General features: G+C 46.6%; 4 protein-coding genes across 11 annotated transcripts; 1 reads left to right on the top strand and 3 right to left on the bottom strand.

Moving 5' to 3' along the window:
- Nucleotides 1-67,325: 67,325 nt before the first annotated feature.
- Nucleotides 67,326-91,202, bottom strand: Pdcd4 (Programmed cell death 4). Its single transcript, XM_077644802.1, has 10 exons — nt 90,184-91,202; nt 89,432-89,544; nt 89,089-89,202; nt 84,222-84,443; nt 83,018-83,115; nt 82,787-82,901; nt 79,962-80,069; nt 78,619-78,729; nt 67,965-68,104; nt 67,326-67,608 (listed from the first exon to the last, which is right to left on the bottom strand). Exons 1-10 carry the CDS (start codon nt 90,470-90,472, stop codon nt 67,548-67,550), a joined length of 1,371 nt encoding a protein of 456 aa, XP_077500928.1. The 5' UTR covers nt 90,473-91,202; the 3' UTR covers nt 67,326-67,547.
- Nucleotides 91,193-115,072, bottom strand: 5PtaseI (inositol polyphosphate-5-phosphatase A). Of its 4 annotated transcripts, none has more exons than XR_013310069.1 (17): nt 114,526-115,072; nt 113,680-113,721; nt 113,503-113,603; nt 111,997-112,084; nt 110,651-110,714; nt 110,457-110,560; nt 106,782-106,898; nt 106,643-106,698; nt 104,172-104,256; nt 103,027-103,122; nt 101,112-101,189; nt 98,843-98,916; nt 98,671-98,782; nt 96,255-96,329; nt 96,147-96,183; nt 95,671-95,780; nt 92,288-92,425 (listed from the first exon to the last, which is right to left on the bottom strand). XR_013310069.1 is itself a non-coding variant. In XM_077644823.1 (16 exons), exons 1-16 carry the CDS (start codon nt 114,583-114,585, stop codon nt 92,325-92,327), a joined length of 1,290 nt encoding a protein of 429 aa, XP_077500949.1. In that variant the 5' UTR covers nt 114,586-115,072; the 3' UTR covers nt 91,193-92,324. The 4 variants fall into 4 exon arrangements, 2 of the variants coding, with proteins under 2 accessions (XP_077500949.1, XP_077500942.1); XR_013310060.1 differs by lacking the exon at nt 96,147-96,183 and adding an exon at nt 95,992-96,146; XM_077644823.1 differs by lacking the exon at nt 95,671-95,780 and having other exon boundaries at nt 91,193-92,425.
- An 86-nt stretch (nt 115,073-115,158) lies between these two features.
- LOC144111509 (ras-related protein Rab-24-like) lies at nt 115,159-132,767 on the bottom strand. Of its 4 annotated transcripts, none has more exons than XM_077644836.1 (7): nt 132,553-132,767; nt 131,976-132,182; nt 131,836-131,904; nt 127,886-128,032; nt 126,082-126,232; nt 117,948-118,010; nt 115,159-115,788 (listed from the first exon to the last, which is right to left on the bottom strand). In XM_077644836.1, exons 2-7 carry the CDS (start codon nt 132,087-132,089, stop codon nt 115,733-115,735), a joined length of 600 nt encoding a protein of 199 aa, XP_077500962.1. In that variant the 5' UTR covers nt 132,090-132,182; nt 132,553-132,767; the 3' UTR covers nt 115,159-115,732. The 4 variants fall into 4 exon arrangements, with proteins under 4 accessions (XP_077500962.1, XP_077500975.1, XP_077500967.1 ...); XM_077644849.1 differs by having other exon boundaries at nt 131,976-132,179; nt 132,553-132,692; XM_077644841.1 differs by having other exon boundaries at nt 131,976-132,214; nt 132,553-132,688.
- Nucleotides 132,768-136,139: 3,372 nt separating this feature from the next.
- On the top strand, nt 136,140-143,001 carry LOC144111471 (nucleoporin NUP42-like). Of its 2 annotated transcripts, none has more exons than XM_077644788.1 (6): nt 136,140-136,347; nt 136,600-136,918; nt 137,021-137,198; nt 137,278-137,364; nt 137,492-137,546; nt 142,268-143,001. In XM_077644788.1, exons 1-6 carry the CDS (start codon nt 136,239-136,241, stop codon nt 142,531-142,533), a joined length of 1,014 nt encoding a protein of 337 aa, XP_077500914.1. In that variant the 5' UTR covers nt 136,140-136,238; the 3' UTR covers nt 142,534-143,001. The 2 variants fall into 2 exon arrangements, with proteins under 2 accessions (XP_077500914.1, XP_077500917.1); XM_077644791.1 differs by lacking the exon at nt 136,140-136,347 and adding an exon at nt 136,365-136,453.
- Nucleotides 143,002-144,179: the final 1,178 nt, after the last annotated feature.

Below are 144,179 nucleotides of genomic sequence, written 5' to 3'. Positions count from 1 at the left end.
CCCTCGCCCTCCTAACCAAGCCAAACTTTCGACAAGCCAAGTGGGAGCTCCGCGTTTTTGCGCCACTGCATGCAATGGACTCTACCGTGGCGCGCGCGCGCACACCCACACACTCAGCCCAACACACACACACACACACACATGCAGAAAAAGGCAGTGAACTAGGGCGCCAGAAAGTCACGTGCATGCAGGTACAATTACTATACAAGCGCATCCCGAAAATGGTTACACGTTTAAATGGTATTATTCAATAATTTGTACGCTGAGCAACCTGTCACCATACTTGTGTATAAATGCAGGAAACACATGTTGTGTGCAAGCAGCCTAGGTAAAATGATCAGCGCCGTTCGTAAGTAGAAGGCAGCATATTTTCATTTTTGCGAAAGCATAGCAGCTCATAAGGAGGAAAATCAGGCGTTGTCCTCCCCAGAGGTTTGGAAAAACCACGTGACCTAATCAGAAAAAGAAAAATTAAGTTTCGTAAATAAAATACTTTCCGAAGTGGGTTCCGCACCCACGAAGGGAACCCGCCGCATTGGCTCAGTGGATAGGGCGCGATGTCAGTGCACGCTAAACATCCCCAGGTGGTCTAAATTATTCCAGAACCCTCCACTACGGCACCTTTTTCTTCTTTTTTTTAACTCCCTCCATTTTCCCTTTACGGCGCGGTTCAGGTGTCAGCCGATATGAAAGACAGATACTGCGCCATTTCCTTTCTCAAAAAACCAATTTTCAATTTTTACTTTCAAGGTTAGTTTCTAAAATTGGTTTTGAGGAAAGGAAATGGCGCAGTAACTGTCTCACATATATCGGTGGACGCTCGAACCACGCCGTGAGAGGACTGACCACTGGCCCACTTGAAGGTCAAAACCGTAAGCACCGCGAAATCGTTACGAGGTAGTATAGTGAAGCTTTCGCATCAAAAGTGAAGAAAAATAATGTTGCCGGCCGTGGCAATTGCTATCTAATATCTTAACCACCCGAGCTGCAGCCGGCGGAGGAGAAAGGGAAATGATATCGAGGAGAAATATAAAGGGGAGCGATAGCAAGGAAGCACAGGATCGAGTATTCGGGTGTGGCTCAATCCCCGGTCCGCTTTCGAAGGGGGATGCCATTCACATACCTGGCTTAATATCTCATATGGGCCTTTGAGGCTTGGGTGTTACGCATATGTTTGAAAGTATGGCGGAGTGCTTGGCGTAACGCACTCTGGCACAGGTCAGCCCGGTATTGCACTGCCTCCGGGATTGGCCCGTGGCCTACGGGCTATTGCGCGCGCTTTTCTTCTGTCTCTTTACTCCCATCTTTCACCTCCTACTATCAGCACGCAGGCAGCTGGGCGTGGCTCCGCATTGAGCCAGTAAGCAAGCCCGTGCTTTTCCTTTCGTCCTTCTGTCGACAACTCAACTCAACTCGAAAAAAAGAAGCACAGGGGCTCGAGCTGGGTTTGGGTATCGTCGCCTTCATCAACTTCCATTCGGGCGGCGTGAACTGATCAGCTTGGCTGGCCATTGCATTAGAGCAGCACGCCATCGCCGCAGCCGAACACTACGCTGCAAGCTTTCTCCTTCACAGCTCGTCAGTAGACTTAATTGTTGTCCGTAATTTTTTTCCCCGTTGCGAAAAAACTTGACAATTATGGTGAGTCAGGTTATAACTGCAACCTCTTTCGAAAAAATAAAAACACTGACGTGTAAACAAATGCGCAACACAAGGTTCTTACTGATGCTTATACGGCCGCTAGTTCTGTTCTGTCACCAGTCATCAGATTTTCTGTACAGCAAAACACCATTTACCATGAAGACACAGACCGTCCCACGGGGAGAAGTTGGGTGCAGCGCTAAAAAAATTCTATTCCACGCATTATGCTCTGGACTCACTGAGTGATAGCTGGGCCTTGGCACAATTCTGGAACGTTTAGCCATATCTTGTGTGATGTGCATATATACCGCCAGTAGTTTTTGGCAAATGGCCCCTCAAAGTCGGACAAAGACGGGGCGTGTACACTGCTTCAACCCCAACCCGACTTCTTTCTTTTCTTGCACCGCAGTAAAGGAACAGACTAGGGGAGCCGCACAGTCAGCCCGTTTCGAACACGCTGGGTGGAAAAAAAACAGAAACGCGAAGGGTGCCCCCCTCCCGAGGAGCTTGGCTTGAGGGGAGGACACACAAAGCGGACAATGGGCGAAGCTTACTAGCGTCTCTCTCTCAAACCGGGAGGAAGAATGTAAGAGAAGGAGGAGGAGCTCAACTTCATGCGGCCCGTGGTGGCGGCGTTGTGAACTAGGAGCGGATGAACCAGAATCCTGGCCATGGCACTTTTCGCCATCTAAATACGGCGGACATCAAATGCACTGACCATAGGACTCGGTGTTCTGAGTGAAACACAGCACGTAAATATCAGAACAGCAAAGAATAATCAATTTATTTACAGTATACATGATATTGAATGTATACATTCCGCTCTGCGTTCTAAAACAAAAGGCAGCTTGTATTCACTGAAGGCCTGCGCCTGCTACTGTTTTGCTCCCATAGGATCGATCAGGAAGTTCAGGTCTGTTCAGCCATCGTGCGAAAATACGAAGCCTAAGGGACACAATGGTCAACAAGTTTCTGGAAAAATTTGAGTGCTGTGTGCACGAAACTTGTGGGAGGGCCGCACTACTGATAATCATTTGCCTTAGTGTCTTCATTGGCTTTTTGACATGACTAATATCCCTTGTTTCACAAAAAAAAATTAACGTCCTTTCGCACTGCTCAACAATTTTCAGAACTTCTTGGCTTGCGTAAGTTAAATTTTTCCCACCTTGTACAAACTCTTTCAGCTGAACGAGTTTGTGCTGTTCTCCGGGCTCTTCCGCGGTCAGCACGCGCATGCAGACCAAGCAATGTTCCACAGTAGACAAAATTGGCCTAAGAATCCTGCTAAATGAGAAAGTATGTCGCCCTCGATAGAAGACACTGGGTGCAGATCGCCATCAATGATCGTAGCTGTCGGGCATGTCTGCTGGCTCGCCCCGGACGCGAGTGAAACAAGCCGTGGTTTCTGTGGAGGTTCGCGCGGCCCGGGCGACGACGGATGGGAGACACCCAAGAGCGGCGTGAAGGGGAGCCGGAAGCCGGCGCCTGACGGACCGCGAAGGCCCGAAGATGAGCGGCAGCCGCAAGGACGCCGCGGTTATGTGCGTGTACGCGCGGCCGATCCGGCGCGCCCAAGAAACGGCCGCGTGCACTGGCCGAGGGGGCGGCAGTTGGCGCCGGGTACGCGGCTGACGGCCGGGGCGAGATGCTGGCCCCTGCGAAATACGCCGGAGAAGGGCGTCGCCCGATAAGACCAAGGTCCGCGCCTGGGAGAGGCGGCGTCTCCGTAATGGCCGCCGGATTACGGGAACCAGTGAAGATTTCTTCACAAGGAGCCGACCGAGGGGAGCAGCGGTGAAGCAAGGACGAGAGAGAGCAAGCTGGAAAGGCGGACCGGGAAGAGAGGAGAGACGACCGGGAAGATCGCGACAGACGGGTGGTGGATGCCGAGACGAGAGGCCGCATCCTGACAGTAGCAAAGTTGGCTCAAATGTGTAAATAATGTAAATAAATTCTCCTGAATTTTTCATTCCGTGGTGGTCCGGCTTCGTCGGGAGGAGCGTGGAAGAGTTAGCAAGAACCTGTCTGACTGTAGCCACCAACGGCAAGCCTGTCGAGTTCAACAAGGGGGACACAGCCGGTCAGCGTCGACCCTTACTGCAGCTGCGGCATCTCGGCTCCAGCCACTCCAAGGATAAAATGGCACTCAATAACTGCTGAACGGAATGGATGCGCGTGCTCACAGCTATCAACTGTCAACAACGGAGGCAGTTAGAAACAACACCCCTTCCCCCTTATAGTGCCTTAGTCCGGACTCGGCAGTCGGCCAGAGCGAGCGCAGTCTCGCAGGTGGGTTGGGGCTCTCCGAGCTCGTTGCCAACGGCGTAGTCGGCGGTTTGGCAGTCGATCTAGTTCGTCTTCTGACACCGGCTGAGGTGTGACGGTTGGCGCTGGTTGTGGCGTGGCTCTATCATCTGAGGATGGTTTATTTATTTTTTATTTAACAATACTGTAGGCCTTTGCACAGGCCCAAACAGGAAGTGGATTGTAAGATATACACACGAGCATGGGAAAAGCAGGAAAAAAGAAAAAAAAAACAAAATATTTAGCTGTTTAGTTCTGCAACGAGCTGACCTCGGATGGCTGGTTGCCCACTTGTCCTGGTGGTGGCACTTGCTTGGGATAGACTTTCTTACGGCTGGGGTTCTGGGGCGCTGGTCCCTCGATTCTGAACGGCGTAATGGCCCGACGACGGAGCGGATCAGCCTGCCGGCACAACACTCGGACATCTGGGAGATTTTGCCTGTTGTTCGGGCTGTTACAGCAGAGACCCGTGGAGGGTTGACCCTGGCAATAGTTGCTTGCAAGCACAGGGTCTTCAGGCTTGAGTGAACGCGGCAAAGGCAATGGTCCTGCTTGCTAAGAAGGCTTGTCCGTGGGCCCTGTCTGCATGCTGTCTAGCATGGTTGACAGACGGCGGTCGATCAAGAGTTCAGCTATAGTGATCGTCCCGTGCCTGTGTGCGGAGTTCCCTACTGCTATAGCATGAAATCTGCTAGTACGTCTCTATGCCCATTTCTCTGAATGATGCGAGACAGTGCCTCCTTGGGGATTTGCACCGTCCTTCCAGCTTGGCCGTTCGTGGACGGATGAAATGGTGCGGATGTCACCTGGCGAATTAGGTTGTCAGTGAGAAAAGCCCTGAACTCGGCAGACGTTGTCTGGGATGTCATGTGTTGCGAACAGCTTCCTTAAGGCGTCGATGACAGTGAATGATGTTATTGACGACACCTGGATGATATAAATCAGTTTGAGTTACGATCAAGAATGTCTGCCCTTGGAATGGCCCAGCGAAATCAATGTGTATCAGAGACCATGGTATCCGGCTTGTTTTCCATGGATGGGCATGCTCTGGGCATCTCTTGTCGCGTTTCCTGGCAGAGAGAGAGCATTGTCGTGCCCATTCCTCAACAGCGGCATAAATTCTATGCCACCATGCATACATAGCTGAGGGCTGCCTTCATCCGAAAAATGCCTGGATGTTCAGCGTACAAGGCTTCAAGCATCCGGAACCTAGCTTACCCATGGTAAACAGCATATATGGGCGGACAGTTCATGTTGCCTTGATACCAATGGTGTCAACTCAGCACTCGGTGCTGTGCCTGGGTGGCCACCGATTCCACGCTCAGTTACATATACGGTACATGGTACGGTGCTTGGAAGATTATGTGGTGTCAGCCGCGTGGAGTGGGGGTTCTCGAAATATGTCTAGAAGCATAATGATCGCTTCTGGGGACGGGTAAGCTTTGTGCTGGTGCGTTGGAGGAATTCCACTGAGGCCGTCTGCGTGGCCCAGCTATTTCCCTGGCTGGTGTAGGAGCGAGTAATAGTACCCATTTAGAAAAATGAACCAGCGCTGCATAGGAGGTGATAACATCTACCGCACCTGGCGGTCTGCGGGGAACAACCCAAGAAGAGGCTTGTGATGCGTATGGATCTGGAAAGAGCGCGCAAATACAAGTGGTGTGGTGGTGGTGTAACACATTTATTAAAACAGCCTTTATGTTAGCCGTTTAACAGGTCCTGGACCAAGGTGACGACGGTGCGCTGCAGGCGAGCCAGATGGGCCAAGGTGGGGCTGGAGGGAAGGATAAGCTGGGGACTGGAAGGCCGAGTGGCACAGTGTAAGCAAGTGTTCTATATCTGCAAATGTGTGTAGACAGTTTGAGAGCTGAGGTGCGGAAGTGTACAGATACAAATAAAGTTTGGCTAGTGTATGAAGAAAGTCAAATTCGGTGAAGAATGCGAGCTTCACGGATCGATAAGGTTGGGTGTGGCGGTAGTAAATCAGGTAAGTCAATTTTTGCGGCGTATAGTATTTGTGGACAGTTAATATGTAAGCCCCGACTGCGTGCACCGTTGGTGGGCTCGTCCATGGGATCCCCGGCGCCCGGTGTGTAGTATTGCAGGCAAGCTGCTGCATTGGCGAGAATGCCCATGTGACGGCAGCGATCCACCGAAGCGTCATCGGTCGTGGGCTCAATGCTGTGAGTGCGGTTTCTAAGGCCGACCGGGTAGGAAAGGGGAGAGCTCTTTCGTGAAAAGCACGCAGAGCTGCCTGCGAGTCTGCAGACTACGTATGCGGGTTCGGGGGGGGGGGGGGGGGGAGGTAAGAAGTGTGTGATGGCGTCGGCTATCCCGTGTACTTCCAGGGCGATAGTGGAGGGTGGGGAGGTGTACGTTGCAGTTGTGTGAGTGCTGGTTGTAGAGAGGGAAGGGTGGAGGAAGAAGATGGCGGCTGGGGTGCCCGCGGTTTCCATGAGGCAGGCGTCTGTGTAGGCCACCGCCGCGGCTTCCAAGGGTGGCTTGTGGTTGTATGCGCAGGCTTGGCGGCGGTCTGCATGTGTGTGTTTGTGTGTGGACATGTTGCGTGGAATGGGTGCGAGGTGTACCTAGGTGGTAGATCAGAGACTGCGGTGGGTCTGGGTATGGGTGCGTAAGTGTCTGGGATTATTCTGTACAGGGTGTCTGTAGAAGCCAGAGGAGGAGTCCTAGTGTTGTTTTGTGTAGTGTATTGAGGGCCCGGATTAGTTTGGCTAGTTGTGTGCCCGTGAGGAGGCAGTAAGGGATGTAGTGTAGGAATTTGTTCAGGGCCAGCGTTTGTGGGAGGCGGCTGGTGCGCGTCTCGGTGAGATCGGCATGTTTTAAGACTACGCGGCGAAGTAAGTGTGTGGTTTAGTGGTATGCACGTATGACCTGATTGATGGCAGAGTCGAAAGTGTTGGAGGTCAGTGGCATTCCCAGGGCGCGACAATAGTCGATGCGGGGGATGCGCTGTCTGCGTGAGGGAGATTGAGGGGTTCATCGTCCCTTGATATTTACTGCGTGTTATGAGTAGAAATTCAGATTTCTCCGGAGCGGGTCGCAGGCCCGCTTGTGAAAGGTGTGTGTAAATGGCGTTAAGTGCCTGTTGTGTGGTTTGGACCTCTTCTGATGAGCCAGCGGTTACCTACAAGGTGAGATCGTCTGCAAAGAAGTGGGAAAGAAGGACGGTAATGTTGGCTAGGGCTCGGGCGATCGGGACAATGTCTATGTTAAGGTACGACACCACTCTTTAAGGAAAAATGTTTGTTTAAGGGAATAAAATTTATTTTACTGTTTAGAATTGTAAGGCCGGCATACCACGTTAATATCATCAGCTGGTATAAATCATTGAAATATCTTGTAATTTCTTAATCGTATTTTTGGAAAATGCTAAATTTGCCTTTCACGCCAACAGTGACAACTTGCAAAGAATCTAATGCAAACCGTTAGGCTTTGGGATTTATGCAAGTCTACCTATTAGCTGTGCAGTGAACTAGAGCAAAAAAGAGTCTGTGATGAGTTCGCCGGGAATTATCGATAAATAATTGAAAACGCACTAATATTGCCTTTCCAAAACATGGATGTTTAGATAATAGGCCACAGCTGAAAAAGTTCTGAATGGACCTCAAAATCCTAGTTCATTTCATTCCTTGGTATGTAATAAATTAGTTTAGTTTATGGGGGTTTAACGTCCCAAAGCGACTCAGACTATGAGAGAAGCCGTAGTGAAGGGCTCCGGAAATTTGGACCGCCTGGGGTTCTTTAACGTGCACTGCCATCGCACAGTACACGGGCCTCTAGAATGTCGCCTCCATCGAAATTCCGCTGCCGGGATCGAACACGCGTCTTCCGGGCCAGAAGCCAAGCGCCATAACCACTCAGCCACCGCGGCGGCGGTATGTAATAAATGAGTGTGCCAAGTTTCACGAGACAAATGCCCTCCGTCCGGGGCTCCAAAGGCAAAAGTCGCCGCCACAGCCTGATTTTTCAGCCATCTATAGTTGGTTGGGTGCCTGTACTACATATTGTAGCAAAGTTTTGTAACGTTATAGTGCCTAGACTATACTGCCTAGTGAGCCGACCGGGGCCTCCCTGGCGGCACCGCGGGCGATGAATCCCGACAGCCACCGCATGGAGCGCTGCAAGTCTGGAGGGAGGAACACTAGGAGGGTGTAGAGTCACTCTAGGAGGGTGTAGGGTGCCTCGATGCGCGCGCCGCGTCTTTGGGTGAATTCACCCTTTGAACCACTCCACGCCGCCTAAACCTGTTTTGAACGAAAACATCTTCGACGGAAGTCCGCCTGGTTGGGTTCTTGAAACAGTAGTTGAGAGGAAACTGACGCCAACCAATATTTTCAACTTTACCCAACGTTTCAGGACCAACTCGGTCCCTTCTTCAGGGGTGACAAAAGTGTGCCAGCAGCAGCGGGTTGCTGCCTTCCCTCTCCCTTTGTTAGCACGTGGCGTAGTCTACTGGAGCGTTCCTGGAGTCCTATTCATCGCCGCGTTTGTGAGCCGGATGTGCCATGACTCCAACTATGACTCCAACAGTAGCCAGTATATTTTAGGCACTATAGTATTGTTTATTTGTTCATGCTCAATGCCGCCGGCACGCGGCTTTATCGCTTTGATTGTGACACATGACTGCAGCCAGGCGGAACCATTCTGTGCTGTTTTGGTGTGGTAACTTTGCGATCGCCGAGCACGCTTGTTGCTATCGCCGCCACCGAATCATTCAGTTCTTTGTGGTCGTAAGTCAGTCCAATAAAGAGTTTTTTTAAAGCCTTTTCGCTGTATAAATAACTGCCGGACTGCCGTCACCTCTACGTGACATCCACTGGGGGTGCTGCATCGTCAACATGCCGTGCTTGCGAAAATGGAGTCTGCCTTGCAGTCTTCGTCGCGCGTGTGTTGAAGTCAGGTAGTTCTCGGGCTGTGGCCTGCTTATCTCTGCCAGTCTTTGTGGTGGATTTCTCATCGGTGCTCGACATTTGCATTCATACAACCAGCACTGCAAGATCATTGCATGTTTTCCGCGGCGAGTGCGGCTCCTGAATGTTGTCCTGGCGTTCCGTCAGGCTTAACTATGCAGGCTGTGCCTGCTGTGCAAGCCATACCTGCTACCTCAAATCTGGTGCCTTTTATGGTCACTCTCCTGCTTCGGCTGCATCAGGACTGGCATCTTCAGATCATCCTCTTGGACAACGCAGCCCTGCTGCTTCCGTCTCAAACCGTAATCTGGCACTGCCTTCAGGTCAGGACGAGTTCTCTGACTCTTCAGATTCTTCTACCACCTACGTGGAGACCACTGCGACGTCCGCTGAAGGGTCTGAGCGATTTGTTCATGTGCCTTCAAAGAGTTGTCGAAGCTCAAAGTGGTCACTTTTGAGTGTAGACGCACCGAATGTGGCTGAAACACCTAAACACAACCTTACGGTTGTCATCAAAGCAATTTATTCCGCGCACTGCATTAACCGCTTCAATCTTCTGACAATGAGGCAAGGATTAGAATCTGTGGCTCCAGATAGCGTTCTGCAAGTTCGTCTGAACGAGCGCATAAACCTGGCAGTTGACACCTGTGCAGCGTATACTGAGTGCCTCTTGCAAAGCATAGCTGGAGTTGAAGCTAAAGTCCACGAGCCCCGCCCCAGGAGCTGCGGCGTGGAAGTCATTACTAGTGTCCTCCTGGACCTACCTCAATCGGATATCTATTCTGCACTGCTGCAGAGAGCCCCAATAAAATCTGCGCCATCTCGGAAACTCGGAAAACATCCACATTGAATTTGCGACAGAATCTGCGCCGCAATACGTTATTCTCGGCTATACACGGCACCGTGTGTAAGAGTAAATTGAAACACCACTGCATTGCACCAGATGTCAGCGCTTCGGCCATGCGGCTAGCGCTTGCCGACTTGCCTTGCGCTGCTCTCGTTTTGGTAGAGCCATGACCGAACTGCATGTCAAAGTGACGCCCCCTTTGTCCTAACTGCGGTAAGTAGCATGAGGTGACGTTTTCCCGCTGCATTGACCAAAGCGAAAAATCGTCTACAAGTACAACGACTCCAAAAATAGACTATAATGAGTCAGCAAAAAAAATCCTCGGAAGTCGCCGCAGGAAATATTCATCGCCGGGGAAGAAAGCGCCTAAACCACCGGACAAAGAAATCCATACACCCGCGCATTGCCGACGTGCTTGGGTTCCATCCTCTCCCTACGCGCCAAGATGTCCAGCCACCTCCCGTAGCGAACACACTTGAGAACACTGCACGGCAGCCGCAGGCGAAGTATACATCCTGGAACCACTCACGCGAAAGATCTATTCGCCAAAACTCGGAAAGTTCCAGTTCCCTACTGTGCTCGCTTACTGAGGCTGTCCGCGCTTTTCTTACACCACACTCCTGGCCGGTGGCGAAGCCCATCCTTACAATCTTTGATTTCATTTCACTTCTGCGCGCACAATGGCGGTAGCAGTCAATCGGCCAGCTACTCTCCCTAGCTGAAACGTCGAGCACTAAGCTTACGACTCTTCCTAAAGTGTACTGAGCTGTTGACGCTATGAGCGACCTCGAGCGATCGCCGCAGAGCAGAGACGTGCACGCAAGACTCAATCTAGAGAAGACATCAGCGTTGGTAGGCGCGCACTGAAACACGTTCAGTGTCATTTGGACAAGCTGGAAAGACGGGGACGGCGATCCTTTTGCGCGAAGCTAGATCTTAGAAGGCCTCTTTCTAAAGTATCGAGCACTCTACGCAGCCTCAGCGGTCAGCCCGCGCATTTACATCCTTTCGAGTGCGTAGCACGCAGATGACATACGCAGATGACATCTGTTTATGGTGCTCCGGACGCAACAGGCGCACTGCACATGCTCGACTACAGAGAGCAATAAACTGCATCGAATTAAATTGTAAGGAAGCGTGGTCTCGTCATGTCTCGAGATAAATGCTCCGCAATGGCATTTTCAAGACGTAATCATTCGCGCTATGTGCTAAAAGTTTCTGGTACCCCAATACCTTACGTCACAAGCCATAAATTTCTAGGTGTGACCTTGACTAGTCACTCTCGTGGTCTCATGCAAAGCAGCTGAAAATGAAACTCTGTTCATACGCCTCTATCGTGTGCTCTCAAATACCAGAAGAGGCTGCTATACCCTTTCATTAACACGGCTGTATGGAGCGCTCCGTGAAGGCCTTCTGCGCTACAGTCTCCCAGCTTCAGGGTATCTCGCATTGCAAACAAATATCAAACTCCTCGAAGCCATGCAAACTAAATCTATTTCGGCCTTCCCAACAACGCCCCCACAGTGGGCACTCTAGCAGAGAGCAGACGTCTATATCTCAGTGCTGAGGAGCTGCTTCGTGCCCAGGTGCGGTTTGTATCTCGTGAACCTAGCCATCCACTCGCAGCGTACTGCATAAATGAAGTTTCCGGACTTCTTCCGTTACGGTACCAGGCACTGTCACGACCGTCTCACCACCCTGGAAGTTTGCTGCATGGCAGATCAAGGCAATACCTGGCATTACGAGAAAAACCAACACTTCAATACTTTGCCCCGAGCACATTTATCGATGCTACAGTGCGCACTGCCACATCAACACTGATGGCTCTGTCACGCCCGTTTCATCAGCAGTTGGCGTCTGGATTCCATCAACGCGCCCCCCAATTTCGGCAACACTCAGTTACCGCACTTCGACTACTGCTACCGAGCTGGCTGCTCTGCAAGCAGCTTTTACTTATATTCTGCAACAACCCCCAAAAGTGTGGTTTATCTTCACTGACTGTCGCTCTGCACTACGGTTAATGAATTCAGTTATTTGGGAGGGACCATAAGAAGTTACCTCAGCTGGAATACACATATTAATAATATCTCCTCTTCAGCCTTCTGAAAACTCTGTTTAGTACGCCATGAGCTTAAAGACGCGACTCCTCAAGTTAAATACCTAGCATATACTTCTCTGATACATCCTAAATTATAATATGCTTGTATCATCCGGGACCCCTTCGCTAAAAACAATACTGACATATTAGAAATAATATACTAGCTGTCATATTAGAAAGAAGGAGCCGAGGCCGCTCGCTTCTTATATTCTCTATACGGTCGTACAGTTTCCGTATCTGCTGTAATGGCACCCAACCAAGTTCACACCTTCTATTCGAGACGCAAGTTCTTACGGCTAAAATTTCTGTACCAATTATTAACGCGCAAACTAGCTCTCGACCCCAACCTTTATTTAACGCCACTTACTACAAGGCAGACACGACATACTTGTTCGCTTCCTTTGACGCCATACTTCGCATGGACAGACGCGTTCCAATATTCCCTTTTTCCTCGATCTGTAATTGACTGGAACAATTAACTTACTCGGTAACTGTCTTCTATATTTGAGTAGGACTGAGACACATATATTAAACTTAATTTTATTTATATTAAACTTATTTAAATTATTCCCTCTGTGCCCGAGATGTGGTGTGTGCGAAGGTCTTAAACACTTGGTCTGCCACTGCCAAATTTTCAATAATCATCGCAAGGCATTGTAGAGTGCTTTAGTACTCTGTCAGGACGGCCTTTTGTGCCTGGAGCATGTCCTTGGACCCTGGAATGATGCGGGTTCGGCCGCGTGTGGAACAAAACCATTACTAGTTTCCCTCAGGGACACGGGTCTCCATGATAGACACCATTTCATGGCACTGCGTGTTTACGAGTGCGTGAGTGTTGTGCACACCTGATTTCACCTTTTGTTTTCTTCCCTTTTCCCCTCGCCTAGCCCCCGCAGGGGGAACTCAAGACAACAACCTTTGGAGGTGAGGCTGCTCACCAGCGGAACGACGAAAACCATCCGCCGACCACGCCGCATGAAGACGCCGCATACGAACATGAGTTCGACCACGACGCGATCCGACTTCGGAATGCGCCGCCACCTAGAAAAGCCCCGACGGCACGCTCCGGCGACGAAGCCGTGACCGGATACCAAGAACGGCATGCAATGCAAGAGCTGGGACATCCGACTTGGAAGTGGCTATTGACGGTTGTAAAGTTACCGCTCTAGTCGACACAGGAGCCGATTATTCGGTGAATGTAACGTTAACCAGGCCTGGGGTGTGGTCTGATCTCGGTGACCAGAATCGACAACGCACTTCCTCACCAGAACAGGACTTGGCCACCCTGGTGTAGTACTTGGCCACAACCTTCCATGAACAAACCAATTAACCCTCGGCCCTCAGTCCCCAGCGGCTGCGGAGCAACTGACCACGGCGGCGGCCAGACATGTGACGCAGAGGAGGGTGCTAAGAATTTCTGGCTCCGGACAGGCCGCCATTGGAATTTGAACCTGGCAACGTTAACGCTAGAACTTTATCTAGTGAGGCTAGCCTAGCAGTGCTGTTCGAGGAACTAGCGGGAATTAAATGGGACGTGATTGGGCTTAGCGAAGTTAGGAGGACAGGTGAGGCGTATACAGTACTAAAGGACGGACACATACTGTGCTATCGCGGATTAGCGGATCGACGAGAACTAGGTGTGAGATTCCTTACTAATCAGGATATAGCTGGCAACGTAGAGGAGTTCTATAGTATTAACGAGAGGGTAGCAGCTATAATAATTAGGCTGAATAGGAGGTACAAGCTGAAAGTGGTGCAGGCCTACGCGCCCACACCCAGCCATGATGACCAGACCGTTGAAAGTTTTATGAGGACGTAGAATCGGCAATGAATAAAGTAAAATCACAGTACGCTTTACTGATGGGCGACTTCAATGCGAAGGTGGGCAAGAAGCAGACAGACGACCACGCGGTAGGTGACATGGGATAGGTTTTGGAAATAGCAGGGGAGAGTTATTGGTCAAATTTGTAGATAGAAGTAATTTACGGATCATGAATACCTTCCTCCGCAAACGAGAAAACAGGAAGTGGACCTGGAAGAGCCCCAATGGTGAGACTAAAAATGAAATTGACTTCATACTATGCGCTAAACCTGGCATCGTTCAGGATGTGGCCGTGCTCGGGAAGGTGCGTTGTAGCGACCACAGAATGGTAAGGTCTCGAATTAGCTTAGACTTGAAGAGGGAACGGAAGAAGCTAGTGAAGAGGAAGTCCATTAACGAGTTAGCCGTAAGGGGGGAAGTACAGGAGTTTAGGATAGAGCTGCAAAACAGATATTCGGCTTTCACTGAGGAAGACTTAAGTTAGAAGCCCACGGCTCCGAAAGGTCGTCCCCCGCCCCTCCCCACCGCACCTGTTCCTGGGAGCGGTCATCCCCTTGGGAAATAGAGGAATTTACTGAGAGGTGTGACGCCCACGTGTAGGGTGCCTCGATGCCGGCTACCGGCACTAATCCTTTCGGCTCTGGCGCCCAGTCATCCCCTGCTGACCGACAGGGGGCCGGCGACCTTGTCCTGCTGAAAACATTCCTTTGCTGTCAGCAGACGGCAAATCCGATGCGTAGTAATCGATGGAATGCACATGCTGCGAGCTGGGTACGCGGAGTCACGCGCCCCGCACGTTTCAGGAGGAGCGGGGTCCACTGGGCTCGGACCGGTGAGCCCAGTGCTCCGCCCACTTGTACACACGATGCCATTGCTTTGCTATTGGTTCAAATTGGGCGAGAGCTGGTTTAATAAAGCTCCGCCCCATTATCGAAGGGGTTAAAACCAACACCCCGTGGACAGGTTTTTCAGGCCTGCGCCCAAAATTCTGTCGTCACGGCCCGCCGGCCGACGTTCCCGGCCTCCCTTCTTCCCGTCAGGAATGTGGTTAAAATTGAGCCGTCACGGAAGCGGTGACAGTGGCCAGAGTGTCCCTCAACCTCGTCTTGATTGCCGTGCTTTCTCTGTGCTATGGACCTCCTGCATGTTTGTAAACAAACGAGGTGGCGCTGCAGTCGCTAGCGAGCTCGTGGTAGGCAAAAAGGTCGGAGTGTGGCGTCGCGGATAGGTGTTGAGCGCGGGTTTTCAAGGCTTGTAGGCGCGTTTCCAGTTTCTGCGAATCATAGCAATGGTTGATGCTTCCAACTTAGTAATTTGTCGAAGTACACGAGCTCGCGTTGTCCACGTGCGGCCTATAAAGAGAAATAGTTTGCCACTGTGTATTGTATATATGGTTAGCAGTAAACATGTAGAAAGCGTTCCTGCCGTTTATTTATGCGCTAGGCATTGAATAAAACAAGTTTTGACACTCTGCACTAGCCGGAATGATTTTACTTCGGGACAGTAGTGAGGGGAAGTGCTGGCGTTGTTTCGTCGGAGCAGACATGCGCTCATCGTCTGCTGACATAGGTACGTGTCGCGCTGCGCGAAAAGTGGGGACAGCGTCGTGTCCCCGATCTCCTGTCTCGCTTAGCGCTGTTTTTAGCCGCATGACCACGCACCAGCCAGGCCGACTTGTCCTCTTGTTAAGCTGATCGATTTGCTGAAAATTTTTGATTTCTAAAATTATTTCCTTTCCTAGCCCTGAAGTCTAGTTTCGTGACGAAAAATTATAGCAAAATATTGAGTACAAATTTATAAATTACGCTTTTTAGAAGTGTGGTCGTCAAAAATTGTGAGGTAATTTCTTTGATTTCAGTGCCGCATTTCTTTGACCAAAGCGAAAGCGAAGATGCCATAAACGAGGGAATAAACTTTAAGGTTCGTTTTGTGACCTCTCACATTTTCTGCGACTGGATCACTCACCTTCGTAATTCGCATGAAAATCAAATGATTCCATTTGTCTCAAACTATTCCTGAGACGTTGAGGAGCGTAATAAATCTCTCGATTTTTTTCCCTACACGTGCAGTATTGTGTTATTTTTTGTAAGAAACGTTTTCATGTAACTATGCATGCATAAGTACTGATCATATAGAAAAGAACTAATCGCGTCATCATACAGAATAGGGCTTTATGTACATGCTGGCATAAAAAAACTGCGCACTATCTACTCAGTTATTTGAGACCTTGGGGGGACTTGACGACGGTGTTAATTATAATTGCCCAGAACTGCACCAGTTATAGCTATGAATAAAAGGAATGACTGAAACTAGCGTAGGAATTTCATATTTGCACCAAGTTTAGTTACATATCGCATGCATGAATAACGAAAACACTTTTCATGCCGCGTCCCCTCTCAATCTCGCCACGTGTCTGTTAGTAGCACGCCTGCGGCTGCTTCTTTGCAAACAAGCTTCGCGATCATGTATTACCTCATGAAACATGACACATGCATGATACAATGAAAATAATGGCGTTTAGCACACTTAAGGTACGCTATTCTAAGCACACCAACGCGACCGCGCAAGATTGACACAACTTACCAGACTTCTTTCTACTCGAATGAAATAATTACGTCGTCATATCAAGAAACAGTTTCAAGTAAATAATAAATGTGATAAAACGCGCCATTAAAACATGGTGTGCTATTAACAAAAAAAAACGCATTCCTTGGAGGCGAGTGAACCTGTCGGCGCCCCGTGCACTCCGGCTCAAGGTGATAAGTACGTGTGAAGCTACATATGTCTTTTTTTCCTTGAGCAATTATCAGCCTACTATCCTGAAGTTCAGGTGAATGAACGCAGTAACTTGCATGCTATTAAGTGCATTGAGTGGCAGTGCCTATCGACTCCCAGACTTCGCGCTTTACTACCGTGGCCCAATGCCTGTTAGCCAGTTTCCGAATGCGGCATTTATGCGCGAGAAACCTATCGAGGCTAATTTAATATTTTTTATGCTACTACGCGGATCCAGCAGTGACGCAGCTGGTCAATATATGCTGCTTCTGCAGTGCACAGGCTTGAAGCAGCCGCCGCTAACTGCGGCAGCTGCGGTAGGCACGGGCAAGCGGAACCTGTTTTGCCTACCATGCGAAAGTCGCTGCTAACATCAGCGCCACCGCATCTTCGTGACGTCGCGGGGTGAAGGAGGTCCTAACGTTTCAACGCTTGCTACATGCTGGCTTCCTATGCCTGTTAAAGGAGGTTGAAGGTGTGATGCCCAATAAGTGCTGGGTGCCGGGTTGTTCTGGCAATTACCTGAAGGGAAAAAAAGGTGCAGGTGTTTGCACTTCCAAAAGACGAGAACACGATGAGAAAATGGATACGTGCCATTCCTCGGAAGGATTTTGCGCCGACTTCGTACACTAAGGTGAGCTTATTCTTGCATATCTGTAGCTTTTCTAGTGCCACTTCATCTGCGTTAATCCTGCTTTATTGAAAGCGTTAATTGCTGATGCAATGATGTGGCAGGATAACCGGTAGTGGCAATGTTAGTGAGACTGAATGTGTACTCCGTATTTGCGCAGATGTGCGCCGATCATTTTGATCCTTCGTGCTTCGAGCGAAAAACAACGTACACCGATCCGAGGGCAGGGAGAGTGCTTGAGGTGGACTTGCCAGTGCCTCGTGTACGCCTCGGATCTGTGCCGAATTTGTTCCCTGGATGTCCGTCATACCTATCAAAGGCAGGTCACAGCACATGAGAGGCGCCTGACGTGAAAAGAAGCCGACAGGAAGCTTCAGAACTAGCTCGGGCTTTCGAAGAGTCTGTGACGACATATGAGGAACTGCACAAGTACCCAAAATGTACCCTTGATGCTCTCAAGTCGCATATGCCAGTCATTGCTTATGTTGGCGGCTATTGTGCTCATGCTGCATTAAAAGTCGTAAAATGCGACAGCTGTCGAGACAGCCTGGTTGTTGGTAGGGTTGAAAGTGTGCGCCAGATGCCCAATCATTAATAGCCCAGCTTGATCGCGGTGGCCTGAAATTCCCATCAGCATTTGTGGTCACCGTGGTGATGCACGCAGAAGCCGTTGTCAGGAAGCTTGTAGCAGAAAGCACCTACACACACTTTCTACATGTAGGAAATCAAAAAAAGCTTGTAAGGTACGTGACAACGAAATCACTCTCAAGCTTTCAAGAGGTGTCTACTTGCAAAAACGGTCCCACATCCGATTTTCTGGTAGCGTTAGTGGTGCCACAAATATTTTTCTCAGTAATCTGTGTAAGCAGGAAAACGAGCGAGTAAGTTTTGTCTGTCTTACGCTTTGTGCGCCGAGTGATATGTGTAAATACATGTTATACTTATTTGGCTATGTTTTTGATTCACTGCTTGCAGAACACATGTGCGCTTGTCCTTCGCCCCCTCATATATTTTGAGTGTTTATTCTCAGGTACACTTTGCAATAACGTTAGCATCTAAACAAGTTCGCCGATCATTTTTCAATCACGCGTGAGTGATGCTCAAAATAAACAAGGATACTTCTGTTTGATTTGTGCCTGCTATTTAAGTATCTATGGCTCGCTTGAGTCTGAAACCGTACGAAATGTGTACTCTCCTTACCAAAAGTTTATCTGGGAGAACAACCTGTTTCTTCGTAGGTCATCAGCACAATAAATGAACACCAAACGGATGTTCCGCTGGCGCGTCATCAGCTGCGTTCGTTTAGGTCTCTAAAATTCCTATTTTTATACGTAAAACACACACGTCCGTATATGCCGCTGCTTCCGTTTTGATTCTCATGTGTTCGCAACGCGCGCGAATGGATACCAGCCAAACCGGCTGGCCGGCGCGCCGTGACGTCGCCGACGTCATATCACGTGACGCGCAGGCCTGAAAAACCTGTACAGGGGTGTTGGTTAAAACCCGCTGGAAACAACGACTTTGGAGGAGCGCGCCGAGCCATTTAACACCTTTTTTATCAGCCTTTTTTAAACTGCCCTTTTTAAACTGCCTTTTGCTCATATTCCTTTTTTATCAATGCCGTCTTTAATAAATAAAACAGATGCTTGGGCGAGTTGGTAACTCATTATAACCAGAACAGCGCGCAATAAGACACGGACACGAAGGGAGACACGACACACACGAGCGCTGACCGAGACGGTGTTCACTGGGGCCTTGCAACGCAGTAGCGCATCAACTCCTTCAGACACGCACCTATCTGATTCTGCCGCCGGTGCCAACCTGGACACCTGCCTCACCAGGCTCAGAAGTTCTGCGGGCGACCTTTTGGGTTCCGTGGCGTACTTCGGCCCCTGGGAGAGGACACGACGCACTTCCGTCGACGCACACGACAGAGAATGTCATCCACACCGCACTCTAAGAAAAAAGGGTGTGAGAAAGGGGTAAAAAGGACTTTTACCCCCTTTAGAGGACCCTAGGAATAACTTTGCACCCGTTAAAAGCACGCTACTGATCACTTACCCCCTTTTAGAAGACTTACACCCTACTTACGCTCTCTACCAGTGTTGATAACTGCGCGTCCTTTCTTGCCCCCAAAACAGCGGGGTGATTATACTTTGTTCGCATGCCGCGATGGGGCGCTCGTGGAGAATTTTGTTGCCGGGACTAATACCGGGACTAATATACGCGGACGATATAGTGATAATGGCTGACAACAAGGAAGACCTGCAGAAGTTGTTAGACATATTCAGTACAGAGGGAGATAGATTAGGCTTCAAGTATAGTAAGGAAAAATCTGCAGTCATGATATTTAATGAAGAGGGCGGCGAGCATAGAATACAGGAGTTCGTGCTAAAAGTAGTGAATGAGTACAAGTATCTTGAGGTGTGGATAAATAACAGTGTTGAGTATCTGACAGAGCATGAAAAATATGTAATGAATAAAGCTAGTAGGAATGCAGCTGTCATGAAAAATAGGGCACTGTGGAATTACAATAGGTATGAGGTGGTAAGAGGGATCTGGAAAGGGGTGATGGTCCCTAGCCTGACCTTCGGGAATGCGGTCCTGTGTATGAGGCCAGATGTTCAAGCAAGGCTGGAAATTAGGCAACGGGGAGTAGGGAGGTTAGCCTTGGGAGCACATGGCAATACACCAAATCAGGGGGTACAGGGGGATATGGGATGGGCGTCTTTCGAGAGCAGAGAGGCTAGCAGTAAGATAGCATTTGAGGAACGATTGAGAAGGATGGAGGAAAAGCGGTGGGCTAGGAAAGTTTTCAGATACCTGTATATAAAGAATGTTGACACGAAATGGAGAAAGCGAACTAGAAAATTGACAAGCAAATATCTGGACAGCAGTAAGGGGGCAAATCAGCATTTATCGGTTAAGAAAAAGGTTAAAGGAACAGAGAGAGCGTTGTGGAAAACAGGGATGCTGAAGAAATCGGCACTGGAAACATACCGGACCTTTAAACAAAAAATTGTCAAAAAAAATATCTATGATAATTGTAGGGGAAGTTCTTTGCTGTTTGAGGCCAGGACTGGAGTTTTGCGGACTAAGACGTATAGAGTCAGGTACCAGGAGATAGACACTTTGTGCATTGCGTGCGGAGAGGAGGAGGAAACGGCTGAACACTTGATACTTTTCTGTAAAGGGCTTCACCCTACAGTGGAAGGCAGCGCGGCTGACTTACCCAAGGCATTGGGGTTTAGGGATAGTGAAGGGAAAGTGGATTTTAAGAGGTTAGAAGTAACCAAGCGAAGGTTATCTGATTGGTGGCTAAAAGCAAGACAGGAGTAAAATTTCACAAGACATGGCTAGGTGGCTTGAACCACCGCCCGATGTAAAGGGTTCAGCCGTATTCATCCATCCATCCATCCATCCATCCATCCATCCATCCATCCATCCATCCATCCATCCATCCATCCATCCATCCATCCATCCATCCATCCATCCATCCATCCATCCATCCATCCATCCATCGTGTGAAGTGCCTCGATGCGCGTGCCGACTTCATAGAGGGACGGGAAAGAATTTATATAATGGTCGATTTCTCTTGTGTGGCAAATACATCAAGTAAAAAGATTAAGCTTAGCAGTCTACGCTCAAAACGGAATTCAAATGCTTACATCTTTTTTCCATATAGACTGTTTCTACTACGACTAAAAACATTCCATGCTTTAATTTGACATGATGCGGCGATCAGCTCCAACGCTCACGTTCTATGCGCATTTAATCTGTGTCCGTTTCAAGCAGTGCATATTTCCTCCTCATGCTCAGATGCACGTAATGGCAAGATCGGCGGGCCCTGATTTAGTGTCAGGATTAAACTTGTACCATAAGCTCACTCTCGTCTGTAGGACATTCGTGGTTTACATAATACTTCATTTTATGTTACGAGTGATAACGCAAATGCAATTTGCCCTTGACAGCCTTGCTGTTAACAGGGCTGGGGGTGAGCCCAAGGTAATCTTTTACAAAGGAGCAGAAACAGGGAATTGCTGAGTGGCGCATACACAGATGAAGCTACTGATTTGTGGGAAGGAGTCTTGGGTCCTCTGACGCTTTCTCCTCCTCCCTGGCAATGGAATTTTTTGTTTATTTCTCAATTAAATTTGAAAATGACTTTTGAATGCTATACGCCAAGAGAAAAACAGAAAGCAGAAAACGTGCTTGTCATAAATAATTATGGTGTAATCAATAAAAGAGTGCTCAAACTTTGTTAAAGCTCACATTTCTCATGCACACTTGCAAATTCCTGTAGCAAGGGCTGGACAGGAAAGGGGAAAAGGAAGGCGCCTTTGGCCTCGTGTCACTGCAGCAATTAGTCCAAAAAGTTTTTTGTCGCGAGTCCGCTTCTCCAGATTTTTAATCCGCTTTGTGCTGCTTCATTCTTTCGGCGAAGTTCCTGGTCTCGCCGATGTACGACGCCGAGCGCTATTGTGCTCCAGCGCAAAAAGCTCTTGAATCATCATTCAGACGCGAGGCAATGTTAACACTCCCTAGGAATACTAGTCCCCTCTTACATACAGGGTCTACGTTCAGTGACCCGGCGGATGACTAACCGAAGGCGGGATAGAGCAGCGGACGCGCAGCTCGGGAGCCACGCTAACCCCTCACCGTGCTGTCCTTGCTGTCTATGCACAGCGCTGACTTCCTGCTCACAGGAGTACACTCAAGGGTTTGAAGTTATCCCGCATTAGAAGCTTTTCGACTGATTTGCTAATGCGAGCACAAGTGAGCGTGAATCCTAGACACACGTGTGAACACTGCAAGAGCGTTGTGAAACTTATTTTTTATTAAGTATGCTTTTTGACTGAGCAAATTTCACTACGTTCAGGCCAGCGCACAAATTTGTGTCCCACATCTTGTGGACCATCTCTACATGCACATTTTATCGATTATATATGTGTGTGTGTGTGTCTAAGGCTTCGTAAATATGAGTAAACTAGTACCTGTATTTTTAGTGTACATTGGCTTGATTTGCTCTCCTGTGACAACTACAAGCTTACATTTGCTTGATTTTGATATCTGGCGCATTGTCTTGGCCGTTATTTAATAATAACGCTTGGAAGAACTTTCAAAGTATGGATGGTTCATGGTTTATGAGGGTTTAACATCCCAAAGCGACTCAGGCTGTGAAGGATGCCGTAGTGAAGTGCTCCGGAAATTGCGACCACCTGGGGATCTTTAACGTCCGCTGACAGCGCACAGTACACGGGCCTCTGGAACTTCTCATCCACACAAATTCGACCGCCGCGGCCGGGATCGAACCCGCGTCTTTCGGGTCAACAGCTGAGCGCCATAACGACTGAGCCACCACGGCGGCTTTAAAGTATAGAAGATATGACGATACGTACCAGAGTTGTACGTAACGCATTACATGTAATTGATTACTTGTAATCAGCTGCACTTTCTTGCAATTTTATGATTAATTTGTTACTTTTTTTTCAAACGGCAAGGTTCCAGGCAATTCAATTACTTTTTCTGTAGTTGATTACAGGTAATCAGTTCCTTTTTTCCAAAAAAAAAAAGCTGGAGCCGAAGGTACTGCTTTCCTGACGGCAAGCAGTTTTCTTTGTGACCGAGCGACAACAGACCGGTTGCCGAGAAGCATCGCGCACGATCATGTCCGCACCACAACCGGGTCAACGCCGTCTTCTATGGGAGTTCTCCCGAGAGGTATCACGTAACCGCTCTGTAGCACCCCCCCCCCCCCCTGTCTTGTATGATGGCGCCGCAGCTTACCTCTCATTACACCCAAAATCGACGCAAGGTGTTCTAAAAGTGATCAGTGCGGCCGCTAATCGCTTCGCGAGTAAACGTAGGAACGTTTTTGACCGCAGCTTCGAAAAACAATTGCCCTCGGAAATTAACAGCGTAGAACAAATCATTGAAAACTAAACATTTTGACAGATTTGTCTGTCTGGTTGGGTTTGAAGACTTGTAATAAACTGCACATCTCCAAACAAAAATTTTAATTTTTGGTTGGAACATTCCGAGGACTCCGACCATAGAATCAACTTCGAAGAAACCCGCATCCTGGGAACCGAAACAAATTACCACAAAAGGCTCCTTCTGGAATCCTGGCACATACAAACCACCCCGAACAACATCAACCGCACAAAAGGAAACCTGCCCCCAGTATATGCCCAGGGACTTCGCTCTACAACTCAACAAAAAAAAGTCGCCATTGACCGCCTCCCCACAGTGCGACAACGTGACTAACAGCCTTAACGCCCTCTCTCCTTCCACCATGCCTTTCGCACCACCGCTGTCATTCCTTTGACCCCCTCCTCCCCTCTATACTTAAAAGACACTAGCTACAGCCCTCAGACACCCCTGATGAAGGAGCCGAGTCAGCCTGGAAACGTTGGGTTAAAATTAAAAATTTTGGTTGGAGATGTGCAGTTTATTAAAAGAACAAATCATCAAGCAAGCTGCTGCAGTTCACTGCAGTCTGAGTAAATTTTTGTCATGGAACTATAAATGTTGAGAGGAAAGTAACGGAAGAATAACAGCCTAGTTTTCAGTAATTGTTACGTTACTTTCCTGAGGCTGTAATTCACCCCGGTATTCATATACATTTCTGATGGAGTCATTTCAATTGTACTCGGTTACTTATTTTCTGTAAGGTGTTGAAGAATGATATATAACGGAGCTGCGTCAACTTTTAGTTTTCTTTCTAGCAATAGTATAGTAGCGATTGTCGTACATATAAGAATTAGCAGAAACAGAATCCGAAAACAGGCTTTTTCCGCTTAAGTGCGTGCACTTGCTCCTTTTCTAACTTATACGCAATATTTCAAATAACTTATATTAAGGCACGCTTGCACCACCTTCATAGTGGCTGCCATTTTAGAGACGAGAAGCGCAGAGCATATGTACATTCGCGATATTTCCTACCGCACACTTTTTTTAGTATTCAGCCGTCAAGAAAACAGGCGATTTTCTGTTCGGACAGTTAACCAAGGAATTTTTTACATATGCGCAGAAGCAAGCACCCGGCCGGGAAGGGCCGCTGCACGTGCACAACAAGCGTACCTAAAGCCGGTAGTATGTCTCCGGTATGCTAAATCCCTCTACCAAGAAAGCATACGCGGGGGACACGCGGAATCCGGTCCGGGGAACAAAAAGAAGAGAAGAAAAAATCTGCCCGCAGGAGGAGGGAAGCGCGACCTGTCATGGCACTGCCTGATACTGGCAGCTGCTGCAGGGCGCAGTTTGCACTTAGCGTCTCTGGACAGAGTTTGTCATGCTATCTGCTGTCCGACTCTGTACCTGTGGTGTGCAGTCGCTGAGCGAATAACGCGTTTCGATAGCCTGCCAACAGGCTAACTTTGCGATGACGCCGTATCAGTCCTGGTAAGTACGGTCGACTGTTTATCTGCTTGTATTTTGTAGAGGGCGGGGTGGCGGTGGGAAATTACGCTCATGTACACTTTTAGTAAAACAACTCAATTTCGCCCTCGCCAGTTCGTGGATCTTAGAATAGATATTAATTGTCATGGTCCAAATTGTGCAATGCACCATTATATCCCCAGCAATAAGTTGTGGATACGAAGCAATTAGCTGTTTTCGGCACAGTCGCCTTTCTTGAACTCTTGGCGGCGGGTGTACGCTTCCAAATGCATGCGACCTCAAGCATGAGTGCAGCTAATGTGGTCTTTGAGCTTTAGAGGGTGAGTCCTACTTTCTTTCAGAACCTTGATGATTGCTCTGAGTGGTTGAAGTTTAAAAATTGATTGAACTGGAGTACAAACCTTTTTTATGATGAGGCCCAAAGCCATATGGCATCTTTTTTCCAGATGCAGCTGAGTGGCGCGGCCAGGATTTTCTCTTCTTTTTAATGCAGAAAAAGGGCCTCTTTTTTCCCCCGAACTCGACCATTAGCTCCATGCTGCTATGGTCCTGTTTAATCTTCACCAAAAATTGTCTATCGCTATTTCAAGTCACTTAATCCTGACGAGAGTTGACAACTTGCAAAATAGACCATTTGCAGAAATGTGTAAGTCAGCTTCTCCGCAAGGCTTTTTTTCCAACCAAAAGGTCTCGTTCCCGGACGACACTCTCGCATTTTTTGTGGAAACGAAAAGAGTGAAGTTCCCTCTTCTGAGCAAGCTCGGGGATGTCGCCAGTTTACTTCAAAGTGGCCTGGAGAGAGCCATCAAGAGTACAATTGTACTCATGCAGTCAACCTTCGGTAGCACTACAGTAGAGGCTAGGCAGGAAATAGAAGGGAATGGGCCTTTGTTCCTGTGCGCCGGAAGTAGTGAGCTACCTCACGCTAAACTTTCTAAAACTTTTCTACTGAACAACACCGTCGCGCTAACTTCCTTCCCTTCCCCCTCCCCAGCGCACTCCTAGCCAGTACAAGGAACAACCCACTCCCCACTGCTCTGTGACGAAGGACGGTATCCCTCCTTTTTCTGCCTACACTCTGCTGCAGGCAGTGGGCGGCCATCCGGAGTTTTCATTCGCTCGAAGAATGTGAGTGTGTCCTCTGGGTTCGAGACATTTACCAGTCTTCGTTATCACTTCCTGTTCTTGCCACAAAAGGGGAGATGGGTTAGTCGGTCCCGAAATAGATTAAGGGGAATCCAACCTTTTTCTGAAAATGCGAGACTGCTGTCTGTAAACGAGTACTTTTGGTCGGAAGACATCCTTTTGAAGAAGCTGACTTATATAATATTCCAAGTTGTTGCAGAAAGAAACGCACTATCTCAGTGCACATACGCTTTTGTTGCGCGCAGGCGGCATAAATTCAGCCACAATTTTGCTAGCTAGCGCCAAAAGCATAACTGGACAACAGCTGAACAAGAGCTCACTTCAGGTCATTCTTGTTTGCAAAAAAATGTTCCATGGTCATAAACTGACTCTAACTAAATGGTAGCACCACTGCATGCACGAAAGCAACGGGGTGAGTGAAGACGCCCTGCTTATCATTTTACAAGCGTCAAATATACTGCGGAACGGTTTCTTATGTCTTGTAGATTTCAGCTGCAAAATCGGGCCCCTTTGAATCAACGCCGAAAGAACGCTGTAATTAAAAAAAAACTAGGCCATTTACGGAAGCGGGAGCTGCGCTCTATACTTCCACTGCATGTGAGATATGTGTACTGCACACCAAATGTAGGAGCCTTCTAGTTTGGTCTAGCTGGTGGGGCATGCATGTTCTTCAATCAGTGCCATGAACGATTATGCAATGATTTTGTATCCAGAGCTTGTGTTGTTCATTCTTTTACTTATTTCTTGGCCTGTACAGCATGCTCGCTTGGAAAACACCGCACATAAGCCTTCGCGCTTCAGACCAAATTGTCGCAGACTAAATTTTGACCTCATGATTACAATTTATGCGTTAATTGTGTGTACTGCCCCTCATGTTTCAAGGATTTCTTTTTGTCACACAGGTTCGCTTGGAGAATGGATGCCATCATGACGTTGACAGAAGACTGCTGAGTTATGCTGCCATTTTAAATTCCATAACAAATAAACCCTGTCGTGCATACTGGTGTACAATCACTGGAGTCCGAAACTGCACTCTGAAGTGCAGCACGGCACGCCACAATCTTATCGCACTAACACGAACATAACCAGGAATGTGGGAGAGAAAAACATCTGTGAACTTGATGGCAGTGAGGTGCTTATCATGCCTTTTCAGCAAGCAGCTTTGTTCTGTAGGTGTATTGTAATGCTGCGTTTGGTTTTGATGTGTGTAATACATTAATGTAGATGCACCATTACCGACACCTACAAAGTGAAGTGGTTTGCTTTACAGGCCCAAAAACGATCTTACTTTAATAACAATGGATGCCTAGTATCAAAGCGAAAGTGCCTGTGCCCTACATTCGAGAAGTTGTAACAATACACTGTAATATGGGATACATTCCTCTGGACGGTAACGTTACCCGTCCAAAAGAGACGTAAGGATGCACCTAAAAGAGCAAAACACACACTTTCAGAGCAATGTTATGCCCACTGACGTGGTGCAAAGTTGCACCATAGAAGCGTTGTAAAAAACTCATTAAGTAACAATAGCCCCTGCGAGGGTAAGCTTACGCTTACGTTACCCTTCCTAACATGGCGTAAAGGTGCACCTGAAAGAGGAACCCATATGCTCTTGCAGAGCAATGTTACGCTCATTGATAAGGTGCAAAGTTGCTCTGTAGGAGGGTTGTAATAAGCTCATTAGACAGGATTAACTGTAGCCCTTGCGAGTATAAGTTTGCGCCCTGGGATTGAGCATAAGCTTAGTCTGAGTGGGCGCAAACATGCACCAGAAAGTGAAGCATATGTTTACACTTTCATGGCCTAAGCGTTAGTATTTCTGATGAGGGGTAACGTTAGTCATCAAAGGGTTATACTTACACTTGGCCAGACGGAATAACATTACCCCGATAACAGCCTAAACATTACACTGTGCGCACTTAGGCCCCCGACGAAGGTGTAACCCCCTCAAAGGACTAAGACCACTCCTTTTTTTCTTAGAGTGCGCAGAAGCACACGACAGAGAATGTCATCCACACCGCAGGGAACGTGTCGCTGCCTACGGAAGTGCGTCGTGTCCTCTCCCAGGGGCCGAAGTACGCCACGGAACCCAAAAGGTCGCCCGCAGAACTTCTGAGCCTGGTGAGGCAGGTGTCCAGGTTGGCACCGGCGGCAGAATCAGATAGGTGCGTGTCTGAAGGAGTTGATGCGCTACTGCGTTGCAAGGCCCCAGTGAACACCGTCTCGGTCAGCGCTCGTGTGTGTCGTGTCTCCCTTCGTGTCCGTGTCTTATTGCGCGCTATTCTGGTTATAATATTAATAAATAAGTTTTGTCCTCAGAAGTTGGACTTGCTGCCCCAACCGGCAACGTGTCGCCGGATGAGCGGACGAAGACCCGAAGTGCTCTTCGTACCGCTAACCGCCGTATATTCGATCACCGGCCAGCGTGCCATCATCATTCACCGCTCGCGACGAGCAACCGACTAGCCCAAACCGGCCATCCCATCATAAGGAGGGCAAGAAGTTTAACTAAGACGACCTTGCTGTTCATACAATGAACGATAATCGCACAGCCATTATTACGGAGTGCGCAGTAGAAGTTGGCTGTAGGACAGTTCAACAGGATACCGGGAAGCTATCTCAGGTGACGAAAGATCTGATTAAGAAGCGCCAAAACATGAGTGCGTCTAACCCTACCGACAGAATAGAACTGACAGAGTTATCAAAGTTAATAAATAAGCGCAAAGTAGCCGACATAAGGAAGTTTAATATGGAGAGAATCGAGCATGCTCTAAAGAACGGAGGTAGCCTAAAAGCGGTGAAGAGGAAACTAGGCATGGGTAAAAACCAGCTGTATGCGTTAAGAGATCATCAGGGCAATGTCATTAGCAATATGGATAAGATAGTTAACGTAGCCGAAGAGTTCTACACAGACCTGTACAGTAGCCAATGTATTCAGATCGTTAATGAGAAAGACAGTAGTGCACAGTAGTGCGTCATCCTGCCAGTAACGAAAGATGAAGAAAGCCTTAGGAGCAATGGAAAGGGGAAAAGCAGCTGGGAAGGATCAGGTAAAAGCAGATCTGTTGAAGGATTGAGGGGACATCGTGCTAGAAAAACTAGCCACCCTGTATACGCAATGCCTTATGACCTCGACTGTACCAGAACCTTGGAAGAATGCAAACATTATCTTAATTCATAAGAAGGGAGACGCCAAGGACTTGAAAAATTACAGACCGACCAGCTTACTATCCGTTGCCTACAAAGTATTTACTAAGGTAATCGCTAACAGAGTCAGTGCAACCTTAGACTTTATTCAACCAAATGATCAGGCAGGCTTTCGTAAAGGATACTCCACAATAGATCATATTCACACTACCAATAAGGTGATAAAGAAATGCGCAGAATATAACCAACCTCCATATTTAGCCTTCATTAATTACGAGAAAGCATTCGACTTAGTAGAAACCTCAGCAGTCATACAGGCATTGCGTTACCAGGGGGTAGAAGAGCCTTGTCAAAATACTGGAATATATATATATATATATATATATATATATATATATATATATATATATATATATATATATATATATATATATATATATATATATAGCGACTGCACAGCTACTGTAGTCCTCCATAAAGTCGGCAATAAAATTCCAATAAGGAAGGGCGTCAGGCAAGGAGACACGATCTCGCCAATGCTATTCACCGCCTGTTTACAGGAGGCATTCCGAGGCATGAATTGGGAGCGTTGGGAACAAGAGTAAATGGAGAATACCTAAAAAATCTGCGATTCGCTGATGACATTGCCTTGCTGAGTCACTCAGGAGGTGAACTGCAAATCATGATCAATGAGTTAGACAGGCAGATCAGAACGCTTGGCCTAAAAGTTAACATGCAGAAAACCAAGGTAATGTTCAACAGGCTAGCAATGGAACAGTACTTCACAAGTGGCAGTGAGAGCATGGAAGTTGTAAAGAAATACGTCTACTTAGGGCAGGTGGTGACAGCTGATCCGGATCATGAGAGGGAGATAACTAGAAGGATAAGAATGGAGTGGAGCGCATAGGGCAGGTTCTCTCAGATCATGAGTGGCAGTTTACCAATTTCCCTCAAGAGAAAAGTGTACAACAGCTGTATCTTACCGGTACTCACCTACGGGGCAGAAACGTGGAGGCTAACGAAAAGAGTTCAGCTTAAGTTAATGACAACGCAGCGAGTCATGGAAAGAAAAATGATAGGTGTAACTTTAAGAGAGCGGAAGCGGGCAGAGTGGGTGAAGGAACAAACGCGGGTTAAGGACATCCTAGCCGAAATCTAGAGGAAGAAATGGGCTTGGGCAGGGCATGTAATGCGAAGGCGAGATAACCGCTGGTCCTTAAGAGTAACGGAGTGCATTCCAAGAGAAGGCAAGCGTAGCATGGCGCGGCAGAAGGTTAGGTGTGCGGATGAGATTAAGAAGTTTGCAGGCAAATGGTGGATGAAGCTGGCAAAGGACAGGCTTAATTGGAGAGACATGGGAGAGGCCTTTGCCCTGCAGTGGGTGCAGTAAGGCTGATGATGATGATGATGGAACGTTCGCCTCCCAGCTGAGGAAAGTCACGACCGCTTGGGACGGCCCACAAATCCGCACCGCAGGAGGCCACCTAATTACACCATCGGGGCGAAGCACAGCGCGAGTGACCGTCAACGGACATGCCTATCTTGCGACCTTCGTACTGCTGCAGCAACGTTCCCGCGACGTGATATTGGGCATGGATTCATTTAGTGAGCATGAGGTGATCATATATAGTCATTCGATCCAAGCGCTCATCACGCTTCCGACGGACGAAGCCATCCGTTCGACGAGAACACTGGTGCGCCACGTTGCTTTGAGTGTCTTGATGAACAAGTGAGCGTCCAAACCCGCTCAAGCGTGATGGTCATCGTAGCTGACACGGAACCCAAGAGCATCGAAACCCTCATCGACGGGAACACGGAGTTGCTTCTAGGCCGAGGAATCGGCATCGCCCATTTCCTCAATGACCAAGCTGAAGCGCTGCTGACAAACTCTGCCGAAGAATACCGACAGATGATTTGCACGTGACGTCACAGGCACCACCTTTGGCACACAGGCTAGCTTCCACAGTGTACGCGGGAACCGGTTGGCGATAAGCGGACCTACAAAAACTCCAAAGCTTTCGTTGAGCTTTCTGCACCGAAATATGGTGGTTCCTGTGACGTCGGTGTAAACTATGTGTCTGGGTCCTCTCAGAAGGAGCAAACACTAAATTTTAAGCACCCAATTTTTGTTCGGCACTACTACAGTGTACTAGAAGAGACAGTGTAGCGCGCGGGAAAGACTGCCCATGGGGAGCTTGTCCCCACTAGTGGCGAACGAAGCGGCGGCGCTGCTCTCGCCCACTCTTGAACGCGTTCCTATGGCGTTTTGAGCTGCATATGTGCTTTTTGTACTGAAACAATAGAGTAAGTTGATAATTTCCTCGTTTCATTTGCCGTGGTTCCTTTGTCGTCGGCCACTGGCAGGCGGCAACGCAACTTCACTCACAAGTTCCCTCATGTCGTTGACATTGCCGACCAGAGGTGGGCAAATGCCCTCATTTTTACTTTTTCTTCCTTAGCCTCACTTTTGAATCCACGACGCTCCCTCACCCTCACTTCGAAAAATTTGCTGGCCCTCCCTCACCCTCACCCGCAGTCATTTTAAAATCCTAGTTATATTTTCTAGTGGGCAACTTCTGGCGATATTACTGAGTAATAAACATACAAGGCGAGCCCTCAAGGCTCTGTTGAACAAGAGGCTAGATGCTTGTACTGTTGTGTGTGTGCGGGTACGAGTGTGTGAGCTGTTTGAGCTAATACGTGAGACAAAACCGAGACACGAGTTGGGCCCTAAAATATCACTATGCCTTTACTTATAGCTAGCACGCACTGCATGCATAGATGTGCCCTGCACTTATAACATTCCATTGTTATCTATATTTATTTTGCGTACACTGGAATCCCCGCTGGGGATTTTAGCAGGGTGGGATACAGATAAGTAAACACAACGTAATAACACAGGCACACGAACAAAGTAGAATAACGCTTGAAAATTTTTGAAAATAAGCATAGACAACACATTTTTGAACAATACTAAAAAAAATGTCGACATAGATGATTTTCAAACTTGGTCATTGGATAGGAGATTCCGTTCAATTACTGTTCGTGAAAAGAAAGAATACTTAAAAATAGTTATTACGCGTGACAAATGGCGTTATACTGTGAGGCTATGTCTTTGCCTAGTGGCGTAAGAAAATGAAAAAAAGAAATTATTCTCGTGAGATCTCTTATAGTGGCCGTTAATAAGGTGAAAGAGGAATTTCAGTAGTGACACACGGTTTCTTTGCGTTAATGCCGGCAAGTCCGCTTTAGTGACGTCAAGTTAAAATCTATCATACATCGCACCATTTATATCTTTTTAGTGTAAGTTTTAGTGAAAGGGTCCCAAATAACTCATGCATAGTCTAGTATCGGCAGAATTACAGTTTTGCATGCGAGCAGTGGGACAGAAGAGTAGGAACTCTCAAAGCTCTCTTCAGAAAGAGCAACTTGCGATTAACATTAGCCGTTACGTAGTCAATGCGCTTAATCCAAGTGAGGTCATTAGTGATAAAGAGTCCGAGATACTTATAATGTATCTCGAGAAAAGCTCGATGAAAGTTTCGGTAGGATGAATATTCAGGTTTCTTATCTAAAGCGGCGCCTGCTGAAGTGAGCAGTACAGCTTTGTGGTCCGATATTCCATCTACTATATGGCAATTTGTTTTGACGGTAATTGATCCGCTAACAAAAACGAGGTCGAGCATTTATTGAGAATTGCCCTCAAATATGGTATTTTCTTCTACAATTTGCAATAAGTCGAAGGCAAAAGCAATGTCCAACATAGCTTCACCTTGAGGGTCATACTTCTTCACTGAAAAAATTGGCTAGTTTACCTCAGGTAAATTAATGTATCCTGACTGTATAATATGATTATCTGGTTTAACATTCGTGCACATGTATTGTTTCAGTTCGTCTAATACGGGCCTGTACATTGCTCCAATAATATATCTGACGTTTCCATAGTACGCTGCGCAAAAAATGCACTCTATATTGGGTACATTAGGCATTGGTAAAATTCGTAGGGATGATTCGTAGGAATGCTGACACCTCCACCTCTACTATCACAATCCTTTCGGTAGGAACCGTAGCCAGTGATAATGAGCTCACTTTTAAATTAACACTGTATTGTTAAGGCAAGTTTCTGTCAAAACCGGTATTTCAGGGTCACGGAAATGCAGAGAGCCTCAAACTCAGTTCTCTTGTCTAGTTCAAATTAAGAACAAGAAAAAATGAACTCTTTGCGTGTAACCACTCCCTTTTATGTCTGCAACTGAAAGAGGCGGTGTAATGACGGCACAAAATTACAGCAAGGACAGCTCTGATTTTATTATTCCAAGCTGCATGAACTAATTCAGCTTGCGCAGGTTCTTCGAGAAGCTTGGTGGTATTTCCAGTAAAAGTCTGCGATCCGAGCGTTTATTACGTCTATATGTATGACATGCTTAGAAATGAAATATTAAAGCCCTGTAGCCATGTAGTTGAATATTTTAATAACGAAAGGAAAACCAGAATCGAAAGCATTACTATCGAAACCGAGACTGAAACTGAAACAGAGGTATTAAAGCACGCATCCAAAGTCTCAGTGCCCCGCCGCGGTGGCTCAGTGGTTAGGGCGCTCGACTACTGATCCGGAGTTCCCGGGTTCGAACCCGACCGCGGCGGCTGCGTTTTTATGGAGGAAAAACGCTAAGGCGCCCGTGTGCTGTGCGATGTCAGCGCACGTTAAAGATCCCCAGGTGGTCGAAATTATTCCAGAGCCCTCCACTACGGCACCTCTCTCTTCCTTTCTTCTTTCACTCCCTCCTTTACCCTTCCTTTACGGCGCGGTTCAGGTGTCCAACGATATATGAGACAGATACTGCGCCATTTCCTTTCCCCCAAAACCAATTATTATTATTATTAAAGTCTCGGAGGATGAAATTAGCGGTCTGACCACCCGCTCGGGGCCCTGACGGCAGTGTAGTAGCATACAGGATTTTTAAGCAGGAAATTGGCAAAGAAAATATCTATGATAATTGTAGGGGAAGCTCTTTGTTCTTTGAGGTCAGGACGGGAGTTTTGCGGATAGAGTCAGGTACCACGAGATAGACAGCGTTGCGTGCGGAGAGGAGGAGGAAACGGCTAAACAGTTGATACTTTTCTGTAAAGGGCTTCACCCTACAGTGGAAGGCAGCGGGGCTTACTTACCCAAGGCATTGGGGTTTAGGGATAGTGAAGGGAAAGTAGGTTTTAAGAGGTTAGAAGTAACCAAGCGAAGGTTATACGATTGGAGGCTAAAAGCAAGACAAGAGCCAAATTTCATAAGTCACGGATAGGCGGCTTCAGCCACCGCCCGATTTAAAGAGCTCGGCCCCATGGCAGCCCCATCCATCCGTCGGTGCCCATTCTGCTGCTGCAGCCATTCAGCAAGCCGCCACAGGTCACTTTCGAACAGATTCCGGTTGGCCGAGAGGCAGTTCGCCAGCTAAAAGTCTCGAACACCTCCAACACCGACCACATGGTGACACTCATGCGATACGCTGCGGGCAAAGGGATTCAGAGCAGACCCAGAAGTGTTCAAGGTTCTGCCTGGACAGAGCCAGCTCGTGTCGTTATTCTGGAAGCCTAATGGCAACGAGACATCAAGCAGACTGGCTGTCCCTATTTCTACAGACAAAGGCTACAAGGGCCGATTCGTCTCGCTAGGAACAGTCCGCGAGGAGCCGAAGCCATTGAAACCACCGCGTAAGGTACGACTGGCCCTTACTCAATTCCTGAGGGCGCCTACTTTATGAGCTCGTAGCTGCGTAGCTGCTTCGGTCTCTTTCTGCTGATCATACCTGAACTTGCTTCCAGACTGATGCATTGAAATCCATTTTGTGTCTTCATCTGTTTTAGTATGGCCTATGTTCTGGCGACATTCTGCTTCTAACTCTGGCGTCATCGATCTTCTACTTAATTTCGCTACTCGGAGCTTAATCACTGAAAGTAAATTTCTTCCTGTCGGGTGAAGAATAGGTGAGGAAAACGCACAAGCAAAAAGCACAGACAGAAATGGTAACATCCTGAGTTACTGCCATACTGAAACAGGTTTTGTACAAAAAAAATGTTCTTTCAGCCTGCATGTTCACTTGAAAGTGACCCTTCTAGGCAGGATGCTCATCCAGAACTATTTTTCTGTTGGTATCCTTCTAGGTACCGTAACAAATCCAAACCCAAGAAGCTTAGCTGGCCCACAATGTTGTATTTGCACTGAAATGGGCTGCTTCCAAATACACGGCCTTCAGAGAGATAGTCGAACCAATTTAGAAGAGATTCCTTGTGTCCCTCTCCCCATGCACCTTGCTTATCTCTGCTTAGCCCCCGTCCTTCCAGACCTTCCTTTTCCTGCTGAAAGAGCTATTTTGTCTGCATTTCAACTTGGTGCCTGACATAATTATGTCTGCAGTATTATAGCTGGATTTGCAGTAAAAGGCCTTGTTCAGACTTGACTACTCATGCACATATTGCTTTTTAATGTGCAGAATCTGGTCTAGTCAAGCATCCTCACCAGTTCACAGAAGCCAAACCTGAGCTCAAGAGCTACAACCTCTGTGCAAACACCAAAGAAGGTTAACTCAACTCCTGCACGTGCGTGCAAAAAAGCGGTGCCTCCCATCAGAGCGACCATCCCAAAGGAGTTCAAATCCTCTGCAAACAAGAATGCTGGTCGTGCGAACCTGACCTCAAAAGTTTCTGCATCTGCACAAGTGTCCAAGAAGGCAGCCACAGCCATGTTAGAGCCATGCAAAAAAGCAGTGCCTCCAGTCAAAGTCACTGTACCTAAATGTTTCGCATCTCGTCCAAACAAGAATGCCACTTCCAATCGCCCTGCAAGCAGCTCATTTCTGCATCCATCGCCTGTGATCCTCTCATTGGTGGCGACGCTCAATCCCTGCTAGGTGGAAGAACCTTTTCAGTGGTGCCTGCATCCAATAAATCTGGAGGCCTCTATCCTCTGAAAACAGCAACATGCACGGAGGAGATCCGCAGAGAAATGTTCGGCATGCGGCGGTGGTTTTGTAGCCGTGCTCCCTTTGAGCAGTCTTATATATAAATTTGTCGCTATAATAAACTTCTGAGATTTGCGACAAGTCTTTTGAACATGAAGACAATATATCCAAGGGCCATTACGTTTAGGGACAAATTGTGCGCGCGCCATGGATGGGAAGTATGTACATGGCCACGTACCAATGGTCAGGCATTCGGCGCCTCGATACTTCAAACTATTAAGCGACCGGAAATTTGTTCAAACTATGCTGATTAGAAACGAAGGGTAAGGGGACCGAAAATAGTTCTTTACGCAGAGTTCGGAATAAATTTGGGAACCCGACCATGGGTTGGTACGGGTCTTTTCATTCTCATGCGACCGCTCATCAGCACTGTCAGCGGCGCCTCATGGATTCCACTCGATAGGCCCCGCATACGGTGAAATAAACTGGTCCCACGTCGTGGCAGGAACAGGAGCGCAGCTGGGGAGAGAAACTGCACTTCGAAAGCACCGTGTGACAGGGGTAGTAGACGAGTGGTTCTCCACGATGGCCACATGCAGCGTGCTGCATTGCCATGCTTCATCGGTCAGGACAGGTAAGCTGTACGGCCGTTGCGTAGGCAGCTTTGTCGCACTGAAATACGCGATTTTGACGGGAGCGAAGTGCCAGTTTGTAAATGCCGTCGGTTTGAATTAAGCGATTTACCTGTCTACAGTACACACCTTACATACCCCTCTGGCAATAATGGCCCTCAGCAGCTGAGAAAAGAAAAAATCTGACATTAACAGGTGATGCGAATTCACTCAGCTACCGTTCTGCTTGAGGAAAGATAGGTTACAACAGTAAGAGAAGACTATAAATCAAATTTAGCGAACATTTAGGGCCTCTTGTTAGCAGTTAAAGCCTGATATTGCCCAGTTTGTGCACCGAAAACTGCTAGGAATGTTACCTTGCCTTTGTAAAACACCTACAAAGAACATTAAATTCAAAGGGCCTCAATTACAATGTTCAGTGGGCTTCAGCACCCGTTTAGCAGTTGTCTCAAAGCAGTATGTTGGCGAATTTTTTTTTCATTAGCTTTGTGAAGCATTTCCTGCTGCAATGGCATAAACAGGAAGGCAATATGCGGTTCTGCAGCAACACTTCAGACTGTGATGCGACACACGGCAAGCATTTACCTCAAAGATGAGCAGGTTGCTCAGAGGAAACAATGTGGTGGCTGGGTATGGCCTTAAAAAAACTGCTTTGTAACTCGGTTTTTCTATACGGCCGACGAAGTTGTTACTCATTTATTCATACGCTTCATCAATTACTGACAAGGCGTGTCGGTAGGAACACTTTATTTGGCAAGGAAGTCCTGGCCGACGTGGGCCTAATGCGACTCTGCCTGTAGGCCAAGGTGCAGACTTGTGGGCACAATCTTGAGCCAATAGCCTGGAACGGGGAATAGGTGCCTTGGACCAGAGATTGCCGCACCATGCAAGGTCGGCTGCTGCAGTCCCTCCACTAGTGTCAGTCATACACAGGGTTGGGTGCCATGAAAAGAGAAAAAAGTATGCAAGCTCAGAACAATAAAATGCAACTAATAAACCACTAAGAGAAACCCACAAACAAATACACAAAAAATGGAATGCATATGAGGGAAAAAAGATAGGGACATCTCCCAACAGGCTACAGCAGCAGCCCACGCATTCTTGTAGTGGTTTTGCGTATGGACATTAGAAAGATCATTAAAAAAAGAATAAAAGGAACATTGTTCAAGATGTGCCAGAGAAACCACACACAAAAAGAAGTGTGTACAAGGTAGAGACCAAGAATGAATAAAAACAGTCAAGACAAACAACGAAAGGGTTTCTGAAAGGCTTCTGACGCTGGCACACAGGAGGTCCCAAGCTCCATATGCTAAACCCAAAACCTTAAAGGGGCGGAGACATCAAATTTTTGGTTGGAGTGTTCTTAGTTTCAAACATTGCATACTCCCACCCGGTGCGTGATACGTGCTCCGCAATTTGAATATGAACATTAAATATTACCGCATTATTTATACTGAGCGATTTCGGTTTCTGAGTGTCGGGGTGCATTACGACGTCACTCCCGAGGAAGAGCAGCAACCCTGGTCATGTGGGCTCCAAAAGTAATGACACAGGGACCGCTGCATCGTCTGCTCTCGTACACATGCTGTGCATATCAGGGCCTTTTGAAATGCCAGCCAGTACTGCGATATGCTTTATTTTCGAGTAGTTCAAATTATAAAACATTTGAAATTACAATACAAACATGTTTCCACAAAATGCAGTGATGAAAAGAAACATTTCATACAAATATTTCATTCCTCTTCATAATTTATCGCATCCTAAAGCTTATTGAGCGTCTCAATGAATGAGGGAAAATCATGTAGAATGGTACAATTAGCCTGAGCTGCCGAACAACAATCTTTCGGCTTTTCATTTCTCGGCCTTTTGGCGAAGATCATAGCACCGAAGCGCGACCTTGTGGCAGAGCATCCGCCTCACATTCGGGAGGTGCTGTGTTCGATTCCCAGTGCCGTCGGGTACCCACCGGTTTTAAGATTTCCCCGCCATGGTGCTCGGCTTATCTAGGGTGAGATGCTTGGGAGAAGGGTCTTCGACCAAACCGTTGCCTTGATGGATCAGAGATAAGTTTCGCCATCAAGCAACCCTAAATCCACCTCGTGCGGTAGAAGCCCATCTTTTATTTTAACCCGTCATGCACACCTGCTGATGCGTGTGAGCCAGCCACAACGGTAGCAATCAAATACCGCCGCACTTTGCTCGAAGGGGGTTTGTGAGCGGAGAGTGCTTATGGCACATCTATCTTGAGGCTAGAGAAGTGAACGTTGTGAGTTTTGTAACTAGCACAAGGCGAGAGTTTTGGACTGCGGGTTTTAACCACGTGGAGACGTTTTTGTGCCCGCATTTGACGGGAATTTTGAGGCGCAAGCTATCCTTCCCACGCAGTGCAGCCCTGGAGAGCCGAGCACTAGGCCGGGGGACCGCCTGTTCCTATTGGATTAATTGGCTGGTGGGCCGGAGGCCGCGGGAATCGTGCCCACGACCTCCCGTAGCTGAGGCGAGCACTCAAGCATGAGGCCACGGCTGCGGTGGAGATGCTCTTGTCACAGTTCAGACACTGAAAAGGCGTATGACGTGATGTGGCATTGTTGAGAAACATTAATGGCACAAAAAATCGATGAACAGCAGCTTAAGCTACAACAGGAGAGAGCATTAACAAGACGACCTCTTCCACACTTTCTTGTGACACCTCCAGCTGTGGAATGCTGCCCCAGATGCAGCATTCTTAACGGGACATGGCCCATTTAACTCTTGTGTATGGGTTTCACCACACTGGAATCCCTGCCCGTAAGGGACCCACAGATGCTGGCACATTTCAACTAGGAATCTGTGCTGAAATTTCAGCAGCTGTTTTCCTTCTCACTGGACGAAAAGTGCCTGACTGATCCGGACTCTTAGATTTGGAAGTTTGTTAAAATTATGCTCACAAGCTTTTGCTTTCTTTTAATGGTTCATAAGAGTGGTGGCCATATGTGCTGACATTACATGTGCTTTCACAAAAGAAACAAAACTATTTGAGAAAATTCTGGAAAATTTCTATCTAAACGGAACTCTGCATGCTTTCATGGACTCCATACACTGTTCATTGTACTGCAAAAGAATATTGCAGGCTTTCAAGAAGGAAACCTTGAACAAGAGGGCTGACAAAGGTTGGTTTGCTCATCACTGAGAAGCACTGCCTTTTACTGCCTTTCCAATGAAGGCACACTCTGGCACCCCTTTCGATAGCAGCAATACCACAGGACAAGCACCAAGCATTTCCACAAAAAGTAACGTCTTTTTACGACCTCGTCATCACAGCTCGAACCGCAGAGAAACTAGCCTGTTTGTTTGTTTCTGCAATAGCCTACAAGATTGACGAGGCCTGAGAGCAAGATTTACAGATCAATTTTGATGGCACATTGGGGTGGCGTGGCACCTCGCATCAGTATACTAAAAGCGCATGAATTCTGCACATTCCTATGACTACGGCTTATTCCTCAGAAAATACTTTTGAACGTAGCTGTGTCTATTCATATGCTCCAGACCAAACTTAATGAGGAGTGTGGCAACCTGTACAGAACCAACTAGTATCGTATTTACGGGCATAATTTGCGCACCCTTAACTTATCACCCGGGTTTACAAAAAAATTTTTTTTACTCGAATATTTTACGCACCGTGCTGCGCTAGACCACCATCAACCACGCGGGCTCTACCCAGTAGCATTCGGCTATTCCGCGTGTTTGTTCGGAAGGCTTTTTGAATCTCTCGTGCACTGGGCATTCATGGTGGTGTCGGGCCGCTGTTACAATCGCGGTGGCACCAGCGGCATCGCCACTCGGAACGGCCAGCAGCGCTTTCAGGGAGGGTCGGCAGCTGACAGAAGAGCCAACACCGCTGTTTGTTTGGCTGATGCATGTGACTCGACTGACCGCTACGCTTTTCTCTGTCGCTCTGACGGCTTGTGTTTGTTTGTTCGGTCGTGTCTTGCGGTGGGATATCACAACTATACGGCAAGTTTCAAATTGCTTGTCAGTGCCTTATCATGGCGCGGAGCGGCGAAGCCAGCGAGAATAACCGCGTGCGCACAAGTTTGTCCATAGACGACAATCGTGTCGGCAAACTTGTGTGCATGTGGTTATTCTCGCTGGCTTCTCAGCTCCGCGCCTTGATAAGGCGCTGACAAGCAGTTTGGTCGATACTCGCGCGGTACTGTTAAAGAATTGTGTGGTCCGATAATTAATTTATTGATTCGCGGTTGCTTTCCCAGACGAAGTTGCGAAAGCAAACTTACGGAATCCGGAACTATCGACAATTGGCTGGGCTTTTTTTCGGGGGCCGGCCAGCGTAGGGTGCAGGTTCGGGTGCTGACGTGTACGCAGCAACATACACTATACCTATATTGCGCGTTATGACCTTTGTGGAGTTTAAGTTGCGCTCGCGAAATCCCCGCGTAATTTGCGCACCCCCTTCTTAGAGCCCTAATTTCTGAATAAAAAGTGCGCAAATTTGTGCGTAAATACGGTATATACAATGCTCACTTAATTGAAGACAAGAAAAAGACAGCTAAAACAGACAGGCTGCCATGCCTAATACTCATTAGAAGCAAAAATATGTCATGCCAATAAGAACGGACCGTGTGCTGGATACTCACAGTATCGTTAAAACTCGCAGCAGACCTCTGCGTTAATTTCAGTCCGTCCTTTTCCGAGACTTGACCACTTTCTTGATGGTATCCCTCACAACTGCCAGAATTTTCCAGGTAAACGAAATTCCTCTTGACGATTCTAGGTTGCTAGACACCCTTTAAAACCGTCACAGCCCTTCAAAGAAATACAGTAGAACCTTGCTGTTCTGTTCTTGGTTCGTGTAATCTGCAGTATCACAAAACGAAAAATTATACGTGTTGTGCTATTTTTATTCACAATACAAATCCTGGATAACTTTTTGAAACGATTCCCTGGTATACATGTCCATAATTTTGCCAAATTCTGACCACATGATGCATTCAGAGACCAAGAGAAAATGCCAGCCAAGCTAGCCATCATTTTTGGATGCTTTGCCCACATGCAACCGAGCACTGCGAAGACGCCGCTGCTGCCCTGCACAAAGGCAAGGACACAAAGCATCTTAAGAGCAGCTGTGGCTCTTCCACAATGCACAAGTGTAACGGGACAAAGTATCTGAGAACGGTAAGAAATAGTTGACGGACTGGACATGCCATGAAACTTCACCCCCATGGAAAACAAAAATATGGAAACAACTTGCAAGCGCTAGCAAAGGAACTTTTCAAAATTTGTGCCAGCACATTCACAAAAGTTTTTATTGAAGTGAAAGTGCCAATGAATGCCAGGGACTACGAAATGGCGCAAAACCTGGACATAGAGACAGTCACGTGCAGACCAGCAAAAAAATTTTTCATAGGGGCTAATTCAAGCTTATTGCTAAAACATTGCAATCATAACCTCCAAAAAAAACATAAGGGGGAAAGGGTGAGGGGGAGAGACAAAAATAAAAGGGAAGGTGGCACAAACCTTTGCCTTAAAAATGCAAAAGGCGTTGTTTCGTACCATTTGCAAAAGCTATCATGTCAGGATTTCGCATTCATAGAAAAGCAGTGTGCAATCACCTTGAAATCAGCGTGTGGCAGATTAGCCAGCAATTAAATTACTGTAATAAAATTACAGTAATTAAATTACTTTTCTCTGCAATTTTTAATGTAATTCATTACTTTTGTGGCCTGGCAATTTAGTAATGTAATGAACTACCTTCAAGCAGTAATTTCACGGAAAAGTAATTAATTACTAGCGATATTACTTTTGCTGCATAGCGAGTCCATGCGTCTCCTCGTATCTGCCATGCTTTGGCCTCGCGTTTGTGGAGATGAGCATATACAAAGCAAAGATAGGGTATATGGGGGTTTAATGTCCCAAAGCAATCGACTCTGGCTACGAGGGATGCCATAGTGAAGGGCTCCGGGAATTTTGACCACCTGGGGTTCTTTGAAGTGCGCTGACATCGCACAGTACAGGGGCCTATAGCATTACACCTCCACCGAAATAAGACTGCTGCGGCCGGGATCAAACCAGAGTCTTTCGGGTCAGCAGCCGAGCACCATATAACCAATGAGCCACTGCGGCGACTCCCAAAACAAGAATAAATTACGGAGGGCACTAGAGACTAGTTCCATGCTTTGAAGGCGAAAATATTCACTTTTTAATTTATATTGTTTCCTTCCTTTCTAGTGACACACCTTCTCATTAGCATACAGTCATAGGGCAACACATACATTAAATGAATCATTACTTGCCACGAAGCAATGCGGTTTTGTGGCCCATGGGTTGCGCGATCACCTCACAATCTGAAGGCCCTTGGTTCAATTCTCTGCACCCTCGGAAGAAATTTTTCTCTTTGCTGATGATGTCACTGGGGGTTGTGAACCACTTTTCCTGGATATCGACAACATAGCCGGGTATCGACGTTAATGTGCCACTTAAGGCTCTTGCCTTAAAAGCGCGCAACCAGTAATAGCCAGCACCCCAGGGAAGCGGCGTACGCGTACGAGAGGTGATGTGCGCGCAGGCGCCAGCACTGCCTTTGTGAAAAGTCTGCATATCAGTCACAGGACTGCTACGCATCTTCCTGAACTCCATACGGTTTCATACACAAAGGCACTGCATGGCCACCAGAAGAGCTCCATGACCAAGGCATGCCATATGGCACCTTTGCACAGATGCACTGCGAGTGCTTGAGCAAGTACTTTGACATCGCCCCACTGACAAGAAGTCTCAACAGACACGTTTAAGAAAGTTGGTCGTGAGTTGTCGGTTTTTTATAAAGGCCTCATTTGAGGCCCTATTTCTAACTCAAGGGCAACACAGGCAACAGTGCCCCAGCGATATGCAATTTACTTCCACCAACTTGCCTACAGAACAAATCAATTGAACATCAGCAGAATTGGCAGCTTCTCTGCGCCCCTGTGCACTTCTGGCATGATGCGTGGATAAGCAATCAATGTGTTCCCGCTGTTTACGCAGATGATCAATTCTTCAAAATCAGGATGGTGGGACCATATTACACATTGAATGATGTACTTCTGCTTGAAGAGTGATATGAGAAGGACCATCTACATCAGCAAAGTGGCTGTTCAAATTGACTAAAGAGGGGCAAAATATCCAACACCCATTTTCAAGCTCAGTGGCAGTGCAAGCAAAAAACTAGAAATTTTGCGTAAACTATGACCAATGCGCAACATTTTAGCAACAAAACTAAGTAATTTTCATTACTTAAGGCAGGTAATTGTAATGCCATGTCATTACTTTTTGATAGCAGTACTTTGTAATATAATTTAATTACTTTTCAAAAGTAATTTTGCCATGTATGTGGTCAGCGGCTGCTTGCTTAGGGAACTTGTCAATGTCCTTAAGTTCTTACACAAACGATGATACACCGTCCAGTTTCCTACATGTGACAATGTTCATGAGAAAAAGGAATATTGTGACAAAGACGACCAAGCTGGCAGTGGTGTGGTACAGAGCACTTGCTACAGAGCACTCGGCCATTCCCTCCATGCAAATCATATCTCTGCCATCGTTCATTGCGTCTCACTCTTTGGCCGGCCACCACGTAACAATATTATACACCACACAGCATTTGCATGGAGAGAATGGCCAAGAGCATTTTCCATTTGGTTTTCATGTTAAAGGAGTATAGGCACGTAATTGTGGTGGCATGTTTTCTTCTCTACAATGATGTGGAAAATACTAATACACATGAAACACCATGTAATATTTGCCCATGGCCGCTAAATAATTTATAATTGTTTTCTGTCATGCTGTTTCGGTTTCAACAGCCGAATAATGGCGACGACGTCAAAGAGTGCTTTTGTGACATGTGAGGCATGGAAAAACGCCCATATAATCGCTGCTTCATCGTTATAATTTACTGCAGCGCTGAAGCCAGCCTTCCTCAAGAGTTGGAATGACAACTAATGTGGAAGCAGCGATTATATTGCAGTTTTTTCATGCCTCACGTGACCTGTAGGCACACGTTGGCGCCATAGTCCTCATTTGGCTGTTGAAACTGAGAGCGAAACAGAACCAGAAAGAAATAGGATTATTTATTATTTAATGGTTATAGAAGAATACCAGATGGTAATCCATGTTTAAAAATGCCTCATGCATCATTACAAACAAAAAACAAGCACCCGAAAGTTAGGTGTCTATACTCCTTTAATTCTTTAGACCCACCATTCTGCTCACTGATCTTGCTTTGCAGTTCATCTCCTGAGTGACTTAGCGACATCACCTGTGAATCGTAGATTACTAAGGTGTTCTCCATTAACTCTTATCCCCAACTGTTCCCAATCCAGGCCTCGGAATAGAGCAGGTATTCCTAGATACCTCCTGTCTACAGGAGGTATTTTGTTGCAGAGGAGGCATTGTGGAGACTCAATTTTTTTTGCATGACTGGTGATGTATTACACACTGCAGTCCAAGACTTCTCCAGCACAGTTTGGTATTGACACTGTTCCTTCCATCATTGGAAAAACGCCATCCAATGAAAGTAATGCCTACATGGAAGCTGAAGACCGCTAAACTCGTACTGTTGGAAAAAACTGCATGCGTGCTAGACACTTGCTTCTTCACTCAAATACGGTCTAATAGAGCAGCAGGGACACGGGACCTGGCTTACATGCCTTCGAGGCTGCACTCGTAGCTATGTGATTAAAAGGTTTCACCTGAGCATTCTTTGAAATGTCTCAGGTATCATCTTTTACCAGGTCAGCGGATATATTCAGGCTGCTTCCAGTTTGGCCATATTGTTACGTGGCGACCAGCCGAATAATAAGCGGTGATGAACGATGGTAGTGAGATCATTCTAATGGCTGCTCGCCTATAGCGCAACCTTTCTGTTCCCGCGCCACTGCCAGCTTCGTCGTTTTAGTGACACTACCTGGGGCTGCCGAACGATCGTCCCGATAGTGAATAGAAGACGACGACGGAGAGACGGCTCAGTGGAGGACGGTAGAACAGAAATGGCATGGGGGGAAGTGCTGGCCGCCACGATGAAAGATATGTGTGAATGAATCCTGGTCGACGAAGCTTCCGGGACACAGGTCGTCAGTAGCCGACGGACGAAGCCCTCGAATGCACCGAATGGCATGGGCAGGGGGGTGGTGTCCTCACGTGTGGGCAGCGTCTCGGGTCGCGGCAGCGTTGTCATGTCAACGTGTCTTAGGGTCAGGGCGGGGGACAGGACTTGGGTGAGCGGCGAGGTCGGTTCAGGTTCGGCGGGTTGGGGCACAGCGGGGCGAACCAGGTGCACACGGCCGACGATAACGGCAGGCGGAGGACTCCGAAGATCCAGGACCAGGATGGGGATGATACCCCGCATCTCACACCAAATGTTAAGTGGCGACAACACGAATAATAAGCGGCGATGAATGATGGCAGTGAGATGATTTTAATGGCCGCTCGCCTATAACGTGACTTTTCCGTTCCCGCACCACTGCCAGCTTCGTCGTCTTCGTCACAATATTGCCGCCTTGCACACAGTTTTTCCACAGTGCCGCGAGGTATGCCTTAACGAGGTATTACTGCACCTGTGAGTACTAACGTTGCTGAATTTGATGCGTCTCAACGTGAAATCTGAACCGATTCATACACCTCCTGCAGTAAGGCCCATGATCCAACTATAAAATTGAAGCTCGAGATCTATTGCTATGCGATGCATTCAGAACAGGTGCTGCCATTGATGGTCTCACATATAACTTTGACCACAATGGCAAAAAAGGCATCAAAGGTTGCCTCCAAACTATAGCTCTCCACCATTCATGGCATGTTTTCCGTTGCTGTACTGTCTTTCTCCACAGTGGCCCACTCATAACTCACCTCAGTTCTGACTGCGGGGCCAATCCAGCAAACAAGTCTTACGCAGTGCTGTTCGGATGGACCTTATGGCCATGCCACTGCTCTAATTACACCCCACCACTTTCGCTCGGCCCCATGGCGACATTCCTAACAGAGGTGGGGGAAGGAGGAAGCTGGTGCACCATGAAAGCCAAATGTACAACAAGGATGTAGTGCAGTGGCCTCGCTCAAAGCTCTTGCCCTGAGCTAAAACAGCACAGGTACTTCTGGTTGAGCTTACAACTTCGTCATGCCCGAGCTGACAGCTCACCAGCCACACACATGGAAACAAATTTTTAATTACACATGCCAACAATGCCACATCTATTAAGATATGGAAGATGGTGTTAAGCCACCTATGTTCTAACCAACCCAAAATTCTGTTTAAAAAAGGCTGTTAAAAACGGCCGAGCTTGAGACTCGGCGCGCTCGTCCGAAGTCATTCTTTGCAGCGGTTTTTAACCCCTTCGATATTTGGGCGGAGCTTTAGTAAGCCAGCTCTCGCCCAATTTGAACCAATAGCAAAGCAATTGCATCGTATGTACTAGTGGGCGGAGCCCAGGGCTCGCCGGTCCGAGCCCAGTGGACCCCGCTCCTCCTGGAACGTGCAGGGCGCGTGACTCCGCGTACGCAGCTCGCTGCATGCGCATTCGATCCACCGATTGCCACGCGTCGGAACAGAAAGGATTAGTGCCGCAGCTCATCCTAAGCGCGGGCGTCACGCCTCGACGTACATTCCTCGATTCCCCCCCCCCCCGGGCATGACCGCTCCTGGTAACAGGTGCGGGGGGAGGGGGGTTGGCCCATTGGCCCTGTGGGCTTCCATTTAACACCTCCCCACCAAGAGTGTTGGGGGACACAACATACCGACGCCCACAATAGCGCCAATGATGCGGCCTTCAACAACATACAAAACGCGCGAAAGCACAAGGGTCCGGGCCCCCTACTGGCCGTTGTACCAGCACAAAAAAAACCCTTCTGCGTCCTACTAACAATTGGAAGAAAAAACATGCTAGGGAAGATACCTTCAGGCATGCAGACGTAAGCACAATTCTCAGTTTAGACATTTCAGTTACAGGACGACAAACACAAATCAGACCCTCTGGTAAAATCATAAGAAAAATCATACGTGCAACAACATTGCCATGAATACGGGTTAAAGAAAACATACTACAGTTTTCATGAAGTTCTATGTACATCACAACACAATCCCGACGAAGGCAAGACACATAATAACACGGTGCTCTTCGTCAGAGACGGATTAAATATGATCACAACAGGAACAGTTCACACAAGACAAAATCGGTACACTGGCATGAGCCTGTCCAATCATTTTCAGAGTCTCTTTGCTGTGAACTCTTTGCGTTCCCCTCTCTCACTCACTGCCCCATCGTGTGCTCGAGCCACAAGGAATTTTTACGCCTATCGCAACCTGGCAGTGGCAGAGTGGGTTAAGGCTGTGGTCATTCTGCATTTGTCGCTATCCACCAGGATCGAACACGTCGTCTGTTCGCATGAAAGTGGACACTGCGCTCAGCAGCATGCACCTATCTCGCATTCGTCCTGCTCTGGGGTTGTGTCTCTCATCTTCCTCGAAGGAGACGCCGACCGTCTGCGCATATGGGGTGCAAGCCTCCGCGAAAGGCTTTAAATGCTCGTGTCTTGAGAGCCTCCTAGAACGTGGCATGGCCAGCTCAAAGAATTCATAAGCGACCTCTATGTTTGCGATAGGCCTGTCGCCCAGACCCGCAAAAAGATCGCAGCATGCGTCGCCGTTCGCCTCTATCAGCGGTAGTGTAACTTCGCTCACCCCAGGGCATGGGGTGAATCCCCCGTCGTCACTGCTCTGATTCTCTTCATCTAGAGCCAATCTTATTGCGGCGCTGAACGAGTCCGAGTTTACGGGCTCTGAACAACCTCGCTTACCCAGCTGTGCTGCTGTCTTCTCCGACGCCGTTGTAAGTGCTGCGCATGCCGTTTGAACGCGAACGCCCATGCCGCTTTCGCAGCTCTCTGCCTGGCATGCTGGCGCTTCAGTTCGCAACAAAAGGTCATTCGGGGCAATCGGGCCGTCCGAGCAGCTCATGTCGTTGCGCTCATCAGTGTCATTAGCACCGCCCATAACATGCTCGGCTGCCTCGCAACACTCGACCTTCACGGTCTGACCACTGTTCGAATTTTGAACAGACATGTCCGTGGAACTCGCCTCCACCTTGGGATTAAAGGACTGCTGGTCTGTGCCAACATTCTTGGTCGACTCGACAACTCGCGGCTCCTCGGCGCTAACGACAGCTGCATCGTTTGCAAGAACCTGGGATTCCTGCTGTCTGTTTTCAATAGGAGCCGACTGAATTCCTCCGCAGTTATCCTCGTTATTTCCCACCTCGACCAGCGTTTCAACAGCGTCATTCGCGCCAATCGAGTATGGCTTTGCCCGTGCCGGCTCCGACGATACCCGCGCCGCTCTCCGCGAGCGTTGCTCCTCTGCCATCCGTTTCCTTTCCTGCCTTAGCTTCTCTTCTGCTATCGCTAACTGGCGCTTGAGCTCTCGGATGATAGCGTCACCTCGCTCCTTTTCTCTGGCTCTCTCGGCCTCTGACATTTCTGCCCGCTGAGCGTCATACTCATACCCATCTACCCAGCCTATTGTAGCCATTATGCATTGTTTAAGTCTAACCCTGCTGCTCAAGCACTCCCGAGGCAAGTAAAGTGAGAATGGGGAAACTCACTCCGTTGTGGGGCTGTCGGCCATGGCACTTGCTTCGTGGCAGCAGCAGGCCACGTCCTGAGGCGCAGAAGGGTGGCCGGAATCTGTAGCTTGAAGCAGGCCCTTCACGTCCTCCCGGCCTTCAAAGTCGCCAGCCGCGGGTGCCGCAGAAGTCGCCAGCCGCAGGCGCCGAAGAAGTCGCCGCGCTTCGCTCCGTCGGTCTTGCCTCACTGGCCCCTCAGCCTTGACTCCGAGGCCTCGCCTGGACTTTGGTCCCCGGGGCTTCTCCCCAAGATTTTGTGCTCCGTCAATCTTCAGGAAGGTACTGCCTTTAACCGCTCTGCAGGAAGCCGCTCAGACGATCCTGGTCACGGCACCAGTTAATCTTCTTGCCCCTCCTACCGATGGGAACGGCGGTTAGCAGTACGAAGAGCACTTCTGGTCTTCGCCCGCTCGTCTGGCGACACGTTGCCGGTTGGGGCAGCAATTCCAACTTCTTACGACAAAACTTATTAAAGACGGGACCGAAATACAAAGCAGTGATGACAAGGCAGTTTAAAGAAAAGGCTGTTTAAAAAAGGCTGTTAAAAACGGCCGAGCTTAAGACTCCGCGCGCTCGTCCTAAGTCATTCTTTGCAGCGGTTTTTAACCCCTTCGTTAATTGGGCCGAGCTTTAGTAAGCCAGCTCTCGCCCAATTTGAACCAATAGCAAAGCAATTGCATCGTATGTACTAGTGGGTGGAGCCCAGGGCTCGCCGGTCCGAGCCCAGTGCACCCCGCTCCTCCTGGAACGTGCAGGGCGCGTGACTCCGCGTACGCAGCTCGCTGCATGCGCATTTGATCCACCGATTGCCACGCGTCGGAACAGAAAGGATTAGTGCCGCAGCTCATCCTAAGCGCGGGCGTCACGCCTCGACGTATATTCCTCGATTCCCCCCCCCCCCCCGGGCATGACCGCTCCTGGTAACAGGTGCGGGGGGGGTTGTCCCATCGGCCCTGTGGGCTTCCACTTAACAGACGGCCTGTGTTGGTCCGACTCCCCTTAGTTGAGTTTGGCGTGAATAGTGGAATTGATATGAAGCCGTAATCTAGAGTTGAATTTTTCAAGTTTCTTTGTGAATTTGTCGCTTTTATTGTTTTTCCATCATGCTTTGAACAGAAGGAAGAACTAACGTTTTTTATACTTAGCAACTGAAATATGTTGTTGCTATGTTGCCTTATTCAAATACAAATTTCACTGAACCGTTTATTTTTAATTCTTTCCAAGAAAAACCAATAAAAAGGACAGATGCCTTGCTGAATAATCAGCAAGATGTCGCATCGTACTATCAATACAACACTATTCAGAGGGAAACTCTGACCATGTGCATAATTTTTTTTTTCGGAACAAGCCTTTAGCAAACGAGAAAATATGAACGTATTGTTTCAGACATTTCCTCAGTTGTCCGCCCCTGAAGAGTGTGGCGACAGATCGTTTGGAAAAGAAATTTCCTATTACTGCTTGGAATCCTTTGCATATGGCGGAGTAAGAAGACAAAGTCATACCAGTTAATGTTGGACAAGCAGGTGTTAACCACGCAAAAAAATAGTTATGGCCGCGGTGGCTCAGTCGTTAGGGCGCTCGACTACTGATCCGGAGTTCCCGGGTTCGAACCCGACCGCGGCGGCTGCGTTTTTATGGAGGAAAAACGCTAAGGCGCCCGTGTGCTGTGCGATGTCAGTGCACGTTAAAGATCCCCAGGTGGTCGAAATTATTCCGGAGCCCTCCACTGCAGCACCTCTTCTTCCTTTCTTATTTCACTCCCTCCTTTATCCCTTCCCTTACGGCGCGGTTCAGGTGTCCAACGATATATGAGACAGATACTGCGCCATTTCCTTTCCCCCAAAACCAATTATTCGGCAGATCATCATCAGCGCTGCTGTAATACCTGAGAAACTTGGGATCTAGTAAACAGTTTTTACGTTAGAACAGCAAATGTAGCATAATCCAACAGCATTCGGCGACCCCGATACTGTAAATTATGACTACGAAGGAGGCGCCAATAACCGCAGGCTCTTTTTCAGTGTAGCCAGTGAGTGGGGAACGCAGCGGCCAGTCATAACTTTTCGATCGGCGTGCATTCGCAGCGACTGCATTATCTAAAAAAACATTCAAAATTGGCAGAACAATGCTGCCACGAGCTAAACAACCATGTAGCGTCAATTTCCAGTTTATTCGCATCATTTCAGTCGCCACGGAAGCGCACAAAAACGACGCCACATGCATAGCGCGCAGTATACGCGAACGGCGTCTATAGAGGTTATGTTCGCACTCACGCACGCACACAATGGTCGCATGGGGCGGAGGGGGGGAGGGGGAAGAGGATAGCACAGCGCTATAACTGGCTCATTGAGAGGCACCTCAACGGCACTGTGCAGGCGGAGGGGTGTGTAGAGGGGAGGCGGGTCAGGGAGGAGGAGGGGGCAAGGTCAAGGGGAGGGCACCGAACCCAGTTAACTTCCAGATGGTTTCACTGGAGGGGGTGTAGTTTAGCGCGAAGGTCAGCACTGCACGCAGAGCGCGACACACAGAAGATGTCGGGCCAGATGGGATGAGAAAGTGTTCCAAAGTTTCGGAGGCAAGCCCCAGTTTTTGGTAGGAAGACTTTAGTGTGGAGAGGGGACTGGTGAGTCCCGCACACTCACAGAAGAGATGGGATAGGGTTTCACAGACACCACACATAGTGCATTGGTCACTGGTGAAGCCACGGAGACGATGGAGGCGTTCGGCTGTCCACACACATCCTATACGGAGGTGAAAAAGGAGAATGTGATCCGCGCGTTCAAATTCTCGCCCGGGAATGCGACGGGGAGGAGCATCGGCAGCCACTCTGGCGTCGGGATGATGAAGGGCCACATGTTTCTTAATGATGAGTCTAGCACAGTCGTATGGGCTGACTGCACTTGTTAGAGGGACTGTTGGGTCATCCATGGGCCTGCTTGGCTAGTTGATCGGCAGTTTCATTTGCCGAAATGCCTACGTGGGCAGGAATCCACTGGAGGGTTATGTCGCAGCCGCGTTCGGAAAGAGCAGCCAGCTTGCGGTCCAGGAGGCGGAGAGTGTGTCCGCCCTCGTCGGCGTGTTTTATTGCGAGAAGCGCTCATTTGGAGTCGCTTAAGATGGCGGCCCTTCTGATGTCTGGCAGCTCCGAAAAGAGGTCTGCAGCAAGGTGAATGGCGGCTAGCTCTGCTATTGTGGACGATGCCGGGGTGGGGAGTCTGCACTGCTTGTGGCGCGACAGGGCAGGGGCAATGCAGGCGGCAGCAGCGGATCGACCATTTTCCATAACCGAGCCATCCGTATATACGAGGAGGCGGCCCTGTAGGTCGTCGTCGATCTTTTCAGCGACGAGTTGCTGAGGTTCACCGTGAGGCGTCTGGCGTTTGCATGTAAGGCCTGGTAGGGTGGTGCAGACTCGTGGGGGCCTGTGGCATTGTGGTGCTTGGGGGTGAGGACCGAGTGGCGGGGGGGGGGGGGCACCAAAGATTTCTTGGAAGAGGTTAACGTTGCGGCCGAACCAGGTCTCGGGTCTGTCTTGGAGGTAAGTGAGGAGTTTTTTGCACTCGGGGGCACAGTGCATGCGTAATGCATGCCACAAGGCTATCTGTTGCGCACGGAGGGACGAAGGCGAAGTGTTTGTCTCTGCGTAGGTGGGCCCTATTTGCGAGCTACGTGGGAGGCCATGGAGGCTTCGGACAAAGGTGCGGTGGGCAATGTCCAGCCGTCGCCATTTGTCTCTCGAGAGCCTGGCAATGGGCAGTGCGTATAGTACCTTAGCCGACGCAAGTGCCTCGTAGATGAGGGTGCATAGTGTGGGGGAGCAGCCTGCGCCTTTAGCCAGGAAGGGTCGACAGACGTTAGAGATGTGTATCATCTCTCTCCGTAGCTTGAGTACGGCTGTGCTCCAGGTGAGTCTGGCGTCGATGTGGAGCCCCAGATACTTCACAGATGTGCGCCAGGGTAGAGAGGTGTCACCGATGCGGAGCTGGGGGGTGCGGCAACGGGAAGTGCTCGGGCGCTTGTGCACGAGGAGTGCTTCTGACTTGGCAGGTGATAGCTCCAGGCCAATGCCTTTCAAGTGTTCAGTCACTGCATCCAGGGCTGATTGGAGGGCTCTGCGGGCGCTAGCTGTTCTTGCAGTGGGTGCGGTCACAAAGATGGCAATGTCATCGGCGTACACTGCGACACGAACACTGTGGTGCACAGGTTTGGGGAGGAAGGAGGGGAGTCGTGCCATGGTCAAGTTAAAGAGGAAGGGGCTTAGCACACTAACCTGGGGGACACCACACAGCACATCACGAGGAGCACGTAGTACACCGCGCACTTTAACACGAAAGGGGCGGCCGCTGAGAAAGCCCCTGAGGTAGCACAACATGTTCTCACACACCCCGAGGGCACAAATGGCATCTGTGATGGCGGTGTGTGGGACGAGGTCGAAGGCGCTCCTTATGTCGAGCAGAACCAGATACCCCACATGACACATGACCGCTGGCAAGTCCGCTCTCTAACATGACGACGACATCAGCAATGTAGTCTGCTGTGGCGCGGTGTCGTCGAAAACCGCTCTGTTGCGGCGCTAGGGTTTGAGTGGAGTCGGCCAGCCAGTGAAGCCAACGAAGGACCATGGCCTCCATAATCTTATCAGCCGCGGAGGTTAGTGAAATTGGCCTGTAGGAGCACAAGTTGTTAGCTCGCTTGCCGCGTTTGAGAACCGGGACAACTATGGCGCAGCACAACTCCTGCGGGAAGTTTCCGCTGTGCCAGACATTGTTAAACGCGTCCAGTAATAGGCTATGCTGATGGTGGTCGAGGTTACGTGGCATTTGGTAAGTTATCCCGTAAACGCCAGGTGCGCTGTGGCACTTAGAACGGTCGAGGACAGTCTGGAGTTAGTTTGGTGTGAAACTGCCGCAACATAGAGCCCTCGTCTGGGGGGTAGGGATGGTGTTGCGTGGGGGAGAGGCCAGGGTAGTTGCGAGTCCGTTTGCCGAGGAGGCAAATTGGTCTGCTAGGAGGTTGGCCAGAGCTAATGTTGTTATGCCGCGGGTAACGGCAATGGCCATGACCGGACAATAAATTATATTAGGGTGGAGCATTGCATCAACGATGTGCCAGACGCGTGGTTGGCGTCGTGAGTCGTTAAGGGAGGCGCAGAGGTTAGCCCAACTCTGGCGGCGGCGACACTGGATGTGTCTCCTGCAGCAGGCATCCAGTCTGTTATAGATTGTCCACAGTTCGGGCCTGTTTGCGCGGAGAGCTCGGCGTTGAGCGACCCGGCGTGCAGCGCGTAAGTTCAGTAGTTTTATGTCTGGCACAGGCGTGCCCGCGGGGACACTGCACGTAACGGTTGCCTCGCGCGCGCACATTGCCAGATGGGAGAAGTCACCATCATGAGGTTCGGCACTGCAAAGTTTACGGAAGTGGTCCCACTTCACCACATTGTAGGAGCGTTTCGGGGCACGGTTTGACCTGGTAGGGATGACCTTGATGGGGTAGTGGTCAGAACCGAGGGTACCGCACCCAGGTGTAGAGGCCGGCGCATCGCTCAGAGGCAAGTGATAGATCGATAGCAGTGGCAGCCGTTGGTCGCACATAGGTTGCTTGGCCAATGTTTAAGACTAGGAGGTTGGCACTTATGATAGCATTGAGAACTTTGTTCCCATTGTCATTGTTCCTGCGGCAACCCCACACAGTGTGGTGTGCGTTGAAATCACCGCATATTAGGCACTCGCGGCCGAGACGGTGCGCTAGGTGCACTATAAAGTTGGCATCATAGGTGTGATGCGGGCCTACGTAAACGCTGGCAACAGCTGTATCGGTATTTCCGATGCGAACGCTAACCACGGCACACTCCCCCGTGCTGTTGCATAAGTCAGAGACAGGGAGAACAGCATGACAAAGGCTGCGGCGGACATATACTGCAGTTCGGGGCGATCCGGGAGGGTGGCCAACATCGACACAGGGGGAAGCACAGCACACAGTGGAACCACACTCGCTGGGGCTACTATACCCTATGAAACCTGGTAGAGGAACCTCCTCCGCACGAGCATATGTTTCTTGAAAACAGAGTACATCGTAGTTGCATCGGGGGAGGTGTTCTCGCAATTCAGCAAGCCTGCGGCGCAGGGAGTTGCAGTTCCCTTGAGCAATACGCGGGCGAGGGGCAAAGTTTTTAGCCATAGTGGCTGAGAGCATGCTGAGCGGCCAAGGCCGTACAGGGCTGTCGCGCTGGATAGTCGGGGGGCAGAAAATCTATGAGCGCCTTTACAGCCGCTGAGAGAGCTGCAATGACAGCGTCCTTCTTATCGGTGGTGGCGTCGCTTACCGGTGCGATGACGCTCGGGGTGGTGCCCTTGAGTGCGTCGCTATAGGTAGCGCGTTGTTGCACTGGGGGGGGGGGGGGGGGGGGTTGGTTTCTGGTGTGGGGCCACTGGATATGGTGCACCTTGAGGTTGGGGGCAGCAGGCTGTTGCTCTTGCACAGCTCGGGCCTCTTGCCGCCGGGACCGGTCGTCGGGAGGAGGTGCGGAGTATGGCTACTTTCCGCTCCTCCTGCCACCGTGGGCAGCGGGGCTCGGTGGCAGGATGAGTACCGCCACAGTTGATGCAGCGCGGACTGGGAGCACCGCACTCCTTGCTGCCATGGGCACCGCCACAACGCAAGCAGCGCGCCTGCGCCCTGCACACAACGGTCACGTGACAGTAGGCACCACATTGCATACACTGCACTGGGCGCGGAAGACGTGCACGAACGGGATGTCGGAGCTTGTACAGGGCAATCTCTTCAGGTGGTGTGTTGCCAGCGAAGTGCACAACTACGTTGCTGCCGCTCATTGTGCATCCAATGACGGGCGCATTGCTGTCGATGTTTGCTGTGATCTCGTCGATGGAGACAGATCAGTCGACACCGAAAATGACACCGGAGCATGTGTTAGTGCGGGCCTCTTTCGCGCGGACACTGACACCACAGACATTATCGATGACGAGGAGAGGCTGAAGATCTGTGCTGCGGCTTACGTCGACTGCCACGACGTTGCGGAAGTAGTTCACTCGCACGTTGCGAACGCCTGGGAGCTTGGATAGCTCTGCCGCGATGACTTCTTTGGAGCACGAAAGAAAGTTTTTCTTGCCAAGGGGCCAGTAGAGGACAGTCTCCACTGGTTGGCGTTGGCGCGGTTGTTGTGCGGGCGCTGAAAAGCGCGCTGCGGTGGCGGGAGGTGCCTGCGGTCCGCGCCGAGTTTTCTGGGAGCGGCAGGCGTTTTGATAGCCTCACACCAACTCCCGTCTTCACAGCTGGGCATGCAAAGGCATCCATCACTGCGTTGACAGCCCAGTCCCTAACTCCGCAACGGTATGCCCTTCAAACGATGCGCAAGAACGCAGCAGCCCCCCTGCGAACTTCCTCACGTCCAACCGCTTCGAGCCCCTTCGAGCACTCATGCCGCCCTCGGAGGCCGATGCCGACGAAGAAGACCATGCTCTCCTCGACCCCCAAGAGCAGGAACCATCTACAAACAACGACGGTCCTCCGCAAACCCACACTGAGGCCCCATCACAGCGCCTAGAAACTGCCCACGCAGCTTGCGCAGTCGATACCCGTGGTGACGCCTCTGAAAATTGCATGGCTGCACACCGCGGTGCAATGGATGCTCCCGCCACTTCAGAAGGCCCCGCTGAAGAGTCCGTGCAAGGGAAAACCAGCACAGTGCCAACTCTACACACAGTAGACGCCTTCTCGCAAGTTGACCTCCGGTCTCCATCAAACGCCGTACCAGCTCCTTCCATAGCGGAGGCCTCCACGCAAGAGGAATATACACAGCAGCCACGATGGGCTTCTTCTACAACCCAGCGCTCTCCATCCCGACCAGAACGCTGCCCAAGCAGCTCCAAACGGCTGGAAACAAATGTACGCGACCGGCGCGTGTGACCCAACATGCCACTGCGAGGGGGAAACGGCGGCGCAAGGTGCTAAAAAGGGTGTCCTCACCCTGAATGTGAAGGCGAGGCGAGCGGGCGTCGAGGCACCCTATTATCGGCGTATTCGTAATGCCACGACCCACGCTTGGCTCGGTGGGAATGGCCTTCCCTTTGACTGGTTTCCGGAGAAGGACGCCTGGGGCAGCAACCTACGACGGGCAGACGACGGGGGAATAAAAGGACGGCACGTCAAGTAATTAACAGTGTCCGCCAGGGGCCGGCCCGACTGGGGAGAGCTCGCCGCAGTTGAGGTCCGCGGCGCCGCACGCATCACCTGTTTTCGATGGACACGTGCCGCTTGCAATACTGTTGCACCACGGTAGGAAATAGCGGCAGACGTGCGATTTCTCCTCGTCCATTGTCACGGGTCGACTCTGCAACGAGTGACTCCGCTTGTCCCAGTGTTTTGCAACTTTTCCATCTTGGAGATTGGCCGCCGCCTGATGAAGTGGCGGAACCTTAGGGGATTTAAGGAGCGTGCTGAGTGCGAAAGGACACTCTGGGTCCTGGCGACAATGGCTCATCCGGTCGCTCGACGCATGAACTCGTAATCATTTGACTGTTTGCTCTTTCTTAACTATATAAACAAGTTTCACCAAAGTGCCATTGAACCCGCTCGTCTTTGTTTTCCTAAATTTCAAGCTTCCATCTTTCCTCAGCCCGAATGCTCGGACACGCTGCCCGACGGAGCCCGGGTTCGAGTTAGCCTGTGCCCCACGGCAATTGCTGGCAGCGGTGCGACGCTGCTACCCGAGTCGTAACAGTAACCACAGCACCGAGCGTTGCTGTCTGCCGCTCCTGTGGCACGTCACTAGTGCTAATCTTTTTTACTCGCGACTGTAGTGTCGGCATCAGAAGACGGAGGGGAGGGGGGAGAACTTTTTTTTGGCATTGTCACGCAAGCATATCGCCTGAAATGTATGATGTCTTGTGACGGGACGTGTAGATGCACTGGTAACTGGGCTGCGAAACAGCGTTACAACTCCCCCCCCCCCCCCCCCACCCCCGCCCTCCACCCAGAACTTGCATCCGGTAAAGTTTGCTGCCGATAGCACGTACTCATGTCCACAAAAGTTTTCAGTACACAGAAATCACGAAAAAGTTCCGATTTCCTCGCCTGCAGGCTAGAGGTGCGGCCAGGCATTGAAGGGTGCATTGTATAGGTCGCGCAGGGAAGTGCAAAGAACGCGCTCCAGTATGTGGCGGCATGTTTACAACAATCAGGCTTTTTTTACGATCTCCATGTCCCATAGGCTTTTGTGTTCGCCTGTGCTCCGCGGCATGCGCCTACCTTGTTGTAGTTAGATTAGCTGTCGACAATTTATCGTATTTTTTATTCAGAGCGATGGCTCCGAATTCGGGCCGAATTAGACAAGCACCTGCACTAAGAACCTGGCACAGCCGCCCCAGTGGCTATTGTGCTCGGCTGCTGACCCGAAAGACGCGGGTTCGATCCCGGCCGCGGCGGCCGTATTTCGATGGAGGCGAAATGCTAGAGACCCGTGTACTGTGCGGTGTCAGTACAAGTTAAAGAACCCCAGGCGGCCGAAATTATCCGGAGCCCTCCACTAAGGCGTCTCTTATAGCCCAAATCACTTTTGGACATTAAACCACATAAAACCATCAAACCAAACTAAGCACCTGGCGAACGTAATCAAAAAATCGCAATTGAAACGCATGCTAGTTAATGTAGTTAGCCGTGTCGATGCAACCCAGACGCCTTCAAGGGATTAAAGTTATTTGAGGCGTTTTATACGCCATAATCGCCCGATAAAACCACAGTTTGCACGACTCGTTGGAGTTCTATGTTCCACTGATGACAAAAGGTGAATTTCAGCAATAAAATAAAATGCAGTAGCTCTCTGAATTACGTCCTTCAGAGCGGCGGGCACAAGTATTGCTCTGAGCCTTTAATGAGCGATAGCGCGGCCCATGAAACAGCACACGAACAAGGCGCGAGGACTTGAAAGCAGGTATAGCGCCGCCAGCGCCTTCGCCTTCCCAGTATCGACATACCTGCCACGGCGGGGCTGAGTTCTGCGTTTGCTTAAAGCCCCAGGGTCTTTACTGTTGCTTAGTATTCCTGTAAATGCCCCCGCAGGATCACTACGCTTTCTGCGCTAGGGTACAGTGTACTAGGGTGCCTGGATGTCTGCTCGCTGGCGCTAGCCATCGAGGCATCCTATCCTGCGCTATCCTGTGCTAGGGTGCCTCGCTGCTCCGCAGCGCCCTCTCGTCACTGTACGGAGCAAGGCTGGTTCACATGCAAGCGACTGAGCGGCGCGCCGCAGGGAAAATTTCTAAGGCTTCTCTAAATATAGAGCAGCCTTAAAAATTTCCAACTTGCTGGAACCTCTTCGCTCTGATAGGGAAGCGCACCTAAAGTTTGCTCCCCCTGCAGCAGCGCCGCCTCTCCTCTGGCGGTCATTTCGGAAGTTTTGACCGGGCACATCGCCGGTGGAGCGCATTCAGTCAGCAACGCCTCGACTGGTACGCGTGCTGCTCGCACCGCTGGCACTCTTTCATCCGGATGTTCGAGGCAGCTGGGACCTCGGCAGTCCTCTACGCCCTCCCCGTGGTGACCTTCAGGGACACCCGGCTCAACCGCCTCGAGATTGCTCGGCGGAAGTGGATCCGCCGTCTCTTGGGAGTCCCACGGAACTCCCAGACCCCGGCCACCCTTGCCGAAGCGGGGGTGCTCCCACTAAACCTTCTGTTATTGCAGAGAGGCCTCACACACACGGACCGGCTCCACCATGTACCTGACGGTGAAGCCCTCTGTGCACGTCTCTTGGGGCGCCCCCACTCCAGGATGGGCATGCTCGTTGGCGCCTACCTGGAGTCCCTGGGCCAGCCCAGCAGCCATCTGGCCCTCCCCCCGCTCCCTACGCGTCCTCCTCTGCAGGTCTCCCTGGACTTTGGAGGAACGTCCAAGCGCCGCACACCGGCTGCAGCCATCAAGCAGGCTGCTGCTGCCTTTCTGGAGGAGTGCGGAGGCTCCACTCTCCTCTTCACCGATGGGTCGGTGCTGCCGGCCTCAGGTCGGGCAGCTGCGGCTCTCGTGGCCCCGCAGTTGGGAGTTACCAAGACTTGCAGGCTCTCCTTCCCAGGCAGTTCGACAGCGGCAGAGCTGGCAGGACTCCACATGGCGGCCCTCCCACCTGGCCCTGTGGCAGTCCTCTGCGACTCCCGGCCAGCCCTGCAGCTGCTGACCAGGTCTCACGATGTCGTGGCCACCATGCACCTCTCAGCTCAGGGCCCGTCTGCACGCCCTGGAGGATGCGGGCCGCCGGATCACGCTGCATTGGGTGCCGGGCCACTCCGGCATTGAGGGCAACGACCTGGCTGATGCTTCGGCCAAGTCAGCTCACGCCGATGGGTCCCCGGTATCCTTGGCAGTGACCCAACACGATTTTGCCCGCTCTCTCCTGTTGCAGGTGGTGCGGACCCTTCACCCGGACCGGAGAATAGCGGCCCGAAAGCCCTTCCGCCGGCTCTCGGACCAGCTGCCCCGGCGGGACCGTTCCCTCCTTCTGCGTCTCCGTATCGGATGTACGTGGACGCCTTCCAGGCTATACGTCCATGGCCGGGCCTCCTCCCCTGCCTGCCCTTCTTGCGGTGACACGGGCACTCTCGGTCACCTTCTGTTGGCGTGCCCAACCCACGACCTCCCCAGGCAACGCCTGGAGTCGGGCTACCGGGCACTTGGTCTCCGGACCACCACGGAGGACGACCTCCTGTTCCCGGACCGCAACCAGCTCCAGGCGCACCGGGTCCTCCTCTCCTTTCTTGGCGAGTCTGGCCTGAGCCTCCTCCTCTAGTCCATCGCCCCGTCTAGCACGAGGCGATGGCCACAAGAGGTCCGCCGCTCCTTCCCCGGCCTGGTGCTTGCACACTATCCCAGTGCACCAGGTCTATCCCCCCCCCCCCCCACCGCTGGTGCTTGCACACACTCCCAGTGCACCGCGGTCTTTCCCCTCCCAGGTGCGAGCTGGAATTGCTGCTGCGGCGTCGAGATGGCGGGACCAAAAGATCCTCCTGACGGACCCCAGGCCACGGCTTCCCCCGGACATGATGGCACCCTCTCCCCCTCCCCTCCCCACCCTACATCCCCCTAACCCTTCCCCTGGTCCCCAAGAGTGATGCCCTAAGGGCCAACATACGTCGGGACCAGTACCCCCCTCCCCAGAATATCCCATAGCAACAACCACCACCACGTGCAGTACTGCTCGCAAGAGCACAAGAGTGAAGTGCCGCGCGTTGTGCGTCACTGCTAGAATTCTGCGACGTTCAAACAGAGCAGAAACTTATTAAACACCTTTAGCATACCGTGTGCCGTGCTACCGTTACCGGAGTACCGGGAGCCCGCGCGCAGCCAACGAGCATATGCAAATACCTTGACGGCGCCAGATGGCGCCAGGTACCCGGCAGCTGCGCTCGCGCCCAGCAGCATCGGGACCAATCCGCGCTTGCTCACCGGCGGTGGGCGGGCACCCGCTACTCCGGTATCGGTAGTGCGGTATGCTAAATGTATCTATTGTTGCGTCGAGGGCTGCCACAATAGTTCTCTGAACACCAATGGCCAAGAGCTGCCAGTGGAATTATACAGATTTCCTGGACATGTCATGCATTCTTGGAAAAAAATAATATTGGTAAATTGCAAGGTACTCTAATGGAAATATTGATGGTACTGGTCCATCATTTCAATGTGTAGTCAAGTCTTTTAAGAATCGAGCACTTGATGATACCAAAAACGTTAATAGCAAAAAAATGCAAGCCTGTAGATGGGATTGTTATAGCCAAATATTCCAATATTTGAAAAAATGCTTCCATACGCTCTTTCTCGTTCAAATATGCTTTTTGTCTGGAATTGTTGAGTCGCGCTAACGAAACTCTTTTTTTCAGTAAAGCCCTGTGCCAGTCAGGTAATGCAAAAATTATTTTGGAGACTGACAGCAACTGCGTTACGCATACGCGTGTGAGACAAGGTCAATGATCGGCTGATTGTTCCGATTTGTGATGTCCAGCTCAATTTCCGAAGTTACTTTAATACATGTAAAAAATTTCTAAAAATAAAAGTAGTCAAAATGTTTGCTTGCACATGAATGAGCGGTGGCGCTGCACATACATTGTTTCGGGAATGCGCGTGCGCTGTGATCGTCATTAAATTACTATATCAACCGTCTATCTCAGTGGTAGTGAATAAGCAAACTATACCATTTTTCTTTTAGCCATAAGCGAGCAGCTGGTAGGCACATTTCGTGCGTGTTTAATTTTATATTCAGCCTCGCTTATCGCTTTATGGGCACTTCATTTTATATTCAAGCAAAAATTATTTGTTATGCAGAGAAGAACGTAACGAAATGCCAACTATTTGGCCAACTGAGTTGTGTGCACCGAACTGCTGAGCCACCAAACAAAATAAAATATTTTGCGAAAATGACAGTGCCAAAAAAAAGGTATTTACCTCCAATTCCACATCGCAATGATCTTGTCATTTACCACAATGTTGTCACGGTAACGGAGTTTTCGTCAACAATCTGCTCCACAGAGTGGACCTGATCCACTAGCGGTTCTCCTTTTTTTTCAAGTTTGCGCTGCGAAAAAAAAATTCACTATTCCGTTCAACCTACATCTCAAGTATACTGTCGCGATAGAAATGCGAGCAGCGCGACACCTACGCCCTCAGCTGTTGCAATTTATTTCCGTTACGATTATACTTGGCTCGCAACACAAATGCTTTAGAGACATCCACGATACAATAATGTACCACTCTAGCATCTTTTTGTTACCACCCAGGTACAGGCGCATTGAAGATAAATTCCAAGTGCTCAGCGCGTCCGCGCCGCGCTGTTCGCATTTCTTTCTATCGCACCTTGAATTTTCCTAATCCTCTGAAGCTCGTCAGCATTCAAGCACGAGGGAGAAAGCACGTGACAGCACAAACACATTTGTAGGCAGGCCAACTCGTGCAAAGCACGTGTAGAACTGGCCTTTTTCAAGAGAAAGCGCGCTACTCGCGCAGCTGCTCAATGGGAGGGGTGACCACTCTGCCCAGTCAATTATGAGGAGTCGGCCGTAGAGGGCGCTTTTCACTGGTACAACATGTACAACAGGTATGAAGTACTGAGAGGTATTTGGAAAGGAATAATGGTGCCGGTGCTTACTTTCGGGAATGCCGTTCTGTGCCTAAGGGCAGAAAGTTCAGTCAGGATTAGAAGTAAATCGGAGAGCTGTTGGAAGATTAGCACAAGGTGCCCGCGGGAAAACCACAAACGAGGCAGTACAGGGGGATATGGGCTGGGCATCGTTCGAAGCACGGGAAGCTGAGTAAAATACATACGAAGAACGCCTGAGGAAATTGGACGATAATAGGCGGGCAGCTAAGGCATTTAAATACTTATACAGACAGAGCGTTGACTCACACTGGCGGAAAAGAACTAGAAAGCTAACCAATAAGTATGCCAGACACGAGGACGAAGAAAGAGCATTAAACGGCAGGTTAAAAACGCGGAAGGTAAACCATGGATAGATTCAATTGAAAAGAAGCATAGCGTAGAACTATATCGATACCGGAAAAGGCAGATCAGGAAGGAAGCGTTTTATGACAGCTCAAGAGGCAGTGCCCAACTCTTTGAAGCTAGGTCAGGGTGTCTTAGAACGCGCAGCTATAAAAAGAAATTTACCGAAGATGACACATGTGCCGTGTGTGGTAAAGCTGTAGAAATAATAGAACACCTCATACTAAAATGTGATGGTATCCATCCCGATGTCGACGCAGGCACAGTCACTCTTCCTAAGGCCTCAGGGTTTAGAGATAATAGTTATGTAAATAAATCTGTGGTGGATATTAGCAAAAAGTGATTGGAAGATTGGTGGCTGAAAAGCAGAGAGGTCACATATGGTGCAAAGTTAATGGCGTATTTTAATAACTTACAACACAGTTCAACAAAAATAAAGGGAAAAAAGCTGAGCATGGTGGCAACTGCCATCACCCCGTTTCAAAGGGGACGCTCCTACCTTCCATCCATCCATCCATGCAGCGGCCCCCTGCGAAGCTGCGGTCCCCTATCGTTCCAACCGCCGCGACGAAATTAACGAATTGAAATTGGTTTTTGGTGAAAGGAAATGGCGCGGTATTTGTCTCACATATCGGCGAACACCTGAACCGCGCCGTAAGGGAAGGGTGATGATGATGATGGCCTCTGGTTGAATAAATAAGGGACTGAAAGGAAGAAAGAGGAGCCGTAGCGGAGGGCTCCGGAATAATTTCGACCACCTGCGAATCTTAACGCGCACTGACATCGCACACTCAAAACAGGTTTTTGCATCTGCGAACAGCCGACGAGGCGCAGAGAAACTCGTTTAACGTAACGCCCCTCAATAGTCCGTTGAGGGGCTTTAGTTTAACGCGCTCTTCTGAAAGACCTCTCCCGGCCTACGTCACGGATGATGCTTCAGAGGGGCGAAGGGCGTGGCTTCGAGTGGTTTGCGAAACATTCCGCTACTGGCGGCGTGGTCCAGACTCCAGTGGATTTGCTCTCGTGTAGTGACAATTTTGTTTTTCTCAATGCCGTCGAGTTTCTGCGCGCTGTAATGCGCTAGTGGATCGAAGACGACCAGCCGCATTTATACCTTCCGCTTTCCGAATAGCGAAAAACGGCGGAAAATGAGCTTTGGAATCGTGCAAGGTACCCGCCGCGGTGGCTCAGTGCATGGTTACAGCGCTCGGCTACCCATTCGGAGTACCCGGGTTAGAACCCGACCGCGGCAGCCGCGTTTCAATGGAGGCGAAGCGCAATGGCATCCGTGTGTTGTGCGATATCAGTGCACGTTAAAGATTCCCACGTGGCCGAAATTATTCTGGAGCCCTCCACTGCGGTGCCTCTTCCTTTCTTCTCTCAGACCCTCCTTTATCCCTTCCCTTACGGCGCGGTTCAGGTGTCCGCCGAGATGTGACATCCTGCGCCATTTCGTTTCCCCAAAAACCAATTTTGCACTTTTCCATGCAAAGAGCATTTGTGCTCGACGTCAAACGCTGTCAGGATCTGCGGCGAGCATTCGGGAGTAAATTACCAACGAATTGTGCTGAAATCATGACCGATCAAGCCCTCAAAGGCCCGGATGGCATGTGACCACTGGAAGTACTGCAAGAACATGTGGATAAGCATTTGTAGTTTATTCCAGTGCGGCAGATAGTGTTCAAGAAACTAGCTTCTCTCACGAGACTGCTCGCGGGGTTATGCCAGCACCTTTGACGTAAAAGGGGCCATGACATGGTCGTTCTTCATATTGCAGTTTTGTGCTTCAGTAATTAATACAAGAGCTTATGACTCAATTTCCCAAATTTGGCTGCCCTGGACGCGCTGTATTTTCCCAAAAATACGATCGAAATTGAGACCGGGAGACTCCTCCCAGCGGCAGCGACCACCATAGTGAACGCTCTCGTGACGTCACTAGGGCATAAGGCATACACGGAGCAACGTCGTCTGCTCTCGTTGCTGCAATATGCGCAGCGAGGTCTCATTCGCCCCTGTACTTTCGCGGGCGATCGAAGTAGCAGTCGTCCCCTATATATGAGTGACTGGTGCCGCAAAAGCGAAAATAAGTCACGCAGTTTTTCTTCAGTATAGACCTCATGCTTGCAAACAAACGAGGTGGCGCTGCAGTCTCTAGCGGGCTCGCGGTAGGCAAAAGGTCAGGTAGTGGCGTCGCAGAGGCGTTGAGCAAAGGTTTTCAAGGCTTGTAGGCGCGTTTTCAGTTTCTGCGAATCACAAGAATGGTTGATGCTTTCAACTTAGCAATTACTCGAAGTACACGAGCTTGCGTTGGCCACTTGCGTATTCAGAGATAGTTCACTGCAGTGTATTGTATGTATAGTTAGTAGTAAACAAAGCATTTCTGCCTTTGATTTCTATGCTACAGGCATTAAATAAAATAACCTTTTGACACTGCACTTGCCAGAATGAATTTACTTCGGGACAGTAGTGAGGGGAAGTGTTGGCGTGGTTTTGGCGGAGCAGACGTGCGCTCAGTCTGTTGACACACGTCGCGCTATGCGAAAAGTGGGGACAGCTTCGTGTCCCTGCTCTCTCTCTCGCTTAGCGCTGTTTTTAGCCGCATGACCACGCACCAGCCAGGCCGACTTGTCCTCTTATTAAGCTGGTCGATTTGGTGAAAATTTGATTTCTAGAATTTTCTTTCCTGCACCTGGAGTCTTGTTTCGTGATGAAAAATTATAGCAAAATATTGAGTACAAATTTATAAATTACGCTTTTTAGATGTGTGGTCGTCAAAAATTGCGAGGTAATTCTTTGATTTCAGTGCCTCATTTCTTTGACCAAAGCAAAAGCGAAGAGGCTATAAATGAGGGAATTTTTTTAACGTTCGTTTTCTGACCTCTCACATTTTCTGCGATGCAAGACGTTAGGGAGATGGGCCGCAGATTCTCGATAGTTTCCCGGTTTGGGGATGAAGGTCACCCGTGCATGCCTCCATTCCTGGGGGATCTCGCCTTCCCTCCAGTAGGTGTTCATTAGGTCTGTCAGAGCCGCGACAGACTTGGGATCTAGGTTTCTGAGCGTCTTGTTCGACACTCCGTCCGGTCCCGCCGCGGTGGTGGTACGGAGCTGGCCCAGAGCAAACCAGACCTCGGCATCTACTATGTCCGCATCCATTTGAACTCCCGCGCCTTCGCGCCTTTCCCTCCTCTCGACAATTTTCACAGGCCAAAAAACGGCGGCGCTTCTCTGCTGGCTCCACCCCCTTGGCCCCTCCCTTACCTCCGCTGGCTGCTGGCGCATGGGGAATGGCCGCGGCCTTGGTAACTGTGCGACATCTGAAATTTGGCGTGGCGAACCATTGATAACCTCCCGGCTGCTGATGTCACTTGCACAACATGACGTATGCCAGGTTACGCACGAAAGCCCGGCACCTCGCGTCGTCGCGAGGAGCAGGAACTTTTTAAAAATGCATTGTAAATTTAGCGCTCGCTTCTGGGGTCTTGTACGTGGCATAAACGCTCGGCGGCCTGTACTCTACATAGTGAAAGCATTTTAAAGCCAACCTCAATACCCTTTTCAGTGGCCCTTTACGGCGCGAAGGCTATCACACTGGCGACTGGCAAAAAAACCCTGCACTTCCCAAAACTTGCTCCGCTGTTGGTGGAGCTCTTCATCTCATGAGTGCTGAAAGTCACGACTATTACAAAGCACAAGACAACGCTCGTTCGTCTGGTATACACGCTGATTGAATGTATAGATGCCTGTTTGTGATGCTCTGCCTGAAACTACATGTAACACCACTGCTCCAATCACACTGAATGTGATGCTCTGCCTGAAACTACATGCAACACCACTGCTCCAATCACATAGTAAGACTCTGTGACTTGATAGACGTTTAATGAAAAACGCCTGCAGGTACAGAGAGGGTACAACATGGCACAGAAGCCCATCCAGTAACGAGTGTTGTTCAACACAGCAGTGTATGAAGAATTTTGCCATGAAATGGTTTCTGAACACCTCTAGCTGGACGCAAAACATGCAGAAAAAAAAAGAGAACATCTCCAGAGGGGATTGTACACTGCAGAATAGGACTGTGGGTCCCTCAGTAGGCATCCTCTTTGAGGCGGCCCCCATCACCCTCAGAAACAAACCGTTTGCGTCCCCTGCAAAAGAAAATTTAGAAGGAATGAGATACTGAAACAAATTTTTGTCCACATTTCCATTTCTTCAGTTTGCCTATCACAAAAATTTTGGTGGTTTAATGTTCACCAAGCAAGTACACATGAATGGCAACATGTGTAGTAAAACTAAACACTATGCACAGGCTACCAGCAGAAAAATCCAATCACAGACAATACCTGTCATGGCATTCATTACATAGGAAAGCAGGCCAGCATTTATGATGTTATCACTAAGAAAGCAGCCAAAGGTGCAAGCATAAATAATTTGCAACATAGGCTAAACACACAATATTTTCTGTAGTGTGCAAACAAGAAGATTTGTAATGGAGGGAACCTACCTGGTAGGCATTGCTTTGGCAATATCTGGGGACAAGAAGCCCACACCTGAGCATTTGCCAATGAACTTCTCCAACACTGTGTAAGCAGGTGGCACATCAATACAAATGTCTGGCATATCCTGGAATACCCTGTCAAAGCCCTGAAACAGCAACAGTTCAGTACACATATGCACGAATATGTACACATGTGCAAGGATCTCTACAAGCACAGATATGAGCATTTCAGGCTAAGCTATTATACTGTGGCACTAAGATACACTTGTATGCAATGACAGGGCAGTTGCCTAGCCAAGGCACTAATAGAAGCATCCTTGTACTTTACACAAAGGAATAACATTTAATTTGATATGCCCTGCACTGACATCTTGTGTAAGCAGGAGGCACATCAATACAAATGTCTGGCATATCCTGGAAAACCCTATCAAAAGAACTGAAACAGCAACATTTCAGTACACATATGCACGAATACGTACACGTGCAAGGATCTCTACAAGGAGCAGAGATATGAGCATTTCAGGCTACGCTATTATACTACGGTGCTAAGATACACTTGTATGCAGTGACAGGGCAGTTACCTAGCCAAGACACTAATAGAAGCATCCTTGTACTTTGCACAAAGGAACAACATTTAATTTGATATGCCCTGCACTGACATCTATAAGTAGGCGGCATGGAAGCTTACTTGAAAGCAATGACCTCCTTTGCTTGCAGGAGTTCTCGTTAAAGAATATTTTCTTGTATTATGCATCAAATTAGCCATACCATGAGTAAATGCAAAAATTCATCAATATCAGTCTACATTGATAGTAACTTTGTGGTGATCTAGTCACACAAAAATAGACCGATTTCAACAGCAATTGTGTTACACCACTGCCGCCGCGATGCAATGCACTCTGGGAGTTGTGGTACTCTGACTGGCGGGCGCATCGGCGCTGTGCGTGGCATACACACAAGATTCAGTCCTGTTTGCGTTGCCTGCTTTGCATTGCGTCCTATTTGCATTGCGTTGCATGAATGCTGGATATTAGAGAGAAGTGGGTCATCTGAGGAGTATCATGTGGTCCGACAGCTGCACGAAACAGAGGGCCCCAGATTTTTCATTCTCTCAAAAAGAAAAGGTCCCCAAGATAAAGCATAGAAGCTGGTCATGAGAGACAGCTGAAGGAGTTCTGTTCAGCACATTTAGCAGTCTTATCCCAATTGATCACTGCGCATTGGTAAACGGTAAATTTTTAAGGTCTGACGCTCTGTAATGCCTTTTACGTGCCGCTCTGCTTTGAGGCAGTCCCTTAAATTGCCAACAAGAAAGCAGCCAGATTCACCTTCATAATTCCAAGAAATGTCAGGTTGGCTTCTTTGCAAAGCACTGCAGAACGCGACGGTAACAGGTTAAACGCCAGCTAGTGTGGCTTTCTCGCATTACAGCGGTGTCGTCTAAGAACCAGATGCCAGGACAAAAGCTGCTCTGCATGGACCGTGTGGACGCGCACGCAGTTATGCAGCAAATGACGCCGATGTTGGCTCATGACGTCACTCAGGCCGCTTCAACATGGCCGTAGCTGCCAGGGGGAGGAGCTTCGAGCAGATAACTTTTAATTGCAATTTCTACTTCAAATGCGCACGTAGAGCCCTACTTCTTCTTTAAGGACGCATAATAACGTGGCTAATAGCTGCAAAGTAAAACCACGATTTGTTGGCAGACCATGTCATGACCCCTTTAAGGTATTCCGTTTTTAAATTCTTAATAGATAATTTTAAGAGGGACACGTCTTAAAATTAGGCGTGCGCAAATATTGAAATTTTCGAATACAAATTGAATACGAATATGAAGAAAAAATTGCTTCGAATATAGAATATCTGGTCAGCACAAAAAATAAATTCAGAAAAGATAAACAAGCAAACATTGTTGCTCATATTTTTTTCAAAATAGTGTATGGCCTTTGCAACTGCAATAAACAAAACTAGACTGCCTGAGCACGGTATAAAAAAAACATGATGTACGCAGAAATCTATACTACTTAATTGAACAGCATAACAGTATCCAACCTGTAATGTGGTCAGGCAAAATGAAATCCATAACATGACAACACTGGAAACAAAAACAACATGACCTCATTAATTAGGAGTTCAAAAAGAAGCGACAGAAATACCCGGGTTATTCAAAGGGCGATTTATAAAATGCCCCGCGGGCCCGAAAAAGAAAAAAAATCTACCGGCAATGCAGAAGTCTTATGAGGTGGCTCTATCGTGCAAACACCTGTAAGCCCATGATGAGCCGCCCGTTTTAGTGTGCTGGAAGAACACAAATGCAAGCAAGGGGACGGGGAACACATACAGGCGTCGGAATGGAGAGCCTGCCTCTAAAAAGGAAAAAAAAAAAAGACCAGCGACGCGTCTGTCAGCGTTTGAAAGCGGCACGGTGCCGAGATTGGACTACCGGCAAATGCACGGGCCGACAGTTACCACTGCCACGGGCGAGTGGCGAAGCTCAGATACCAAAACTACGCGGCCAGGTTATTTTTTTTACCTAGTGACAGGGGCCCTCCGAACGTTGTCACGCCTGCCCACTTAAGAGGTGCATGGGTTACAGTGCACCATGCAATAGGCGGGATTTTTAAAGGATCGCTTGCCCTGCTGTGACACCTCAAGTCGCCCCTTCAGGAGCCTCACGCGAAATTCCACAAGTAGGCTTTCCGCATAGTGTAGTTGACCAAAATAAGATGGCGGTGGTCACGCTCAGAGAGTTAAGGTGACAGAACAAATGCCATGGGTGTGGGCATTAATTAGATAACATATTACAGAAGGATAAAAAATAAACGCGCTTTTGCGTTGCAATTGTGAGAAGCGGGTCGTCCCCCCATCTTGTTCACAGCACGTGTGATATGTGGGAAAGCCCACTTGCGAAATGGCGCACAAGGTCAAGCCTAGCGGCATCGGAATGCGATCGGTCCACGCGATAAACGATGGAGAAGAGAGAGAACAGGGCCTTTATATTGTTTTCCTAGAACTTTAAACTCTATATTCAGATAATTTGCCCAGGCATTGCACTTTTGCCACAAACAAATTTACGAAAGTCGGCGCGGTATACGATCACTGCCGAGCATTCGGGAATTTTCGAATATTCGGAAATTCACGAATATCATTTATCTAATACGAATATGAAACGAATATGAAACATATTGGATTCGTATTCAAAATTTCGAATATTCGCACACCCCTACTTAAAATGCATTAAGTTTTCTATAAATAACATTTTCGGCATGTTTATGCATTCAACTCTGTCAAAAATATCTAAGTCCTACTCCATCTAGAAATACAAAAAAGTTAAAGTTTTATACACCCCCATGGCTAACAATCGAGAATGGCGAGACAAAGCCGAAGTTCATGGCGCTCGCTCCGCTCCTACTTGTCCGATCGCAGTCATTTTGGCGTCACTCAAAAGAGAGAGAGAGAAACAACTTTATTGATTCGAGCTCGACGTCTGCTTAGATGCCGTCGATGGGAGTGGTTCCCTCTTCACGGGACCCATATGCTTCCCTAGCCGCCTGGCCCCTGGAGATCAGGACGAGCTGGTCTTCCACGGCGGGGCTGGTTAGCAAGGTCTCCCATCGCTCGGTAAGGGAGGGTGAGGGATGGGGTGGGGTAGTGGGGCAGGTAAGGGGTGGGGGGATTTCCTTGTTGAAGTTGCATACTCCAATGACATGTTGGAGCGTGCCTAACTGCACCTTGCAGAAATCGCATTCCTTCTCGTACCTTTCCGGGTACATCTTGTTTTGAAGGTAAGGGTGCGGGAAGGATCCTGCCTGTAGATCGCTTGCTGTTCTCTGGTAAGCGATTTGTGAGGATCGGGGTAACGTCGCCTCTCCGTCTTGTAATAGTTCGTAATGTCCTTATAACTAATAATGGACTGTGGCTCACCTTCCGCTGCCCGGTATTCCATCTCTCGGGCGAACTGGTGGGCAAGTTCGTTGCACTCCAGCCCAGAGTGAGCCGGTGTCCATATCAACTCAACTTTCCTTTCAGGAACGTCGCGTTTACTTTTGAGAATTCCTAGTGCTGCAAGGGACACCCACCCCTTTCTGTAACTGTTATACGCCTTTTGCGAGTCAGTGACAATTCTTCCCACTTTGGGCTGCGCGAGTGCTAGCGCTATCGCGGCCTCTTCTGCCACCTCTGGAAAAGACGTCTCAATAGAGGCGCAGGTTACGAGCATATCCTGCGTCGTAACTGCCAGCGTGGCTTTCGATGAAAACTTGGGTAATGAAGCGTCTGTGAAGAGAGTGACGCCCTGTTCTTCTTCTTCTATTTGATCTAATGTCTCCGTCAAAGCCGCTATACGAGCCGCTCTGCGGCAGTCGTTACGACCCGGCCTCATGTTTCAAGGCAGCGGTTTACTGTAGATTTTATGCGCCCACAACCTGGGTAACGGTCCCGTTTCCTTCCGGTCTGCCTCTTGCCAGCCCAACTTGGCAAGAACGCGACGTCCTGCCGAAGTTTGACTGAGCCGGACTCTGATTAGACAGATGAGCTTCTATTAACTCTTCAACGTTGTTGTGCTTGGCCATGCCGAGAAGCTTGTCAGTCGAGGAGTGCGTCGGTATGCCCAGCGCCATCTTGGCTGTCTTGCGTATAACAACGTTCAACTGGTCCTGGTCTTTCTTGAGTAACTTCAGGTACGGCGCCGCGTAAACGATGCGCAACGTCACGAAGGCCTGGACGAGCGTCAGTGCATCGTCCTCCTTGAATCCTCTTTTTCTGTTCGTTACTCTTCTGATCATGTGCGAAATTTGTTCCGTTGATCTTGTCTATCGACGCCCCCGCCTTGCCGTTGTTCTGGAAGATGACACCCAGAATACGTGCTTGCGTGGTTGGCGTTATGTTCGCCACATCGATGGTGATGCGGATGTTCTCTTGGTCTCCTTGCTTTCTTCTGGGCTTGATGACGAGTAACTCCGACTTCTGGGGCGAGCAACTGAGGCCGCACGATTGAGCGAACTCGTGCACGGTCTTTGCCACTCTCTGAAGGGTCTCCTCCATCCAACTCTCCGACCCTTCCCTCGACGTCCACACGGTGATATCGTCTGCGTAAAGAGCGTGATCTGTGCCCTCTATGTCTTGAAGCAAAGTCGGGAGAGGGAGGAGTGCCAGGTTGAAGAGAAGCGGCGAAAGAACCGACCCTTGCGGGGTGCCTCTGTCTCCCAGGGCTATTGGTTTCGACTTCTCTCCAATTTTGATTGTTGCAGTTCTGTTGGTTAAGAAATCCTGCACATACTTGAAGGTGCGCTTCCCGCACTCCGTTTGGCGCATGTTACGGAGGATACTTTCGTGTGTGACGTTATCGAAGGCCCCCTTTATATCGATCGCCAGGATAGCTCTTGGCGTATGAGGCTTCGCTTGCTTGATAACTAGCTCGTGTAGTTGCTCAAAAGCTCACTCAAAAGCTCACATCCTCTGCTACATTTTCAACTCCAAAAAGACACAAGTCAAACAGTGAGCGACCGTCACTGCCACGTGGTAGCTCGCATCATTCTGGCACCGATAGCTTTCGTACATTGGGAGAGGGGATGAGCGAAGAGCGTCGGGGACACAACGTGAACAGTCAGTTTCCTGGGGCAACAGCAGGCAGACCAGACAGTGGGAACACGCTGGAAGAAGCAGGTGCCTCCGCGAGCGGCAAGACCACATGCGCTCCCCTCTAGCCAGGTCGTGTTGCCTCAGACTCCCCTACTCTGGTTGTGGCTGCTGCCACAGTCGAGCTATCAACCAGCGCGATCGCGATATGTTCTCCGCGTTTACGACTTCAAGTAGTGGGGGATTTACAGTAAACATTTACAAAGTGATTTCACCTATATTTATTTCTTATTTTGGTTTCTGCTGTGCACTGCCTTTTAGTGTCTTCACGCGAAAGCTGCATGTAACAAAAACCTGGATGCAACAAAAAATCACATTTCTTTCAATATTCTTATACCCAGGTGAAACTGTACTAATCGCCTTGGCTAGATCTGAAGTCCACAAATTTTGCTGAATTGCTAATGACTTGCACTATCTTGGTCATGGGTACCGTAAGAACTGGACTATAGGTCGGATCGGAATATAGGTCGACCCCCTAACTAACCAATTCTAAAAATGAAAAAAATCTTTTTTAATGGAAAAAGTACCGGAAGACACCCTTACCTTGAAACAAATGCGACTCAACAGGTTGCACAATGGTGAGAGTATTTATTTTCATTTAAATGCTGCTTGTATGTACACCTGGCCAATTTTTTAACAGTATCGCACGACCATCGACCCACGTGTTTGTTTCTGGCACACAGAAATACGGCGCGGTAGAGCAAAGCCCTCCCTCTTCATAAATCGCCGCACCCAGGATGCCGAGCCCTTGAATTGCGCCTTCGTGAGTCTAGAGGCACGCGCTATCTCTACCGCATTCACGCGGATGCATTCGGCAGTCACAGGCAGCGATCTTGCACGAAGCACAACCTTTCCTTCAAATTCTGGATATGCTGCGGTCCGCCCACAAAATGATGTTTTCTTTCGGTTGCTGCAAGTTGTAATACGCAGCTTCTGCCTCGGCCAGTACTGAATGCTCTTTTCGGATACTCCAAATTCGCGCCTTGCCACCAGGTTGCTGTGAGCTTCCATGTACTCAATCGCACTTTTCTGGAGGGCGACGGTGAACTGCCGTCGGCTTCCACTCATTTTGAAATAAAATGTGAAAAAGCAGCCTTTTAACAATAGCTTCGCAACGACGTAAATGCAAAATGGCGGTGCGACGTCGCCACGCCGCGCTGCTGCTGATGGAGGCTGTTGGCTTCAGCCACCTATTGTTGCAAAACTTCCTTAGTTTTTCCGGCAATGGCCGGCACATAAGATGGGGGCCGGTTTTTACGGTAGTTTGTGATATCTTCAGTTTTAGCTGACGTATTCAGAACGCAAACAGTTTTGAAAATGGGAAGGAAACGTCATCATTACAGGGAAATATCACAATAAGGCTACCTACCAACCGTTCACCTTTTAACATAGGGTCAAACTTCAAATGCAATTTTCCGAGCTTTTTTTCTTGTAAAATGCCTTTGCCTTATGGTTTGATAACGGTTGCATGACCAGATTTTAGTGAACTTGCCAATATTTTTCGCAAAACCTCCGCTACATCCTAAAGATTCTTTTTTTCATTAAAACTGACAGACTAGCAATTAGGTCAAATGTAAGCTAGTCACTGCTGCCTTTTTTTTTAACTTCGTAATTCATGATCTACATAATGATTTTCTTAGCTTTAGGATGTGCAGTGGAACTTTGAAAATGACTGCATATTCTTTAAAACTAGTTTTTTTAATTAAGAAATTACCATAATGGCCTGTAAGAAAGGCTTTATTTGGGATATATTATTTTGCCACATTTTCAGTCCCAGATTAGCTATTTAAAATCTTGATGTATATTTGGAATCAGCATTCAAAGATATACCTGCACGCCAAGTTTCAGCAAGATATGGTTAAAAATAAAATAAGATTTCATGACCCTCATCTCCCCTCAACAGACATGGTAAGAAAGGCCGAGCACAATTTTCCAGAGAAATAAAATGCTGGTGACAGATAAAAACATTTTATTTCACCATTCATCGCCGCTTTCACACTAATCGCTGTCAGGCGAGCTCAGCTCCTCGGCACTCTCAGCGCTGTCAAACGAGCTCGCCTCATTGGCGTGCTCCCAAGCTGGTTGTCCTTTGTGCTGTCCATGGCATTTGACAGCCTCGCGACTCTAGATCTCTTTGCGATGGTGTCCGCTGACAACGAACACCACGCATGCAGAATCCAAGTGCACACTTGCTGGAGGAACGCTCACTTCAGATGCCCTGTCGGAGTTGTTCCGTGGTTGCCCGCGGGCACTCACTCAGTGTAGCACCGCCAAAATTTTGTCTTGAGTGGTCAGTTAAGACAAACATCGAGCGGCTGCAGCAAACTTGTCAGGCCACCAGGAATTACTGCTAAGTCCGTTCGGCAGTCTTCCAGCCAAGTCTTCACTCGGGCTGTTAGGTGCCCTCTAAAGCTGTCAAGCACAAGAAGAGCTTTGCGGCATAGTAGACCTCCTGGTCGGTTCTGCCCCACTATTTTCAGCCAGTCTATGACCAATTCGCCGGGCATCCAACCTTTTTCTTTCACCAGTACCACGATACCCAGGGGGAACTTCTCTATTGGCAGAGTGTTTCTCTTAAAGATAACGTAGGGTGGAAGCTTCGTTCCATGCACCTTCCGTGCACCTTTGCCGTTCGGCACCAGCAGTGTGCATGGAGACACATTTTGCCCCTTTGGCTTCCATCGTGCAATTTTCAGGGGCATTGAACCAGGCGGGGGTTTGATCAGCATTGCCTATCTGTGAGAGGTCATGCTCATGCTCCCTCCGCAGTGTGTTGACAGTGTTCAAACTTCATTCTTTGGTCCTCGTATTCGGCTGGCAGCTTCTGGCACAACGTTGTTCGACGGCAGATGGAGTTGGTGCCGTTTCATAAAATGTTGAAGCCACACTCGACAGGCTTTGAAGTCCGCAGGTCGAATATTCATGTGCTGAGTGATAGAGATTGCTTTCAGGCAGATCATTTCCATAGACACCACTAAGCTGTTGCTCCTAGTAGTGCAAACATACTCGACGAGGTTCTCTTCAACTTTTGGGAATTGCACCATTTCCCACGGAAAGTCTTCCGGTTCAGGTAGTCTTGGCGAGGTCTTGCGTTTGCATACACCAGCAGCGAACATACTTTTCATCAATGTCAAACTTGAGCCCGGCCTCCTGTTTACCATGTTCCTCAGCAAGTTTGAAACCTGCAGTGTAGGACTGTCTGCACTTGGCCATTGCTTTTTGTTCGCAATCAAAAGCACACAGCCTGCCACACGACAGCGCACGCAACACAACAGATTCTGCAAGCAGTCCACACCCTTCCGAAAAAAGCACTGGATAACAAAGACCAAATGGTGCTGAGCAAGGCACCGTTAAAACTGAAAACAGAAAGCCGCGGAAGCGTCGTGTTGCGGAACGATGATGAATGTAGTGTGGGAAAAACTAACTAGCGCTATCTTGTAGCCCTTTGTGGGACTAGGCATGTTTTTGAAGAGTTATTTTTTTTTCTGTCCAAATTTCTGCAGCAGAAAGTGGAGGGTGTGGGCTATACACAAGGGTGGATTATACACGAGTATAAACGGTAGATGCAAATGCGTGCCTCATGGCACTGCAAGAGACCGGACACTGCACTTTTTCAAGCGGTGACACTGCTACACTGCTGTGTGCCTCAAGGGTAACAGTGCCACGGTGGGACTCGCAGGCTTCATGTTTGCGAACACTTTCAAGCCGGATCCTTTTGCATGGCTCTTCATTCCACACAGGTTTCTCGAAAGGCTTCTTGTTGTGTTTTACGCACAGCTAACAAAACATCCCACCTTTGATGTTGTCCTAGAGAAGCCAAGGGTGGTTAAGAATCCAAGATGCGTTGAAGACAGATGTGTGCTTGCTGTCTTAGCCAGTATTTGGTGCACTGCACGTTCTTCAAGGCTTGACGGTGAACTGTCACCATCATGTGTACTTGATTTCAGTCTCTTCGACACGGGCGATGTCCGGGGCTGAACAGCGTCCACTTCAGGTGCGACCGGCTACGTATTTGTTCTCTGGCATCACCAATAACTTTTTCGGTCACTTTTAGAGAAAAAACAACAGCACAGGCGGCGGCACAGCTTTTCTCTTCGGATTCATCTCCAGAGCATGACACGACTCCAAGTCGTTTGTTGGCGTTGTCTATGTGCCGCCTCGCTAACGCTAGACTGCACAAGGTATACCTTGGCTCCTTGGTCTCGCCCAAATGCGGGACGTTAAGTGGCACCACACCATAGTGAAAAACTGAATGTTTTGAAAGTGTAAGTGCGTGTAAATGCACCAGTGCCAGTAGGTGCTGAACTAGTGCTAATAATGCACGAGAAGAAAAATGCAGCTTTTCAGAAACAATAATGAAATCAAGTAAAAGAAGAAAGTGACAACGGGAGTAGAGCTCATGCCGTAAGCGTGAGCAATGCAATTGGTATCGGCGCGCTGAAGGCGAAATTCACATACCGCGATCGTCCGCGATTACCGCCAGCTATCTGGTCTGCATCTCTGGTTTGTGAGCATGTGCGAATGACGCGCTTGTGTGCACTAGAATACGCTTGAGGAATCCAGTGCCTCGTGCGTGTAGAGCTGCCCCTGCAGTCACAGAAAGTTGTGGCCGAGTATAGCAAACTTAAAGCCCAAGAGGCAAGCAGTGGTGAGCGGGTGGTCGGCTTGAGAGGTGGGCACCGAAACCACTGCCACCCACCGTGGGGAGAACCCTGCTGTCTGAATAAGCAAGTTCTTAGCACGTGAACAATTGGTCAGCCACTGTGACCCAATCTTTATTCTTTTGTCATTGTTGTGGCTCCATCCAGACTGGGGCAGGGGAATGCGAATAGCTATGGTTAAGGACTACTCTTACAAAAAAATATCAAATTAACATTAAAAGCAATGCTCTTGGATGAATGCAAAAAAAAAGAAGCCTGCCAGCAAGATGTAGCATGAAACTAAAACGCAGCACTGTACAAAAAAAAAAAAAGCCTGTTTACAGCCTTCTTTTAGTGCTTTGCAAACTGTCATTTCCACTTACCCGCTTCATCTGTTCTGGAGTAACAATCACGCTCGCATCAAGTGCTCTGAGCAGCTTACACATAAGCTCCATGGCCATATCACCCATGTCTTCTATCACCATGACCACAGCCTGGAAGAACAAGTACGCACTTAATCCCCTACTACCAAAACCTTATTTCAATAAAACTACAGATTGCGGAAAGTGGAAATTTTTTAGCTAATTTCTAAAGCAAGTTGAAACAATGAGCAGAGTAATTTCCAAAAATAACACTAAAAGCACCACATGCAGAATGTGAAATCAGAGGCATATTATGAACCTTTTAATTTACAGTTAAGAAAAAAAAAGCTTTAACAATAATGTCTGTTAACTTACAAATTGCACTAGAGGTTTTTCTTTCTGATGTATAAAATTATTTTTCATCTTCAGTATTAAATCTGCCAAAATATTTGTAGCCATTCAGCAAATCATGGAATAATATTACAGTTAAGTCCATTTATAACGACCCCGCTTATAACTAACACTCGCTTAGTACAAATGAAGGCTAACCGGGTTCACAATACGGGCTCACAATGTGCAGAACGATTTCTGCGCATTCAAAAACTAAAATGTGCAAGCTGCTCTAAAAAACCCACTCGTTACCGCACACTGCTGTGCATAAGTCAACATTCCTTTTTTTTTTCTTTCTAAAAACTGCCATCTGAAATTCGAGGGTCGATCCATACAGTTGGTCTACCTATTTACTTATGGGGTCTAAGGTAGTTTCACCTGAGTCACGGGTAGTACAAAACTTGTGTCTGTGCCCATTCCCGGCAGGATGCATTGAGCTCCACGAGTAAAAATCATCATTTGCGTGCTAATCGGTTTTTCTGCGAAAATTTCCAACTGCGTGCCATTCGCCGACCCGGCTCGCTTTTGCTGCCGGTTGCTTTCCCTGACGAGCAGTAGACAGCGTAAGAGCAAGCTTTTGGTAACCTCCCAAGTGCGCACCACATTATACAACTATTGGCAGCTTAGTTTGCCAATAGTCAGCCAGCTGCATGCAAGTATGAAAGGCAGGATGAAACATCATTTCACCTCCTTTGATTCCCATTTGCCTCCGAGTGCTGGCCTTGCAACTGCACCATTATGCAGTTTTCTGCTCCGAGCTGTGCCTGCCACAATGCCATTCCACAGGGGTGGTGTACGAGTCAACTTCTACGGTAACTAAAAGCACCCAAGCGGAGTAAAAGTCAAGCATTGGTGCATAATTTATGTTTACCACATTTTCATTTCTGCAACTATCATGATTCTCTTACTGTCCAGTGCCAAGCAGCTAGCCTCTAATCCATGCTCACTAGCAGTTGGTGGGGAATTTAACTCACCTCATAGACCAGCTCGTGGTGGAAGTGCGGCACTTCCAAGTCTCGCAGGCAGCGGATGGCTTCATTGACATCCCCAGAGCACAAATACTCCTTGAGCAACATTTGAATCTGAAAAATGGTTGCCAGCCTAATAATGCCACACTGAAGAACATGCAGACATGAAAAAGTGCCACTATACAATGGAACACACACAAGGGGCCCATCACATCACCAGTGTACTGCAAATAGTGTGGCGGGAGTTGTGCAAAAATTTGACCAAATGATTAGGGCTACTAACCAGAGAACAATTGTTGCTATGGAAAATCATGCCACTAGCAATAATGAAACCGTTTCTAAGGGCCAGATTTGCACCCTGCAATATGGATTTTTCTACTGTGATGTGCTATTCATGTTTCCTTTGCCTTCACTTTTTTTTTCATGTTAGGAAAACTAGCATGTCGTCATGAAAACAACTGATCAGAAAAATTTCTATGGTTGCCCAGCTTCACAATACGTTTTTTTTTCTCTGAACAGGCCACACAAGCTGCACACACATTCCAAGCCTGCAACCCACAACTCTAGGAAAAAGACCCTAGCCTACAGAAAATGGTGGAGCATTCAGCAACTGCCACGGTTTCCTAATGTGTGCAGTTGCAAAACTGGCCTCTGACAGGCTGCCTGCACCGATGCCAGAAGAACTTTTCAGGAACAAGATGGCAAGTCAATGGATGATCGTTCCTGTATAACATAATTAACCAGCCTGAAATGGTTTAAGCAGAGAAGACACCTCCAAGTGATGGCATTCTATTTGATAGCAAGCGCTTGCTACTCTCCCACACAAAGCATCCCACTGCTTTCTTATGAGATGCAACAGTGTCACATGGCAGTCCTAAGACAAAGGAAGCTTAAAAAGTTCTTAGTGAAAGAAGACCGATCATCTCCCTCGAAGGGTGAAGGAAGTATTCTCTTTTCCAATGTGCTTTAGTTACAAGTAGAACAACGCTTTTTTTTTTTCAAAGATTTCATCTTTACTAGTAATTACGGGTTTTTATCTCATAAAATGTAAGCATTCCAGTTCAGTTAGTTTCGTTTACTTCTGCTTACTGCACTGTACTCTTAAACTAGACGGTTGACAGCTTAGATTACACCATCATTGTTTCTTCTGATCTGTCGCACACATGCTTGCTCATGTAGCCATGTAGCATTCCTCCATAACATGTAGTGCAATGATGGATGATGCATTTGCGCAACCCGCACAGCCTCCACCAGCGAAGCATCAGAGCACACAATTCGCAGAATCACAATCTGTTGCACAGGCATTGCACAACACCGCACATGGTGTCTGGCCGAGGAACAATATCGCTCTGCTCAGAGCATGCTCCTTTAGAGCAATTTTTTTTAATGTGATAATTGCATTTTGCGAGAAAAAAAGTATCAAAAAAATTTCCGTAGTTTCGAACGCTATTCTTTTATGCGTATGCACTGAATGAACTGTGCCTAAAGGTCCCCTGGAGGATCCTCAGAGAAGCTCATTACAGGCCATGTGACACGATGACAGCACCTTTGAGGCGATTCTCCTTGCACTTCATTATGTCAAGGAAGCTCAAGGCTTGGCAGAGTTGGCCGTGTGACAGGGTTTTAGAAAAGTACTATCAACAGCACACTTGACAATGTGCAACACAACAAAAACAAACACGATTTTGTTAGGGCATGTCATGCATCTGAGCAAAGCTTAAAAATGCACGAGCACAGCTGAACCCCATTATGCATCCCCCATTCATTGCTAGAACCCCGGCATTTTATGACAACTTGGCACGGCCCTGGCGAACCTCCCGTAGGAATAATGAATTAAAAGCCTCGATTATATGATGGAATAATAAGCACACCCCCAGCTTCGTACGACGGCCGGCGGGAACCGTTCGGAGCAAGAGATGCTGGCAGACCCCTTTATTGGCGGACGTGACTTCAACCAAGTTGTTCCAGATCGGAATCAAGATGGAAACGTGCGCGCAACAATGCGATCAAGCACATGACAGTCTGCAAGGACAGTTCTGCCGACAGCTCAAACTCAGACAAACTGGATAAAAAGGCTGAAATGACAGGGCCGCCATTATTTAATTGACTAAATTGACAGTTCTTGGTTGCTCACGGGATATATTTCCAAGAAGAAAAAAACGCAAGCGTGACTACGAACCTTGTTCGGCCACTGGAAGTCTAATGTGCAAAAAGATGCTGACACGACGTCCATTGCTACGTGAGGCAGTAAACAAGCTAGATGCTAGCAAAGAAAAGCAGCAACTTGGCCACCTTATCTTTGCATTCTTTGACACATAAACAAGAATATAAAAGGATAATATTTAGCAAAAGATACACCGTATTTACTAGCGTAATGAACCCATTTTTTTTTCCAGAAAAGTTGACATCAATTTCAATTTCAGGGGAGGGTTCATTACGTGGGGAAAAAGAGATTTTTTTTTGTAGGAGTCAAAATTTCATATCACCATCATCAGCCCACCCATCCCAGTCATCAACAAAAGCACACTGTCAACAGGTTACGTCCCGACCTCGCCTACATTAATGTCGCCAGTGTTTAGCATCATTTGCTTCAAAAGGTGCTTGCTGTGTCACGGCGTAATCCGATAATTTTATGATAGCCAAAGGTGGCTGCCAATCATGGCGAGATAAAACAAACATGATGAACACTGGCGTTGCAGGTCAGGCACGTTTTTAGGCGAAGTTAAATAAATTCTGAACGATAAAAGTGAGGGGTGGGTTCATTACGCAAATAAATACAGTACCTTCAAAATTTATTTGAAGGAACTAGGAAGCTAGCAATGTCTACGCACCTTCTTTACAAGATATTTGACAGGACGCATGCCTCCTCCCATGCCCCACACATTGTCCAAACGAACCAGTCCATGTTTCATGCTCAACAGAGTGCTGGCGTGTTGCAGTGTCTGCCTGTTAAGTTAAAAAAAAAGAAAAGAAGAAGCATGACAAATGTTTTTTTTTTGTTTTTTGAGGTACCAGCTCTTCAGCAAGCAAGTTCACCAAACTGCAGCCCCAGAGTTTCATACTTAGTCAATGGGCAATCCGTTTCCTCCAGGTTAAGTTGCACATATTTTGGCGGCACACAGTCATCTGCCACAGCTCGTGCCAGGAAGTTTCCAAGAACCTGCGTGACATAAGATTTCAGGCAGTTTTTACAAAGAAAACTGCTTATAAGTGAAGAGAAAACACCTGAGTCGCCAGGCAAATACAGTATGCTGCTAGAAAATGCCCAAGTAAACACTGAACAAGACCACAATAAGTGACAATAATGGTGCAAGCAGCCAAAGTACAAGGCTGAATATTTTTTTAACACACCACTGAAACCATGGGCAAAAGTTAAGGGGAGACGCGGGCCTTGAAATGAACGATTTTATTATTAAAGAAGCCTAATTTATTAAATTCTTACAAGTCGTTAAGACACTTTCTATACTTTTGGTTTCGATTGAAATGGGGCTGTAGCCAAAGGACTGCCATCTGGAGCTATGCTAATTATACTGTTGTTGTAGTACATCATCATATAAAAATGCTAAATTTTGTCGAAGCACCATAATTATGAAGTATAGTTAGGTGACATTATGGTTCCCAAAATTTTAAATGTGCTCAGCCAAACAAAAACAGCACAGCTCGAAGTTTAGTTCGTTCTGAATTCAACAGTTAAAGATTAATCGAAATTGCACCATAAAAACATAAAGACTTCCATAAGGCTAGTCATGTTGCCAAAAAACATGAAGCTGAGATAATCACATTTGAAGTGCGTGCGCCAGCCATTCGGAGGTCGTTATAGAGGCCTCAAAAAACAGCGGAATGCAGTCGTTCCAAAAATATTTCACAGTACTGAGCAATACCAGGTAGTGGGGTAGGTGCCCAGCTTTCAAACAAAACCAAGGTGGCAGCCATTGGTGACGCAGTCGTGCGAAGCGACGGGCGTGATGTCCTGCTGCATTTCGCACCGAAATCACCATTACCAGGCTTTGTAGGAGCGAACTAAATCTATATTTTAGTAGTTGGAGGTCGAAATTGGACCGTGAAACTTTTTAGGCAGGAACTTTAGAGTGTATTGATCCCAAATATGCCATTTTTGCAAAATCGAAATTTTTGCATTTTTTATCATTTCAAGACCTGCGTCTCCCTTTAATGCAGTACAGACAGCACAGTTGTGCACAAGGCAAACTTTCCAAGCACTGATTTCCAAGCACTACCCATACCACTGCCACACAGCCCAGTACACACCGTCGTGGCATCTGGTGTGTCAAGCACCAGGTCAGGCAAGCTTTTGAGCAGCAGCTGAAAGCCCTTCTCAAAGTCAGGCTCCGAGAGGATGCGACCGTACATGTCTGAGAGCAGCACAGATGTCATCTCCCGATGTGAAGGCCTACGCTCCATTGCCAGTGATATGGCCAGGCACACAAGGTTGGGCCGAATCTGGCGCAGGTTGTATTCTTCCAAAGACAGCTGCAATGTAATAGAAGCAAGCATTAGACACAGGCGGCCACAAAGGATAACACTGGGGGTGGGGTGGGGGGGAACCCACCAGTGCAATGGTGATGCAGTTGAGCCCACTAGCAACAGGGCCCTATTTTAGTCAAAATGCTAGGAGTGCTCGAATATTCAAATATTAATCACATATGTTGATATTAAAGAATACCCAAATATTTGGCAGCTCAGACTTTCATAAATCCGACCATGGCAAAACCATAATATTTGGGCAAAGTCTCCGAGGATCAAGCTCAAAGTGTCAAGTAAACAGTACAAAGGCGTCCTCTTCATTTTCTTTTCAGTCATTTATCACGTGCACTGGTACTGTTCCATATACATAGCAGGCAACGCTGTGGAGGCTGTGGCAGTAGTGCATCCTCGAAACCATATTACTCCACGCATCATTCCTCCTCCTTGAAGCCTCAGTAAGGGTCCGGACAAAAACAAAAAGCCATATAAAATGAAGGGGTAGCACTGAAAATTACGGTCGAAGCTGTGAAGCGCTTAGTCCTTGGACCCACTGGCTATAATCTTACTGTGTGAACTATTCTTTAGGTGCGGATGGTTGCTGCCAGCCCGCACAAATGGCAACTGTCGGCCGCGCATTTGTCAGCCGCCAGAACCCACCCGAGCACTGCTTTCAGTCTACACGTTGCTAGTCATTTCTTTTTCTCCTTAGAAGCAGTATTGCTGTTCCATTGCCAATGTGCATTTTCCTCACTTTTGTACACATTGTTCTAGAACACTGAAACTGCGCACTTGTCATGGGCCTCTCGCTGTTTGAGCGATGAAGCCTCCTCATGAAGCTTCATCACATTTTCAAATTTTTGGCATTTTTGGCATTTTTTTCCACGAAGGCGGGAAACTTTATTCCTTGACCTTTGGATAATTGGGGCATTTATTTCAGTCCCCTGAAATCCGAATTAAATGGGTTTAACTAGTAACCATCATGTTATGTTTAGTTGATGTGTCGCTCATGGATTTCACTTTGTTACTCATTTTGCATCACCACTGCACTTGTTACATACTATGATGATGACGATGCTGAGCCAGTATAGATCTTCAGTTTGGTTGCCAAGGCCATACATTATTTTGAACAAAGTCAGGGACACAGCAACTGCCTGTCTTACCTTTCTCTGAAACTTTTTTTTTCATACTGAATTCGATTCAATACTTGAAGCCATTTTTTCTTCATATTCGAATTTGATTCATATCTGAAAGTTTCAATATTAGCACACCCCTACGAATTGCACAATAGGGCTATCAATGAGTACCAGGTAGGATAAACATTCCTAAACACATAGCCTGTTTGCAACTAACATGCAGTTGCCAGAAACTAGCATGTTCAGCTGTGCTGGACAGTCACAGTATAATGTGGACAGGGAAAGGGCAAAACTTAGAAGACTCAATCTTCATATCAAGATTGTGAAAAGAACGTGGGTTACGCAAACAGAAGAACAAATAATAGTATACGCCATAGACTTGTCATCCCCATGGCTTGACAAGGCTCTGAGATCGGTGCACTCTGCCTGCCTGAGGTAGCAACAGTGCGAGAGAAATTCAAGAAAAGGGACACTAAAGAGAAATACCAAACTAAGCAAGACTGACAGATTATCCCTCAGGAACCCTATCAACATTTTTCCTGCACAGAGAGTTGGCTGTATTGCTGAGAAAATAGCAAATGAAAGTCCCTAAACCCATTCACATTCAAAGCACCTGTGAAAAATGAGCACAGTTGCATCATTTCTATGATGCATTTGCAATGGAGCTCTCCAACCAATCACAGGTGCAATGGATTTAGCTGTCAGTAGGGAATGCACACATTAACTAGGACACATATCAGCCGGTTGAACGTTCTTGCAATACTATACACCAATATAGCTGCATATCACATATGTATGTATGCTACAGCTTCGCTTTAAGGAACAAGCACTCGAACGAAAAGCGCTAAAATACGGCCTTGCTTGACGGCGCCTCACGTACTACATGCATGATGACCTGTGCTGGAAACTTTGTTCTTTAATGAGCCAAATGAGAGGTAATGATTGCATATAGTACTCCTCAGATACTTTTCAGTATATCTCAAAAACCTTTCAACTGCGCAGAAAATATGGAAGACCACACACTCGCTTCACGCGTTGACGATGTGCATACATGTGAGCGTGAATGCTGTTGACAGCTTCCGATTTTCAAACTGCTGGGTAGAACGGCCACACGCAGCTCTTATTTGAGTCTACCCTTTCTCTCCGTTGTCTGTTGCACAGTTTTTAATTACGAGACGCTTCAATTTCTTGGCTACACTCGCTGTGTTGCTCTCCTCATATTTTAACAGTAATTGCCCATTACCAATGAAATAATGTACCTCGAAAACACGAGTCAGCTGCTGCGGTACGAATTGTGTGTGGCGGCGCCATGTGCACTTTGCTCTTGCACACTTTTCTGACCTATAAAAGTTTTGTTTCCGGTAAAAATGATGTATTTGCAATCACGTGACTTTAACCTACCAATCTAGCCTGACTAAGTATTTCTCTTTAGTGTGCCTTTAAGGATTGTCAATGCTGTCTGCACAGTTCCCCTCCCCTCCAAGCCCCCAAACTTGCCTTTCTATTCATGGCATGGCAATGGAAAAAACGAGATGGTGTAGTCATGCAGCATGATCTCATTCCGAGCACAAATGAATTCGTTAATCACACTAGCTACTAACAGCTCCATATCCCCCAAAACAATTCAAAGCCAGATAAAACAATACGCAGCTAAAAATGGGTTTGAGCATGTTTTCGAAATTTTGCTCGTCTGCACATTGTGTGCTGTGATCAATAATGCACAATTGCATATGCATTACAAATAAGGAAACTTTAGCCCATATATGCCCAGCGTCCCACATATAGGACACCGCTTTTTTTGCAGTAACTCTTCTCTAGATGCCATTTTTGAAATTCGACCCCATCGACTACACAGTAACTCTTCAAGAAAAACATTTTTTGTGCATTGTCATATGGAAAACACTGTGTGTGACGAGAAATGAGATCTTAAAGTTGAAGTCAAATGTCTGAAGTTTTACCGCACGTAACATGGCGGCAAATTTGCCTAGTAGGACATTGCAGGACGGCTCAAAAGTCGGTGTTGAGAAAAATATTTCCAATACCAAAAGGATGGTTCTGAATTATGAAGTGAATTAAACATTTTATATAGAAAAATATTTGTTTTCCTTATTTCCGAAGTTTTGGTACATATGGGTAAAACTCTTAAAACCTACACCAAACTGTTGGCTTTAAATGACCTCTTAAAGTGGTGGAGACAAAAAATCTCATAGTATTTTGCTTTCGAATGATGTGTAAGGCATTAGTAAATATGAAGCATCACGTAAAATTCGTAAATGCTCAGCACCTAACTTATAACTGAATTTATTCTTTCATGCAGTTTCGGCTTCAGTTTCACCAGACGGAAGATGGTTGCAATGTCACAAATAAGAAACAGATCACGGAGGCATACAAAACAGCAATAGCTCTTAGTTCACTTGTTGTCATTTCGCCTTCTGGAGCTGTTTAGCGCAAGAGTCTGAATGAATGACGAAGCAGTGGTTATATTGCAGTTTTTGTATGCTTCACGTGATCTTATACTTGCTTGTGACGTCACAAACATTATCTGGCAACTGAAACTACAGGGGAAAAAAAAGTCCTTCACAAATTATTTATTAAGTGATAACAAATTCCACATGGTGATCCACGTTTACTAATGTTGTACGCATCATTACAGAGCAAATACACTCTCCGAAAAATATTGTGTCCCCCACTCCTTTAAACACTTTTTTTTTTCAGACATTTCTGAAACCAAAAAATGCCACTTCTTTCTTATCACAAATGTTGAAAACCTGCAATTTTCAGAAAACAAGAAGCCATTTCGAAGGAGCTAACACAAGTGAACTGATTACCTTTTGACCGCTCTATCCAAGCCAAAGGTCAAACGACAACAAATATGCTGAAGACACATTTGGTTCTGGCTGTAGGGGCCTTATTTTAAATATAGACAAATTGAGAAACACCTCTGTATTATGATTTGAATGCACACTCGTACATGCACAAATAGTTATCCACCTGAGGAAGCATCATACAGAATGCAGAGAAACCAAACACAAGACCAAGCAAAGCAAGCATGGACATAGAGCAAGCTCAATGCCTATCTCATGTTTGGATTTGCTGCCTTCAGAACAATTTTTAACACCAGGTGGTTAATATTAACTCTGAGCCCTCCTCCACACGCCTCATGGCCCAGTTGCAGCTTCAGCATAAATTCATCAATAAACAACTAGAAATATATTTGCAAATAAGGAAACAAATGCACCACAAAAGCATACACAAGCCTGACTTCTTGTAATTTTGCACTTTTCAAGAAACATGAACAGGATGGATGCAAGTGCAAAATGACACACATAACTGACATGTCATTTTTAAATTTACGTCCCATCCATGTTTCTTGAAAGGTGCAAAAACGCAGAGCCTACAAAAAAAAAAAAACTGGCCCTGGCCCAGAATGAAACGCCATTAATGCTCAATTCTGCAGATATCTGTCCAGATAAAACATTTCTCATTGGCTAACAAAAACCGCATTTAAAGATACTCACAACAACCTCATTGGTGTCTCCATGTTCAAAGTACTCCAGCAACAAAGGGTAGACAGTTTTTTCAAACTCATCCTCCGTAAGTTCGGGTGTTATGGACTCAAACTCGCAGTTCTCCTGCAAAAGGTAAACTCGCGCTCATTTTGCAGCTCAATAACTATTAAAAACTGATGCTCTCGCCAGTGGGCAATTTGGTGATTTCGAAGGCACAGGAAGGCACTAATAGGCCAGTAAAAGTGAATTTCTGTCCCTTCGAAACAACGGTAACGCAGCTAGACTCAAAACATAACACGCACGTCGGAGCCAGTCGTGGTGCGAGGCAAATGACTGAGACTGCCGCTGTTACCTGGTTGTCCGAGTCATAGTTTGGGTCCCGGACGTCGGCAGCTGAAATGTCATCGTCCTCGAGCGAAATTTCGCTCCCAGGCTTGCCCCAAGTTCCCTTTCCGCCTGCACCGCCTGCGAATTCGAAAGCGCAGTGAGCACTAAATATGCCCCGAGTGCTGTTTGTTTGCACATTTCATTTTAGCCCCGTGATCACAAAAAAAAAAAAAAATGCTCGCTACAATGCCCCAACCATCTATAGAAATTTTCCTAGGTGTTACAAGCGCTGTCCCGTCTTCCTCTCACGTCCTCGTTTTTTTGCGCTAAAGGCTTTGCCATTATGAGTGAACAGTACCAACTAGCCCAAGAATCAGCAGTGTTACAAGAGTGCGATCTCAAATGTACTAAAATTTAACCACCCAGCAACAAAACTACACTGCAACCTCGGGTAGGCTGCCCGTGCAACCGCCGGGTGGTTAGGAAGTCGGAACAGGAAACCTTCTTTATTCAAGCGTATTTGTGTCCGCTCCTCACATGTTGCGGATGGGAAAGCTCCGGCAGCCTCACCACAGTGCGAACACTAGAAACAGAACACGCACGCTTTACAGTAGGAAACAAAAAAAAAAAAAACTTGCTGGATAGCCGCCATGTTTATATTTACATGCCTCAGGAGCGCCGACGCTACCGAAAGGTCGCAATTTCAACAGTTTCCACAACACCCTATGCACATACTGGTATTACAATGCGTCAGGCTATGTCCACAGAGAACCTCACCTTTCTTGGGCTGTCCTCGTCCGTGACCATTCCTAGGCCTCCGGCTATTTTTGCGGTACTGCGGGTGCGTTCTGATGGCTGCTGGCAGTACTGGACTCACATCCCCAGTGGCAATCAGCTTAGACGGCCTTTTAGCCTTCTTCTTGACCCTTCCATCATCGAAAGGGATTTTGATGTCGCTGTCCATCTCGGCAGACGCTATTGATTCCCCATCTTCCACAATCAACTGCGGAGCCTCATGCTCACGGGGGCCGAGTTCGTTGTTGAAAATTGCGCCTCCGTTCGACATGGCACTCCTTTACTGCAAGCTGAAACTAAAGCTGTTGACTAAAGGTCCACTACAGTGCCCTTGTTATTTGCTCAAATGCTCACTAACTGACGAAAACGTCGAACAAGCAGCCAATGCTTCTCTCGCCGTTTGACCACGAGCAGCAGCCAAAACTTACGCCTTGCCAAAACCCGATTCGAAACGGGAAAGCCGAGAGTAACGGGAGAAGAATCGATCCAGCAGGGGATGACGGAGATTGTAAATTACTCGAGTTCTGCTGTCGTCGTTTCGATCGAGCGCTGCGTAGAATTTCGCCCAAGCGACGAACTGCAACAAGACGTCCTCTTCGAAGCGAAATTCACGCGCAGGTAATCGGCCGCGCCACTGGCTCGCGCACCCCCCGCATCACGTTTTCTGCTTCTTCTTCGACCCTCACGTGGCGGCCGGTACTTGCTTGTTTACAAACATATTGTAGCGTTTCACAATATTTTCCGAACGCGCAGTATACTGATTAACGTGTTACTAAGCATGCATTGCACGTTAGTTTTTTTTCTGCTGCCTTGAACGGGCGCGCAGCTTTATCCACCTGTGTATTTGAGGTGGAAACGAAACCGTGCAGCTGCCTTCTCAGCATGACCTTCCGCGTGCGAACATGCAGGGCGTGTTTCGGTTACTCGAAACCCGAGTAGCACGGGCCATCAGTGGCGCGCGACTCAAGGATAAAAAATGCACGAACGCAAAGAAGGGATTGCACCATTTATTGCGATCGGACCGAAGATGGCAGGTGACGACCAAGAAGTCGATGCTTAGAAACTACCGACAAATGTGCACATATGCAACAACGCTAAAAACATAACTTGACTTTGTGACGATCGTACAGCATCACGGCGCGGCCCTCGAGACCACTGGACGGAACACTGCACTGTGTAACACTGTGCGACGCGGCGGCCGGCAGTCGCGACGCCCAACGCGCGTCACCGCATTAAATAACGAGGGGATATCACCTGCAATGGGGTGTAGCACAACTGGATCAACCGTACAAACATTGCACAACACAAGGCCACATGCACACAAAACAATTTTGGCACAACAAATGGGTCATAAATAGTAAATAAGTGAACTGGGAATCGGTGATAATACACGCATAATCTCAAAGGGCCCTGAGGGAGAGGCTTAACACCAGCCTTCCTACAATAAACGAGACTTCGGGAGATTGTAGAATGACTTTGTATACTCCTGTGCAGAAGGGAAAAAAAAAAGTGGGGGGAAACCTGATGTAGTCTCCACAATGGTGAAAAATGCTGCAGAAAAATGGCATGCTTTAACAGACCCTGCCAGACACTGCTTTCCATGTCATATACCCATTAGGTGTGCAGGTAATGTATGCCCCACAGAACCTGTGCCTGTTCTCAATAGAAAAAAAAAAAAAAACAGGGAAAAAGGCAATGCTAACTGCACTGCATGTGGAACATATGCTTGAACAAAAGCAGTTGTGCAGATGCAGGGTGGCATTATAGATATATATATATTATATTCATGTGTATATAACTCTGTGTGTGTATATGTGTTTGCGTTTTCGTAATTAAAGGTGCACGTCAAGAATTAAAAAGAACAATAAACTGTCCCACATCAAAACGTGGCACTAAAACCGGCATAAAATGTGTAGCATTACAACCACTTTCAATGCTACAAGGCAGGAGTTACGAATTAGCAGACTGGCACAAGTAATATCAGATCTGAACTTAAGATGGCTCCAACATAAGGTCATTCCAGCAGCACCTTGCACAGAGTCTTTGCAAACAATTTTGGCATTGCAGCCATTTCACAGATGTGCTAACAAAGGGTGAGGGTGTCATGCTATCGAGTGTCGAATTCACACGGTGGTTTCTCGGAAGATGCGCACAGGTGAGCCTGGAACCTTGACCTGAATGTAGCGGGTGGCTGCTTCCTCCAGGGCAGGCTTCTGGCATGGCTCTGTTACAGGAAAACATGCGCATATTGTGTGGCAAAACAATAGGCTTCACCAAAACTACCAAATATAAGCATCATAAGGCCACGAGCTCAACAGCCATGCATCTACGCTTAGAAATGCATGCGGAAAGGTCTGTTCCAAAACTTGCAGACTCCCAGGTGATCTCTTTAGGATAAATGAAACCAAAAGAGCAAGGAATAGTACCCTCAAGGTATTAAAGAAAAGAGAGAAAGGAACAGCAAGGTGTCCTCCAAAAGCTGTGAGACCCTACAGGTCTCAGATGTGACACCTAGGAGTGCTTTGTTTGAGCTACATACCCATGCTTTAATGAGCACAACAAATTGTTGCAATGCTTATTTTTAACTATTGCACACAGAGGAGGCAACATGTGCCAACAAAACGACTAGATGCCTCAGCCTTGGCCCGCTTAGTCAAGGAGTGTAGTTCAGCTTTTTTACTTTCTGTATTAATGAATATTGATAAATTTCTGTCCACAAATTGCACGAGAAATAAGGAGGAAATTATTGCTTTGAGCAGGAACCGGGCAGCCAAAACATCAGGATGCCTGTACACTGACACAGACAGTGTGTTGTACACTCCAAAACTCCTCGAGACTTATATCCAACTTGATGCATCACCCATGTCCCAGTTACAGTGTGTACCAGCACAATGGCTCATACACCACAGCTGGCCCTTGAGTGGCCAGCCCTGAGATGGGTCTTCTTTGCTTCCCTGAAATAACCTGTGCAGTATTCAAGCCACTCTTAAGAGAAGCATTTATCCAAAGCCTTCTATAGTATTCAGAAGTAAATAAAGTCTACTGCATTGCATCAAACCATACTCTTGTTATCAGGTCTCAAGTAATGGCATAAGTGGTATTACAACAGATTGGCTAATTACATGTTAAAAAATAATAAACAATGTTCCACTCTTCATCTTGGGGAGTAGGTAAAAAGAACCCAACCTGCTAAGCACTGCAATGAGGTCAATGATAGAAGTGTGTATGCACAACTGAAAAGGTTCAATCATGTGGCTGAATCATGCCTATTCCTCCTCAGAACCAATCAAGTAGGCAGCATAATTAAATAGCACACAACATTCAACCATATCCACTGGCCAGGCAAAGTAGAGAAGGCAGGGGCACTTCCATTCAAGTTAACCCATCCAATGCAAAGATCAGCTGTTGAAATGTTGTTGGGATGCTCATGCCAGAAATTATCCATAGACAGTGCAGGGTAAGACTTCATTATATGCTCCCATTGTGTAGCTAGCAAACCTGAGCATTGTAAAAAGTGTGGTGCACTGAATAATTAACAGAGAGAATCCACACTCTCGACACCCTTCCTAGTTCTCTGAACTCGTTCCTCTGTTGTGAGAAGAGCACAGAAAGCCAGACTGAAAAATCTTGATCCCTAAACTTAATGAGGTTTGCTCTTGTTATCACTCCACTAAGCAAAAGCAAAAAAAAAACTAGTTCTAGAATAATTTTAACATGAGGAATGTGTGAAAGCTTTCAATGTTAGTGACATTCCTTTCAATCAGCAAGCCCAGTGCCACGTAGCCCACAATTGATGCTCAAAAACCAATCACGCCTCCATGTTTGCCCAGCACATGCTGAGAGCCACGCGAGACAGCTCGCAAGCAAGTGCTCGAATACAATGCAATCCACTTATAACGATACTGAGAAAATCGGAAAATCCGTTCGTTATATCTGAACCGGCAAAAAAAAAAGAAAATGAAAGCACTCCCACGTTACCCACGTATTCCCCTATGCATGCAACCACAAGCCACCGACGCTGATGTCAAGGGCGCACACCAGTCTGCCAAGATCCCCGAACCCCCCCCCCTGGAGCTCCAGTCAAAAGATTAACACACATGATGTTATCGCCGCACAGCATCTTGGCACGCTGCCAAGGTCTGCGCTGCGTGCTCGGTTCACGAACGCACAAACGGGGGGAAACGACGGAGCCAGCGTTGCGTTGCGTGGCCGGCGGCGGCCAAGCAACTCTTCCCTCCTCCCTCCAGAGATTGCGACAACGAGGTAATTTGAATTTTCTGGAGTGGAGGAAGCATGGAGGAAGGAAAGAACTCTCGAGAGGCAGTTACGTCACATTTTTAAAGGCCATCGACACCTAATTTTAGTTGCATGTTTTCTTCTTTCAAGTGATGCGTTAGACATTAGAATGCATGGCTCACCACATGGTATTCACCTACGACCACTAACTGATTTATGCTTGAATTTATTTTCTCACACTGTTTCAGTTTCATCAACCGAACGATGGCTGTGACGTGTAGTTGGAGTTCGGGTCACGTGAGGTACTAAAGAAAACTGAAATTAATCTATGATGCGTATTTTAATTTACTACAACACCTAAGCCAGCCTGTTTGAAGATTTGGAACCTAAACACCAACTACCATGGAGGAAGGAAAGAACTCGGGAGAGGCGATTACGTCACATTTTTTGAAGCCGGCTCCCCCCTGCGTACCCCCTATTTGGCCACCGTCTCAACGCGCTTGCGCAGCAAACAATGCAGCAGACGACGCTGCTGCGCCCAGCGTTACTATTGGCTGCGCCAGCGGCCAAATATTCCAGCAGCCCTGGCGAAAGCGCGTGACTTCCAGCACACTTTCTGGCGTGCAGCTCGGATAGCTAGGGCCTCTCGAGAGTTTTCCTTCCTCTATGAAGAAGCGTCCCAAAAGGGAAGCCAAAGTGCCGCCATCTTGCAGGAGGAGGAGGGGGGGGGGGGGGGGGGGGAAGCAAAACATACGCTGCTTCGAATTATCCGGTCAAATTTACATCAGAAATTATGGGACCATAGAAATTCTTCGAATTATCAGGAATCAGAAATTTTTAATTATCCAAATTTGCATTATCGAGGTTTTACTGTAAATACGGGCACACAGCACAGCTGTTATTTTTAAAATGTGACATAAGAATCCACCTCAACATCCCAAATTTCTTCTGCACACAAGGTCACGTCTACTAGTGCTACAAATAAAAAAATGAAACTGCGTTAAAATGTGCTTGAAGCTGGAGACCAGACAATGAAGGCTAAAGGCATAGTTCAAACAGAAACTTGACAAGCAACATGGCTGCTTTCACATGACATTAAAAACATTGTAATGTCTGGTATAAGCTCTTGTGCAACAGTAGCAGCAGCCCTATGGGCTTGGCTTTTGCGACTAAGTGCACAGCTGCTTAACCAGACACTGCAGTGAACAGAGGGAGTAGAAATCAGGAACTCACCAACAGAAAAGGGCATGTCAAACCTGTTCTGACTGGGTTGTTGACTAGAGGCCTCATGCACCTAGACACGATGAAAAACTCCGACTACCACGCTTAAAGCAAACACAATGCTGAAAAGGGAGAGAGAAACAAAAATGTAGTCAGGCTATCTGCAGCTATGAGGCTGGCAATGAACTCAAGACAGGCTCAACAAAACCATCATTAATAAAAAAACAAAGGTAAATCGGGAAGGTCTCACAAAAAGGAGAGCTCCTCCCTTTCAACATGCAGCACCTGGCAGCCAGTGAGAGAAATAAAAAGGGGGAGGGGACATCCACTTACATCATGCACAACAGAACGGGGGAGCCATGCACAAGTGGGAAGCAGTCACAGGAGGCGGCACCCAGCCGGGCAGCCCCTAAGCAACCTTGAGGACCGGTGCGGGCTGGCACCCTTGCGCGCCTCGCCTTTAGCAACACAGCCCGGGGGACACGTACCTGCGGCAGGGACCATGCGGAACCACAGCACCACAGGCTGCAACACAAGAGAAGACAATCGCCACTGCAGTCGGCCGAGCTGCTCCTCCAGCGGCAGCCAGCGCTTACCTTGTGGTCACCCATGCATACGTTGGGCCCCATTATGTGGTACACCACCGACGCCTTGCCGCCTTCTTCAGGGCCCTGTGCCACAAGAGCAAGGCAAACACACCTCTTTCCCACAGACACTGACAGAGGAATACTGGTTCAGCCACAACATCAATTGCACAACAAAACCTTTGCTACTTCATTAAGGCATGCTTAAAGCAGCGTACATAAATATAACTGATGCTTAGGCACAGAGCATAACTTTCCAGAAAATAGGCACTCTTTTACGGTCCCATTATAGAAAGAATAGCCTTGTACAACTATGAGCTCCACAGATACGGTTTTTGCATAAACTAAGGCAATGCAAGCAGATGCAAACAAGAAATGACAGGCATTCGTGAATGGGTACACATTAACATTGGAGAGATGGTAAAACCTACAGCCACATCATACAGTAATCCCTCGTTATAACGAAGTCAGCGGGACGGCGAAAAAATTCGTTATAAGCGGTAATTTGATATAAGCGACCACCCGAGAAAATCTAAAGCAGTCGAGCTTTAATTGCACCGCAACGGCGAGGAAGTCAAAATACAATGTATTCAGTGAAGCCAAACTTTATTCAGGTGCAAAAAAATGCAGTGAGCTTTGGCTGTTTCAAGTTCTTACCATGCGCGTGCAACCCCTGCTCTAATCTGACCAAGCATTGCACGAGGCCGTAGTCGCCGCCCATGCATTCAACCTTTGGGGTATTTCGAATCGCGAAGCTTTTATGGGGGTATTTCGGGGCATTTCGAAGGCAGTGATCGCTTTCACAGTTGGGGGGGGGGGTCATGGAAAGCCATGGCTCGAGTTTGAGGTTGTGTTGGTTGTGCTCAAAAAACGATTAGCCGCTCATTGTGGGTACGCAGCACGATCATGAAAACTGAATGGTTTTGCAGTGGGAGCTTCGCATGATTACTGGGCAGTTTTTCTCCTGAGGCGTGCAGCTGTGAAGTTTGCAAATAAGTTTTTTGGCGCACCGTTGTCGACAAGACTGTGCTAATTCTACGGTTCGAGTGGCGGTGTACGCACAGCGTCGCGTCCGCACTGTTGACAGATGTCTAGGAACAAAATTCAATGACCCTACCATGCATTTAGACCGTTTGTCTAGTCGGATGGCGCAAATCGAGCATGACCGGCTCGAGAACATTGCCGGGAAAACAATGTGGTTGCGTTGACCCGCCATGTTGACAGCCTGACTCGCCGCTGGTGACGCTCGGATTTCTCATGTTTTCGGCAAGTTATCGGTCGATTTGCACCGTCAAAAGTGCAACGAAGCTAGTGGCGGTATTTTATTGCGATGCAGGCTGATTATGGCGAGCTGAAAGCAAATATCTAGACCGGCTTCCCCAAAGTTGTCTTCCCGATTTATTAAACGTAGCTCCTCGTGTCGAAAACGGCAAAGGGCGTGCGACCAGGCAGCAGCTCGACAACACCGTTGTTCACGCTTGGAAGCGCGACCTGCGGGTCGCCTTTTCGTCTGAAGCGAAAACTCTCGGGAATGGCGTTGTTTGCGCACTTTGGAGTGTGTCGTTTGCTTTGGCCGATGTGAAACGGTTAGGCTTAGCGACGACCACGGCAGCCTGGGAGCAGCTCAGTTCGTTGCCGAAAACTCACCTCGCTCGCGACTCGCAAGTGTGAATGGGCTCATAATCGGAGGGACACTTCTTTTGTACTTTTTGGCACGTTTCAGTGCCAGAAGTGTTCTTTAGAGCAGTAAAATTTTGCTTACCGCGCGACCCCATGGAATGCTACGGCGCAAGTCTGCCCGCGGTCTTTTGGCCACTTTTCGGCATCCAAGAGACCGCGGTTTTCTGGTATCCCAAAGCATCACGAAAATTTAATTTTTGTTTGGATCCTATCACGGGGGACACCAGCGATGCGATGGCGACCGATTCGGGCACGCTTGCGTTCGCTCCGCTGTAAACAGCTGGGGGCACTCGGCCCTCGCTTGATACTCATTACTAGGCAGGTCATCGGTCGTAAGTTTGGTACTTTCGTGGCCTGCTCTGTGCCTGCATGAGGCTAATTCGTTGGCGGTATTAATCTGACACTGCATGCGCAAAAGGGTCGCCGCCGCGGCAGCGATGCCTCCGCTCGCCACTTCGCTCTAAGCGGGTCAAGCTGTTCGTGCGCTTCGAGTAATGCGGCTTAAAATGCATGCGTTCGGGTCGGGACCGGATAAAATTTCGAATAAAGCGATATTTCGAGTAAAGCGATTTCATTATAACGAGGGATTACTGAACTGATTAATGTGCTGCATAGCTATGCTGCTTTACAGGAGTGCAGTTTTCAAAGCAGACTGCAGTACTTTCATGTAAAATCAGTGCATTTCGTATAACTAAAGCAGCAAGGAGTGCAAGAAAATGAAGAAGCAAGGAGTATAGTTGTTCCTTACAGTGTACACTAGAGCCTTGGCCGATTTGCTGAGCAAAATGCGGTCGCACCAGGCAGGGCAACGCGTGCGCATGTAGCTGCGGGGCCCCGAGGACTCCTCTTTGAATGGATAGCTGCACATCACACACAAACACGTGGTGTGTTCATGATCCAATGCCACATGCACAACTCACCTCGGTGGGAAGGCAATGTCAAATTCAAAAAGGCGATCCTTGAACAGACTCGGTTCCTTGTCATGCTCTTGGAGCTGTGAAAACAAGGCAGAAAAAAAAAAAAAAACTCTGGGCACATGCATGCTACTGTATAGGTTTTTCCATCTAGAAAACATTCAAGAATGAATGCACACGTGTACTATGGATGGATTCCTAGGTAAGGATTACACTACAATCAAACCTCAATATAGCAAACAGGAGTAGTATGAATTTTTGGCTACATCGAACTCTCCCTAAATATTTATAATAAACACATGGAATTTTCACTTTATATGTCACACGCGGTTGGCCCTAAAGTGGATATATCGAACTCTCTGGAGCCAAGCGGTGCCTGCTTGGCTGACAGCCGGCAAGCTTCCACACTACACAAGTGACTGGTTGTGGTGCAACAAGTGTTCGTGCCAAAGCTCACGCTTTATCTTGCACTACTAGTGTTCTCATCTCACACTCGCCTACAGCGTCATGGAAGACAAGACGAGGAAGAAGAAGGTCTGAAGTCAGGCGGTCAGCATGCGTTCCCGCCTTTTGCACCAGGAAGCAGCCGCGTGGACAGATGTGGTCTTGTAGCAATCATCCTGTGCTCAAGTCAGCTGTGACAGAGGCAGTGAGAACGGTGATAACTTTCGCCCTGACGTGCCATTTTCCATGTGGCGTGGCTGTAATGAGGGGAAGCCACTCTAACTAGCACTTTGCTGCGGCCGTCGTGCGCTTGCGGTGCTCTGTGAAGAAGCCAACTGAACTGGCACTTGGTTTTTTGCTGCCTCCGGAATCACTGCGAGCATCTTTGAAATGGAGCTGAAACTTCGGAAGAGGTCTCCCTCGTTTCTTTAGTAAGCATCGGCCAAGTTGCCATCCTTTCACTGACTAAATTGTGCTGCTCTTGCGTGCGTTTGACAAAATTTTATATTATAAATTTTGGCTATGTCAAACTATTTTACGATTTTTTACGTGTTCACTATACACGAGGTTTGACTGCAGCTCTTTTTGCCATGCATTAATCAAATTATTACTTAATGTCATTTATCAAAAATTTCACTCCTGCTAATAACCAAAACAAGGGCAACAGATTGATTGCCACAGGGATTTATAAATATAATGTGGCATATTCCAGCACATATTATGCTCAGCACTACTACAAAAGTATATTGCATCGGTAAGTGTTCATATGAAGCTTAACAGTTTCCACAAAAACATTTTATCTGTCGTAAGAGTACTCAAATGTTTGTTTGTTGGCTTCGTGCAAAAGTGGCTTAGGCTATCATGTGCCAAACACAGGGAGAAATGTCTGTTGTTGAAATGTCTGTTGTTCAGATAAAGGACTGAAAGTGTTAAAAAATTACAATTTATTTAGGAAACTCCCTTCTCAAAGGAACTTGATGACACAAGAAGGGTCTACGACTGTACTTTCTCCTGAAAGTGAGCTAAGATGTATGGAAATGTGTTGGCTACAAAATGGTGTGAAATGCTTTTTTCTCATTTTCTCAAGTTTTGTGCACGCAAAGGAATGTCGGTTACTGTAAGCTTATTTCCACACATTTTACATAAGGGTTTGTCCTGTTTCAGGAGTATGAAGCTGTGCATAAGGTGTGTGTGTCCAATGTGAAGACAACATAAAATCCCATCTGCAACTCCTTGTTGTCGGCATAACTTCCATTCTCCTAAAGAGGTTTCACAAGGTGAAATTTGTTCTGTACTTCCTTTGATATCGCTGCTAGCAGAACAGATAGCAACAAGTTCATACTGCCACGAGTGTACACCAAGACATTCTCAAGATTTGGCTTCGCACTAAAGCCCATGTTAGTTCCCAATAGACCTGTTTCACATAGTTACAAACTACAGAAGTGCGACAACCATAGTAAATAACAACAGGCTAACTGATCTTATTCTCAACATCAAATGCCACAAGCCTCTTCATATGCACTGTTTCTTTATACTAAGAACTAAAACAAAGGCACCTTTGTCACAACCCAGACCCATTCTAAAGACCCATGCACTTTATCACCAAAATATGTAGACACAAGGACAAAACTAGTGTAGAAGTATGCTGAAAAAAGAGGAAAACAACAACAAAAGAAAGAGCACCACGGCAAAGTTCTTGCTTTTTCTTCTCCTATGTACTCATCAGCCTTTGTTTTTTGGTGGTGGTGGGGGGGGGGGGGAGATTAAGAAGAAACTTTATGCATTTCTGAATGCTTGTAGTTTTGTTCTCTAATAAAAAAAAAGTACTTGCCCATTTGCCATCATTCCAATAGAAAGCCTCTTCATGCTCTTGAAGAGCAAATACTTTCCTTTCAACAGTGAGCACCACCTGGAAAGCACCATTGCACTTACTGCTAGAATTATGCCCAACATGTTCTTTTGCTCTAACATGCACATTTGATGCCAGAGTCGAACAGACAAATCCCGAAGCACAAAGCAACTGTGCGTTGAACAAGCTAGGCTCAAGTTAGCACGTTAACCTTTCAACGATTAATCCCTAGCAGCATGCACAAACTGGCTGAAGGAAGGGAAGCTGTTGTGGCAGCCCAGTTGCTACATAAAGGACTCATGGGAGCAAGCTGCCGGGCTAGTTGGTGAAGCCGGGCTAGTTGGTGAAGTTGGTGAAGCCAGCCTCAAGGGAGCAACACACGCGTCCCTGAAGAACCACTTAATCAAGAACTCTACCTCTCTACAAGAGCAGAGATTTGGACCAATTGGTACATGACTGAACTTGATCACCAGCTGGCAAAAAAAGCAAAAATAAAATAACATGCAGACAACAGACAAAGAAGGTGCACAAGATGACAGGCCAGACTTACAACCATAGTTTATGGTTTATGGGGGTTTAATGTCCCAAAGCAACTCGGGCTATAAGGGATGCCGTAGTGAAGGGCTCCGGAAATTTCGACCGCATTGGGTTCTTTAAATGTGTACTGGGATCACACACACGGGCCTCTAGAATCTCGCCTCCATCGAAATTCGACCACCGCGGCCAGGATCATACCCACATCTTTCGGGTCAGCAGTCGAGCACCATAACCACTGAGCCACCGCGGCAGCTTTACAACCATAGTTTAATTCAAAACCACAATCCCAGCAAACCATACAGAGGATGCACAAGCAATTTTGTGAACATAGTGAAGCACCGAGCATGAGATTAAAAAAAAAATACAAGCAATCCCATCTTAGCTGCACAACCACCACTCGTAAAAAGCAATCTCCTTTTTAGATAAGCAGTGTACACTTAACACATTGCCACTAGAAAAACAATCTCCTTTTTAGATAGGCAATGTGATGGCATACTAACACATTGCTCACTGCCATGCTGTTTTATGAAGTAGGCTCTTAATACTTCATGCTCACATCTCTCCTTTACGCACCCGACAAAAAACGCTATCAAAGAGAAAGAAGCAGCAACACACACTGTAATGGCGAGAATGGTGTACACTGCCAGCAGATATCAGAGGCATAATATTCATCTCCTAGCTCCTTCCATGGTCTCAGAGACTATGGCAGAGTGACAAGTTATTGTGGAAAGAATCGCTCGTCCATTGGACATGCTGAGGCACTATAATATCCCTGCAGTTGCGCAAGAACTGCAGCCATATGGTCGTAAAGCTGCCTCTTGTGAAGTTACTGTGGAAAGAATCGCTCGTCCATTGGACATGCTGAGGCACTATAATATCCCTGCAGTTGCGCAAGAACTGCAGCCATATGGTCGTAAAGCTGCCTCTTGTTTCACAAACTGAAATAATTTTCCAAATCCATTTTAACAGAATCCATCATGTGGTTTTGCAGTACATTATGATTACTATAATGAGGTGAACTGGATTTTTGCAGCGGATTTAATATAGATCAAGACGATCGCTGGAGGAAAAAAGTTTCCAATGCTTGAGTGTGGCCCAAACCCACACCTTTGCTGGCCACCATTCTCGCTGCATAGACCGCAGCCCTGGATCACCATCATTGGTCAGTGGCAATGTCATGAGTTTTTGTATGGTAGACGACACTGAAATGACAATGACAACTATACATCATAAACTTGGGAGAGTCTCCCTGACACAGCTATCACGGCAAAAAGTGATTTATGTAACCACAGCATCCTGCAGCTTTCTACCAGAGTTGGACTACAGTCGAGGTCAGACATAACATAGGACGCTTCTTTACCTTATTCTCATCCTTGGGATCCCTGAAGAGAACTTTCATGACGTCTCCATTTTTGGCACTTTTCACTTGAACTGGAGGTGCCTTATCTGTAATTTTCTGCAAGGACAAATATAATTATTCTTAAAGGGACATATTCCATAACAAAAAAGTTTTGTTAATATTTGTGCCAGGTGAGTAAAAAGTTAACAGTCGATAGATCTTTGCCAGTTCTTTTCAATTCTGTAGTCAATTTTCACCTACCTTGCTTGGTTCAATTTATGCAAGTCATGCATTTGAAAGATAGGAATGTTTTGGTAACCTATTTGTCACCAGTATATATATGACAGCTCTGAGAAATCTTAATTTACTCACTACAATTCCTTCTATGCAATGAGAAAAAAGTTTCCATAAATTTTAGAATTTTTCAAAAGTTAATAACCTTTAGAATATCCCTTTATGATAGGACTCAATGGCTACAACATATTGACTCCCAACCCCCATAAATTGCAAGAAAAATAGTATAGCTGCATTCTGCATACAGCAAAGCACATCCATACCAAATCTCATTGTGATGCGATGAGGGTAACAACAATAATGTCATGCACAAGCACTGAGGTTGCATGAAAATGATAAAGAATAATGCCTCCCAAGTAATTTAAAGAGACACTGGCGATGCAACTTCTGGGGACACAAAAAAATGCTAGTTTCTAACTTTTTTCTGAGCTACGAAACTGCCGGAGGATGAGTCTGAAACAAGAAGGCTTCCTTTGCCTGCGTGCAGCACCGCAATGGTGGGAAACACAGCTATTTAAATTTGTTGCTGTCATGAAAGTAGCTCAATTGTATTTTTTTTTTCAGCCACTTGGCGTGTTTACATCGCAGATCTTCGTAATTTTGCTTCTATATTCAGCTCTGGTATTGTTGGACATGAAAGAGAAAGGCTTGCACAAAATAAAACAAGCAAAAACCAAAAATTTGATTTTTCTACAAAAATCTTCATTTTTTCATCCTTGTGTCCCCTTGAGGGTCATATAGCATGTCTGTTTGCAAAGACATGCTTATCCAAGAAAATAAACATAACATGAATATGACCAGCAGTATTTTTAAGAAACCACAGGTAGCATGGTCGAGCAACACGAGGGAATGGAAGGTGGGAAGTACATCACCTCTATGACGGCTTGCGTGTCAAGTCTAAAATTGAAGTCTCCAAAGATGAAGAATGGAACATTTTCGTACTTGTCATTCTGGATCCTTGAAACAAAAGATGCTAATCCTTAATCTTAGGATATGAAAGCACAGACGAAATGTATATGAAATCACAGATGACGTACTACACACACTGGAAGTTTTTGAAAAAGAAAAAATATTGCGATAGCCAGATAACTCAGCAACTTCACGAGTTGTTTACTTTTAGCATGAAAGTACAACTGAAGCACATTTTTCACACATCAGTTATGTGGAAAGGTGTGAAGGGACTGCAGGAACCTGGCCCTTGGTTCCCAAGAACTGCACCCAGACTCATTCGTGGCTGTCCAGTAATCTATATTTCATCTCACAACTTATTTGCAGCAGTGTGGATGCTATGATCTGAGCCTACCACAATGGCGCACGTAGCATGAATGTGTTCCTCCATACCCAGCACGTCATCCTGCAACTGGTGGCTCCATCACTGGGAGGGAAAGAGCACCAGGTGTCTAGCTGCTGCATGCAGGAGACTCAGCCAACTCAGCAAATGCCATGCTTGCAAATGGCGGCACACCAGTTCATTCAATACACAGTTCAACACTTCAAAGATTTGAGCAACTACTGGTTGTGTTCCTGCAACCCTGACTGGACTAGCCAGCCATGGCCTCCAGAGTGCTACAGACAATTTGTGAGGTGGAGCATAGAGAGAAATGGTAGTTACTCCCTCAACGTGTACAATCCTGCACTAGTATACTATGTTTGCGCAATAGATGCAGGCATTGATGAAGGCACAGCTGATCAGCTAGCACTGCATGCATTATGCTACCATGCAGCCTTTCGGAAGAAACCTTCCTTTTCTTTCCAGTTGTGGTCCTTTCTGTATTAATTTATTACCAAAAACATGCGTCTTACGATCCATTTACAGTAAACGCTCGTTAATTCGAACTTCACGGGACCGGGAAAAAGGTTTGAATTATCCGATGTTCGAATTATCGAATAGCCTTGAAAAAACTGACAAGAACCATTTGCATTATGGTATATGTACCGTATTTACTCGCGTAATGAACCCACCAACCCCCGATTTTTGCCTAAGAATTTGCAAAAAAAAAGCATTAATGCATCCCTTTGTTTCGCACCGTCACAGTCCAGAACGCATTTCTTGGCAGTGCGCCAAGATGCTGTGCAGCGATAACATCACGGTGTGTTTACCATTTGACGTTAGCCCTAGCAAGGGGGGGAAGTGAACTTAGCAGAGTGCCAGCGCTTGTCTGGTTGTGCAAGCCTTTTTGAGCGGCGCGGCGGAACGCCGACGCACCGCAGCCGTGCAGCACCACAAATGGCGAAAAACGGGCGGCTGCCGCCAGACCGCTGCCACCAGGGATTAGAAACGGCATGATTCCATATGCTTAGTAAAATGCTGAAAAGAACAGCTGTGCAATTACAATTAAGCTTTTATTTATTCAATGAGGACAAAGAGGACGAATTATTCTTTGTGGCCCCTTTCTGAACCAAAATAGTTAACCTGTTTGAACATCCCGCACTTCTTGACGTCAACCGACGTGTAGTGGCCAAGCCTAGCAGCCTTGAAATTCTAGAAGCATTCTGAAAATCTGGCGCGTTTCATCACTAAAACTTTGTGCTGCGGGCATCTTCAGACAAAGCGAAAGCTTCGTGCGACTTTTGTTTGCTGTGAACATGAGGCATAGTGTAGCGGCAACGACGAGTTCGTGGTGAAGCGAGAGGCCGCTTCAGCAGGCTCGGCCATGTTTTAGAAGTGGGCGAAGTCAGGCACGGTCGCGCCCTGATTGGCCCGTGCTGATAGCCCATGTTGGCCGCTTCCATGGCTTTATCTGGTTCCATCTTCTGTCCCCGTTTAGGACGTGCGCAACCTCTAATTATGCGGAGGTGCTTTTTTTATTTTTTGGCCACGTGTTGTGTGCCAGGCCGCACCAGATGCGGCGGCGCGTAGTTTGAATTATCCGCAGCAGAATCGACTCGCTTTCAAATTAATGGGCTTTTTTATACACAGATCTCTATGGAGCTTGGCCGGACCAAGTGGTGTAGTTCGAATTATCCGAAAATTCGAATTATCGAGGTTCGAATTAACGAGCTTTCACTGTAAAATGTCTTCTTCTAGTCTTAATTTGAGTGAGGAGCACTATTTTTCAGACAACATAACAAGGCTGTTACAACAATAAGTTGCCATGTGCAAACTCAAGTACAGCTGCAAATACCTTGGGATCCAGCTAGATGTCCAGTCAGACTGAGAAGTGCACTACAACTTCATTACTACCTGCATTGTGAGCAAGGCAGGGCTTCATGCAACCATTTTCAGCTTTACGATGCCTGCTGGTTAACATTGTTTTGTAGCAAACCGAAGTGAGAAACTATTATTTTTATATTTTGCAATAGGATGGTGCAACCAAGTACGAATGTCATATTTTTTGCATACCTGTTCAGGGTATAGTCAAGAGCCCCTTGTCTGTTTTTTGTGTATGAAGAAGGAAACTGGGAGAAAAAAAAGGCACACTGAATAAGACCTGAATACAGACCATGCCAACACAAGCATAAAATGGTGCTTCTAAACTCACAGATTCCATTGCTATGAAGTTCGATTCGTCGTGAAATAGATGGATATTGATTAGGTCAAATACTGTGCCTTGCAAGCTCCACCTAGTCCGCATAAAGCCTTTTCTTGACCACTTGCACTGCAACAAACAAAAATCCAAACAGACTGCTTGCAGCACAGAATGCTCAGTGGATGCCTGTGCGGGTGCTGCTTTGCAGTTTACACTAATATACACACAGTAATAATAATACAGTGAATACAGTAATACAATATACACAAAATTTCTTGCAGATTTCTTTCATGACTGATGGTACACCCTAGTTATAACAAATGACTGGTTCATAGAAAGACAAGGCAGCCATCATCATTTACACATAGGTAATGATCCCATGTCTCAGGTAGAATGGATAAGTGCCGAACATTACTGCTACTGGTAAAAATGACAAACTTCCTTCCCTTCCCCAAAGTGGCACAACTCTCCTCCAAGCTCCCACTTTCTTTGTCAATTTCGCTCTGACCTAATGGTGCATTTTATGCTGCAGCATGTTCTAGTATGCAGCATGTTCATTAAGTCTTCTATTCTGGACTGTACTGTTTTTTTGTGATGTAGAACTGCAAGATGTTGCATTCAAATTAAAGTTTCATAGCAGCACATTATATTTCAATATAGTCTGCACCAGTGGCAATGCACTTTTACCACCAGTGCCCAAGTTTCTGCATGCCGTCACTGAAGAATTAAAGTGGCTCTCGGCAAAACCAACAGTGCACTTGCCATGGACAGTTCATCAGATGTGAAAGCGTACCCCTCACATGTTTCTACACGTCGGAGAAGAGCTAAAAATCGAATGGCATGAGGTCTGGGCTGCATTGCAAGAGATGCGAAATGGCTGCCCTTATCCCTCTGTGATGGCATGCTGATACTGGTGTGCTGGGGGCAGAAGTACATCGCCACAAATAGAGACTACATTCAGAAGTGATGTGCGTCAAGGAAAATAGGACATTCCAAACTTTTAATCAAGTGTAACATCTTTACAGGCTAAGAGAAAAAAATTCATCGAGCAGAGCTTACTCATTACCATTCAGCTTACTTATTACAGTTGATCTTCAAGCAAGCCTGCCCTCAGACTTCAAGATGTATATTTGGCAAGTGATGTCTCGGCTATACGGCCAAGCTAAACGGCCCACTCACATTGTACCAGCACTAGAATTCGAAAAGAATGAGCACTGAACAGCATCCAGCAACTGTATCGTTTTTTTTCTTTATGCAAAGCATTCCCAGAGCCAATCCATGTGCCTGCATGTGATTTTCAGATGTAGCTCAATAAAAAAAACAGAAATTAGCCTCATTAAAGCCTCTGAAGGCACAATGAAAAAGATAGTGCAGACGGTGAACATATCAGCACACATAAAGAATAGAGTAGGAAGTGGAAAAAAAGCACATTAAACAATAAACCGACATGGCAATAGTGGAAGGGTGGCAGTTCTCCAGTTGCAGCATTGGCAATACTCTCTCAAATTGCATATAAAGCAGCAAGATCTCATACAATGTGTTCAGCATGTGGGCTTTATACATTGCTGCCTACCATTACACTACCAATAAAAACACCTATTAGAAAAGAAGAGGGGCTGGAACTAAAACAATGCCATGGTGGAGCAAACTTTCAGGAGAAGGCCATGAAAAAAAAAGGTGCACTGACAATTGCACCCAGCAGCAGTAACTGCGCACAAAGGGAAAACAAAGGCAACAAGAAAAAGAGCTAGGCAAGTGGTCCACGACCGAGATTGGTAGGCAGATGAATGCGAACATGGAAGGTGCAGCACAAGGAGGCACCTTACAAATGATGTTTGCTTACAATGCCTTTGAGCAATGCCAAAGAAACGCAACCTTTTCTCTATGAAGCCACCTGAAGACAATAAGGTTCACTTATTCAACAGCTGGCAGACACTACCAGAGGTCATGACGTACTGAATCGGGCATTTATTTAGTACAAACCTTTCGATGCTGGAATCACATGAAAAATTATGTTCCACTCGTTTCCTTTGTTTTTCATTCTAATTTTTTCTCACCATTACTGTTTAACATATATATACCTCATAGAGGTTTTTTTTTTTCTTCGATTCACTATTTCACATCAAAAATTACCATCCTCAGGTCAATTTCCATGAGCTACCGTGGCATCTTACACAACTGACAGTGGCAAGGCACTGAGTTAAAAGTAATAACAAGAGCAACTTTAAATAAGCCACAAATACCCAAGTCACAACAAAAGATAGCTTTTTAGCAGCATTTCCAAGTCATATAAATCATCAAAGAACACTGGAATTACAAAAGTTAAGACAGGCTGCAAAAAAAAGAAAGTTTGTTTAAGTTATACAGTTTTACAAGATATAGCTGAAAACCAGCAGTACCATATAAGATATCTGTCTGCAAAAAATTTCCAACCAGATTCAGTATCTCCACACATGTGGCTTGGTTTGCAGCTCATCAGGCTGTCAGCCAGAAAGGACCCTGCTGCACGTGCAGGAGTCATCCCTCTCATTTTGTCTGCTTGATAGGCAGTGAAACAGCACAGAATGAAGTGGTATGCAGTGCTGGTATTGCATTTAGAACAGCAAATGATCAGTGCATTTGTGTCAAGTTCTGCCTTCAGCTTTGACATCCATTCTGAGGAGCGGTTCAGAGGATTTTTTAAACGGTTATACCACTACCAGATCAGGCACAGCCACAGCAATGCTAATGCAAATGTATGCTTTACCAACATCAATGAAATGCTGGCACTGTACATCACTTCACTTAATAGCATCTAACTGCTGATCAAGCAGACAAAATGAGAGGGATTAGTCATGCATAAACACCGGCGTCCACTCTAGTGGATAACAAAATGAGGCACACAGTGAGCCACAGGTTTCAGAGATCAGATCTTGTTCAATAGTTTACAAACAGGCATTATGTAACACTCAAACAGGAGAAGAGTGTCCTTGCAAGCAGGAAAGAAAATTGAATGCCATGATTTCATGCACTATAAGTCTGCGACCTGACCTAGTATACAACTAGGCCACTAAGAAGGGCAAGCTAACAAGATTTAGCTGCTTTAGGTTTCTCTAACAGAAGCCCCAGAGTGCTCTCATGAAGCCATTTATGCCACACAAAGTATGCTATGCAGGGCCATACTCTATGGCTTCTAGTGCGCAGTTTTGTGGCAATTAGCAGCAAATATTACGGGTAACGTTATTGAAAGAGGGCCACTCAAAACCCTGAGCGCCATACTCTCCAGTGGAATTAGGGTTACAAGTGAGACAACCTCGGCACTATCAATTAGCATTCATTATTTCAAACAATGCAGCATTTAGAGCCAATTTTTCCCAAACTTTTCATTATACATTTGCGAAATCAAGTGAACAGTAGAATCACCTTCACAGTTTTTTGTACATGATGACATCCTCAGGTCATTGAACTCTTCCAAAAAAAGAAATTATGTTTCATCTATTCGACTATGCTGCCTGACCATATATACTATCAAATCAACTACATCTAGCTTTTTGTTTAGAATGTTGGCAGGAATAGCACTGCACACTATGCACGCGATAAGACAAATGTTAATAAGGATACTGCTGCATGGGATGATGGCCGAACAGCTTAGAATAGTGACACAGGCTCATACACAGAAGACCAAGAACTGTGAAATAAAGGACTTACTTCTGGAAAAAGTTCCTGTGGAAACTTAACTTTTTCTTTGGTGAACACCTTTTCTATGTTTCCAGAATGAGCTTCCTTTCCTGTGACTGGTCGAAAACAGCAGTCTAGAGGTGATGCAGTGTGAGAGAAGGAGGAACATGGGTTTAAGTAAGCCTGGATAAAAAATTCTAAGAAAGCAGTAAGAGACCTCTTACCTTGAAAGTCCCAGATCTGGGTGTTTTTCAATGACTGGTGGATAAAGTACAAGTTTCCCAGAGCCTGCACAAAAAGAGGGCAGTAGATCAGGGCTACCTAGCATGACATGCACAAACTAACAAAAGTTGTTAACGTGAAGGCCTTTCAGACCCTATCATGCAAGACAAGCAACTAACTACTGCCTTAATAAAATATTCTTTTCCTTGTTCCCCCTACACACATTACTCTCAATCCGTGTTTAATACTGCACTTTCTCAGCCTTGAGCTGTTTTCCACCATGCTTCTTTTCCTTCCTTCTCTCTGTCTTTCCTACTGTCAGTTGCAATTTCGTGCAATAAGAAGTTCATTTTTGCTACTGTCACAACTCCAATAACCATGCCTGCCAATAAGGGTTGCTAAGTTTTGACTGACGATTTGACAAGGTTGCCCTTTACCTCTTCACATACTTTGCGCATAGTTTTCATGCCACAAGCTCTTTGTACAGATAGATGAGCAAGTAAGTGATTTTAAAGGGTAACTGACAGAGCAACTTCAATAATATCTGCAGAAGACAAGCTAGACTAGTGATCTCCATATACAGTTTAAAACATCATGTATGACAAAAACCACAATGAAATCAACACTGCTCTTTTTCTTCATTCCAATAACCGAGTGCACATTAAATACGAGTGCATGTTTGAAAACTGCACATCGCGTTAGATAACGCCACAGCAAAGTGTTTCTTTAATAGTTTAGTTTATCAGGGTTTAATGCATTTCTTTAAGAAATCAGTACAACCATCATTACCAGAACCAGCATTATGGTGGTACTTTGATGCTGTTCCAACTTTCACCCATGAAAAGATAGCCTAATAGGATGGTTATATACGACAGAAAAATGGCTATGTCAACGCTGGCTAAGAAGCAAAAGAAATGGGAAAAGGGGACGGGGGGCAAAGAAAGCACAAGATTTGACATTTTTGTCATACACTGCAGAGTTTAATCCTGCTCACCATCTTACGGGTGTGCTTTTCCCACTTCCTCTTGGAACAAAGGGGTGCATTTTTAAAACACAAAACTTTAAAATACATTTAGAAATTTCAACGTTTCTCAACAGACTTATTTCACGTGCAAATTACATGGACACACCATCACTCAATTTTAGTTTTGAAGAGTTTCAATATATGTGCAACCATGTAATAATCATCTCAACTGCATTGCAGACTAAGTACATAATGCAAGACGCATCAGGCTTACTAACACAATTCCATCCCCATTTCATCTTTGGCCCTTCTGAGCATACGCTTAAATATGACACAGCTGGAAAAACCTTCTCTCGTTAAGTGGTTTTCAAGCAAGGAACTCACCGTAAATTTTTCTACACAAGAGAAGTCCTCGTCCAAGAACACTTGAACTGCTGAATAGCTTGAGAGCTCCTCGCTGCCCATGAGAGTTCTGTACAAAATAACATGCACATCTCAGGCTGCAATAAAGTGGGCTTAGCAGTACTAAAATTTTCCCATACATGAAACAGCAAAGTTCCCAAAGTCTTTGTACACATCCGATGAGAAACAATAAAAGGAAAAGCTCCTCTGTTGAATGTTAAGAGCAGAGGAACAAATACAATATATGACAGGCGTCTTATCAAGATAATTCCTTGGGACCCATAAACAATGTTTGTTGGGTCCCTTTGTATTCTCTATTTATGATAAGCTAAAGTAACAAAGTTTGAACAAAAAAAAGAAGACTAGCAATTCATCAGCATACAGGACAGTGATTAATGGCACAGTGGTTAATGAGTAATTCCACCCTTATTTCAATATTAACATCATCAGATTTCTCTGCTTGGTGGTCTTTCTGACTTCTCCCTTTCACAAGTGCTGGAACATATTTATATTAAAACATGAAAAATCAAGCATGTGCAATCACTGCCTCTTACGAATGCATAGAGAAAAAAAATGAAAAAGAATAAAGTGTCAAGCAGCAAATAAGAAATTTTAAATACTCACAGACACTCGCAAAACTGAACAATTCCGGCATGCCAAGTGTACAAAAAAAAAGCTGTACGATATATAGCGCCACGCTCATACTTGATGATAAACTGCATAAATGAACATGGTAGCCCTAAGGAAGCTTTAACAAACCCAGCAACAGGTGAGATGGCAAAATGGTTAGCAGGCAAATATTTGCATTGTTGTATAAAACTGAATAAGCTACCCTGTGTGGACTTAGCATGCAAGATGTACAATTTAAGAGTACTAAAATCAAAGGAGAATAGCCCATTATTCTTCCATGGCTGTAATGCACCCCTACATATGTCGTGCTTTAAGTTCTGAAAACTAGCCAGCTGCTCCTTGTCCTCTGAACACCTTCACTTTTCCAAGGTTTCTGATGCCAGCAACAAGGAACAGTGACACCAAGAGCGAACAAAGTGAATATCACACTGTATTTAGGGGAATCCCCAAACGTGGAGTAAATTTCAATCAAGGTTTCAATCACCCATATGGATTTGTAGACATGGTTACAAAGCCAGCCTGCAAACTGCAATGTTTGTAGCAGTTCAGTTTGCAAACAAATACCATATGAGAGAGCATGGCCGCCCAACCCCGACATCAGACAACTGTCACGTGTTTTGAACTGGGCACTGGTGCAAATGTGTCACATGATAGGTGGTTTTATAAATGCTATAATGTGCATAATGTCCCAGCTGTGCTATTCACACCTACATTGCAATGTTAATGATGGGAAAGAGTAACCTTGAGAAATAACTCTATAGGTGCACCAATCTTTTCAGACAGTTATTCATACACTTCAATTTTTTCACATATAAATACACAGGTTCAAGTGAATCTGGGACACACAGTGGCTCTCACCTGATAAAGTCGGCAACATGGGGCATAGTCCTCTCGTAGTTTTTGCCGCCGACCTCTTGACAATGAAGGGCCAGGAAACTGGGCTGATACTGCTTCACCGTCTGCACATTATGTAGCAAGAGCCAGTGTACGTGTTTATGACCAACACTCTACCCCAAAATGGCATGAGCAACCTACCCGAAGGAACTCGCCTATCCATCCTGGCAAAAGTGTCCGAGGCTGCAAATGGATTGTGGAGCACAATTAGCGCTTGCGTTTCTAGTACCGAGACTTAACGAGCATAAGCGTGTGTAGGAAACGATCAGGTGCCTAGTGTGAAACTCGATCAAACTGATGCAGTGCTGGAAATTCTCTCAAAGCAAAGTTTCGGATGACTGTCCTTCCTGACAATTAAATACTCGTAAGCAGCAACGAGACGTTAAAGCCACGAATGTGACAGCAAGTTCAACGTTGATGGTGCAAGATCAGCCCCAAACGTAATGTCACCGGTTACACTGGCGGGCTTCTCCAATCTGATGATTACAACAGCGCGTGCGACCGTCAACAGTGTATTTTTATCTCGCGATCTGGGGCGCGGTGCTACGCTCTCCAACGATGCAAGCATGACTGAGTCGCATATATTTATTTGTGCTGCTCTACAGGGATCAGACGCCCCACCGACATCGGACAGCGCAAGGACTGACTTAATTGCCCGCATTTTCGACGAGCATGCACCGCGCGCGTTTGCACGCAGGTGGACACCGTCTCCATGTCCACCGCAGAGCGCTAATACGTTTGGCGCAGGGACAGTTGCAGCTGCTCTGGCGGCGGTTCGATCGGTTGCAGGGATCCGTGCAACTCGTCCGGGAATACATTACGGCAATGCGACACACGCAGTTACATTACGGAAGGAGCGAGCACACGCTACTTTGCACTTTCGCAACATGAAAAAATGTGCAGCGTCTAACTTTTTTTTCTCCCCTTTCCTTGCTGCTCGGTAGCGGAGCGCTAGAAGCTGGGAATATGCACGCAGGCCTTCCTTACCTCTTCAAAGATGGATCCTACGTTGGCCGTGACTAGAAGCACCGGTATGGGCTCGCCCATTACTGTCCTCGTTCGCCTTTCCTGGTATGGCCGTGTCGACAGAGGAAAACGAGGTGCGCTTACGGGAGGCCCCCAGAAGCTCCCATGTTGAGCCTGCCGATCAGCCCAGAGCGAATTCGTCCATGATCACAGTCGGGAGTCCTCTTCCTAGCGGAAGCGCACAATCAAGCCCGCCCACCGCTCCTGACGTCAACGACTGTTTGGGCAACTATGCGCCTGCGTGTGCTTTCGCTACGCTATGGTGGCTTGCGCCAAAATCGCGCAGTAAACAGAACTCATTTAAACTACGGTTCTACTTTTTTTTTTTTTACGTCCGACTACATCTTTGAACGACGAGGAAACGATAGAGAAAAAAAATTTACCGGGCTTGAACGCACCGCATTCGCAACTCAATCAAGCTGAGCCGGAATGATGCGTCGCGGCCTCGGAGCGCTCCAAAAGCTGCAGCACATGCGCGTGCACATTCCTCGCCGCTCGCTGACACGGCGGCGCAGAACGCGCTCCGCGAGATGCTCACCTGGGGCGCGCACCACTGGCGTCGCTCTCCGCGCTAGAGCATTGAGGAGGCACGACTCGGTGTCGAAACAAACGATTTATTGCGCCGTTCAATCGGAGCACACTATATAAAAATGATAAAAATGCACTTCCATACAAACTACACCGCTACATATCGCGGCGCACCGAATGCATGCGCAAAATAAAATTCCTGCCCACAATACTTTTGACCAGCACTAGCATTAAAAGCACGCACGCAATCACAAATCTACACATCACAAAAATTTTCTTTTGCTTATCTATCTATCCTACCTAGTAAAGATTCCTGGCCAACAATCTCGCACACATATTCCAACAAAATGTAAAGGCATATTCATGTACACAGTAACTGCTTGACAGCACTTATTTTGGGTAGGACTGGCAGGGTAACTTAATTGTGCGAAAAATTCTTGTGATACCTCACTGCATAAAGACTACATTTGATCAAGTCAAGGCACTCAAACAGTCATGTGGCTTATGAGTCGGGGCATAACTGGTCTTTGAAGAGTCCACTGTGACTAAACCAGGGTGGGGAACATGTCTGGGACTTGAACAGTGTGGCCAATGGTCCCCCTCTGCCTCCACTAAGTGGTAGATCTTCACCAAGCAGAGCTTAACAGCAACCTCCACCTTGTGAAGCTGGTTCTTCAAGCCTAAAATTTGCTCCTGCTAAAAAAAAAAAAAAAGCATTTGCACCAGAGGGTTCAGCAAACATTTCAAGTTTTTTCAAAAACTAGCAAAAAATTATGGCTTAAAAAAAAACAATTACTAATACTATATATACAAAGCACGAACAGATACCACTCTTTGTTTCATTTTTTGCACTTGATTTGCTGATCCCACCCAGGAAAATGCACAGTGTACTTAGCTCTCCACCCACAGGGCACACACGGACAATGCTGGAATGTGTTAAGCTGCACGGATTAAAATTGACGAGTCTAAGAGCATGACGGTAATGGATGCAGAACTAAGCACCAATATAAATCTGCTTCATGTAAAATAGCTGCAATTCCACTGTTTTACATGGAGCACATTGCTCTATGAACCATATCTTTTTTTTTTGTATGTGCAAATAAACATTTTATTACAGTGCCACTCGCATGCTGCATTGTAGATGTACAGCAAACAGAACGTCCAACTTCTGCCTTTATGACGTTACAAAAGCATACAAGCCAAACTGTCAGAAAAATGAGTGACCTACTTTCCATAAGAAGAATACTGAATAATTATGACTAGTGGCTAGTTATCACACCATGATATGAGAGTTAAATTGTGTGGCCAGGCTGTTTCTTAGCTTGTTTATTCTGTACATGACATTTATGCTTAAAGAGCATATTTGATTAAGGCATGAACCTTGATCAAACATGTCTATGCAAGCATCACTATCGTCACAATTATTACCAGCCTAATCATGTCGACTGCAGGACATCTCCAATTAACCCTGTCTTGTGCCACCTGTGGCCACCCCACCGCCGTAAACTTATCTGCCTACCTGATTCTCTGCCGCTTCCCGATATATTTGCCTTCTCTGGGAATCCACTTTGCTACCCAAGAGACCACCGGTATCTTTCACATTACATGCCCTGCTCATGTCCATTTCCTATTCTTAATTTCAGCTGTAATATCATTAACTCGTGTAACTCATGTTCGTCATTTTGTAGCCTGATGTGCTCTTTTCATGTCTATTAACCTTACCCCTATCATTTTCCATTGCATAATTTGCTGCATTGCCCTCAATATTATTGCAAGCCTGTTCATTAGCCTCCACGTTTCTGCATAATAGACGAGTACTGGCAAGACACAACTATTACATGAAATCTTCTAGAAGTATACAGGTAAGCTGTTATCAATGACCTCACAGTACTTGCCAAATGCACTCCATCCCATTCTTATTCTCCAATAATTGAAAAAAATTTTTTGCACAAAACAGATGGGATGAAGGAAAGAACGCATTTTGCGTAAAAATTTTTCGTGAATGACAGTTGACTGACCCAACGGTCTCTGCTACTGAACTTGTTCTCTCAGTTATTATAATCTCATTGTCCAGTTTGGTGGTCACTATACTTCCCTCAGATATATGTATCCCTTAACATTTTCGATACCTCCCTACCTAACGTAAACTGTTGCTCCCTGCACAGGGTATTGAAGAGTACTTTCGCTCTCTTCATATTTATTTTTAGTTCCATTGCTCTGCCTTTGAGTGTAAATCCTCAATCATCAGTAATGTGCAAACACTGGGTTTTTAGTAGACGTGCGCACACACAAAAACACACACACAATTATTGTACCCTGAAATATAAACCTGTTGCAAGTTCTCCCCTGTCCTGTGTTCAATAAATCGTCCTTTAAGTTGTGTGTCTATATCCTGGTTTTTAGCAACCAAAGCCACTAACCTACTGAAATGTGGATTCTGCTAAAGCCAAAACATCAGCAGCATATGTATACAGACAGACCTTTTGAAGGATATGCGCCGAAACATCAGAAACTATTGGTGGGGAGCTCCAGTGAATTTGACTGGACGGTCACAAGAAAGCTAACCTGCTGCTCAAGGTGGCTTAGAAAAAAATTATGCGCAACTAATTATTCAAAGAAGGTTTTCACATTATCAATCAACAAAAGCTCATTTCTGACACTACTTGAGTAGCGTATGCATAACACTGCAGAACATTAGCCAATGAGCATCTACTGTAAGCAATCATCAACAAGTGAAACCCTCAAGCCGAACACAGACTAGGCACCACAGTCCTTCTTAGCCAACAGTCGAACAGCCAAGCATGTGATCAGCATAGCACTGCTGTGATTCAGGTCATGATGCAAAAATATCTTACGTTTGTTTCGTGGTGTTGCCATAGATTCTATGTAGTCTTTTGCAATTTGGCAAAAGAGTTCGGCTGCAAAATAAAAGCGTAGTGCTGTTATGTGAAACAGAACAAGCAAGCAAGCTTAAACACATGCTAAAAAACAGACATCAACATCTTGTAAAGCATTTTTTTTTACATGCACACATCTTTTAGTCAACAAATAACTGCTTGGATCATATGCAAACCTAGGTGACTTCTGTGTTATGGTTTGGTTTTATGGTTTTATGGGGTTTAACGTCCCAAAGCGACTCACAGACTATGACGGACGCGGCAGTGGAGGGCTCCGGATAATTTCGACCACCTGGGGTTATTTAGCATGCACTGATATCGCATAGAACACGAACATCTCGCATTTTGCCTCCATCAAAATGACACTGCTGCAGCAAGGATCGAACCCACATTTTTTGGGACTTCTGTGTTATGTTTGCGCGAATACCTTCTTACAGCTGATAGTTTCCAGCAATATAGTGCTAATTTGGCTCATAGCAGCAACACGACTCCTGATAAGGCTCTCTCTAAAAGTGTACAAAACAAACCAACAGTCTGAAACCAAGAAATTATTCCCACTATTTTTTTTCTACTCATGTAAGAGGGAGGGTAACTGAGCAATCGTTTCTCTCGAAAAGACGACATGCTGACTGGCAGGAGTTAAATCCACAACCTCCACATGTCAAGTGCTATGCTATTATCTACCGTCTAAAATGTTAACTCAATTACCTTCCTTGTTTAAAATAAAACAAAACACTAATAGAAATGTTTTTTTCGCTTCTTTTTTTGCTTGTTTTTTTGCTTTTGGAGACTGCTGCATCCTTTTATACATGTCCTAACAAGCCTCTCATTGCCTCTATTCTTGTATGTCTTTAAAGGTGCCTTAGTCACCATTTAGCCACAGTACTGCTACAACACATGCGTAAATATAAACAGCTAATGGTAACAATGCACACAACACCGAGTTTGCCTTTTTGTGTGTGTTCGTGCTTATTTTTAAAGCAGCAAACTCACTTTATTAAGAAAATGCCATTACATAGGACACTGTTCAAGCCTTCATGTGAGAACAGTCACATGCCATGTAGCCACAGCTACGAGTAGAACTAAATTCATTCAGAAATAATGTATCTGAAGAATCAGCACCACACAGTGCAAACTAACCTGCAGTCCATTATTCCTAGGAAAGGCCAGCGTTTAAAAAAGAAAAACAACAATGTATAAAGCATTTTAACATGTAAAGACTTTACCAGAAATGCCAAGGAATGACTGCACTATGGCTATGCTCAACTACCGGAGAGACTCCAAGGTGTGGCAAGGTATTCACTGGCTTCGGCAATCTCCTAAATAGAACAAGACAGTGGGGTTTGCATACCTACCTGACCTTAACATAGAAATTGTAACGAGAGTAATTTTGGCAGACATGGCACAGTAAGGTGGAAAAGGAGCATGTTAAGTTGGTACAGCACCTGTCCTAGACTCAAGCTGTGCTCCTTGAAGGTGGCCTGGTGGTTTGGCATCTGCATTTGTTGATCTCACCAAAAATCTAGCAGTGCACGCAGCTGGTCAGTTTATCTGTGTCATAGCTGGTATAGCAGCAATAGTCCATGCTTAGGCTTTAAATATCGTCTGAAGACAAATTAGTAAGCTATCAGTTCGAATCAGCAAACTAATATACGATAGTAAAACAGCATAACTGTAGCTTCCCACCACTCCCAGCTTTCTCTACATTAAAATCAAGCCTGCTTGCTGCATGCTGGACATTCCTGTGTGGGACTTCAGCACAGTATTGCTAATGCACTGTGCCTTCCTCTTAAAAGCATTATGCAACAAATAAGCATGTGGCAGCTACATGCCTTGCTGTACAAATCACACACTTTCTGGAAAATGAAACAGTACACTCATGGACAACCTAGCCTGAAATGATGGAGTGACGACCAAAATTTCCTGGTGGCACCAGGCAGCTACAAGAACACAAAGTGAGAAGATAAATACTTGCACGAGAGTTCAGACAACTGCACCTGGGTCAGCACAACCAGAGTTGCGCAAACCGAGGGGCAGGGCTTTGTTGCACCTTGTATCACTATTGCAAAAGATATTTAATATGTTCGGCTTCTGTCACCCTGATTTGCAGATGTGCCTTCACTAGCATTATCACGGCAAGGTCACCACACTCAAAAGGAGACGTGGGCAGCACTCTCATGCCAGTATTTACCATTGCTGGTTCACATTCTCACGACTGCATGAAGCCACACGTAGTTTTCGGTTGTCGCTCCATCACACTGTTACAGTTATAGCTATACTGCCAACAGTGCAATAAGAACTCAGATACAAAAGAGGGCACAAGGAAACAGTGCTGTCTCACACGTTCAGATAGTCTTTTAATCTCTGTCTATGTGTTTTGTACTGAGCAGTGAACCCTATTGTACCATATAGTCAAAGACGTTTTTCTCACCAAGCCACTGCTAAAAATGAAAACTTTCTGACTAATGATGAAATAATTGCCAACAGATGCGATGGTTTTTCGCAGTGCCTTTTTTTACTTTTTCCAAGCTGAACACTTGTTTTTTAATTTTAGCATGTAGAACAGGTGGCTTAGCCATGATTTTACTCTTGGGTGAGGAGGCATTTTGAACGCTTTAGAATAATTGTGACGTAAGGTTGATAAGGAAGTCGACTGAGAAGTTGCAATGTACGAAAAGATATTCGAGGAAAATTTTGTGTGGTGTCAAGCTGTCCCCTGGAATTTTGCTGCATGAACTCATGACTCATTCCGAGAAGCAGTGCAAAAATTGACAGACCAGACAGAACAGACGGGATGAGCACTTACTTTCAACCCAAAGTTTTGTTCATAGTGTAGTCAATATCAGTTACAAACATTTACTGTTGTAATGAATCCTTACTAACCTACCCAGGCAGCCAATCAAGCAAAGCTCATTTCTAGTTCATCGGGCTCTTTTTCATGTACTAATGCAGCACTTTAGTGTCGTTGTTGCACACTAGTCCTTTGCAATGAATTTACAGTCAAAACCGGATATATCGAACTTGAAAGGGATCGCAAAACAGTTTGATAGACCTATAATTTGTAATATAAGGAATGGCAATATAACTAACAAATACTGGGCACAGAAGCACTGAGACAGCACAGAGAACTCAGTGCACTAACACTATGGCTTTCATGCACACACACACACACACACACACTTTGTCCTCGTTCTCTGCTCGCCCCCTAGCATGTGGTAATATAAGCTTATCAGTAACCTAGAAGCATGAATACATTGTACCCACGCTAGTGACGCACTTCCTGCAACGACGCGCCGCCCGCTGACGTGCTGCCAGGCATTGCTAGGCCTAACCTGCTTTGCATCGCCATGCTGGATAGTGCTTTGGAATTAGCCACAGCCTATCACAATATGTCTAATCCTGTTACCAGTACACAATAAATAAAATAATCGCTTATTAAAATTACGGTAAAGTGAGTTGGTTTCCACAACGCTTTTGGCAGCAGATCAAGTGAAGTACATAAGACGAGAGCCACTGGTAGGCTTTCGTCGTTTAGGTCAGCCTCACTGCATTACAGCAACATGGAGTGAAAAATGAGTACAAGAGACTGAAGGTCACCTTCTAGGACTTAGGACACCCCGCATTCGCCTCATCACACAATTGCAGATTGCTAGCACTGCCAACAAGTGCCCAAGGCCACGCAGCTGACCTGTTTCCACACGCTAAAGTCATCAAAGAGTGTCATTACGAGAAGCACCACTTACACGGGGCAGTGCTTTGTTCGATATATCGAATTACTAGAAAAATTCGAGTTCGACATATTGTGAGACTTTTACATGGGATTTTCAAGGCCATAATCTATGTGTTCGATAGAGCCAACCAATAATTTGAAATATACCTGGGTTCTATATATCTTGGATCGGCTATATACATAAAAGAAGGTGAAATAATTTAAAGGATGGTTACCAATGTGCAACGCGAGATTCAGCGACAGCAGTTCAGGCATTTACACTATGTTACAATTGTTGAGGCAGACAATATGAGAATGACTTCATACAAGCATAGTTATAAAGCGTGTTTTTTAGTTTTCAACACATACTCATTCTTCAAGTAGTGCTTCCCCCCAGTCCGCCGCTCTTGGTGCGTGGCGCCACCGATGACCACACCACAGCAGCCACCACAGATGGGCCACGCCACATTTCTCCAATCTCGCCATACTATCCTTCCTCCTTCCGCAGCAAAAGCCCTCCGGACGATTCACGTGGTAATCACCCTCCAGTTACGCATTCCTACACTCTCACCCTACACAGTAACCCTCCTCCCCCTCCCACGGTAACCACGGCTGGTTCCCGTAGCAACCACCCTACTTACGCTCTAGCCATACCCACCTCCTTCCACGGTAACCCTCTTCCAGTTGGCGAATCCTTCGCTCTCGCCACAACCTCTTTGTGCCAAGGTAACCACCTTCTCTACAGTTCTTGTGGTAACCACCCTCCGGTTACATCTTCATACATTCTCACCATACCCTCCCACTTCCATGGTAACCCTCCTCTAATTGGGAACTCCTTTGCTTTCACGATACCCTTCGCCTTCCGTGAAAAGCACCCAGAATGGCTCCAGTGGTAATCACCCACCAGTTACACATTATTCTGCTCACGTCATACCCTCCTCCTCCCATGGTTAGCACCCTCCAAGCCGATCCCGTGGCGATGCACCCAGCAGTTACGTCGACGACTACAACATACTACTACTACTACGACGACGAAGCGAAACCCCGGAACAGGTGCTTACCAGCTGTTGCTGTAAAACACCAAACATACACTGAAAACACAAAAAAGGAGTATCGCCAAAGCATGTAAGGGACGAAGTTGCAGTGCACTCAGCTGCCGCCTAAAATCTTAGTCTCTATCTGACAAGGCTACCATGGCCCTGCTCACATACCTGTCACTATTTTTTGCACTATGGTATAGTTCAACCAAAATTACAGGTGTAACATTAAGAGACAGGAAGAGGCAGAGTGGGTCAGGGAACAAACACGGCACTATGGTATAATTCAACCAAAATTACAGGTGTAACATTAAGAGACAGGAAGAGGCAGAGTGGGTCAGGGAACAAACACGGGTTAATGACATCCTAGTCGACATCAAGAAAAAATTGGCTTGGGCAGGGCATGCAATGTGAAGGCAAGATAACTGATGGTCGTTAAGGGTAACGGACTGAATTCCAAGAAAAAGCAAGAGTAGTCGGGGGTGGCAGAAAGTTAGGTGGGCAGATGACATCAAGAAGTTAGTGAGAATAGTGCGGTCGCAGCTGGCACAGGACAGGATTAATTAGAGAGATATGGGAGAGGCCTTTTCTCCAACAGTGGGTATAGTCAGGCTGATGATGATTATAATAATTTGAGCACTTCATGCATCGTCCGAGCCCATTGCATGAAATCATCAATGTTTTATCAAATAATGAGTATGTGTTCCAAGGCACTGCGTAAACACATGCTTCAGAGAATATAAGGACAAAAAATTGAAATGGGATATGCTTTCCCATCTATCAGCTCATTGTTATACCTGTGGATGCATTGCACTGTTAAAAAAAATACAAATGCTTTTCATGCCGTGGGTCTGGCTTACAACCTTTGTCCGCAAAGTGTTACGAGACTGAGTCCATTAAAAAATGCGTTTAACATTGAAATCATTTGTGCAGCACCCCTTCGAAATAGTCTCCCTTGCAGTCTATACACAGCTTCCAACACTTCTTGAGGTCTAGGAAACAGTTGGAAAACGCTTCTTTTGGCAGGGCTGTCAGCTCCTTTGTCGTGGCGCCTTGAATGGCCTCCACGCTCCCCATCCAGCGACCCTTTAGGGCTCTCTTCACATGAAGAAACAGGAAAAAATGGCATGGGGAGAGGTCAGGCGAGTATGGCGGACGGGGAAGTACAGTAATGCTGTGCTTGGCGAGAAATTTTGTCATGCTGAGAGCAGTGTGCGGCCTTGCGTTATCGTGGAGAAGGCTCCATTGTCCAGATGCCCATAAGTCAGGGCGACGGTGTCGCAGTGCATCACGCATGTGGTGGAGCACGCGGATATAAAACTCCCGATTCACCGTCTGCCCTTGTGGGATGAACTCGTGGCGTATGACACCTCTGGCATCGAAAAAAACTATCAGCATCGTCTTTGTTTTGGTCTTCTGTCGCCGCACCTTTCTCGACGCCAGAGAGTTTGTGGACCGCCATTCGGCGCTCTGCCTCTTTGTTTGAGGATTGTATTGAAAACACCATGTTTTAGTCTTCAGCAATGATGCTGTCGACGAATGCAACATCCTTCTCTGCCTCGAAGAACAAATCAGCGCTATGCCCGCGTGTCCTTCTGGTCCTGTGTGAGGGAGTGCGGCACAAGTCTGGCATTCATCTTTCGTTTCCCCAAGTTCTCATGCAAAATTTGGTGGCATGTCGAAAGCATCTGATTGCATGCGGACTGTAATGGTGTGGTCTTGCTGTACGATTTCCCTGATCCGAGCCACGTTGCTTTCATTCCGTGAGGTTGAAGGGCGCCCCTGCCTTGTGTCGTCTTCCGCCAACGTTCTCCCCGAAACGAACCTCTTGTGCCACTCAAAAACTCGCGCCCGCGATAACGTCTCGTTGCCATAAGCGTCACAAAGAAGCTCATACATCTGTGTGGCTGTCTTGACAAGCTTCACACAGAATTTTATGTCTACACACTGTTCGAGGTGGACGTCCATCTTTCCACATTCACTCACAGTAGAATGCGAAAACGACTAGTGACAACATATTTTTCTACATGCAGTGCCATCTAGCGGCTCCCATAGCAATTAACATAAATAGCTCAGGTTAGCCCGAAAAGATGGCGTACACATACGCACCAACATTTGTTTTGGGGAATTATTTCTAGAGGAGAAAATAAATCAGTTTCGAAACTTTACGGACAAAGGTTGTAGTTTATAGGGAGGTTTAACGTACCAGAACGACTCAGACTGTGAGAGACGCCATAGTGAAGAGCTCCGGAAATTTTGACCAGCTGGAGTTCTTCAACACGCACTAACATTGTACAGTACATGGGCCTCTAGAATTTTGCCTACATAGAAATTCAACTGCCACGGCTGGGATCGAACCCGCGTCTTTCGGGTCAGCAACCGAGAGCCATAACCACTGAGCCACCACAGCGGCACTAATGCACTGGAATCAGATGGCGCATGAAGTATAGAGGAAGTGCACAAAACTAAATAATAATGACAAGCGTGTAATGCCAGAAAAGCCTTGTCTGATAGAGAGATTAAGTTTTTTTACAACAGCTGAGTGCAATGCAGTAAATTTCTTCTTTCGATATGTGTTTTGGCGATATTCCTCTTTTGTGTTTCAAGTGAACTTGGTTGTTTTTTAGCTTTCTTGTATGTATGACTCGCTATGAATAAAAGTTTCAGTTTATGGTCAGTGGTCGATCAGTCTATTTTGTCCAGCCTGTCATTTTTTGCACTGTTTTCACAGTATGAACAATTATCAACTCAACCCATCTTTCAATACTTCTGAAATACTTTTGCTGCGTAATGTTTCAAGCATCACCTGTGCAAATGAAATATGCTTGCATTACATCAGAAAGAATTGTGCTGTTCTGTATTTAAACCATGCATGTGCCTGCATTTGTATGTGTGCATATGTACATGCATGTGCAAACATAAATAACTGACTATCTTTTGCATCGAACTTGTTATGAACACCTTAATCTCAGAATCAGCCTAACTAGACACCAATAACCAAAAACACTGGCTTTGCCTTCTGAAGGCAGATGCTCCGCTTGGCAGGCTCATCTGACCAATGATAATGACTATTTCTTTACAAATGCAATAAGCAGTATGCTGTTACTCACTATCTGAGAGTTGAGAGTTTGTTCTAAACCCTTTAAAAATACAGATGTAATGAAATGCTCAATTTAAAATTAAGGAAATTTTCAGTGCCCTGAATCCACTGGTACAGTCATGAAGATAAGAGCAAACCACTATTGTCTATTTTTTGCAGTGGTATGAAACTTCAAAAAATTCAACAAAATATAAAAGTGGATCAATACTGATCGTCTGCCTGCAAATAATGATGAGCGATACTTACCAATACCCTCTCCTGTCTTGCTGGAGGTCTCAAACATTTTCGCTCCAATTTCATCAGCATACTCAAGCACATCATGATAACTGATAGCTCGGTACCTTCCTTCCTCCTTGATCAAATCATTTTTTGTGCCACAAAGGAAGATCTGACACTTCTAAAAGAACAAGAAAAAAGAAGGTATGTGAATCATTTCAAGACACGAAAGTGAGAAAAACTTGCAGAAAAATGTTTATTAATTACTACGTAAATAACGGGTGCAAAAAAAGTCTCAGCGTAAAGAGAACTATGCATCGAAAATTTAAGGATAAAAAACAGGCAATAAATCTCTGTAAATATGCTTAAGGTCAGGCCAGCAGCACTCAAGTTTGGAGCATACCAGGCAGTGAAAGAAATTTTTACAGAAGTTCTAGCTGCCTGTAATATTCATGATAGGAGTGAAACCCTCCAGACTGCAATAGCATTGTGATAACATTCAATTTCCTTGGCCCACTGTTCTGTCAGCACTACGAATGTGGACTCCCAAGACGGTACAACCATATTATCCTCCTGGCCAACAAAGGCACCTCGCTTGAGGTCATGGACTGCCATGACTACAAAGAAAAGGCACTGGCTCAGCTAAACAACAGGCCATGTGAAAAGTTGAAGGCTCCAGCCTTCCAGATGCAAAGCTCAGCAAAGCCCTGATGTCACATTCAAGTGACATCTAGACTTCAGAACAATCCACCTGCATTTTACCTGCAGAAACGGTTTGGCTGTGATCTTTTATGGCCTGCCTAAAATTTGCAAGTCTGGCATCCTACTACAGAGAATTGTGACGTTCACCTCGTCTCTGCTGAGGGCTCTTTTTGGCCATCTTTGCAAGTTATTGGTCCCACTCTCTGGTGGAACACCTACCCATATGTGACACTGCTGACATTTCGCAGAACTCGGTCTTTTTTGACTTCGTCTCATTGGTTATCAACATCCTAGGCCCCCTGGTTGTGTCTCTTGCTTATAGGGCAACAAAACTCTGAATGATCAGACACCTGAGCAGCTACTAAGTGTGCCACCGTCTTGATTTCTGTATGTATTCCTTGTTTCACAGCAAATTTTTCATAAAAACAAGTGGGGTATGGGGCCATTATTTTGGTCACGATCGCCAATTTGACTGTATGAACTAAACAAAGCAAACGGCACTCGTCACCATCAATCCACACCCAAAGATTTTCCAACACTACATTGATGATTGCTTCTGCACACTGAAAACATCTCAGATAGAAAACATGGAGAGTTGCTGGGACTCCACTGAACCCACAATACAGTAATATGGCCAAACACAAACAGCAGGGCCGAGTCCCTTTTCTTTAAGTATAGTGGATACCGGGTTATAACATCCCGAAGTAACTCCAACTATGAGGGACGCTATAGTGGAGGGCTCCGTGTTCTGTGAGCTGACATCGCACAGCACATGGGCCTCTATCATTTCGCCTCCATCTAGGAGCAAATGCCGCAGCCAGTACCGAACCTGCGTCTTTCAACTGTAGCTTTTGCAAGCTCAAGGTAATACAAGGAAAGCACAACTCAATTCTCACTCTACTAAGCACCAGCGAGAAGATGATGAATGGTCCAGTTAATGACCACAAAGTGTTTCATGTCACTGAAACTACATGTTAACGGCAACTTCCCATGAACTGATAGCAAGAGAAAACTCACATTTCCAACGAAAACGAAGACAACAAAAAATATGTTCGCAGGCAAATGAAGTTTTACTTGTGTAGGGAAAGCAAGTCTCGTCTGCTCGCCTCAAAAAAGATCTAGGGACATTCACCTCTTCGTGCTTGCGTAGCTCACTGACCCAAAACTTTGCTTTCTGGTAGCTTTCTCGGTCCGTGAGGTCAAAGCAGACAATAGCAGCACCAGCACCACGGTAGTAGATCCGACTCATGGCTTCATACCTCTCACTGCCAGCAGTATCCTGGATTATCAGAAAGGCGGCCATGAAAATTTTCAAAAAACAGCAATGACCACAGCGAAGAAAAAGAAATGAAAGGTGCCTATGATGTCAAAAATGTGCCACAACTACAAGTGAAAATATCATTCCATCAGAAATGTACGCCTGGTAGGCAAACACAAGCAGTGGTCAAGTTTTGTCTTTGAAGCTGTAGCTGATCAAGAGATGTTACATTCAGATGAAAGTTTGCAATGTCCCCTTTCCCAGGAGGCCATCATTTTCCAATATAATACCCACCAGTGGCAATGCACTTCTACCACAGGTGCACAAGTCTTAGCATGACACTATAGAAGAATGAGGGCGACTGTTCTGCTTCAACCACAATACAGAGCGTACATTAAATCGCCAGACAGGACATGCATTTCACATTTGATGAAGAGGTCAACAAGGATGTGAGCCACTGCTGTCATCCACAGCAGCACTCATTCTTCTAAGGCGGCATGCAGAGATTGCTGCACTGCAGGCGGAAGTGCACAGCCACTGGTGCGGACTGTATTGAAAAGCCATGTGGTTCTGGGAAAGGAGACAATGCAAACTTTCATTTGAATGTAACATATTTCAGTTGCAACACCTAACAGAAGGTTACAGCAAAGGAGGCAAAGCTTGCTGAATATCCCTCATGAATAATCAAAAGCTTCCACATCACATGTTTGTTTGTTAACTGGGTTTATTGTCCCAAAGTGACCCAGGCTATGAGGGATGCCATAATGGAGGGCTCCGGATAATTTCAACCACCTGGGGTTCTTCAACATGCACTGACGTCGCACAGTACACCGGCCTCTAGCGCTTCGCCTCCATCGAAACGCGACTGCCGCAGCCGAGATCGAACCAGTGTCTTTCGGGTCAGCAGCCGAGCACCATAGCCACTGAGCCACCGCTACAGCTCCCAATTTACGCATGTCCACAGGAGTGGTCCTCCTGTGGGCTCTGGAAACATTCAGCAGTTAGGAGGAAAGTCCCCTAAAAAGAGCAACACAGCAGCAGTAGCCACTCGAGACCCACAACATGACCCGTCAATGCCCTTGGTCCTGAGAACATCAAGCTGGAAACTTTGACAAAGACTGTGCATTGTTAGCTGAAAGTTAATTATACATTCCCCAGTCATCTACAGGTTCGTATGTGGCATTTTGAAAATGTGCAAATCGTAAATGCACAGTTAGATAACATCAGCAGCACAAATAAGTCAAATGCAAAAGATCTGGGTTATAACCGAATTCTCACATCTCGTGAACATTGTTCACAGAACTGCTTCCTTTCCTATAAACAGAACAAGAAAAGAATCAATGCTAAGTGCCTCATAGGTGCTTCCTGGTTAAGCCCAACTTCACAGCGGTTTCCCACCCTAACAAATCCATTAACATTAACATAACATGATCTGATGAGTGACCTGCACGCACCCTTAATGCAGGATCACTAGTTGCTGCTGAATCCCAGCATTTAAGATGCTGCAAGGCAGCACCAATGGCATATGAGGCTTATCTATGGGCAAAAGATGAATCTTTTCATGTCAAATTACTAATTTGCACTGCGGTGGCAATTAAATATCACTGACTGGACAAAGCAATAAAAAATTGACACCATGGTTACAGCAATGTAAAGAAAAATTCAGCTACAGCTGGAGGCATCATAGGCATCACGCTTGTGCAGTAGCAGGATCTGTTATCACTGGCTTTACCACTGTATATGAGAGGAAACGCTACAAAACCAGTCTATTCTGGAGCACTAACATCCCCCCTTCGCATTGTATAATGTGGGTAGTGAGTAATCCCCACTCACCAACACCAACCACAGCTGACTTCTGAATTTGTTGCCCTTCTCTTCTTGCCTTCACTCCTTGCTATCATGAAGGCTTAGATATTTGCCTAGTATGCTAGACTTCTGACTCAAGGGAAGTTGACATGAATGACGGTGCACTCTTTAGTAATGAACTGCAAAACAAATGCTATTTTCGTAACTTGCACCTTGATACAGTAAGGCTAACTGTGACGGCAGATAATTCAGCCAAGCCTAATTTATTAAAAGCTGAAATTATATCCATGGTCTCATACAATTTGGCTCAATGGAGATTCACTACTCATAGTGGACTAAAAGCATAGTAGTAAGTGGTTTTATTAAAATAATAATAAAAACGAAGCAAAAGATTTTTGCTAGCCCCGGCATCTGCCATCGATACTGAAGCACTTGAGCTGGGGCAGCGGAAATAAAGGATAGCAGGCAGAATGGATAAGTGAAATGAAAGAGGTGAGGGGACAGGAAGAGAGGATAGGGAGAGAGGTAATATACACAATTTATTTACACAATAAGAAATGAGCACATGTTGTGCGTAATGAACAGCTTTTTAAAAATGATAATACCAAAAATTCTGCAGTTAATGACAACTATGTAGTACTAACTGGCACTATATGCAATTATTTGGGTTTAGGTAATAATTTACAGCCAGAAAAAAGAAAAACATAGGAAGACACAAGCAAAGTACTCAATGTATTGTTGTGCACCGACGCTGATGATTTAACGCCACCTTTATGGCAAAAATGGTCATGCAACTTTTTTTTTTCAATGAAACGAAGATTTCCTAAGGCTGGCTCATGGCAACATTTCATTGCGATTCGCTACTTGAAAATTCTTAACATGGTTCAGGATTGTGGCAGCTGTTGACGTCGGCCGCACGCAGTTGCCTGTAATTTGGCGACGACGACAAGGCCAGCAGATGAGCAAGCCTGCACTCGACCATTCATTTTGGAAACAACCAGTGCCAAGCTGCCTGAACTAGCGCTGCACGATAGCGGCACCGCCGCGGAACCTCCCGGAACTAGTGCAGCAAGTGCAGCCAAATCAAAGAGACTATAAGCTTTACAATCTGTTATTATCAACCCAAGAGGAAATTTCCCGAGTGGGACAATCTGAAGTGGTTTACTGGACAGGGACCACTTGCAAGTGGGACCAATTGGAACTTCCCGGTTTAAAAAAACCAATGAAAATTAAAACTGAAACCAACTGGATACTTCAGTTGGTTCCAACTGGGTCTTGGAATTTGTTTCCAATCGTGCCTTTAATCAACGCACTGCTGGGGACAAAAGTTTCCAGGACGCTAGTTCTAGGAAAAATGTTTATTGCAGCTCCACCTCACTACTCAGTCACCTGATATTGTGAAAAGAGGAAGGAGCATTTCAGCCTTTAATGCCTTCATACTGGTGCCAACATTTTTACGAGAGAATTGAGACTCTGAGAATTGCACACGCTGTCATAGAAATCACTTAAGGCACACACACACAAGCATATATCACACACAATAAACATATGGTCAGACATTAATAACATTAGCTCAATGTATACATCCACAGAACACACTTCTGCTCCCATATATACACTCTACTAACGAGATTCATGCTCAAGCCAGTAGCGCTTCCCCACAGAGTGCAGTTATTTCATATATAATTTCGACTGCAGTGATTGCGCAAATGATGAATACAATTTAGTAGGTTAAGCTGCTTACAGCTCTCATTATAATAATTATATTAGTTCTGCCTTGTGTGTTGGATATGTAAATGTTCACACGAATACTGGTTCCACTTGATACCCAGCTGTGGCCACCTGCACTCTAGTGGTCCCACTTTGCAAACCACTTGCCTTGAAATGGCACCACTTGAAAGCAAGCGGCACCATTTGTAAAACCACCTGCTTTAAAGTGGCACCACTTGAAAACAATTATGATTTGAAATCCCGCTACATGTTTTCACCTGAGGAATGAACTTGAACTAGGCACTTACCCAGATGCCAAGAGTGATCCTCCGATTTCGCACGGCAATTTGTTTTGCACCATAAGCTGCGCCTATTGTCTGAAAAAAAGAAAGCACTGTTCGATGCAGCATTCGTGTTCCATACCGTACTGCGTGCATTCCACACTTACGTTTTGATATGGAGTCGACGCGTCGAAACGGTCGTAGAGGTACCGCTCAACTAGACTGGTCTTGCCACCGTACTCTTTGCCTAGTAGAACTACTTTGAGATCCACATGACTCATGGCTATGGAACGTTGATTGATGGACCAGGCGCAAAAAACTGCTCGCTCAACAAATGCTTGCCTCCATGCAAAAGCAGACGATGTCGCAAGCTGCTGCAGGACAAACAAAAAGAAAGGAATGGGAGCTACACAAAGGTGTGGCTAAACATGCCACCGAGGACCTTACAGGGCTGACATCAAAGTCCAGCTGAATGACAGAGATGTCAGCCCTTCAAGACAGTCAGACGTACTAACTCAGCACCGTTATTAAAAAAAAAAAAAAACTCCAAGAAACTTGTCTCATGAAATAAGACAGAACACGTCGACATGCGTTAAACAAAATCGCCCCGCAGCCTCCATCAGCCGAAACAATGGTTCAGGAACACGAGCGACAGCGCATATTTAGTCTTTGTCAGATATCAGCTGCTCATACGAATCTTTCAGTTTACGTGCCCGGGACATCATCCGAGACCAACTTACGTACTTGTGAAACTTTAGGTGGTAACTCCCAGAATGCATCGACTCATGAGAACAGAGGGGAGGTGAAGCATTTTCGTATCTGGACAAGACTCGTTCAACGTTGACGCAACTTTCAACGCTACAACTAAACTCCCTGTCCGTTTCCACAACTCTGTCGTGGTTTTCTCGACTGGACGTGTGTTTAAGAACAGCTGCGACTCCAGCGCTCCAGCTGCGGATGGCTCTTTCGCTCAGCAAACAAAACAAATTATCATCATCATTTGACCTCCTGGCTTTCGGTTCGGCATCCGTATTAAAGTGTAACTTCGCTCCGATACTGGCGATACATCCAAGAAGGTTATATATTAAAACTTCCTTGGATACCTCAGAGCAACCTATGATTATATTTCCCGTGACATATCCACTGCTCAACTTATGTGATTTTTACGAGGACGGATAGTATTGAGTGTTTTATCTTTCCTTCTCTGTAAACACGCGTAGTGTACGCTTGTACGGCGTGGCTGTGGTACTGCTCTTGGCCAATGCCTCCTGTGGAACATGCCTGAAGCCACAAGCACTAAACTGAAGCGTCTCCTCGATTTCAATGGGCCTCGAGGTCGCCTCGACATTGTGCAGACTGGCCGCTAGGTGACGCTAAAAGATGACCCTCAATTTCGGTTTCAATGGCTGGAAGACTGTGATGATCGGCACCCGATCGTTCTGTTTCATTCTTTTTTCGGGCTTTTAGCAACAAATTCTAGTTCTTTAACGACAAAAAACATGTTTCTGGATGTCTCAGAGAGCAGAAAATGCTTAAAAAGTCTAAGCTGACTTCCACATCAGTTTCGATTTCGAAATCTAAAAGCGTGCTGTGCATCCCGTTCTATCATGCCGTTAGGACCTGTTGTCTGCTGCATAACCAGTATATACTTTTGGACAGTTTACAACAAAAGGAGCATGTTCGAAACATCCATATTGCAGCAAGTGCTTGAAGTGACTAGAAATACCTCAAAATAAGTATTTACACTGCATGCATGATGCATGGTTGTATATATTGTACTGTTGCCAATGGCAAGAAATAAACTACTTCGAACAAGCAAAAGAAGAGAATAATCCACTAGATAGAATAAGTACAGGAGGCAGTCCGGAATTACCCGAGCTCTACATGTAGCCAGGTGACCCGTGGCAAAGGAGGACTCATGCATATGGCGCTCAATTAATGAATGGAAGCCGGAGACGTCGCGGTAACTTGCCTGGGAAGTCGCTGGCCCGCAGGGGGCACATTTCTCATATCTAATGTTCTTGGAACTTTGCGAAGCGCGCATTTGTTACAATCTTGCTGCGGAGCATTGCGGAGCATTGCGAGAGATGTTTCGATCGGGTGAATTGGAGCTACTTACAGCCTAGCTTACAGTCTTACAGCCTAGCTGCGCTGTTTCTGGTCATTTTTCCGATGAGCTTTCGCCGAACGGTACTTCGAATAACGTTGACAAATTTGAAATAAACCCATGCCCCTCTTCTCTATTCTTTTCGCTAGAAACACAGCTCACTAGGTTCCTGTGTGATGCACACGCGCACAGTGACTTTTGGAGTAACACAGCAGCTAGGCCTGACTGACCGGATTTCTCCAAATGACAATTAAGCACGTGCGTGCGTTGATGAAATGAAAACTGGAACAAGGGGAGTATTAGACATGGCGAGCGATGTGTGAATATTAAAAAAAACAGCGCTTGGAGGCACAGACACGTGCGCACTTTCAAGGAAAAATATGGCACGCGTCAGTGGGATGAAGGCGGCGGAATATACGTTTCTTACTGCTCAGTGGTGAGGGCGCTCGGCTACTGATCCAGAGTTCCCGGGTTCGAACCCGACCGCTGCGGCTGCGTTTTTATGGAGGCGAAATGCTAAGGCGCCCGTGTGCTGTGCGATGAGATCCCCAAGTGGTCGAAATTATTCCGGAGCCCTCCACTACAGCCTCTTTCTTCTTTCACTCCCTCCTTTATCCCTTCCCTTACGGCGCGGTTCAGGTCTCCAACGATATATGAGACAGATACTGCGCCATTTCCTTTCCCCCAAAACCAATTATTATTATTATTACTGCAGTTTCAAGAATTTTCGGGAAAGAGGTTTCTTAATTGTTGTACATGCATGTACATCTTCGCAACCGCGTTCTTGTCTGTTATGTCAAGGGCATGGTTTGTTAGCAACGACTTGATGAACTTCTTGCATATAATATGCCGCTATATATCCTTGTTCTCAGAGGTCAGGACAGAGAAACCCACGATTTTATTCACACTGTAGAGCATGGCATGTGTCCAGTCGCCTTTGAAGATGCGCTAGGTCTTTGCGCATGATACCGAAGAACTTCTTGAGGCCCTGTAACACTTTTAGGAGCTCTGAAGTCGGTTAAAAGAGTCTGCCCTTGTCTTAGTGGGCAGTCAAACTGTCTACAGTAGCATTTCCTTGGCTGGAAATGCAAGCTACAAACTGCAGAATAATTTGATGTTGTGTTTGGCTGCCAGTTTTTTTCTTCGAATTACCTTGAGACGTCTTTCCTGGAGTTCTAAGTCGGCAGGAATTTCATGGAACGAAACGCCACGGTTCTTGTTTCTGACTGGACAAATTCAAAACGGAACGCAACAGCAATGCAGTTTCACTCGCTACACCCTCCAGCAACTGCAGTCATCGACGCGTCACTTGTCAAACGGTAACACTAAACACACCACACAAATAATATAAGAAACAGCGCACCAGAAGGCATACTTTTTGCTGCAACAGCAGTCACAAGAAAATTCTGTGCTGCCTGTGTGTCGTCTGCTAGGATGGATGGATGGATGGATGGATGGATGGATGGATACGGCTGAACCCTTTACATCGGGCGGTGGCTCAAGCCACCTAGCCATGTCTTGTGAAATTTTACTCCTGTCTTGCTTTTAGCCACCAATCAGATAACCTTCGCTTGGTTACTTCTAACCTCTTAAAATCCACTTTCCCTTCACTATCCCTAAACCCCAATGCCTTGGGTAAGTCAGCCCCGCTGCCTTCCACTGTAGGGTGAAGCCCTTTACAGAAAAGTATCAAGTGTTCAGCCGTTTCCTCCTCCTCTCCGCACGCAATGCACAAAGTGTCTATCCCCTGGTACCTGACTCTATACTTCTTAGTCCGCAAAACTCCAGTCCTGGCCTCAAACAACAAAGAACTTCCCCTACAATTATCATAGATATTTTCTTTGACAATTTCCTGTTTAAAGGTCCGGTATGTTTCTAGTGCCGATTTCGTCAGCATCCCTGTTTTCCACAAAGCTCTCTCTGTTCCTTTAACCTTTTTCTTAACCGATAATTGCTGATTTGCCCCCTTACTGCTGTCCAGATATTTGCTTGTCAATTTTCTAGTTCGCTTTCTCCATTTCGTGTCAACATTCTTTATATACAGGTATCTGAAAACTTTCCTAGCCCACCGCTTTTCCTCCATCCTTCTCAATCGTTCCTCAAATGCTATCTTACTGCTAGCCTCTCTGCTCTCGAAAGACGCCCATCCCATCATCTGACAGCGCCGTCATACGGCGGACGCGCGCTCTACGGCGGGCAGAAAAACCGCTGACGCTTCAGGCAGGCATGTTCTTCACGAGGCATTGCCTTGGCGCGGTTTGCGAAGTGCGTCGCACTCCAGGCGTTCAGTGTTTTTTCAGTGGTAGGGGCCAGGCTTTTGAGAATGTCTGTCTGCTGGTATTATATGGAAGGAAGGTGCCGGTTTGGTGACCGGTGCCGGTTTTTACATCCTCCTCTGGAATACGAGGACGACGAAGAATACGTGGAACCACGTGAGGTTTTCAGTGTTTGCCTGAACGCGCTTAACACACTTCACGAGCGCTCAAACGGAACGCTCCAGCGGGCGTATGAGACGTATGCCGCCGCCCCATGGGCTCGGTAATGCTTTTCGAAACATGAACAGTTAGCAGCAATCTGCACAAAAGCGCACCGCAGTGCTCCGTTTGGGCGTCCTATACGAGTGTGTGTGATGAAAGACTACGAATACTTTGCTCACAGTACATCACTACTGTCGTTTCTTTCAGGTCCATCACGGAGCGCTAAAGCGAGTAACTTTGATTTCAACGCTGCACATCAATATGCTCGGCAAGACGAGCAGTACCGCAAAGAAAGTTATCAAAGGAGATACGGCGATACTTACTACTCGCCACCGCGAAACCGGCACTCGAACAGCAGCTATTACGAATATGAACCGCAGCAGCAGAACAGGTTTCAAGCTCTTCGTGACACCTCAAGAAGCGACAGTTCAGTGAAGGAAGCGGCTGGAAAATTCGACTTCAACAAGGCATTTCAGCAAGTGGCCAAAACGGGAGAGCGCAGAAACTCAAACGAAGTGCAGTCCAGGTGAGGGAACGTGAATGCTCAAATCGGTAGCGTCTATCCAATCTATCCAATTCGTTCCACAGAGCGTTTGAGGCACAGCACCTGTTTTTGTCTTTCTTTCAGTGATGAAGCCACTGTAGTTTCTGACATGAAGCAGTGGCAAGCAGGTGGCCAGTGGCTGTTCTCATCCTATGGGCCGTTTGGAAATTCAGTGTGTTACCCTGATTTTTCTGACATTTCTATGGAAGAATCACACTTAGATTACTATAATGCATGTCGAGCAGGAACAATTAGTGATTGGGTAAGTAAAAGTTGGTGTATATGCAGAGCGACATTTGCTTTTCACTAAGGTAAAGGAGGGCCTACATTCTTAATTTCAGGCCATCCGTATGAAACGAGCAACTCTGAATGTGCAGCAAAAAATTCAACACTTGATGGCAATGCCTTCAGATGTAAAGAATTGCCTGGTAAGTATCTCTGCATCTCGGAAGGTAATGCTCTAGTAGAGTGTCATTGTTAATGTTATAACAAAGCCTGGCAGCAGAAGCAAATTGCTGTTGTGCACAATGAAATGTGGGATTTTTTTATCTTTAGAAAAAGCTTCGTGATGCTGCAGCTGGCGCAGTTCTTTCAACACCATCCAGGAAACGTAAGCTTTTTCCTGAATTTTATCTGATTTCGCAGCACCCACATAAAAAATTTGGTCAATTCGTGTTAAAGCTGCCTTCCACTATATTGAGACACGTGTGTGAAGCTGGCACCTCATGCCGTTGTAACTGCAGCTTTGCGGAGTAATATGGGAAGATGTACCATTTTTCTGGGAGTTCCCAGGCCACTGCACACATCACGAAATCATTTGCCAAGGGTGGGGTTGTTCTCCAGTTGTGCTGCTAGAGTTCTGGAAGCACTTGACAGGCATAGCCCTTTTGACCATCTTGAACAGAAAAGTGTTTTAGAGTGCAATAGCAGCAACAGCACACGTCCCAGTGACTGCTCTAATTACGTGTGTGCTGCCTTGGGAACTTTGGCAAAGGGGGTGCATGCCATCATCGGGTAACTGCTGTGCAAGTAGAGTTAAATTCTTTTTCTGAAAATTTGGGACTGGCATTATATTAGTAGCTCTAGCTCTTCAGCAAAAGTGCCCATGAAAAATTTTGTGACTCTGAGAGCAAGTAAACTAAAGCTGTTTTGTCCACATGAAACTTATTTCATATTACATTGTATTTAATTCTGCTAGATTTGTAATAACAGTGCAGCAGCCATATATTGATGTGCTGTTGAAGGCATAAATTTTGTCTGCATAAAATCATGCCCATCAGAGGCAGTTTCACAGAATTTTGCTATTTGTTTCCATTACTGAGTTACAGTGCATTAAACTTTGTACTTTATAAAAAGTCGATGTTTTTGCATGAAAAAAAAAATGACTGTTTAAATTAGGATGTACACAAACCCATGCATATGTTTCTAACCTCATTAGTGCCAATTACTTCCTGCAGTGAAATTATACCCCCCCCCCCCCAACATGAATGGCATGGTACACTTGGATACTACAATGCACTTGTGCTTTCCATGGTGTCACATTGATGTAAACACTTGAAGTAGTCTGCTCCTAAGGGTGTTTAATGGTGCAAACTTATAATGTACTAATTTTTTAATACGAGTGCTTCTGCTTGACTGTGGGCCGCTGCACTGGCTCAGTAGTTATGGTGCTTGGCTGCTAACCCAAAATACACAGGTTCGATACCAGCCGCCACGGCGGTAGCATTTCAATGCACTCCACTGCAGTGTCCCTTATAGCGAGACATTAAACCCCATAAACCGAACAGGTTCGATCTCAGCTGCGGTAGTCGCATTTCGATGGAGACAAAATGCCAGAGCCCAGTGTTCTGCGTGATGTCAGTGCAGACTAAAAACCCCAGGTGGTCGAAATTATCTGGAGACCTCCACTGCGGTGTCCCTCATAGCCTGAGTCGCTTTGAGAAGTTAAACCGCATAAAACCAAACCAAAACTTCTGTTTTACTGTGTTGAGGTTTTAAGCCAGAAAGTGCATTTCATTTCCCATACTTTTGTTCTGTTGCTAAAGCAGCAATTTTGTTCTCCCTGCAGCGGATGGCACCTTAAGGTTTGGGGTGGTGACTTGTGTATGCTTTGTCCACGGTTTAAGAATACTTTGTCATTGCAGTCTTAGCACTCATAGAAGCCTGCAGTTAATATTTTCATGAAGTGTTCGTGGTTTGTTTACCTTGCACTTCTGTCACCATTCATTACAGTAAAAGGTGACAAAAGGGTACAGTAAACAGATTATCACAAAGTGGTCTGTGTCTTGTCAGATGAATGGCATGTGGTATATATATATCAAACCAAATCAGTGTTTATTTTCATTAAATTGTACAAAAAGACTCTTCTGGTCAATCTAAGCACAAAGTGCTTGTTAGTTGACAAGGAAGCACTATTGTTAAAATTACGTTTGCAAGGACTAAAAGAAACTATAGCTACCAAAGCTGTGCCATATCCGATGTTGTGGCCGGTTTATGTGGTCAGGTGGATATAACGTGCAGAAATAAGTGACTAAGATACCTATAGTAAGCAATTATAACCCGAACATAGTACTTTAAATAGGATTATGGTCATTTTCCGTTAATCTATAAACTAGTGTTGTAAAATCATTTATTCTGAGTCAGCTTTCTTTGTTTCGTTTTTTTTACCTCGCCAGCATGGCTTTTGCCAAGTATGCAGCACGTGCCCTTTGGTACCAAACTTATTGTTACTTCGAACCTGAGGTTTCATATTCCATTTTTATTTAAAGCCTCAGATCTGCTTTGTTTAAATGTTTAAAAATGAAATACTGACAGCAGCATACTTCAATGAATTGAGAATTTTTTGTCTAGCAGGAGGCAATTTCTAACTGCTAGCAGTTGTGATTTCTTAGCTTGTTAGGTTCATGCTGTTTACTGCAAATTTTCTTCCCCCTCTAAAACGTTTCCACCTCACTAATCAGTATCAGTAAGGTGAACTGTTTAGTGATCCATTGTGCAACTCGTCTTGCACTGCGTATTCCACATTGCTGCACTTGCCACTTCTGCGATCATTCACCCCCAAAACTAGTGAGCAGTGGCAGCAAAAAGGTACAGTGAAGTGCACAAAGGAATGGTAAAGTCTCAAATCAGCCTAGGCTTGAGCGGAAAAACTCGTGAGGAAGAAGCCTCTCAATGAGTCAGCGGTAAGAGGGAAAATTCAGGATCTCTCTTCAGAACAGGTATCCCGTCTTAACCGAGAAAGACGACTTTAGTGTTCAAGCAATGAATTATACTCTTGCAGATATCCTTATGGAGTGTGCAGTAGATGTAGAGGGTGGGATAGCGATGCAGGATACACCAAAGCATGAAAGCCTCCAGCCCCACAGGATAGTATAGAACTGGCAAAGTTCATCAGTAATGTAACATAGCCAACATAAAAAAGTATAATATTCAGAGAAACAATCATGCTCTTAAAAAATGGAGGTAGCCTAAAAGGAAACTAGGCATAGGTAGAAATCAAGGTGTTTGCACTAAGAGACAAGGAGAGCGATGTCATTACCAGTATGGATAAGATAGTGAACGTTGCCAAGGAGTTATACACAGATGTATACAGTAGCCTAAGTAATCAGAGCAATAATGACAGATGCAGCGGTGCAGAGGAATTGGAGATCCCGCTGGTTATGAAAGGGGAAGTAAAGGAAGCCTTAGAAGCAATGCATTAGGGGAAAGCAAGTGGTGAGGATCAGGTGACAGCAGATCTATTGAAGGATGGTGGGGAGATTGTGCTAGCAAAACTAGCCACCCTGCACATGTAATGCCTTAGGCCTTGAGCATACCGGAACAACGCTATCAACACTTGGAAGAACGCTTTCATCTTAATCCATTAGAAAGGGGACATCAAGGGCTTGAAAAATTAAACTGATCAACTTATTGTCCATTGCCTACAAAGTATTTACTAAGGTAATCGCAAATAGAATCAGGGCAACCTTAGGCTTCAACCAACCAAAGGGCCAGGCTGGCTTTTGCAAAGGCTGCTCAACAATAGACCATGTTCACACTGTCAATCAGGTGATAGAGAAAAGTGCAGAACGTAACGAACTCCTGTATATAGCCTTCATAGATTATGAGAAAGCATTTGACTCAGTCGAAACCTCAGCAGTCATGCACGCATTACAAAAGCAAGATGTAGAAGAAGTGTATGTAAAAGTACTGGAAAATATCTAGCTCCTGCACAGCCACCATAGTCTATAGAGAAATTAATAAAATCCCAATAAGGAAGTGAGCCAGGCAGGGAGACAAGCACTCCACTGCTGTTCATCGCGTGTTTACAGGAGGTATTCAAAGACCTGGATTGGGAACAGTTTCGGATAAGAGTTAATGGAGAATACCTTAGTAATCTGATTTGCTGATGACATTGCCTTGCTAAGTAACTCGAAGGGCGAATTGTAAAGCATGATCAAAAGCTTAGACAGGCAGAGCAGAACGGTAGGCCTAAAAATTAATGTGGAGAAAACTTTATAAAAACGTCGAATGACATTTCTTGGCACAAGAGCTGAACAGATCCTATTCCAGTGCTCGCTGAATTCAGTCCGCGTTCGCGCTGTCTTTAGCGTGTAAGGAAATTCGTAACGCATCCGGTCCGTCGACGGCAGTGACGAAAGTAACCAAAATCTCTTCCTTGTTATTTTCGGATGCTTCGCCCCTTTGCACTCAAGTACTCTGGGAAAGACCGCGGCGGCTAATTGTCGCAGAGTTTCTGCTTTTTAAGCTGCATTTCCCAGACCCGGCCCGTTTGTATATAAGCGCATCGCTGTAGTTTGTAGAAGCTTCGTCTCCTTCCTCTTATGCACTGTGAAGAAATGTCACGTTTCTCCTTGTCATATCGCGTCGCCGCAGAGACTGCCGTCACAAATGCTAGTGCGGAGTTTTTTTTTTTTGTTCTTGGTCGTGGCAGTGGTGCTTCGCCTCGTTGCGTCGAGGCTATCATGTTAGCATGCTGTGTTTAAGCTAGAATGCATTCAACACCTAGTTATTTGATGAAGCAGCACCGTATTAAAGGATGGAGGTAACTAATTTTGCAAAACAAATCTTTGAATGGCTTCCTTCCACTTTGCACTCAGGTGCAATCTGTAATGTCTGGAACTAAAATTTATCGTTAATCATACTTTTGTAAGAGTTGTCCCTGCAGCTAGTGCCTACATGGCCGCATAGTGCAGCTGCAAAGGCAGTTTGTATTGACTTCATAGTTGTTTCAGTTGCCTTCCGCATGCAGTGACCATGAGCCACTGCTGTTGTAAGCACTCATGGCTGCCTACAATGAGTCATTGTTATTCTTCTGAACTTTCTCCACAGCTGTAGCTGGCCTGCTGCCAGCTCCTGCAGCATCAATAGCGCAACCTGTCGTCACTACATTGCAACCTCAGTTGCAAGCTGCATCAGTACAAAGTAAGCCTTTGGCAAGTACGGCAAACACCCAGGGGAAATCAGAGGCCAATCATTCTTACACACCTGAAGAAGACTTGACAGCCGACGAAAAAGAACAGTTTTTGGCTCGGCATTTTACACCCGGAAAGGTCCCCTTACGGCCACCTCCAAGCCAGTACTGTGATCTTGACTAGGTAGAGGAACTGTTAGGACATTCATTGTGACATATTGACTGACTATAGCTTAACAAGCAATACAAAGGGTTCATTTGCAAGTGAAATAAAGTCTTCGGACTGTACTCCTGAAATCACGACTTTATATAGAGTTTGACAAACTGTTGTTTTTGTTGGCGGCACATCGTTCTTGTGACCTGGGCATTAGTGTTGTTTTTGTTGGAGGCACGTAGTTCTTGTGACCTGAGCATTAGTGTGGCAAAATGAATAGTGCAGTTGCATACTGTTACCTTGTGAAATTAGCTGCATGTGTACCATACAATAAATGCCATTGACTTTAACTTCACTCAGTTGAGGGATGCAATATATGTTGAAATTATTCAGTTTCAATAATATGCTTTTAACGTAATGCTTCAAGCATATTCATTTCTAAGGTTATGTCCACCAGTGTAGGCCCCGCAATAAATAAAATATTTGTTGACATCTTTTGCACAGCTGGTTGTCTTAACCTTCCCTTCACCTGTCTACAGTTTGAATTGCTGAACCATGTGACGACTGAAATATCGTGGTCTATATGTAGCTTTATGGCTCGCCTTCATTTGCTCTGCAGACTGCTCCACCTATGAAGTCGTGTGGTTGCAGCCAAGTAATGATTCATTTTAGCTGATATCCTCGCAGCAACTATAGCAGCGCGCTGCATATACTCATGTGACAGTCCTGCCATGCAAATGCTGAGGGGGCTTTATACCATTTTCTGCAGCATTTTTTGAACAGATGGTCATCATACAGCGAGGTTCTCGGTGAGTAATGAGAGGCCAAATGAAAACTTGCATCAGCAGTAGGTGCAGGTATGGGTGAAGAACTAGCATGTGCTTGTAGAACAGGACAATGTAGAGGATTAATCTTCTCACAGCCCAAAAAATCTGGCACTGCAAGGGTTCTGAAAACGTCCATATGCAATAATTCTATTCTTGACTGTATTCATTAATTGGGACTTCTGTTTAATTTTAATGTAGTAGGCTAGATTTGCAGATAATTTCAGATTTCAACCTTACCGATGACGGTGATTCCAACCTGTTGGCGTCCTCTTGATTTATTTTTGCATTATAGTCTGTTGCAATGCTGATGTTTCGTTCGTAACATTACTCGGTAATGTATATTGCGATTCTTGCTTCAGAAGTGCATAAAATGAAACCAGAAACTCCTATTGTATGCCAAGGATGTCGTTCATCTTATAAACAGACTCTGAAGCAGCAACGTTTGCATCGCAGTAGCTGAAGTTCTGTGTTGCACATGCTTAAATGTTTGCTACAAGCTAAAATAAGCACCCATCTATGTTCTGGAAAAGTTACTGCTGGGTGCAGCGAAGATCATCCTTGCTCTGGCCCTCAGATAATCTCAAATCTCAAGCCATTAAGTCATTTTCAATTGTTTGATCACGATGATGGCATCAAACCATTTCTGTATCTCCGATAAATGCCAGCACTGCCCATCGTTGACATGACCTTTAAGTCGGTCGACATGTTGTGCATGTTCTTATAAGTGAAACCTAGGAAAGCATAGGGAAATATTTCTATTCTGTAGCTTAGTTGGTAGCGTCCTGTCCTTTCTTCCTCGTCCTTTACTGCGTCATCTTTGTGTGCCCTAAAAAGAACTCTCCATTGGTA

The sequence above is a fragment of the Amblyomma americanum genome, chromosome 1 (genome assembly GCF_052857255.1).
Source record: "Amblyomma americanum isolate KBUSLIRL-KWMA chromosome 1, ASM5285725v1, whole genome shotgun sequence".
In the NCBI taxonomy this organism is placed as follows: Eukaryota; Metazoa; Arthropoda; class Arachnida; order Ixodida; family Ixodidae; genus Amblyomma; species Amblyomma americanum.
This window is presented reverse-complemented; position numbering and strand designations above follow the sequence as displayed.

Bases quoted from the DNA above. Each gene is read 5' to 3' on its own strand.
- Pdcd4 (XM_077644802.1), bottom strand. From the start codon at position 90,472: ATGTCGAACGGAGGCGCAATTTTCAACAACGAACTCGGCCCCCGTGAG. The intron at 89,203-89,431 runs GTAACAGCGGCA...TACCTTTTGCAG, and splicing joins ACTATGACTCGGACAACCAG to GAGAACTGCGAGTTTGAGTC. The intron at 82,902-83,017 runs GTATGAAACTCT...TTAACTTAACAG, and splicing joins ACGGATTGCCCATTGACTAA to GCAGACACTGCAACACGCCA.
- 5PtaseI (XM_077644816.1), bottom strand. From the start codon at position 114,585: ATGGGCGAGCCCATACCGGTGCTTCTAGTCACGGCCAACGTAGGATCC. The intron at 106,899-110,456 runs GTAAGTCCTTTA...TGTTTGTTGCAG, and splicing joins CACAGGAACTTTTTCCAGAA to TGCAAGTGGTCAAGAAAAGG. The intron at 98,917-101,111 runs GCAAGTACTTTT...TTGTTTTCACAG, and splicing joins ATTGGAATGATGGCAAATGG to CTCCAAGAGCATGACAAGGA.
- LOC144111509 (XM_077644836.1), bottom strand. From the start codon at position 132,089: ATGAGTCATGTGGATCTCAAAGTAGTTCTACTAGGCAAAGAGTACGGT. The intron at 131,905-131,975 runs GTAAGTGTGGAA...TCTTTTTTTCAG, and splicing joins CGTCGACTCCATATCAAAAC to ACAATAGGCGCAGCTTATGG. The intron at 128,033-131,835 runs GTAAGTGCCTAG...CTGATAATCCAG, and splicing joins GGATCACTCTTGGCATCTGG to GATACTGCTGGCAGTGAGAG.
- LOC144111471 (XM_077644788.1), top strand. From the start codon at position 136,239: ATGTCTGTCTGCTGGTATTATATGGAAGGAAGGTGCCGGTTTGGTGAC. The intron at 136,919-137,020 runs GTGAGGGAACGT...TCTTTCTTTCAG, and splicing joins TCAAACGAAGTGCAGTCCAG to TGATGAAGCCACTGTAGTTT. The intron at 137,547-142,267 runs GTAAGCTTTTTC...CTTTCTCCACAG, and splicing joins TTCAACACCATCCAGGAAAC to CTGTAGCTGGCCTGCTGCCA.